This window comes from Castor canadensis, chromosome 18 (assembly GCF_047511655.1).
Source record: "Castor canadensis chromosome 18, mCasCan1.hap1v2, whole genome shotgun sequence".
NCBI lineage: Eukaryota > Metazoa > Chordata > Mammalia > Rodentia > Castoridae > Castor > Castor canadensis.
Window position 1 is genome coordinate 8,725,128 of NC_133403.1, and position 144,179 is coordinate 8,869,306.

The 144,179-nt window shown below is 38.6% G+C and overlaps 1 protein-coding gene, 1 long non-coding RNA gene and 3 pseudogenes across 13 annotated transcripts; 3 read left to right on the plus strand and 2 right to left on the minus strand.

Annotated features, from left to right (window-relative positions):
- Positions 1-982: 982 nt before the first annotated feature.
- LOC141418916 (uncharacterized) lies at positions 983-27,590 on the minus strand. Of its 8 annotated transcripts, none has more exons than XR_012443578.1 (7): positions 27,366-27,590; positions 18,557-19,449; positions 18,364-18,474; positions 11,624-15,054; positions 6,070-6,459; positions 3,407-3,603; positions 983-2,948 (listed from the first exon to the last, which is right to left on the minus strand). It is a non-coding gene; the product is annotated as an uncharacterized lncRNA (long non-coding RNA). The 8 variants fall into 8 exon arrangements; XR_012443581.1 differs by lacking the exon at positions 11,624-15,054 and adding an exon at positions 24,233-24,496 and having other exon boundaries at positions 990-2,948; XR_012443580.1 differs by lacking the exon at positions 11,624-15,054 and adding an exon at positions 24,233-24,416 and having other exon boundaries at positions 991-2,948.
- Positions 27,591-36,432: 8,842 nt separating this feature from the next.
- On the plus strand, positions 36,433-111,341 carry LOC141418882 (zinc finger protein 280B-like). 5 transcript variants are annotated; one of them, XM_074061151.1, is made up of 6 exons: positions 36,433-36,956; positions 60,665-60,743; positions 105,026-105,102; positions 106,061-106,085; positions 110,573-110,613; positions 111,082-111,341. In XM_074061151.1, the coding sequence occupies exons 2-6, from the start codon at positions 60,722-60,724 to the stop codon at positions 111,163-111,165; spliced, it is 249 nt and encodes an 82-aa protein (XP_073917252.1). In that variant the 5' UTR covers positions 36,433-36,956; positions 60,665-60,721; the 3' UTR covers positions 111,166-111,341. The 5 variants fall into 5 exon arrangements, with proteins under 5 accessions (XP_073917252.1, XP_073917250.1, XP_073917248.1 ...); XM_074061150.1 differs by lacking the exons at positions 36,433-36,956; positions 60,665-60,743 and adding an exon at positions 89,459-90,185; XM_074061149.1 differs by lacking the exons at positions 60,665-60,743; positions 105,026-105,102; positions 106,061-106,085; positions 110,573-110,613; positions 111,082-111,341 and adding exons at positions 37,973-38,033; positions 52,680-56,812 and having other exon boundaries at positions 36,444-36,956.
- Positions 67,445-67,548, plus strand: LOC141419051 (U2 spliceosomal RNA; annotated as a pseudogene).
- Positions 111,342-117,203: 5,862 nt separating the features above from the next.
- Positions 117,204-117,679, minus strand: LOC109702813 (small ribosomal subunit protein uS9-like; annotated as a pseudogene).
- A 22,721-nt stretch (positions 117,680-140,400) lies between these two features.
- Positions 140,401-141,158, plus strand: LOC109702812 (histone-lysine N-methyltransferase SUV39H2 pseudogene; annotated as a pseudogene).
- The last annotated feature ends 3,021 nt before the right edge of the window (positions 141,159-144,179 follow it).

Below are 144,179 nucleotides of genomic sequence, written 5' to 3' on the forward strand. Positions count from 1 at the left end.
TAGGATCTCTCTCTCTCTCTCTCTCTCTCTCTCTCTCTCTCTCTCTCTCTCTCTCTCTCTCACACACACACACACACACACACACACACACACTACAATTTCTATATACAGATAGAGGTGATTGGAGGTGAGTAAAATCTAAGTTGTTTGTGCACTTGTGATCCCATGGGTTGGACATAAAGTTTAGAATATCCAGGGAAATATGCAGAACCCATCACTATGTGATGACACACAAGTGTAGAATGTAGCTGAAAACATTCATTAAACTAGAAATATATCTTTAAAAAGGTCTATGAACTCTAGAGCAAATCCCACCATAACATTGTGGAGTGTGAATAACCACAAATGTCCACTGAAATCCAAATATTCCAAACACACCTGAGGAAATATATTCACCCAGGGAACATTTAATGTAAATTATGTTTACTACATGGAAGGTAGAAAAACCTCAGAGGATTAGAAACTTCCCTATTAAACCTAAAACTTGAATGTGGTTGATGTGCTCACTGTAGAGGAGTGAATAAAGTAATTTTAAACTGGCAGAAGTCACTATGGGAAGGGTACCAGGAAGTAGTGAAGAGGTCTGGCAGAGATGAACCAATGTGTGTTTCAATACATAAGGGCATTGAATCAACACCAGGAATCTCTCTGTATGGCTGTCTTTATCTCAAACTAGCAAAAACGCTATGTCTTTCTTATTATGTCCTATGTTTTCTCTTCAGCAAAATTGCAGAAGAGAGCAGAAGTTCTGTCTGGAAGTGAAGGGGGGGGAGGTGGCCCAAACAATATATATGCATATAAGTAAATGTAAAAATGAAGGAAGGAAGAAAGAAAGAGAGAGAGAAAGAAAGAAGGAAGGAAGAAAGGAGGGAAGGAAGGAAGGAAGGAAGGAAGGAAAGAAGTTCCCTATTACTGGGAGTCAGATTTGGGGAAGGGAGTGAGCACAGAGCAGAATCAGCCAGCAGGTTTTTGTTTCACTTCCCCTCTGCCTGTGTCACTGTGGTTAGAGGAAGATGCTCCCCCTGCCATGGTTTGAGCCCCAGTAGTAGACACTGTCATCCTCTGCCTGGATGTTCTGGATGGTCAGATACTAATCCAGATCAGAGCCTGAGCCTGAAAAGCGATCTGGGATCCCAGCCCCCTTAGCTCTCACAATCCCATTTTCGCCGATTCCCATCACAAACCAGGAACCCTTCCCTTGGTTCTGCTGGTACCAGTCCATTGCATAACCACTGTACCCACTGCTCAGGGTGCAAGAAAATTTGGCAGTTTGTCCCAGAGAGGTTGATGCTGAGGGTGGCTGTGTCAGCACAGGCTGGGAGAGGGAACCTAGAAAGAGATCTCCATTAAAGAACCAGTAGAGACAGAAGAGAAGAATTGTTTGAGAGGAAAGGAAAGGGTTAATGTGTTGGGTGGAGAATTGGGATGCTCCTCCTCTATGGAGGAGTTGACCATGACCTACACCTGACCTGTGAAGAGGGGGACCATGAGGAGAAGATGAACCCAGGCCATGATGGAGATCCCTTAATGCTGTCTTTCAGGCATTCAGTTGAGGCAGGGCTCCTAAGCTTCTTATTCCCTCAGCATATTTCTAGGCAGGTCATTAACTCCATCACTCTCCCATACAAATCAGCTACCTACAAGATTGGTATGTCATAAGAGTGGGAATTCAGAAAACTCAATTGTATTTGTTTGCTGATGTTTGGCTCCCCCCTGGTGGTCAGACATTTACCACACCACCAGGACTCAGAAAACTTTCCACGAACCCTGTGTCGGAACCTGTGTGTGGAACTCAGTTGCATGTCCTACAAAGTGTCTGGTTCCCACTGTCTCAGGAAATCTCCCCAGTTCTGCTACTTATCTGTTGAACATCATTGGGATGTAGCTACTGCTACTTCATCTTATCCTGGAGCCTGTAAGTGCCACCTGTCCTTTCATTCTTCAATGGCAGAATCCTTTAACTCTTCAGCATGCACGAAGAATGTGGCCAGCTAGAACCAGAGCCCATTCTTGGCTCTGGGTAGATAACAGGAGCAGAAGACCCAGCTAGTTTTTTGTGATTATTTGGTCCTTCAAAGGTGATGTCCTGCCCACAGCTCCCAATAGATGCTAAGTATTTTGGTGGAGCCTGTGACTGCTTCATCAGGTGACACCTGGCAGCTGACTCATGGGAAGGTGACCTGATACTTCCAAGATCTAATATAACTCAGAACTCTATTGGTGAAATTGGACCCCAGGAGAAAATGAGTTAGGGAGTTAGAGATTTTAAGAAGTAGATTGCTTTTCCTTCATTTGGGTTCCATTCTCCAAATTTGAATTTACTTTAATGAGATCCTTAATGTCAAAGTCAGCGTGATGAACTCAAATTACACAGAAAATGAATTAGGATTAAATCTTACAATTTTAACTTTTACAAATTGATTTTTGATCTCTTCTTCAGTGTTTTGTAACATATTTATATCGTATTTGTACGAAATGTAGTATGAATAAAACAAGAAAAGAACAATGTAGTCTAAGCATAAATATGTATCCTTGTGACATATCAAGCAGAATTCAATTTTTTACCCAATCTATGAAGCTGATGTGTGGAGTCATTTAAACTGTGGGTTCTTTAGCCTAGTTGTACTTCTTTAAAATGAGGTAAAATGCGCCTCATCATACCTGATCCTTTATAACAGCACTGCAGCCACAGCAGGACTGCTCCATTTTCAACAGGCTTAGCCAGATTAGAGTGAGTATTGATTTCCCAGGAAAAACTTTAGGGTATTGTAGGGTATTGTAGAGGGCTGGTATATTGTGCTCACTTTTATATGATTGTATAGCTTTCTTTATCTACAGTGTAGTATATGGAATGTTATAGTCTGCAGCAGAAGGGAGACTCCTCTGGATTCAGTAAACCATAGGATCATTATGAGGTGGATGTTGAAAGTAGGGGTGACCATCACCATCTGAGGAAAGAAGAAAGGAACAAACTTCTTAGTCTCATTTAAGATTTCATTACATGAGCATATACCAGTCAGGACATCCAAGTTCATTTCCTAACATCTCTGAAAATCTTGACACTAGGATTTCACTGCCTCTTGTTAGCAGGAAAAAATTTTCACTCTGCCTGGGAGTGAACAGGCCAGAGCCTGTTCCCACTTTCTCCCTACATCATTGATGGGTCCTTCACTATGAGTATTTGATCCTAGCATGGACTTGATCTGGAGAGGTCACTTAGGAAATACAGCTGTGCTAATTGAGGATAAGATGTGTGGATATGTTTCAGATAAGAGAAAAAGAACAGCATGCCATTTTTCTACAGAAAAACATATCACAGCCATTTCAGATATTCCATATTTGTACACACCATACCAATCATTCAAGTTTATTTTTTAAATAATCATTGTACATTAGGAAGATATACCTGTGTACTGGTGTGACTTTAGCAACAGAAATTTATTTTTTCACACTTTTGGAAACTGGAAGTGAAAGACCAAGACCAAGTTGTCTTCACGCTTCATTTCTCCTGTCTTCTCCACCCTTGGATTGCAGATAACCAGTATCTTGCTGGGTTCTCACTTGGTATTTGCTCATTCTGTGTTGTCTGTGTCCTAATTTATTCTTATAAATAACACAAGATCATTAAATAAATCATCACTTTTATGACCTCCTTTAGTTGCATCCTTTCAAGTCCTATCTCCAAATACAGACAGAGTGGTGGTTACATGTTCAAGACATTATTTTGAAAAATAAAATTCATTCAATACTAATAAAAACTACTATGATTATTTTTATTGGGATGATGAGTTAAAATACTGTAAACTATGTAAATACAGAACATTTTTGTGAATAAGTTTTCAGATATTTTTATTTTTTAACTCGAATGTTTGAACTGTAGATATATATGTATGTATATATATTTACAGTAAAGGCTTTGTTCTCATAGCCTCCACTTTCTATCAATTGAGCAACATCCCCAGTATCAAAGCTGAAAATTCTGAATAACTATAGAGAGAGAAAATAAAGTTCCTGTCTAGCAAATGGAAATCCTGAAACTCACACCTATCCTTACTGTGATTGGGATAAGCCTAGGTCATATATCTTTGTTTTAGAATAACAAAAAGGCCCTCCTTTGTCATCTGTTGTTTAGTAGACATACCCAGAGTTAAGTGTCTTAATAATTAGGAATGCTAGATGATCTGACCATATATCTTCCCCCAACACAGAAAATATGGGCCCACAGAAAAGCACCCTTTTATTGTCTTCTTGGCTCCTACTTCTGCACTTCAACCAGGAGAGTTTCTCTCTCCTTTTGTTTTTACATCTGTCCTAATGTATTGTATTTTAATAAAACAAATACTTTCAATATTTTCATCTTTGAGGCCTTCTTCTTTGTGATTCCATTTGTAGTGCTTTGCATCCTGAACAACAAGTTCCACTGACTTGTGTGGAAAGAGGTGGGGAGAGAATGGCCTTTATTGTAAATTTATTCTTCTATGTCCAGCTGTAAATCTCTGTTAGAGAACCAAGCATAATGCTGGCCCTGTGAGATGTACTGCAAAAGAGACCATGAGGCAGGGTGTGAGCTAGATACCTCAAGACGCTTAGATAGATAGTGCTGCCATGGTGAGTAATGGACAGATGACCTTGACCACTGGATCACATGATCCTCCACAGTGGGCCAATAGCCAGGATCTTCCTTGTCATATCTTGAACACTCTCCATATCCTGTGTGACTTACACATACAAGTCACAATGTACAGTCAGAATTTTTTTATGGCATTACGTGAGTTTGAACTCAATATCTCATCCTTGTAATCAAATTCTCTAACACTTAAGTCATTCCTTAGGACCTTTATACTTTTTTCCTCCATATAGAGTCTCATACTCTATACCTGTGCTACTTCCAGCATGATTCCCTAACCTCTGCCTCCCAAGTAACTGAGATTTCAGGTGTGTGCCAATGCAGGCACTGCAATCTCAATATTATGCTGCAACTCTTGAGTGTAGCATAGCTCTGTCCTCTGACATCCTGCATATTGTGCAGTTAAATTTTCTTTTATTTTATCAATCCTAAAATTCTGCCTACCTGCAGATATGTCTGCAAAATGCTGAGCTTGCAGAGATCTGAGCTGCTTGACAAGACAGCTCGACCTATTGAATCCAAAGCTAAGCTCTCTTTGCTTCTCCTCCATACCAGATTTTGGCAGAACCATAAAATCCCTTTAGTAATGCTAAACCCAATTTTCCTTAATGTTTAGAATTTCATTGTAATCATTTCCCAGGAAGTTGATACTAACATACTGTTCAGAATTTTAGGTTATTGGTTTAACTTATATTTCCTAGAATACACTCTTTATCTACTAAGCAGTTACTCCATTCCCAGAACCTGTTAACCAGTACAGAATGGAGAGATTAGTAAACTGGATATGATGGAAAGAAGTACTTCAGGAGCCCATCAACATGCAGGAAAAATCAGGGAGAATCTCCCTTGGTGCTCTTTTGAGATGTTGCAGGTCCTTCGGTTATACCTCATTATTATTCTAGATCCCACATAATTGATATATTTCAACATTAACCAAATTGTACAATCACTGGAGAATCTAAGAGGTGTTCTAGACATATTTTTGAAAAGGACCAGATTTCCTAAGGTTTCAGAACTCAGGAAATGATCCCTCTTGCATAGACGTATCTGAGTACAGGGGACCTTAGACTACTATGTCATACGTGCTAGAATTTTAATAGCCAGGTATATGACTGCACCATGAGAGTTAAAAATTTCTCTGGAGTGCAATGTTCTCTCTGCATTAGTTGACATAAAAGAAAACCTTTTTTTTTTTTTGCATGGGTTCCCTGATGTAGGTAAAGAGCACCAACACTTGAGATAGTAGATCATATGGGGAAGATGGAGAGTATGCCTTATTTCACCTCTCCATTTCATGTGAAAAAACAAGACAGATATTATATCTCAGGAGCTAATTATAGCACTAACTATAGTTGCATTATGTCAGATAATTTAAATTTGGAAAAGAGTCACAGTCCAAGTCCCTGAGAAGTCTGAGTTATATGTCCCACTTCCCCGTCTACCTGTATCACTCTGAAAACCTGCATTGTGACCAATCATACAGTCAAACTCAGCAGCCTGTGTTCCTTGGAGACCATCATCATGATCAATCATACAGTTACAGCCAGCCTTATCATTAGGCTGGACCACATATATGACCAAAAGTCTATCATTGGTTGAGGTAGTTTTTAATCCAGAGTAGTAGCTGGGGACTCAGAGCTCTGGTGCTCATTTGTGTTTCAGTAGTAGTAAAAGAGATAACAGGAAGAGCTCCCTGGTTTCTGTAGGCACAAGTTCATGTTTTTCTCAGCCACGCTGAAGTCAGCAGTCAGGGTGCAGCTGAGGGTGGGTCTGGTACTCCCAGGAATGTGGAAAAGGAGGGTCCTGAGTCAGCACAGGCTGAGAGAGACAACCTGCAAACACAGACACACAGGGTGGGTGAAAAGAGAGGAGGAATAACTTTCTCAGGGCTTGAGTGAAAAGATGAAAGTTGGTTGGGTGCTGCCCTAGGATTCTGAGGCCTGTCCTTATGTCTCCATCCCATGGTGGACCCAAACCCCTGAGCCAGACCCAGAATCATGGGATGGTGCTGCTGCTCCAGGCCTCCTTTTCTTTCCCACCATCTGAAGGGAGAGGGTTGTTCATGCAATTGTGCTTCCATTATGACTGTGCCTTTGTGCTTGGGCCACTGCTCACATTACAGACTAAGAAAGATTAAAATTTGCTTTACGTGGAGGCATATCTGAGAGGAAATACCTCCTGAGACAAGAAAAAGGTCCTTGTTCAGGGGACTGTGTCAGGCCAGACATGATAAACCCCCTGAGTCCCATGAATGAGAACAAAACCCAGTCTTTGTGGGCCCTGCTTGTGGATGGTCCTCACTCAGCTGCTCTGCAGGGACCAGAGTGAAATCCTACAGTGCCCTCTTCTGGTCTCAGGCACCTCCCCATGATCCAGAGATCACAGTCCAGTTGGTTACTGTAGCTGAGATTACTGGCCCCATGGCCTCATTACTTTGTCTTTTGTTCTCTCACCTTGAGCATAATGAATACCACCTTTTCGCTCATCAAGGAAGTCCGTTTCTAGGTGAGTTGGAAGCAGGTACATACATGAATATTTATGTTGTAAATGCTCAGAATTAAACACATATAAATGCCAAGTGGTGCTGGACACATAGCTCAGTCATCAAGCCTGTGCTTAGAATGAATCAGGATTGTGTTGAATCCCAAGGACAGAGAACATGAGGTGGTGTTGGGGGGAGGAGAGGTAATAGAAAAAGAAGGGGAAAGAAATAATAAAATGTAAAGAAGAGGAGAGGGGAGGAGAAAGAAAAGGAATAGCAAAAAGAAAGGAGAGCAGAGGGAGGGAAGGTAAAAGGAAGGAAAGTGAGGGAAAGAGAGGGGAGGTGAGGGAGGGGAAGGAAAGAGAGGGAAGGGGAGGGGATATGTGTGACATCACTGAATCATCACTGATGAGACCATGGTTTAAACAGTATCTGTTCAGTTCAAAGAAGTGAAGTGGACTGGGAATTTTTGCAAAAATAAACTAAATGCTATGTTCAAATAAACCTATGGGGTAAATGTTTCAAAAATCACATAATAGTTTCAGATTTTTAATAGCATTTAGGTTTGGTTTCCTAATTTGTTGAATGATTAGAATTTATGTAGTATTAATATTATTGTTGCAAAATAAAACATGTATTTTTATTTAATGTAGTGTATATTAGCTCTGCCATTTATACTTTTCTGAATATTTGTGCTATGAGTTTCTTTCAAATTTTGTCATGGGTGTTGTTCATTTTGTTTATATTATTATCAGAGTTTTCCTTGCATGCATTTTCATACTTTTTTGGTTTAAATGTGAAGTGCAATTCTCTTGTAGATATATTGACTTTCTGGGCAGGAAGATGCAGAAGACATCATTTCCTCACTATCCATATATCCCAATCCGTTTTCACTATGCAAATGCTCCCCAAACCTAGGTGCACCATCATTTATAGAAATATTCATGTCCATTTCTCCTTCTTTCTCTCCTCATGGCATCCGAGATACCTTTCTTAGAAGTTTGGCAGGCCATGGCAACTGCCCACTGCATTTGAATAAAACCCAAATTCCTCAGGTGATTGCCCCACAGACCATGGAACAGTCCCTCCTCTGCTCTAGGTATTTTTTTCACTTCTTTATCCTTAGTGACCCTCACTTCCTCTCCCTTTCATGACCTCATAGGTCATTGGTAGTAAAGGAGCTTCATTTGTGGTCCTTCCATTTAAAAAATCGATCTCTGGCTACATCAAGATGTTTACACTTCATCAGGGACAAGTTCTCTCTCTTTTTATATTTTCTACACATTTGTTATTGTGCAATTCTTTAAGATATAGAAGTCTATTTAATACAAATATAATTTATAATATTCCAAACTCTAGTGCATTAAAACAATCAATGTTAACTATTCTCACTTTTTGCTTTAATTTCTCCAATGATTACTTAATTTATTGACTGTATTTTTTTTCTTTTCTTCCTGGGGATTGAACCCAGGTCCTGTAGCTAGCCACTATTTCTCTCACTGAGCTTACAATCCAGCCCTTCTATATTGATTATTAGAAGTTCAGTAATTACAACAGCTTAGTGTTTTTCAATAAAAAGGGATGAAGTACTGTTATATGTTACAACATGGGTGATCACTGAGAATGTTATGGTAAATGGAAGAAGCCAACAATGTAAACTTACACATTGCATGATTCCATTTACATGAAATGTCCAAAAAAGGAAAAGCTATCGACAGGAAGCCGATGGGTGTTTGCCCAGGGTTAGTGGTACAAATTAAACATGGACTCAAAACATCTAGTACAGGAGAAGAGCTGTTGGAGGATGGTGAAGTCCATTAGCCAAGCGAACGCCATGGTAGCAGCTGCCAATCCTAGCATGTGGCAGGGTAGCCTGGGCTTCAGCCTCAACCTGAGTTCATTGAAGTGGCCAGTGGCAGCAGAAGTGGAGGTACCAGCATGTCTCTCTGTCCCTCAGCCTGAGCCAGGAGAGGCAAGGTGGCCCAGAGGGCTGGAGGGGTCCTCTGCCTGAGAATGGGAATTATCCTCACTAGGATATGGAGACTGCTCAATCACCATAGTTAACATCTTGGGTTAGGTAATTCAGGGAAAACTACTGTCCTTCACAATTTTCAGTGAATGAAGGTATACATTCATCCTCTACATTAAGAAGTAATACAGAAGAGATAGTGGTCAATAACACACATTTCCTAGTGTGGGATATTGGTGGTCCAGAATCTCTTCATTATTCCTGGAACATTTACTATACTAACACAGTTTGTAAATTCTTGTGGAAAGTACAGAGAAAGAATTTCTGGAGAAGAGCTCTACATAGTCAACACATGAGAACCTAAGAAAAGCCACATTGCTGAGTTTTCCTAATAAACAAATGTTAAAGAATGTATGTCTGTAGCAAAAATCTCCCAGTTTTTGAAGCACAACTTTTACTTTGGATGAATTCTCATTTTTATCAATTTTTGTTTCTGTATACATCTTTTTCATGTTGTTGTCTGTCCAAATCTACTGCCTAACTCAAGTTAGATTTTGTCCAGTGTTTTGGTCCATAGAAAATCAAGTAGATTTTGTCCAGTGTTTTGGTCCATAGAATTTCATAGATTTCCTGTGTTTTACATTTTGGTCTTTTATCTATTTTGTGTTAATATTTGCATAGTGAACAAAGAGATGAAATTTCACATCTGAAATGTGTTTTACAAATCAAATGTAGCTTGAGTCTCATTGGGATTACTTTGAAATCCCACTTTTAAAACCTTAGTCTGTATAAACACCTGTGTGTTATAAGACTAAAAACCTCAAACAACTCCATGGTAATCTGTACTAAAAGCTGCTTGTTTTTTGTGCAGAACTTCCTTACTACATTGGCCAATTATGGCCTGTGATCCAGTTCCACTCTTATATCTAATTTTCTTGTTTTAGTGAAAAAGCCATGGAAACAAACACAGAAAAGTTATAGAAAAGAATGCACAAAACGTGTAAAGAAAACACCTAGAGCAGGCATATCACAAATTGTCACAAAAATAGAACTGCAAATTCAAAGTTTGACCATTTATGAATTTCAGTGTTTGCTGCTGCCATTCTGAAGTCCTATATTATTAATTAATATTAATTAGTTGCTTATTCTAAAAAACAACATGCAACCTGAAGTTGTCCAAATCGGACAAAATCAACTTTTTATGTGTCTTTTAGTCTTATTTTGTAAATAGTGCAGGAAGATATAAAACAGAGTTACAGCCATGTTACATAACTTTACATGCAATTTTCTTATTTGTATTGAACAGCAATGAATCTAATCTATCACTCTCACAAATCTGGAGGTTGTTCCTGATCAGAGGTCACCAAGTGTCCTCAGAGATAGTGACAAGTACAGGTGGTCCCAGGATGGGATGATAATTTACCTCCAGTCAGATTCTGGAGTTTATAATCAAGAGAACCTCATGGAAAAACAGTATCTGCAAAAATAATTGTACATTGTATTTAAATCTGAACAGAGGGTAAAAAAATACCAGTTGGGAAAAATACAAAAAAGAAGTATCAACAACTATGATAAAACTATAAGAAACCTCACAATGCAAGTCTTCAGAAAAGTACCAAGTAGCTAACATTCACTCCATAAAATATGTGCCCAACCCCATTTGGACTTATCTTGTCTATAATTCTGAGTATCCACAACTTAAAATTGCATGTATCTATGTGTTTCCACCTGACCTAGCAAAGGACTTCCTTGGTAAATGACAAGGTTTTCGCTCACCATGCCCATCATGAGGGAATAAAAGAACAAGGAATCAGAACGTGGATGTGTAAGTAAAAGCAGTGACCTGGTCAGCTACAGGAAACAGCTGGACTCTCAATTCTCTGAGTCATGGGCATGTGTCCAGTGACCAGCAGAGGGTATCATAGGGCTGCACTCTGATCCCAGCTGAGATGCTCAATTAGGACCCCCTACACACAGTATACTCAGAGTCCAGATCTTGTTCTAATTGATGAGAACTCAGGTAGTTTATCTTGTGTGACCTGACACAGATCCCAGAACAAGACCTTTGTCTTGTGTAAGGAGGTGTTTCTTCCCAGGACTACAAAGCAAAGCAAATCTTTGTATGAACATGCCCCTCTTCAAAGGTTAGAAAGAAGGAGGCCTGGGGCAGCCCAGCCCCATATTGTTGGGCTAAGGGTTCTGTCCACCATGGCCTACATGCTTCCCCACTCCTCCTGTTCCTCTCTCATAGCATAAGCAGGGACGGGCTTCATAATCAGTGGCCACATCCATTCTGCTTCCATCTCTTCATATTTAAGCCCTGAGAAAGTTTTCTCTGTTTCCATTTTAGTCACTATATATATCTGTTTGATGATTGCCTCCCTCAGTGTGTACTAACTCAGTCATCCTCCTCCATAATCCTGAGAACATCAGACACACTTACCTGCACCCTGAGGAATGATTTCAGTATTGATGCAAACAATATGAATTTGTACCAACAGAAGCCAGAAGACCATGTCCATTGTCTCCTGTATCTCAGACTTACACAAGCACCAGTGCTCTGGTTCCTCAGCCACTACTCAGATCAAAAGCTACTTTAGCCAATGTTGGGCATCTTTTCATCTCTGGGATCCAGTGTGTTGAGGCTGACTAGTAGTGTATGACTGGTCATGATGACAGTCTCTATAGTGACACAGGCAGATAGATGTGAAAGAGGGTCATAAAAGTCATCCTAGAGTCATGGAGTATGACTCTTTTCCAAATTTAAATTAACTGTCATGAATACAAAAGCAATTAGTGCTGTAGTTAGCCTCAGGGTCATAACATCTTCCTGCTGTCTTTCTCATGTAATGGGGAGGTGAAATAATTATCCTCCCTCCCTGTCTGCCAGATGAACTGGCAACCTGAAGGTCTGATGCTTTTTACCTAATCTTCTTGGCACTGATGCAAACAAAGTCTCCTCTTATTGTTCTCCTAAATCTGATAGAACATTTCTCTCCAGAGGCTGTTTACTTACCCCATGCACGGAGCAGGTATATACCTTGTATTAGAAGTTCAGGAGGTATGATGCAAGAAACCCAGGTCCACTATGCCCAGCCCCTTCTATTTCCTATGAACCAGGATCAGAATTTGTGGGGGCCCAATCCCTCAAATCTTAGAAATCTGGGTTCTCTTTCTCCTAATATGGCCTAGACAACTCTAAAATTCCTAGGTTGAGGTTGAAACTCCTATTAATTATGCAGATGGCTGTTGTACTATCAGGATGCCACAAAGTACCCTTACTCACCACAATAATAAAGCAGCATTCTCCTTGCTTGTCTGATTGGGTTAATGCTAAAATATATCAAAATTATTTGGATATAGAGCAATAATAATGTATAACTAAAGGAGTGATCCTTACTGATCCAGCAGCATCTCACAGGAGCGCCAATGGAGATGCTCTCTGATTTTTCCTGTATGGTGATAGACTCCTCAAGCCATGCTATTTGTCATATCCAGTTTACTAATACCTCCATTCTCTACTGGTTACCAGAGACCAGGAGAGGGGCTGGGAATAATTGATTTGTGGATAAAAAAGTTTATCATACAGACTATACATAAGCCACTTGCCTAAACTTCACAAACAGTACCTCAGTATCATGTCCTTGAGAACTGATTGTGAAAATGACATTCTTATCCTAAGGGAAAATTTGGCTCAGCATTACGAAAGGGATTTCTATGGATCAAGGACGTCTGGTTTTGAGAGAAGCAAGGTGAATTTGGCTGCCACACACGGAGGTATCTTGCCAAGTGGCTTAGTTCTCTGCAAGGTCAACTTTTTGCAGATAACATCTCTAGGTAGTCTGAGTTTCTGCATTTCACAAAAATCAAAGTGAATTATACAATGTGTAGGATGTCAAAAGACAGAGCTGGCTCTTGATGCACTGAAAAGATGAATCATAACATGGAGACTGCAATGTTGGGTGTGATGGCACATGCCTGAAATTCCAGCTACAGGGAAGCCAGAAGGTCATGGTTCAAGATGGCCCAGGAAAATAGTGTGAGTTCCTATATGGAAAAGAAAGCAATCAGGGCCTTGAGTGTTTCTCAAAGGGTAAAGTGTCTCCTAATAAGAACTGGCCCTTGAGCTCAAACTCCTGAAGCTCCAAAAACTAAATGCAGTCTCAGATTGTGACCTTTAGGGTTAGGAAACACAGGATTTAGACAGAGAACAAAAGACATGACATGGAAGTGGCATCTTTATTCTTATGCAGATAGCAGCAACCTCCTTAAACTTGCTAGGTTTCTTGGTTTGTTTTTCCTTTTATCTTTTCCTGACTCATGGCTGGAGGGTCCTGAGTTTAAGAAACTTGCCGTTTATTCTCATCATCCCTTGGGAATGTAGATCAGTGTTCAAAGAAGCGAGTCTAGGAGCCTAGCTCAACTTGAAAATAAACCCTGTTTGTGGGGTCCTGGCAGATGTGACACCTGTGGAGTTTGGCCACTATGTAAGTTCCCTGGGCAGTTTGTCTGATGAGGAGGACTAGGAATCTGAGTGAGGAGAATGGGGGGCACAGTGGAGAAGCAATGCACTCCATATGGGGGGCCTTGTAAGAGGTGCTGAAACTACTGACTCCTTATTTGTGCCAAGAATTAATTAAAAGCAGGAAAAAAAACTTGACATTTCTGCCTTTAACTTGTATTCATTTTTGCTCCAAACCATTCCCTTTGCAGTGACTTTGCAAGCACCTTGGATTCCAGGAAAGACATAACTGGACAAGAGACCAAAACTGTCCCTAATAGTTGAGCTGCCTCAAGACATACCACTTGTCAGGCAACAATTACTCCAGATAACATCACCTGGAACCTCTTCAGGAACATTGACTGAGCTATGACCCAGCCAACCACATCTGTGACTGGCACTGTTTAACTATGCATATCTTCTCTCTCTCCTGCTGCTGCCAGTTCTTCGACAATTTAAACCTATAGATCATGTCTGTACACTGAACATGGCTAAAGGGTTGAGTGCTTACTGTGCCTCTTCCCTTCACATGACCTGAGCATCAAATAAATCTCAATTTTGTGCCTTTCCCCTTGCCTCTTCATTTTGAATACAGGTGTGAGTGGATGGACCTGGCATTTGGAATCCAGGCAGTTTGGACCTTGGGTCAAAAATTCCAGTTTGAAGTACAGTGAGTGGCTCTAGGTAGATGAGCCCATCTGGCAGTTTCTTGCTTCCCAGAGACAGGACTGAGTAGACAGCTGGCCATGGTACTGCCCTTAGGTAGTAGAATAAAATCAGACCCTTGATTTGGACAGCTGAGCTTCAGTTGCTAAGGTGAACAGTGTTTGACCTTTTGCCCACGAGGTGGCAGCTGTGTTGTGGGTGCCTGTGTATCCTCCTGTCCTTACCCTGGGATCACTGAAGGTTACAGATGATAGGAATAAAAGAGTGATGCCACAAAGAGCCTGTTGAGGTGGCAGCTAAGGAGTGGACCACAGCAGGCTATGGGTATATACTTAACCTATGAACAGCAATCATATTCCCAGGTATATAACCAAGAAAAATCAAGTTTGCATTCTCACAAGATATTGGTTGTGATTATTTGGCTCATGTATTCATGTCTTCTAGATACCATAGTTATCTTGTTGTACTGGCCTCCATCATTTCTGATGAGAAGTCACGAACCTTCAAATTGACATTCCATCATATGTAGCATATCATTTTCTCAGACTGTTCTCAGGATTATTCTGCATCTTTGCTCTGGGCAGATTGATCATGCGTCACAATGACAGTTTCTGATATTCCCAGATCAGTGATTCAGAGATTTGTGAAGTTTTCAACCATTATTTTCCTTATGTATTTCACTTCAACCTCCTTAACTCCTCTTTCAGGCACTCCAATGAGAATGATTGTAATGGATGCTTGCTATGGTAATTCCTTTATGTGGGTTCTTTCAGTGTTGAACTAAGAATCACTCAGATTTTCCTATTTCCCTACAAGATACAATTTTTGAGTTGTACCTTCATTATTATGTTGTGACACATTGGTTCTATGAAAAATCTGAAGAAAATGTTCATTTTTCTTTTTTGTTGTTTTATTAATAGTCATCAAAATTAAGTTCAAACTGTTGTAGGGTTCTGTAGTCTGTGGCCCAAAGATTTCCAAATTTACTGTGTCCGGCATGGAAGCATCCAGGCAAGACATGGGTGGGATGGAAGCACAAGGAAGCAGAGTGTCTTCTCTGTTTTAAGGAATTTAAAACCATGATAATCTGTGGGAGGGGAAAATTTTGGCAGGTCCTGATCACCAATAATGGGCAAGCAGGGAGGGACTTTGGTGGTCCCTGGATCTGGATCATGGATCACTCTGCCACATTTGCAATTGAAAAGGAAACTCAGAGTGGGCAAAGGAGGGTGTTTAGTATGAAATGCCCTAGATAGTTGTATGAGTTTAAGAGTCCCAATCTTTTCCTATTTTCTATCTTGCCTCAAATGTATATGTCCTGTCATACCTTCAGTCAAGAGATGCTGCACTCTCAGTCCAGTTTTCAGGCTACTGCTCTGTGACTATGTCCATATGGCTGTCACACAACTCAGGGAATTATCTTGGAGTTGAGTGGTAGTTTGTATCACAGTTCACTTTTCTAGGCTTTTGATCTGCTTCTTGTTCTCTTGTATCCATGTTCAGCTCAGGGAGAACCTGAGAATTGTCTTGGTCCACAATAGACATAAATGTTCCCTTCCCTTTTCTAGGCCTTAGGTCTTCAGAATTCTACCAAATTTTCAACAAAGGCCCCTCTCACATTTCTTCTCAGTATTTTTTTAGCCTTGTGTGCTGTGGAGAAGTTGCACATGAGTAGGTCAAATTTCAGGCAAACTTCCAAGAAAAGAGAAAGGAAAGCAAAATGGGTATTTTCTTCACACTCTTCAGACAACAGAAGTTTCTACCTGATTTTTCATGACCTCAGTCAATTACTGATGACACAACAGGGCAGCTTTGTAACTCAGGAGAGAAAAACAAAACCAATGGGAATGAACCTCTCTCACTTCATATGCAAGACCCCCTCTAGCAACTTGTCTAGATAGAAACAAGTAGTTGACACCAAATGCCAGTAAATGGGCTGAACTCATTCCCATGACTAAGGCTGTGGAAGAGAAATGCATGAAACAGTCCTATCTGAAGGTTTACAGTGGTTTGAAGGAGATGCAGAGTTTCTGCCCTGCAAATTGTATTTAAGAAGTGAAATTATTGGATGTCCATATTATTCTGAGATCCTGACCTCACCCTCCTTCTATAACCTGGGAAGGAAATGTTCTAGGACTTCTTAGTTTGGACTCATAATGAAAGCCACAAAAGAAAGACCTGAGATAATTCTGAGGTAACACCATTCCAGGGCTTAATCAACAGCACAATATGTTGCAAATAGGAAAGTAAATCAGAACATTTTTCATCTGCTCAGCTGCTCACTGATTCCCAGTGATGCAGAAGGATTCAGAGTTCACATCAGGTCAGAGTGGGGTGAATAGATACAGCTACAGAAAGCAGAATTGAAAGGAGGCCACTCCTTGTACTGAGACGGGGGAAGGGATAAGAGAGTTCACAGAGACTTATGCTCAGTCCTAGAGTCAGAAGGCTGTGTTCTAGGTGTCATCACCATGGCCGGGTCAGGCTCCTCCTCATCCTACCAACAGGGCTCAGGTGACGCCTCAGGAAATGGATGTTTTAGCACCTCTGTGCTGTTTCTTTGTCTGCTGTGCTCAGGCCCACCTGGACACTGATTCACCAGAATGTATCTCAACCTCTGTTCAGTGTCCCGGGCCTGAGCTTAGAAAAGGTAAGCTGTTTGGCTAGGCAAGGTCATTCCATGTAATTCATGTTATTCAGGAGATACAGGTAGGAGAATAATGGTCTAAGATTGGTCCACGGTAGAGTGCTTGCCTAGCAAGCAATAGGCTATGAGAGCAAAACCCCATTACAACAAGAAGAAAAAGAAAAGAGGTGAAGATAGATTCTTCGATAACACCTCAACTATGCAACGAATAAAGGGAAAAGAGTTCTCAAAACATATCTAGTTAAGGCTGACACTTCTATTCCTCTGTAGTTTCACTCAATCATGCAGCATTTTATTAACTTACTGGTATATTCTGCTCTGGAGTGCACAGGGTACTCTGGTTGTAGGTTCTGGGGACTATAACCTATGTGTATGCCCCAAGCAAATGTAACAGAGAGAGTGAAGACACTGAAGGTGAGTGTGTTTGTGATGTTTGCAGACTCTTCCATTCCTGGAACAGCAGTGCTGAAATGTGTGACAAAGTGTACGTGAGACACAAGACCAAGTATCAGGATGAAGAAATTTGGGCACCAGGTTCCATAGGGAGATAAGTTAAAGAAAAACCAGGTTGTCACTATGGTTTGAAACCAAACTTTTATAAACTTCCACTTTTTTTGTGGTATTTGGATTTGAGCTTGTTGTGGCAATATAGTCAGAGGAGAAACCAAGCAACACTCGGAGGAGTGGAGAACTCAGATTTTAATTTTTACGCTAGCGGGCCCAGACGTGTACCAGTGTCTGAGCCCCGAACAAAGGATTCACAGGATATTTAAAAGGCAGTGCAGGGTATCAGGTTACAAGGAATGTGCTCTCCCATAAAGTAGGGCTAGTAGTGGGTTAGAGACCTAAGGTTTAGATAAGAGCAGCAGGGGAGGCCTGCTTTGGAAAGTTTATTTACAAGTGTAGACAAAGGAAGGCAGGAATGGGTGCTTATCTCTGCATGGTGCCTTTCATCTTGGTCCCAAACTTTTGCATGGCTCTAATGGGCAATTCCTCACAGCTCTGTCCAAGGTTATAGCTTTTAATTGACAGTTTACCATGTTTTACAACCCTGTTTCAAGGCTATCTTCCTCTTCAAGCTCAGGGCCTACATCTTGAGCCACTCCACCAGCCCTTTTTATGTGAATGCGTTTTTCAAGATAGGTTCTCATGAACTATTTGCTCGGGCTGGCTTTGAACTGTGATCCTCCTGATATCTACCTCCTGAGTAGCTAGGATTATAGGCGTGAGCCACTGGTGCCTGGCTTTGAATTTCCTCTTGATCCTTTCCTTTTGGCTTCCACCGAATCATTTGGAAAAATCCCACATTCTTTCAAGTGAACAGTCCTCCACATTTTATCATTACTTATGCAAATCAAGGTGAGAGAAGAAAAGGCATTTCTAGTACCACATTTTTTGTTGGGGAACAAGAAATTCAAGAGCAATTTTTCCAGAAAGCTTCAAGGGCAACATTGTGTTTAGCCTCACTTACCAAGTCTAGTCAGATACTCCTCCGTAAAATGCAATTTTCTTCAATTCCTTAAGATTCATAATTTTAACTTCTTCTCCTTTGTCCTCATCCTACACTGATATAATTAAGGCACTGAGAGAAGAAATAAACCATTATTTACCCTATGTGATGTAATAAGATGTACATATATATATATATGTATATATTTACTTGCCTCATTCCATTTTCAGTTTATTTTCCATACCATATAGTAGCTTTTGTAATTGTTTTCATACAAAATGTTAATTTGGGCTTCCCATGAAGCAGTTTCTGTGGGTAGGATTGTTTAAAATATACAGATTTGAAGCTTAGGGTACCTAGAATAAAGCAACAAAGAACCTTTGAGAAGAAAGCCATGCAGTGTAAGGGACTCACAGAGGTTAAAACTCTAAGCACACAGAGAAGCAGACACAGAAATGTCAGAATGAATCCCCCCTGTAAAGCTAATATATGCGCATAAAATGTTAAGTAAAAGAAAGGAAAAACCAAGTTGTCATTGTGATTTGAAACCAAACTTCATCTTTCCTGCACCCATATCACATCCTCAACTTCATTCTTTCTTATTACTGGAATCATTTGTAAACTTCTTAGTCTTTTTCCCTTTGGCATCACTGAAATCATTTGGCAAAATCCCACATTGTTCCACATGAATGTCTTCAACTTTTCATCAACATTTATGCAAACTCAGGTTCCTTGTAGGGATAAAAGAGTCAGTTACAGTCTCACTTTAACTCTTGACATACAAAATTCAATAGAAATTCTCCCAGAGAAGACCCAAGGACAATCTTTCATTTGGTATCACTTGCCCAGGCCTAGTCAGTTTTATGAGAAATGCTCTTTTGTATAATACCTACCAGAGTCAACATTTTAACTCCTCCCCAGTCCCCATACTACAGTTAGCTAATCAAAGTATTAAGAGAAAAAAGTAACCCACTACTTACCTATAAAATATCTTGATATATTTTTTAAATTGTCTTTTCCAATATTAAGTTTATCTTTCCATTATTTAGTAGGTTTTTGTGAATGTTTTCACACAGAATCTTAATTTGGGTTCCCTTGAAGCAGCTCCTATAGTAGAAATATTGGCATGTGTTAATTTGTAGTCTGGAGGAACTGCTAGTAAACAGGAGACTGTCCTTAGGGAGGAGGCTATGCAGTGTAAGTCAATTACAAAGTTCCCAGTTCTAAGCAAAGGATCAGTTTTCAGGCAAATCTGAGTAATGGTACCACATGTCCACATCATTGCTACAAACCTACAGGTTGATTATCAGACTTCCATATCTGACAAATTATGGGTTTAGCTAGAGGTGTTAACTTCTTCTAATTTCCACCTTGGGAGGAAGAGCCTACTGAGAAAAGACAGAGGTCCCTGATCAAGGGACTCTTCCAACCAAGAGTGGAAAGAGCTGGTGAGTTCCACTCTGTGATTACAGAGCCCAACTTCAAGGCCAGAGATAGTTATGCTGAATGTTCCTTACTTAGCAGATGGGCAGGCAATATGATTTCCTCCACTTAAGGTTGTAGAGGAGGTAAGAATCATTTGCATGTCTTTCCTTCACCACTTTCACATTATCACTGCCTGGAAGCTCAGAAGAATGGTCATTTGACACTCAGGTAATGGAATCACTCAGAGTATCAAGTTGCACCATGGGCTTATTTATGTTGGTTCCTCATCTTACTCAGTCACTATGTAGTACACCACTCTACACAAGCCAGCCTTGTTGTCAGACTGGGCCCATAAGAGGATGAGAGCAGCTTTACACCCAAGAAGGAAGCCTGAGAACTGGGCAGGAGTCCAGGAGTGTCTCTTATTTTTCTTATAAAGCCAAGTTCTGAGGGTTTGTCCAGGCTTCTGCTGGATCCAGTATGGATAGTTATTGTTGCTAACAGTTACAAAGTTGGAGACACAGGTGAAGTGACTGTCCCTCCTGAGGACATGGTCTGAGAAGCTACTGAGTCACTGGGACCTGAGAAATGGATCATGAAACCCAAAGCACACACATGTTATTCATCCAAATAACAAATGCTCAGGGTTCTCTTCAAGGGTTGGTATCTGGAATCTATTTTAACCTGGGGAGGAAGTAAGAAGAAAATGAATAAAGAAGAGGAGAGAATAAGTGCCTAAGTGTGGATATTAGAAGGAATCCTTGACCTCAAACTTGTAGCTCTTCTTTCTGGTGTCACCCTATTTCCTACTGAGGACTCTGCATGAAAGGGATTGTTTATGAGTTGAATTACAAAAATATGATCCTCTTACCATTTCCTTCCACACAAGAGGCATTACATTGTCAGAAGTGCATTTGGGGAGGCTCTGTGCTGTGGAATTATCCCATGGGAGGAAGCAGCTGCTTTAGCATTGTACATGCACAGGTGAGCAGCTGTACAGGGATAAATATAGTTCACTTCCCTATAGCTTCAGAGAAAAATCCACTGCTCCCCCTACTGGCTTTTTGTTCTAATTGTTTTTGACTGCTAAGTGGTTTAACCAATAAATGTTGATTTCACCTGGTGATATGCTACCTGTATTTCCAGATTGAATGACATACATTGCTTGTCTCTTGTTGCTCATTCCTGTTTTTAAATATTTTTCCAGTTTTTTTGACGCCTTCTCCAAGCATTTGAAGTCAATTTTAGCAACATATTCTAATTATATTTGAGTGTTATAGTTGAGTAAAAGGATTTATTTCCATGACCTATTAACTAAAGAAACTAATTTTACATTTTGGATATACTACTGGCCTTAGTGATCATTATTTTGTAAGTTATTCAAGAGAATTTATAAAAGGAATATAATTAAAGAATGAGGGGTCGGATTTTATTGCCAGTTGAATTTAAAATCGAGTGAGCCTGAAGGTGGTCAACCACATCTACAGGGAGAAGATAGAAAAGGAAGGATGGGTTGGTGTCTGGAGTGAAATACTCATCACATTGCCTCCTGTATTGTTGGCAGGAAATGATAACAATCTTTCTGATTATAATTAATTTTTTACTCTACTATGCAGAATTTTCCCAGGCATCCGTTGAACATATTTTACTGTAAAAAAGCAGGATAGTGAGGTAGGTCACCTATCAGGGGTATAGGGAAGCACTATCTGCCACTGAAATAGACTCAAATATTGGGGAACAATGATACAATCTGCACCCATGCCTGGTGCAGAGGATGTATCATTACAAAAGAGAATTCATTCAAGGTTGTAGGCCAGCACAACTCTTGTAACCACATGTAATCAGAAACAATTCCATTTGGCATGTGGTAGTTTCAGAGGAAAGCTATGGAGGAACAATGTGATATTAAGTCATTTAAATGAAACTCTGTGTAAAATCCACCTAACCAACCTTAGGTGTTTGTCCTTAGTAGGGTTCAAAGCATTTCCAGGATATCTCCCCTATGGACCCCATCAGAATGGGGGAAAAATTTGCAAATATCCTGATGTTGCAGCAGGGGACAACCAGAGAGACCTCTCTATGTAGCCAGTTCCCTCTTCTTTCTGATCTTATCCTGCAAAGGGCTCTTTTTCTTTGGTATTGATCAGACATCAGTACTTAGTGTCTCCAGTCTGCATAGTACATTCTACTACTTTGATATGGCCAGAGAATGGCTTTTCTTCCAGATATTTTCTTTCCCACTGGGTTGTGAAATCTTTATCAGATCACAGTGTATGAAGTTCTCCCTGTGAATGGTGCTGCAAAACGGACCATGAGAAAAAGTGTGAGCGAGACAGCCCCAGAGGCTGTGTTGGTGAGCAGTGGACAGATGCCCTTGACATTAGATGTTATGTGATCCTCCACAAGACCCTCTGATCTAGGACACAGGAGCTTTCATGTCATGTCTTTGTCCACGCTATATATTCTGTGTGTCTTCTCCATGCTACAATGTGCAGTCTCCAGTTTTTTTGGCTGAACATGTGTCTGAATTCAAGACCTGGCACTGGTTATTCAATGCTCTACCTCTTAAGTATACCCAGGCCCTTTTTGCTCTATTTGTTTTTCAGTTTGGGTCTCATGCTTCTTCTTGGGATAGTCTAGGACTGTTTTCATCTGAATTCTATCCCTGCATAGCTTGGAATTTAGAAGTTTGCCAACATGCTGGCCAAGCAGTCTCCATCTTATGCTGCACCCTTTTAGTGCTTCTTGTCTCAGCTCTATCATCTGACATCCCTCACATTATGCAGTCCAATATTTTTACATGATTTGGGGACTCAGCCTACCCAAACATGTAAGTGCGAAAAGCTGACCTTATAGAATTGTGATTCTCTTGACATGATAATTCTGCCTGAGTACACAAGCCTGATGTCTCCTTTCTTCTCTTCAACACTAGACCTGGCTCATACTATAGCATTGTTTCATAATGCTAAGCCTAATCTCCCTGAAGATCAGTATTTTGTTGTCATATTCAGTTCCCAAGAGGTCGATTCTAATATACTCTTCATAAAATTTATGGTGACTAGTCTAATTTATACTCCCCAAACACAAAACAACAAACAAAACCCCTCTTCTTATCCATGAAGCAATTACTCCTATCCTTGCTCTTCCTGTACCCAGTAAAAGAAGAGAATTAAAGGATTAGTAAACTAGAGGTGACAGGACAAACGGGCTTCCACAGTCCATAACCATGTAGGAAGAGTCAGAGAGTATCATCCTTATGGCTCCTGAAGATACTGCTGGACTAGTTGGGATCTCTTTTTAGATTCTAATTTATTACTATTCTCAACCTCAAAGAACTGTAATGTACTTCACTATCAACCCAACCAGACAAACAATGCAGAAGCTTCTTGGGATTAAACTAGGAAAACTGACCAGGTAATGGGTCAAGAGTCATTTTACTTAATAAGGGTTTTATCCTCGACGTGAGAATTTAGGAGCTTTTTAAGGCATATTGGGAAAAAAAGTCACACAACTACCTTAATGATCCAGATCTCAGGGAATGATCTACAAATCCTGGCCCTGGTGCACAGGGTAACTGGGTCTCCTGTGTCATACATGTTGGACTTCTGATACCCAGGTGTATATCTGTATCATTCTTGTGGTTTTCTCAGGATGAGAAATTTTATCCTCCTGATTTATGCCTCTTGACTATCTGGAACTACAGGCTAATCATCACACTCAACCCAAGGAAATTTATTAAGATATAAAAATCTCCAGAGAAGGGCCCCATACATTATCCGCATTGATTATACCATTTTAACCATGATGAATGCAGCTAATCTTGCTTATTTTTCCACCCCTCTTTATGCATAATCTCAGTGCCTTCCTTTATAATATTGAAGGAAATTCTAAACACCTTATCACTTCATCTATAAATGACATTGTACAAGTATAATTAATAATATTCAGAAACTTTCATTCATTAAAACAATGGATTTTAACTATGTTCACTTAAGTGATTTCTGATTTAATTTATCAAAGAACTGGTTAATTTACTTGTTTTCTTAATTTTATTCTTTTGATACTGAGGAATGATCTCAGGGCTTCAAGCTAACCACTATCTCTCCCACTAAACTATCACACCAACCTGGGTTCTTTCATTACTAAAAGATAAAAACAAGTAACACTAAATTTTGAACCAAGAGGCTCCTGATGAGGTGATATTTTCAGAAATTAAATCTAGATTGGTAAATACATTATCAGACAAGGTTTAGACAAACAAACTTTAGTCTTTTATATAAAAGCAAAAGTCACAATCTCATCAAGGTTCCTTTATGATTTTAGCTGCCAGGGTATTTGAAGTTTCTGGCATCAAGGACTTTGATTTTGTATCTCATTGATGTCTGTTTCTCAAATACCTCAAATCTTATTTGCAACTGATGATCTTACAGGCTCCTAGTTTAGTGAAATATTCACACAAACTCACCCACAAAGCTGTGTAAGTCAGAGTTTTTGATCATAAAATTTGCATTCTGTACTCAGAATATCTTCAGCTTCTGCATCCTCCCTGTGGGTTCCTTCTTCAAGACATGGAGGCTCAGCATGTCCTGCACATCTTCATCCACAGGAAACCATGGAAACTGAGACACGTTTGAATACTTCCCATGTCTCTAACAATTGAAATATGCACGTACATTGTGAAGTGAGGGATGTCTTCTGAGGGCTGTGTGCTTTTCCTATTAAATTGGACCTAAATACAGGTAGTTACCATCTTAAAATCATGGTAAAGAGATTGCACTAGAATTTTCTCTCCTGCATGTATTCAAATCCCTCTGGGGAAATTGGTGGGGTTCTTTCTCAAAGCCTCAGGTACAGGGAGTCTCACATTCTCCCATCCTCATGTGTGCAAACTCTCTCTCTCTCTCTCTCTCTCTCTCTCTCTCTCTCTCTCTCTCTGTCTCTTTCTATCTCTCTTTCTCACTGTCTCTCTCTCCCTTCTCTCTCTCTTTCTTTCTATCTCTGTCTCTCACACACACATGCATGCACAAACATTATTACTTCTATTTACACATGAGGTGAGGTAGCACAAGTGCACTTGTGACCCCATGTGTAGGAGACAAAATTTTAAATCTCCTGGGAAATATTCAGTGCCCACCACTGTGTGGTGCCCCACTAGTATAGAATGTGGAAAAAGTAACTGAAGATGGTGACAGTGGCATTGTACTATGAATGTATATCTAAAAAATAGCTGTGTCCTTTCCACAAAATCCCACCATGACTTTGCCCAGTGTGAATAACCATAAATATCCACTAGAAATTCAAATATTCCAAACACACCTGAGGAAGTGTATTCACACAGGGAGCATTTAATGTGAATTACAAAGAAAGCTGGAAAGGTAGAAAATCTCAAAGGGTCAGGAAATTCCCTATTATTGAGACTTTTGGGGAGGAAAGTGAGCCCAGGACAGATCAGTCAGGAGGTTTCTGTCTCACTTCCCCTCTGCTTGTGTCACTGTGTGTTACACATAGCTGCTCTCGCTGCCATAATCTGCCCCACAATGGAAAACACTTTCATCCTCTGCCTGGATGACTGGGGTGTTCAGACACTGATCCATGCCAGAGCCTAAGCCTCAAAAGCTATCAGCACCCTTGTTTCACTCATGCCACTAGGGTCAGTCCGCACCACAAATGGAGGGCACCCCCCTGGGCTCATCTTGTACCAGTCCACCTGGTAATTACTATACCCACTGCTCAAGGTGCAGGAGAGTTTGGAAGTTTGTCCCACAGAGGTAGATGCTGAAGGTGGCTGTGTCAGCATAGGTTGGGAGAGGGACCCTGAAAAGAGGTAACTACTAAAGATCCAGTTGGAAAAAGAGAAGAATTGTTTGAGAGGAAAGGACAAGATTAAGGTGTACGGTGTATCATTATTATCACCATGGAGGACCTGACCGTGGCCTACACCTGACCTGTGAACAAAGGGAGGACCATGAGGAGAAGAGGAACCCAGGCCATGAAGTGCCTCAATGCTGACTTCTTCAGGAACTCATTTGAGCCAGGGCTCCCAAGCCTCTTATCCCCTCAGTACACTCTAGGCAGATCATGACCCCCCCACCCCCCCATCTAAATCTGTTCCCTACTAAGCTGGGTAATTAATAAGAGGGGGGAGTCAGATTTAATGCAAGTGAATTTATTTTCAAATGTTAGTCTCCCTCTGGTGGTCAGACATTTACTGCACCCTCAGGACTCAGAAAACCTTCCATGATCCCTGTTTCACAGCCTGTGTGTGGAAGGAACCCAGTTGCATGCTCTATAAACTCTCATGCCCCCATTGTGTCAGAAAATCTTCACAGTCCATCTGTTTTTCTCTTGGAATCCTTGAGATGCAGTTACTGCTGCATCATCTAATCCTGGAGCCTGTAAGTACCACCTGTCCTGACTGTCACATTTCAATGGCAGAGTCCTTTAACTCCTCAAAGAACAGTAATTATGTGCCCACCTAAGCCAGAGCCCATCCTTGGCTCTGGGGAGAGAACAGGAGTGGAAGACCAAGCCTCTGTACCATGGTTATTTGGTCCTTCAAAGTGATATTCTGCCCAAAAGGAACAACTGATGCTGAGTGTTGCCATGGAGCCTCTGACTGCTTCACTGGGTGATAATTGGCAGCTATCCAATGGGGAAGGTGACCTGATATTTCATAGTTCTAATTTATCTCCGAACTCTACTGATGAAATTGGAGATTTTTTAAGAAGTAGATTGTTTTTGCTTCTTTGGGCTTCCTTTCTCCAAATTTGAATTTACGTCAATCAATGAGATACTTTATATCTAAGTCATTGTGATAAACTCACTTAAATTTTGCAGAATGAATACTGATTAAATCTTACAATTCTTTTTTTTATTGTTTTATTATTCATATGTGCGTACAAGGCTTGGGTCATTTCTCCCCCCTGCCCCCACCCTCTCCCTTACCACCCACTCTGCTCCCTCTCTCTCCCCCCACCCCCTCATAAATCTTACAATTCTCATCTTTTCCAATTGATTTTTTTATCTCTTCTTCAGTGTTTTGCAATGTATTTGTATCATATTTGCACAAAATGTAGTACAAGTAAAACAAGAAAAGAATAATGTAGCTTAAGCATCCTGGTGACATATTAAGCAGAATTCATTTTTTTTACCAAATCTATGAAGCTGATCTGTGGACTCATTGAATCTGCATGTTCTTCAGCCTAGTCTTACTCCTTTAAAATGAGGTAAATGTTGCCTCATCATCCCTGATCCCATATGAGAGCACTGCAGCCGCAGCAAGACTGCTCTATTTTCTGAAGACAGGTCTCTATTCACCAGGTTGAGCCAGGGTAGGCTGGGTAGTGATTCCCCATGAGACATGTTAGGATACTTTAAGGGAAAGTGATGAATATGCTCTACTTCTATAGTGTTGGATAGGTTTCATTATGTACAGTGGAAAATACAGAATGCTATGTTCTGGGTCAAAAGGGAGAGTCCTCAGGATTCAGTATACTATGAGACTATCATAAGGAAGATGTTGAATGCAGAGATGAAAATCAGAAGCTAATTTTCAGCTGAGGTAAAAAAGAAGAAAGGGACAAACTTCCCAGACTTACCTAAAATTTCAGCACAGGTTCTTGTTCCAGTCAAGGCCTCTGGGTTCATTTCTCAACATCACTCAGGATCTTAGCACAGCATTTCACTGCCTTATGTTGGCATCTGGAAATGTTCACTCTGCTTAGTAGTGAGGAAGCCTTGACAGCCAGAGTCTGTTTCTCCTTTCTCCCTGTATCATTGGCTGCTCCTGCATTTTAAGTATGTGGCCCAAGCATGGACTTGATCTGGAGAGGTCAGTTAGAAGAAAGCTGAGTCAGGTGAGGATAAGGTGAGTGAATAAGTCTCAGGTTCAGAGAAAAATTAAACCTTCTACAGAAAAAAATTAGACAGTCACTACAAATATTCCCCATTTGTACATAAGAAACCAATCATCCAACCTTATTTTTAAAATAATAATTGCAGAGTAGGATGGGTAGTAGATTGTTAAAGCTACCTTAACAAAATGCCACAAACAGCAGTGACTGTAGTTTTGGAACCTAGAAGTGAAAGACCAAGTTGTCAGGAGGTTTGATTTCTCCTGGATCCTCCATACTTGGATCGCAGATGACCATCATCTTACTGTGTTCTCACTTGGCATTTGCTCATTCTGTCTTGTCTATGTCCTAATTCACTCACATAGATAACAACAGACATATTGAACTATGTCTCCACTACTATGACCTCATTTAATAATAATTACATCCTTTCAGGTCCTATCTTTAAGTATAGACACATTGGTGGTTACTTATTCATGAAGTATTTTGTAAAACAAAATTCACTCAATAACAATAAGAAATTGCTATGATTATTTTTACTGGGGAGGATAAGTTAGAATATTGTAAACTGTGTAAACGCAAAATGGATATTTTTGTGTATATATTTTTAAATTTTATCTTGAAAGTTTTGAATTGTGGAGCTAGAGAGATAGGGAGATAGAGAGAGAGAGAGAGAGAGAGAGAGAGAGAGAGAGAGAGAGAGAATGTATATACAGTCAGGAGCTTTGTACTCATGGACACCACTTTCTACCAATTGAGAAGTATTCCCAGCCCTGAAGCTGCAAACTCTGTATACCTACACAGGCTGAAAAGTAAAGTGCTTGCTTAGAAAATGGAAATCCTGAAACTCACAACTTCAATTATTCTCATTTGGATAAGCCTAGATCAAATTCCATGTTTTAGATTAACAATTAGGTGTACCTTGGCCATATTTTGGTTAATAGACCAACCTAGAGTAAAATGTCTCTAATAATGAGGATTTCTAGATGGTAGAACCACATATATTCCCCCAAAACAAAAAAAATTGAAACCCACAGCTACCAATCTTGCATTTCAAGCAAGAGGGATTCTCTCTCCATTTTTTTCTAATTTATCCTATTTTAGTAAGATAAACCCTTGCAGTATTTTTACTTTGTGAGGTCCCACTTCTTTTGTGATACCCTTTGAAGTACTTTGCATCCTGAATATTAAGTTACTGTGACTTGTATGGAAACAGTTGGGCAGAGAGTGGCTTTTCTTGTAAATTTATTCTTATCTGGTGGGCTGTGGGCTGTGCAATCTCTTTCAGGGCACCAAGTGTAAATCTGGCCCTGTGAAATGTGCTGCAAGAAGACATGATGAGGAAGGGTGTGAGCTAGAAACCCCAAAAGCCTTGGAGGGACAGTGCTGCCACAGTGAGCAATTGACAGAAGACCCTGACCATGGATTTCATGTGATCCTCCAAAGTGGATCAGGACTAGGACCTTCCATGTCATATGTTGAACATTCTCCTTATCCTGTGTGTCTTAATCTTATAAGTCACAATGCACAATCAGCATTCTTATGGCAGTATATGAGTTTGGACTTAAAATCTCATACTTATAATCAGGTGTTCTACCACTTGACCTATGCCCCAGGCCCTTTATGCTTTTCTTTTTCCCATATAGGATTTCACAGTTTTTGTCTATGCTGCCTCTGACTGTGATTCTCTAACATCTGCCTCCTAAATAACTGGGATTTCAGGTGTGCATTATGTTGCCAGCACTGAAGTCTCCATATTATGCTGTAACTCTTTATTGCTACTTGCCATAATCCTGTTCTTGCTTTTTTCAGCTATTCTAGAATTTATTCTACCTAAATATGTGTCTCCAAAAAGTTGAGCTTGCAGAGACCTGAGCTGTATGAAAAGAAAGATCAAACTACTTCAGCCAGCTAAGTTCCTTTTGCTTTTCTTCAATAGCAGACCTTGGCCAAGCCACAGCAATCCCTTTCACAATGCAGATCCCCATTTTCCTTAATGATCAAAATTTTATTGTCATAATCCCTTCCCAAGAAGTTGATAATATCATACTGTTAAAAAAATTTGTGTTTGTTTTAACTTAATTTTCCTAAAATAATCTCTTTATCTATTAAGCAATTACTGCATTCCTAGAACCTGTTATGAGTAGAGAATGGAAAGACTAGTAAACTGGATATGGCAGAAAGCTGTGCTTCATGAGCCCTTCACTATGCAGGAAGAATCAGAGATCATCTCCCTTGATGCTTTTTTGAGATGTGCAGGGTCAAGGTTGGAAGTCTCCATAGGCTATACTTTATTATTATGCCAGAACTCAAATAATTGTGCTATATTTCTATATTAACCCCATCACTCAAGCGATAGCAATTTTTTTAATTTAAACTGGGGAAAGTGAGCAGAAGGTGGATCCAAGAATCATCTGTTTAATTAGTAAGTGTTCATCCTCAACCTGAGATTTTACAAGTTGTCCACGACATGTTAGGAAAAAGAGGACTGACATTCCCAGAGGTTTCAGAGTTCAGAGAATGATCCAGAAATCCTGGCCCTGGTGCATGGAACATAGGAAGGTCTGTACAAAAGAACCTGGGTCTCCTGTGTCATACATGCTAGATTTTTAATACCCAGGTAAGTGCAAGCACCATGCTTGTGGGAGCTAAAGAGCCTCTGGAGAAAAATGTTCAATCTGCATCAAGACACCAATGAGAAAAGCCTTTATTTGTATAGTTGCTGTGAAGATTAGATAAAGAACATCATACCTTTTGTTAGCAGAATGTGTATGAACCTCTGTTCAGTTTAGAACAGGTAAGCTATTTGTCTGGGCATGATCATCTACACTTGTAATCCTAGTTATTCAGGAGGCAGAGTAGGAGAATGATGGTCCAAGACTAGCCCATGGTAGAGTGCTTACCTAGCAAGCAATGGCTATGAGATGAAAACCCGATTACACCCTAAAGAAAAAGAAAGAAAAGAGATGAAGATTCCTAGATAACATCTCAATGACAAAATAAATAAAGGGAAAAGAGCTCTAAAAACATATTATGCTAATTAAGGATGGCATTTCTGTATGTGTGCACTGTTTTACTAATCATGAAGCATAATGTTAATTAGCATAAGTATATTCTTCTCTGGGGTGCAGGTGGTGTTTTGGTTATATGTGTGCCTCAAGCAAATGTAACAAGGTGAGTGTGTTTGTGATGTTCGCAGACTTTTCCATCCCTAGAAGGGCATCCCATGAAGGGTGCATGAGAAACAAGACCAATGATCAAGCTATTTCTGTGTTGTCTTTTTGATTGACTATATTTCTAAGATATCATATTACTCTATTATGTTCATGCTGTGCCTTCCTCTCTTTGGCTCTATTATATGTAGTCTCTTCTTTATTACCCAGCAGGAGTGTTTAATAAATATTAGAAAGGCAATATAGTATATCATGGAGTTTTCAGACAAGACAGTGACAAAAAGTCAATGGGACCACAGTTTATTCATGCCAGGACTTAGCAATTTTTCTGACTAGAAGAAACTTTTCAAAACACCTATCAATGCCTAGGGAACAATATATTGTGATTAAAAAGAAGAAAAATAGATTTTTGAAGGTTAAAAATAAAACTAAGTATGTATATGAAATAAAATTGAAAATTTGACCATGACTTTTCTATAGAAAATGGAAATAGATGCAGTCTGATGAATCAGTAAAAATTGCAATATGTACAACTCCCCCTTCACCACATTAAGATGCCAAAACCTACTGAGGAAGTCCTTGCCTATACCTATTAGTTCCAGAGTGTTTCCTGTACTACAGAGTTGCGGGTCTGATATTCAGGGATCCAATTTGAGTTGATACTAGTACAGGGTGATAGACATGGATCTAGTTTCAGTTTCTTACAGATGGATAACCACTTTTCCCAGCAGCATTTGTTGAAGAGGCTGTCTTTTCTCCATCGTATATTTTTGGCCCCTTTGTCAAAAACAAGGTGGGTATAGTTGTGTGGATTCACATCTGGGTCCTCTATTCTGTTCCACTGGTCTTCATGTCTGTTTTTGTACCAGTACCATGCTGTTTTTATTGCTATTGCTTTGTAATATAGTTTGAAGTTGGGTATTGTGATCCCTCTAGCATTGCTGTTTTTGCTGAGTATTGCCTTGGCTATTCATGGTCTCCTGTTTCCAAATGAACTTTAGGGTAGATTTTTCAATCTCTTTGATGAAAGTCATTGGGATTTTGATGGGAATTGCATTAAACATGTAGATTGTTTTCGGTAGTATAACCATTTTTACTATGTTGATTGTACCAATCCATGAGCCTGGGAGATCTTTACATCTTCTGTAGTCTTCCTCGATCGCTTCCTTCAGGGATTTGTAAATCTCTTTATAGAGGTCGTTCACATCTTTTGTTAAGTTTACTCCCAGGTATTTGATTTTTTTTTTTGATGCTATTGTAAATGGAATTGTTTCCATGTATTCCTTCTCAATTTGTTTGTTGTTGGTGTATAGAAAAGCTAATAATTTTTGTAAGTTGATTTTGTATCCTGCCACCTTACTATACCTGTTTATGGTGTCTAAGAGTTTTTGAGTAGAGTTTTTTGGATCTTTAAGGTGTAGGATCATATCATCTGCGAACAGGGATATTTTGACAGTTTCCTTACCTATTTGTATTCCTTTTATTTCTTCTTCTTGCCTAATTGCTCTGGCTCAAAATTCCAGTACTATGTTGAAAAGGAGTGGGGATAGTGGGCACCCTTGTCTTGTTCCTGATTTGAGGGGAAATGGTTTCAGTTTTTCACCATTAAGTATGATGTTGGCTGAAGTGTTTGTCATATATAGCCTTTACAATGTTGAGGTACTTTCTTTCTATTCCTAGTTTTCTTAGAGATTTTATCATGAAGTGGTGTTGGATCTTGTCAAAGGCTTTTTCTGCATCTATTGAGATGATCAAGTGGTTTTTGTCTTTGCTTCTATTAGTGTGATGTATTACATTTATAGATTTGTGTATGTTGAACCACCCCTGCATCCCTGGGATGAAGCCAACTTGGTCATGGTGAATGATCTTTCTGATGTGTTGGTGGATTCGGTTTGCCATTATCTTATTGAGGATTTTTGCGTAGATATTCATTAAAGAAATTGGCCCATAGTTCTCCTTTTTGGAGGTGTCTTTGTCTGGTTTTGGGATGAGTAATGTTGGCTTCATAAAATGAGTTAGGCAGTGTTCCTTCACTTTCTATTTCATGGAACAGTTTAAGGAAGGTTGGTTTTAGTTCTTCTTTAAATGTCTGATAGAATTTAGCAGTGAATCCATCAGGTCCTGGACTTTTCTTTTTTGGGAGACTCTTAATTGCTGTTTCAATTTCATTTTGTGTTATATATCTATTCAGGTATTTAATGTCCTCTTGGTTCAGTTTTGGATGGTCGTAAGTATCTAGAAATCTGCCCATCTCTTCAAATTTTTCAAATTTATTAGAGTATAGGCTCTAAAAGTAGTCTCTGATGATTTCCTGGAATTCTGTGGTGTTTGTTGTTATCTCCCGTTTGCATTTCTGATTTTACTGATTTGAGTTTTTTCTTTCCTCATTTTAGTCAGGTTTGCCAGGGGTCTGTCAATCTTATTTATTTTTTCAAAGAACCAACTTTTTGTTTCATTAATTCTTTGTAATTTTTTTGTTTCTATTTCATTGGTTTAAGAGAAAGAATGGACAAATGGGATTTCATAAAATTAAAAAGCTTCTGCACAAAAAAAGAAATGGTCTCTAAACTAAAGAGATTACCCACCTTCTGCACAAAAAAAAGAAATGGTCTCTAAACTAAAGAGATTACCCACAGAGTCAGGGAAAATATTTGCTACATATACATCAGACAAAGGACTGATAACCAGAATATACAGGGAACTTAAGAAACTAAACTCACCCCAAATCAATGAACCAATTAAGAATTGGGCAACAGAACTAAATAGAACTTTCTCAAAAGAAGAAATTCATATGGCCAAAAAACATATGAAGAATGCTCATCATCTCTAGCCATAAAGGAAATGCAAATCAAAACCACACTAAGATTTCACCTCACCATCAAAAACATCAAAAACACCACCAACAACATGTGTTGGGGAGGATATGGGGAAAAAGGAACCACTGCTGGTGGGAATGCAAGCTGGTGCAAGGCTTCTTAAAAATCTAAACATAGATCTGCCATATAATCCTTTATTCCTTAAACAATACAATATAACCATTTACCTGGAATTCGCATTGTATTAGGTATTGGAAATGATCCATAGATGATTGGACGTATACAGGAGGATGCTCTGAGTTACATGCACATATTACAACATTTAACATAAGGGACTTTAAGCATCCACAGATTTTGGCATCTGTTTGGGTTCGGAAAGCAAGCCATCATGGATACTGAAGGATGGTGACTGCATTGAAAAAGAGTAAACGTTGACATGGTGATCACACCTGCAATGCCCCAGTGATTAGGAGGCTGAGGCAGGGGAACCATGAGCACGAGGCCAACCTGGGATACATAATGAAGCTCTGTCCCAAAATACCAAAGTCAAAAAAATTGAAAAATTAATTTTCTACATCATTGCTGTTTATAGGACATTCTGCAATGACGGGAATGTTCTCCAGGTAAAATGCTGCATGTGACTACTCAGCCATTGAAATGTGGCTACTGTGACTGAGGAATTTTAAATTTTGTTTATAAATTTTCTTGTGGGTAACAGGGGTTTGAAGTCAGGAACTTTCACTTGCTAGGCAGGCACTCTAACACTTGAGCCATGCTGCCAACCCTTAAATTTTATTTAGTTTTGATTTTAAAAAAGGAAGAAAATTTTTACAAAAGAATTCCAAGTTATATATGTACTCTAGCTCAAAGAGACCTGCAGGATTTAGTGAGTTTCTTCCAGTGAATAGAGTATGAAGGGGGGGAAAACATAACTTCATTGTGGAGAAAAAAACCGGTAATAATTCATGCTGGTAGCATGTATTCTGCTGAGACGTGATAAGAAAGACATATGTCTGTGATATGCTTCTAAAACCGCGGTGGAATCATGAGAAAAACATTAACCCCAAATTGAGAGACATTGTGCAAGACACCTGACCTTTACTCCTAAAACTGTCATAAAGTCATGCAAAGAAAGAAAAGTTTAAGAAACTGTCCCAGACCTTAGTGGGCTAATGAGACATGATGGCTAAGTGCATTTAGTATTCTGAATGAGAATCTGAAACAGAAAAAGTAAATTATTGGAAAACTAGTGAAATCTGAATAAAGCTCAGAGCTTAGTAGGACTTACTTGAATTATTATGCCATCAAGAGATTATTTCACAGCATACATCTTAGACATTGTAAATATCTCTTCTATATATATGGCCTCTTTATTATTCAAAAAATTAGTGCATAATAGTTGTACAGGGGGATACATTGTGATATTTACATATGTGCTTACAATATTATCTTAGATTTACCCCCACTATCATTGTCCCTCATCTCCTCCACCTTTCTTAGAACAATTTCAACAGGGTTCATTCTGTTTCATAAATGGATACAAAATATATATGATCTCTTTATTTTGATTATAGTATACTTTATTGATCAGTAGCCTTCAAATGCAAGGGCCCAACGATGATTAGAATGTGTAATCTGACCATAATGCAATCAAAGTAGAAATTAATAAAGGAATAGCTTTTAAAACTCTCATTGAGTTTTAAAAATAACATATTATTTTTCTATTTGAAAGAAAATGAACATTTTGCCAAGTAAAATTTGTGGACACAGTTAAGTTGGTACTTAAAGGTAAATTTATGGCATTAAATACAAGAAAACTAAGTTTCCAAACAAGAGTTAGGCATTTATTTTAAAATGTTGTAAAGAGGAGCAGCAGAGCAAACCTGTAGAGATAGGATGGATGGAAATGAGTGGAAGAAATAAATGGAGAAGAAAATAACTACAAGTTAATAAAACCAGGTCCTCTCTGGGTGTTGGCACCAGTGGGAGGAGGGCGGATATAAGGAAATGGAGTAGGAGGGTGAATGTGGTGGAAATATGTTCTCATGCATGAAAATGGAAAAATGAGACCTGTTAGCCAAGCGCCGGTTATAATCCTAGCAACTCAGGAGGCAGAGATCAGTTTGAAGTCAGCCCAGGCAAATAGTTGGAGAGACCCAATCTAGAAAAAAACCAATCACAAAAAAGGGCTGTTGGAGTGGCTCAAGGTGTAGGCCCTGAGTTCAAACCGCAGTACTGCAATTAATTAATTAATTAATTAAAAAATTTAAAATGAGACCTGTTGAAACTGCTCCAGGAATGAGGGTCGGGGGACAAAAGAGAATGATGGAGGGGGTGAATTCAACTATGACATATTGTAACAACTTTGGTGATTGTCACAATGTACCCCAGTACACGAATAACAATACTAAAAATAGACTTCTAGTAGAATTAGTCAATTTAAAAAAAAATGCAAATAAGCCAAGGGTTGGCAAACCTTTTCTCTAAATGTTCAGATAGTAAAACTTGTGTATGGTGTCTGGCAATTAGTAAATCTTGCTGTTGTAGCAGCAAAACAGACATCAAAATAAAGGAATGGACATGCTGCATCACATAACTTTATGAATACTGAAATATGAATTCCATATAATTTTCACATGCCACAAAATGAGACTCTCCTTTTGATTTTTTTTCCAATTATAAAAAGCAAAAATCTGTTCTTAGTTCACTGCAAGCTATACAAAAACAGGTGGCAAGCTAGCTGGCGTGAATTGGCCAAAGGTGCAGGTTCAGATGGATGGGTTTCAAGACTTAGTTGCTTGGTCAAATTCCTAAAGCACTGGACAGTCGGACTATGCCTGAGGACTATGGCAGCTGCACTCCTGATCAGTCCACCCTGGCCCAGAGCTCTGGCTGGCTTTGGAGTTTATTTTTGAGTCAGCGGTCAGCTATGGAGTCCAGGTTGGAATTCATGATCGTCCTGTCTCAGTGCTGAGTTACAGACGTCGAGAGACCACGCCTGGTTTTGGCTTTAGACTCAAGGCCGGGGATCCTTTCAGGGGCTCAAGGGTGTTGTCACTGAGCTCGTCCACTCTGCTGGACCCAGGGCCCAGCGCTGTCCACCAGGGCTCTGGCATTAGCTCATCGGGCCTCGTGACCAATCAGATCGCAGCGCCTGGACCCCCAGCGGCTGACGTCGCCTGCACCTGGCAGCCAATCACAGGCCGTCCTGAGTGCGCGGGCAGAGACGTCGGTTGCTGTGGCTGGCGATGCCGGGGCCTGAGGAGGGGTCGTTACCCGGCCTTCGCCGGTGGAGCCGCGCCAGGCCCTTGCGTCTCCGGCAGCACCGGGGACGCCACTAACCGTGGGTGAGGAAAGGGACACGGCGGGGCGGGGAGCGGGAGGAAGTCCCCTGCGGACGCCGGGTGTGCTGGCCTTGCGCTGCCCAGGCGGCCCGTTCAGTGCCGCGGCCTTCCGCAGGGGGTGTCAGGCTGGCGATGGCCGGCGGGTCGCCGGCCTCCTCGCTCATCCCCTTCCCTAATGGCGGCAGGCGACACTTTGGTGGCTCCCCCATGCCGGGGTTGGCCCCCGCGAGGCCTCCGGGAGAACGGGCTGCCCTGGCTCCCCACGCGCAGCCCGTGCCCCGCCGGTTAAAAACAACTGACCGGAGCCCCGCGGTGCGGACGCTGAGGCTGGCGGATCTCGAGTTCGAGATCAGCCTGGGCAGCAGTGAGACACCCTGCCTCCAAAAACACAAACATGGGGCGGAGCCAGTTCTGTAACTCCGGGCCCGCCCCCCATCCTGGAAGTCTGCAAGCCCCAATCCTTGAGGCTTCGAAAGCATTTAAAATTCGTTTGTGGGCCTTTTTCCCCACGTTATGATACCTGAGTGATGTTAATGTTATTATTTTGTTGCTGTGAACCTTCCTGACTTGTTAATACAGAGCTTGGACTGGAATGAACCCCACACCCCCCATTCCCACCAGAGGGCTGGGGTGCTCTCTTTACCCAGGTGGGGCGTGTTGGAGGGGTGGATTTTGGGGAAGGAATTCCATTCTCTTTCCCGGTTAAGCTGAGATGCTTAGTAAACGCCCTCCCTGGCAATGTTAACGAGGGAGTGGGATGTAAATACCCTTGTAAGGGCCTGGCGCCTGTGCTCATGCCTGTGACCCCAGCTACTTAGGAGGCAGAGATCAGAAGCATCGTAGTTCAAAGCCAGCCCTGGGCAAAATAGTTCATGAGACCCAGTCTGGGAAAAAACCATCAGAGAAAAGGGCTGGTGGAGTGGTCCAAGGTGTAAGCACTGAGTTTAAGTCCCAGTACAGAAAGAAAACATTTTTGTAAGGTGTAAATAACCCTAATCATCCTTTCTGGTTACTTCAAGCATGTGATGTTGGCCTGCCTGGAATATCTCAAGTTCTTAAAAAATTTCAGGTAAAGACCAGGTTGGTGTTTGTTTTCTCCTTCCCCTTTTCTCTCTTGTTCTCTCCTGGATTAAAACATTGCTGTTCAGAATTTACAGAGGGAATGTGTGTGATAAATTCAGGCAAACCATTGAGTTAGGTGACACCAGACCTCTTTAAATTGCTTCCCTAAACAAAACAGGAACTGGTGGTGGCATTCTTTCACTTGAGATCTTGAAAGGAAAAAGAAAGTAAGCACTGTATATGTAAAGCTGAGGTTTTTTATCATGTTAGACAAAAATGAGTTGTTAGACATACTCTCAGATTTCAGTCAACATATTAAAGTGGTTTGATAGGGAAAAGTGTGTATTTGATAAAATGGTTTTAGTTTCCTATTTGGATTTTTTTATTAGGGTATATTAATTGTACAAACTGAAGGGTTTCATTGTTATATTTCTGCATGTGCTTTAATGTACTTTGATCATATTCACCTCTTTTACTCTTTTCTTATCCCCCTTTCTCTAGCACCCTCTTTTTTTCTTTTTCTTGCAAATTTTTAACAATAGTTTCATCATGACCTTGTCATACATGCAGACAGTGTACTTCAATCTTATTCTCTCCTCACAGACATTTCCCCCTCCCACTGGCTCTCCCCTCCTCCATAGTTCTCCTTTTTTTTCAGTACTGGGGCTTGAGCTCTGGGCCTACATCCTGAGCCACTCCACCTGCCCTTTTTTGTGAAGGGTTTTTGCAGGATAGGGTTTGGTGAACTATTTGTCCATGTAACTGTGGATCTTTGATCCTCCTGATTTCTGCCTCCTGAGTAGCTAGGATTACATGAGCCACCAGTGCTGGACTCATACTTCCCTTTTTGTGTTCATGTCCCTTTCTTTTTGTTTTGGTTAGATCTAGATTCTGCATATGAGAAGGAACTTGGCACATTTGTCTTTCTCAGTCTGGCTTATTTTGCTTAACATGATTGTCTCTATTCCTTCCATTTTCCTTCAGGTGACATAGTTCCATTCATCTGTAGGTGGAATAATACCCCATAGTGTATGCATATTACATCTTTTTTATTCATCTGTTGATGGGCGCCCAGGCTGATTCCATAACTTGGCTGTTGTGTACAGTGATCAATAAAAATGGGTGCCCAGGTATCTCCATTGTGTGCTGACTTACATTACGTCAGATCTGTACCCTTTTTCTAAAGACTGTATTTCACAGGGTACTTGTATATTATGGACAGGGGACACAATCTGAATTCATTCTATGCCAGCAGCTGAGATCATGGGTAAATTCTGTGCTTTAGCAGTTTTTGAATACAGCTTAATAATACCTGTCATAGTAGTTTTCCATTGTGAAAAAAAAATCACAGTTTAGTAGCTTAAAATAGCAATTTTTTATTACTTCATAGTTTCTGAAGTCTGGAATCCAAAAGAAGCTGCTTAGCTGACTGGTTCTTGCTCAGGATATATCAGTAGGTTGCAGTAGGCTTTTGGCTTGATTTGTTTTCTCTGAAGGCCTGACTAGGGTTGGGCAATCTTTTTCTAAGCTCACTCACTTGGCTATTCCCTCTTCATGGGGCTGGTTGTGTCATAACAGCTGACTTCTTCAGTGTGAGTTAGTCAAGAGAGCTTGCACTCAAGCTGGAGCAGTCATTTTAGAACCTGTTTTCAGAAGTTACATACTATAATTTCTGCTCTGTTTGGTCCCCCAGGCCAACCTTGTTACACTGTGGGAAAGAACTACACAACAGTGTGAATAACAGGAGGTGGTATGGCTTCTTAATACATAGTAAATATTATATCATTTGAAAACAAAATATGGATGCTGTCAAAAAGTCTTACCAAGGTTTTTGCTTGGGGCCTTGTCAATATCAGAACTACAAGTTGCATAAGGATTTATGACAGGGCACACCAAGGTTTTTGCCTGGGGCCTTGTCAATATCAGAGAGCTACAAGTTACATAAGGATTTATGACAGGGCCCACCAAGGTTTTTGCCTGGGGCCTTGTCAATATCAGAACCTCAAGTTACATAAGGATTTATGACAGGGCCCACCAAGGTTTTTGCCTGGGGCCTTGTCAATATCAGAACCACAAGTTACATAAGGATTTATGATAGGACCCTGGCCTCTAATACGCTTCATGACTTTAGTAACCTCCAAAACCCTTGTAACTAGGTAGACTATTTAACTTGTCACCTAACTCGGGTTCTTTTATGAATGAAAAGTGTTGCTATTAATGAGTACATAATGACAGCAGGTTAAACTGGACTGCAGTGCTCAAATCAGGTCAACGTTGTAATCCTACTTGTAACTAATTTGTAAGTCTTTAGTATAGAGATGTTTTGAATCTGCAAGATACAGCTGTTCCATCTTTGGGAAGTGTGAGTTCCACTTAAATTTATACATTGACTACTTCATGCTAGCTTAAGTCTCTGTTGGATAGACTGCCTTAATCTTGGTTTACTAGCATAATCCCAAGTACCTAACCTTAGTTATGAATGGAGTCTGTGTAGGGACTTCAAAAACATCATTGATTGGGTGGCACCGTTGCTAAGCATTTTTCCTTTAATTTAGATATCATGTCTCATAAAATTCACACTGAACAATGTGAAATTGAAATTTTTTTTGGTATATTCACAAAGTTTTACATCCTAATTTTGGAACATTTCCTTAACCATAAAGACCATTAGCAGTCACTTCCCTGTACTACTGTGGTGTGACTGCTATAACAAATTACCACAAACTTGATGACTTAAAACAACAAAAATTTATTCTCTCTTTGTTCTGGAGGCACAAAGTCCAAAATCACTTTTCCTAAACCTGTATCAAGATCATGTTGGGGAGAATCCATTCCTTGTCTCTTCCGTTTTGTGGATGTGACATTCTTTGGGTTGAAGCCATGTCACTCTAATCTTCCTCCATCTTCACTTCACTTCCTAATGTATGTGTGAAATTGAAATTAATGAAATTGCCCTCTTCTATCTTTTTTTTTTTTTTTTTTGAGACAGGGCCTTGCATTGTAGCCCAGCCTGGCTTCGAACTTGATCTTCCTCTTCTGCTTCTGGAGTATGGGATTATAGTCATGGGATCCCCATGCTCAACTCCTTTTGTAAGGAAACTCATGGTGACATTTAGGGCCCACCTATATAATCTATGTTAATTTTCCCATCTCAAAGTCTCCTTAATCATGTCTAAAAAGATACTTTTTCCAAATAGGGGCTGTTTTTCAACCTACTGTATTGGATTTTTTTTGTGTTTTTGGTGGGGCTGGGGTTTCAACTCATGGCTTCACACTTGCAAAGCAGGTGCTCTACAGTTTGAGCCACATCTCCAGTCCTTTTGCTCTGTTATCTTGGAGATGGGGTCTCAGCCTCAGATTACAATCCGCCTGATCTTATTTACCCCTTCCCAGCCTCACAAGTAGCTAGGATTACAGCTGCAAGCCACTGGTTCCCAGATAACTTACTCTATTTTTTATTCTTCTTCTTGCCCAGCACAAGGTAACCATTAGTTTCTTACTTTATGGATTTGCCTATTTTGGACATTTTATTTAAATGGAAGTGCAGAATATGTGGCTTTTTGTGCCTCTTGCCTTTAAAATTACATACATGTTTTACATGTATCTGCCTCTAAACTTCAGCATATGGATGGACCCCAGTGGTTTTATCCATTCATCAATTAATGTACATTTGGAGTGTTTGCATTTTGTTGCTCTTATGATTAATACTTACATGAACATTTTAAGTTTAAGTTTTTACTTTATATTCACTTCTCTTGGGTATGCCTAGGAGAGAAATTGGAGGGTTATATTTTTGAGCAATTGCTAACCTGTTTTCTAAACTAGATCATCATTCAAATCCTTTGCCCATTTTAATATGATGAAAAATACACTTACCATGAAATTTACCATATTAACCACTTTTAAGTGTACAGTTCAGTAGTGTGAATCAGATCTGTAGCATTTTTTCATCTTGGAAGACTGAAACTGCCCATTAAAGAACAAACTCCTTTTTTCCCCTCTTTTCCCCTCTGTCACCACCATTCTACTTCCATTTACGTGAATTTGACTTTTTTAGTCACTTATAGAAGTGGGAGATTCTCTACCACTTCTCCGAGATTTATCCATGCTGTAGCATGTGACAGGACTTCCTTTGTAAGGTTGGGTAGTATTCATTGTGTGTATGTACCACACTTCGTTTTTTCATTCTTCTGTTGATGTGCACTTAGCTCTTCCACCTTTTGGCTGTTGTGTATAATCCCGTTGTGAACATGAGTGTGTTTGTATCTTTCTGAGACCCTGCTGTCCATTCTTCTGGATGTATTCCTAGAAGTGAGATTGCTAGGTCATATGATAGTTCTGTTTTTAATTTTGTCAGCAACTTCTATACTGCTTTCCATAGCAGATGCACTGTTTTATAATTCAGCCACAGTGCCTGAGTATTCCAATTTCCACTTCCTTGCCAACAGTTGCTATTTTCTGTTTATCCTTTAGTTTTTATTGTTAGTATCCATCCTAGTGCATGTGAGATGATGTCTCCTGGTTTTAATTAGCATTTCTCTAATTTTAGTGCTGTTGAACATTTGCATATGATCTTTGGAGAAATGTCCAAGTCTTTTGCTTATTTCTTGATTGGATGTGTTTTTATTTCATTCTTCCATTTCTAGTGGTATTTATATATTCTAACTGCAAGTTGCTTGTCATTTATATGATTTGCAAATACTTTTCCCTAGATTGTCTTTTTACTTTCAGTTTTTTCTTTTTCATTATTTTATTTTATTTTTTGTTATTTTTGTGCCTGGGGATGCATTGTGACATTTACAGAAGTTTCTTTTTACTTCCATGGCAGTGTTCTTTGAAGCACAAAATTTTTTTTAAGATTTTTGTTTGTTTATTGAGACATGGTCTTGCTATATAGTCAAGGTAGCTTTGAACCAGAGTTCTCCTCCCTCAGCCTCTTTGTGCTGGTATTTAAGGCATACCTAGGCCACCGTACCTTGGCCCAGCATAAACATTTTTAAATTGATAAGTCTTCTGTTTTGTGATTGGTGCTTCTGGTGCCATGTCTAAGAATCCATTTTTCTCTAATATTTATAATAGAATTTTTTATAGTGTTACTTCTTCAGTTTAGGTCTGTGATTCATGTTGGGTTGTTTTGTTTGTTGGTTTTTTTTTTTTTTTATAAATAGTGTGTGAGGAAGGGTCACACACTTTATTCTTTTGTATGTGGCTATCCCATTGTCCTATGTTATTGCCGTTTATCGGCAGGACCTGGGTGATTGGAGCCGAAAAAGATGAGGGGACTGTCGAGTTATAGCCATTTTATTGAAGATCACTTATGCTTTTTATAAGCTGTTTTTTCACAGAGCATTTGGTCAGGAAGATCATGCCAAGTATTACATGTCAAGGTACATTAATACAAGGAAGCACAGTTAAGATTAACTTTATCTTTGTTATGTCTTTTTTAAAACGGGAACAGAGAAGCAGGAGAAGCAAACGGTCAGTATAACCTTCTTATTTACATCTGAAGGACATGAAGCCATCTGGGGAACCTTGGGCACTGTTGTTTTTCTGGACATCTGGTCCTGAGACCTTTGTCCCAGTTCCTTGGAGCTATCTCACAAGGCCAGATGCCAAATCACACAGGCACAGTGTGGTCCTGAGACCTTTGTCTCAGTTCCTTGGAGCTTTCTCACAAGGCCAGATGCCAAATCACACAGGCACAGTGTGGTCCTGAGACCTTTGCCTCAGTTCTTTGGAGCTTTCTCACAAGGCTAGATGCCAAATCACACAGGCACAGTCCCACTGCTAGCTCCAACACTATATCATTTATTGAAAAGACTCCCATGATCCCCATTGAATTATACTGGAAATCTGACTGAAAATCAGTTGACTATTTTTTATGTATTTTTTTTAGGGGGGTCTCATGTTTGCTAGGCAGGCACCTACTAGTTGAGCCATAACCCCAGTCCTGTTGACTCTTACTGTATAGGATTTTTTCTGAACTCTGAATTCTGTTACATTGATCTGTGTATCTATCCTTACTAGTACCACACGTTTTAGTTTTTCTTTTTCCCCAGGTGTTGGGGATTAAACTCAAGGTCTTGTCCATGGTTGGCAAGTGATCCATCACTGAGTTATGTCCTCAGGTTCACCCTGTGCGTGACAGGATCTTGCTATGTAGCCTGTGCTGGTCACAAACTCACTCTGTATATCCAATCTGGCCTCATTTAGGATCCTCCTCCCTTAGCCTCCTGATTGCCTGGATTACAGTCATATGCCACAGGGTCCAGCCTCCTAGTCTCACACTCTTGATTAGTTTTGTAGTAAGTTTTATATTTGTAAAGTGTAACTCTTCCACCTTTGTTGTTGTTTTTCAAGATGGCCCCTTGAATTTCCAAGTGACTTTAAATTTCTGTAAAAAAGCCAGCTGGAATTTTGATTAATTTTAAGAGTATTGCCATTTTAGCAGCACTAAATCTTCTGTTCTATGAATACAGGATGTCTTTCCATTTTTGGCAGTACTGTTGTTTGAACTTGGGGCCTTATGCTTGTCAGGCAGGTGCTCTGCCACTTGAGCTATTGCACCAGCCTTTCATTTAGATGTTAAAATTTCTTTAACCATGTATTCAGTGGAATTTGGTACTTTCCATATAAAAGTCTTATATTTCTCTTGTTAAATTTTGTTCTTTTTCATGTTAATGTAAGTAGAATCACTTAATTTCACTTTCAGTGTTTATTGCTAGGTGTAGAAGTATATTTTTTTATATTGATCTTTTATTTTATAATCTTGGTTAGCTTGTTTATTTTAATTGTTTTGTTGATTCCTGAGGATTTCCTATATAACTTTGGGGTTTTTGTTTTTGGCTATATTGGGGTTTGAACTCAAGGCCTTATTGCTTATGCCTAGCTAGGCAGGCACTCTACCACTTGAGCCACTCTGCCAGCCCTGTTTGGTATTGAGTACTTTTGAGATAGTGTCTGCTAACTATTTGCTTGGGCTGACTTCAGCTTCAAACAACAATCCTCCTGATCTCTGCCTTCTGAGTAGATATGATTGTCTACTCAGTGGGTGAGCCACTGGTGCCTGGCTACATTTTTCAGTGTAGTTTTACTTCTTCCTTTCTACCAGTCTGTTTTATTTATTCATTCATTCATTCATTCATTCATATATTTATTTATTTTGCTTGATTGCTCTTGGCTATAGAACCTCTAGTATAATGTTGAAGTTGTAAAAGTGAACTCCTTTGTCTCCTTTCTGATCTTGGAGGAGACTTTTCAGTCTTTCATTATTATGTATGATGGTAGCTGTGGAATTATTTAATAATTTTTATTTTTTTGTGGTGCTGAGGATCAAACTCAGGTTTTCAGGAATCCTAGTCAAGTACTCACACACTGAGTCACACCTCACAGGGATTTCATTATAGATACCTTTGTCTGCTTAAGAAAGTTCCCTCTGTTCCTAGTGTCAAGTGCATTTGTTGTTTTATTTATTTTAATTATGTAAAGGTGTTAGATTATGTCATTTTTTTTCTGTAGACAGGTGTGAGTTGTGTCCTTTATTAAAATAATACCATGATTTGTTTTCATAAAATTAACCAATCTTGCATTTTTATGTAAATCCCATCTGGTACAGTATATAATGTTTATTATGTGCTGTTGAATTTTATTTGCTAGCATTTTGTTGAGGATTTTTATCTCTCTCCTTTTTTTTTTTTTTTATACTGGGGTTTCAACTCAGGGTTTCATGCTTGCTGAGCAGTCACTCTAGCAATTGAGCCACTCTGCCAGCCCTGTTTTGTGTTGAGTATTTTTGAGATAGGGTCACGAACTATTTGTCTGGGCTTTGGGTTTAAAACCACAGTCCTCCTAATCTCTGCCTCTTTAGTAGCTAGGATTACAGTCATGAGCCACTGGCGCCTGGCTACCTCTATTTATAAGGTATATGTTGGTCTATAGTATTTTTATTTTTACTTTTTTTTTTTTTTACTGGGACTGGGGTTTTGAATAAAGGGCCTTGCGCTTTAAAGTAGTCATTCTACCTCTTGAGCCACACCTTCAGTCCATTTTGCTCTGGTTATTTTTGAGATGGGGCCTCATGAACTATTTCCCCAGTCTGGCCTTGAACCTCAGTCCTTCAGATCTCAGCCTCCCAAGTGTCTAGGATTATAGTCATGAAACACTGGTGCCCGGCTTGGTCTATAGTATTTCTATGTGAATTTTGAGATTTTTGGTATCAGTACTGTTGTCTCGTAGAATGAACTGGAAAGTTTTCTCTCCTAAATTGTGGAACATTTTCTAGAGGATTGGTGTTAATTCTTTTTAAAACATTTGGTATGAGCTTAATTGTAGAATGCTTGCCTAGCATGCAGAGGGCTCTAGGTTCCATCCTTAGCAAGGGAAACAGCAACCAAATAACAAAAACAAAAAAACTGATAGAATTTGCCAGTGCCATTTGATTTGGGGCTTTGCTTTGGGACAGTTTTTCTCATCTTCTTTTGTTTTGTTTTAGTGGTACTGGGGTTTGAACTCAGGGCCTCACATTTGCTAGGCAGGCGCTCTACCACTTGAGCCACTCTACCATCCCTGAGAAAGTATTTGATTACTAATGATCTCTATATATCTTATTTATTTATGTATTTATTTATTTATTTATTTTCTTTGTGATACTGGGACTTGAACTCAGGTCCTACACTTTGAACCACTCCACATCAGCCCTTTTTTGTGATGGATTATATTTTTAAAAATATTTATTTACTTTTTTAGACAGGGTCCCAATATGTGGCCCGTGCTGACCTGAAATTTTTGATCCTTCTGCCTTAGCCCTGAAGTGCTGGAATTACAGGTCTGGCTAAAACTTTTTTTTTTTTTTTTGAAGTGTTGGGGATGGAACCCAGGACTATCCAAGCACTTAACACAGAACTACATCCCTCACCTCATATTTTCTGTTTCTTTTGGAGTTAGTACAATAGTTTGTATCTTCTGGAATTTGTTCATTTCATCTAGGATTTCTAATTTATTTTCATAGATTTATTCATAGTATTCCTCTACAATTTCTATTTTTATATGGTTGGTAATCGTATCTTCTTTCTTTTTTGAAAATGAATTAGATGAACATCACAAAATCAGTCATTTTAAAGTGAATAGTTCAGTGGTATTTTGTTCATTTAAGATGTTACCTATCTGCTACCTGTGTGGAACTACTCATATTTTTATCATTCCACAGTAAAATCCCCTTCCTCATTAAGTAGGTTCTCCTCATATCCTTCCCCTATCTCTGGCAACCACCAATCTCTGCTTAGTGTTTATGGATTTATGTATTGTGTATATTTCCTATCAATAAAATCATAAATATGTGACTTGTGTCTGACTCCATTCATTTGATATTTTCAAAATTCATCCATGTTATACCTCATACTTTTATGGCCAAATAAGTTTCTAATGTATTTCTATTCCTTAATTTGTTTATGCTTTCATCCATTGAGAGACATTTGTGTTGTTTACACCTATAGGTCATTATGAGTAGCTGCTGTACAAATTTGTGTACATATTCTTCTTGTCTGTGTACATGTTTTCTGTTTTTTAGGGTATATGCCTAGAAGTAGACTTACATCAGGTCATATGATTCTATGCTTAAATTTTTTCCCTGTTTAATTTTTTTTAATTTTTCTTTTGTAGTTTATGTTTAACTTTTTGAAGAACTATGAAATCATTTTCAAGAATTCTCTGATTTTTGCAAGGCTTTATTGATTTCCAGGATCTAAACAGACTTTATTTTTACACATTTTGCTATTCTCTTTTCTTTTATGTTGGAGCTGCTTTTTGTAGGTCCTTAGTTCACAATTCCCACTGACCTCACCTTGTTGCTGGGCACTTAACAAATTGCCCATGTGTGTTTTCCTCCACAACAACTTCTAAGTTGTTCTTGTTCACCTGATAACCTTTGTAAACATGCAATCTTAGTGAAAAGAGCTTGCCTTTGAATTAATGTCACTTTGAGATTGAACTGCTACCCTGCTCACATCTCCTGTACAGTTTTCTACCCTTGGAAGAAAAGGGAAAGAGACAGATTCTTCCTGTGCTTGGAAAATTATCCCATGAAGGAATTTAAGCCTACTTTCCTGAGGAGAGGCTTCCCCAAACTGTTGGTTCCGTGATGGGGGAATGTCCTTCAGAGGATTATAGAGCTCTCCCATTTCCTGTGACAGTTTACCTCAGTGGTACACAGCCTTGGAGAAAATTGGCTGTTTCTTAGATTTGAATGTTTCCTATCCCTTCCTTCATTCCAACATTCTTTGATGAATTTCATTGTTTGTTTTTTGACAGGGTCTTGATATGTAGCCCAGGTTGGCTTAAACTTGTTATCCTCAGGCCTTAATTTCCCAAGTCCGGATATTATAGGTGTGCACCGCCAGGCCTAGCATGCTGAATTTATTTCTCTTTCTAGATAGTCTTTCTTTTAATGAGTGTTTGTGTGTTTACTGTGTTGTAGACACCACTCTAGGCACTTTAGGTAAAAGCAGGAAAAAGCAAAGCAAATGAACAACACCACCACCACCAACAACAACAACAAAAAAAACAGAAAAAACTCCCAACAGGAGAACTCATAGTCTAGTAGAAGAAGAAAGATAGTAAACATAACAAACACATAAATTCTCTGATGAAATACAGGGCAGTATATGCAATTAGGAGAGACATAGTAGAGCCAGGGTTACAAGATTAGAAGTGGAAGTTGGGGATGTAGTTGTAATATAATTTCAGATAAGGTGGCCAGGGAGAGTCTCCTGGAGAAGTTAAATTTGAATATGGCCTTGAAGGAGATTAAATGTCCCATGTTATACATGGGACAAGTGGGTCGGAAATACTGAAGGAGCAGTGAGGATGTTCCTATGGCTGGTTTGGAATGAATGGAGGCTAGAATAGTGAGAGAAGTCACAGAGGTAGCAAGAATGGAAATAGTGGTGAGAATCTATAAATTCCTTATTTTTCTCTAACTGTAGTGTATAAAAATATTCATGTCTTTTAATAAAGAACAACCTTGGCTTAATAGTTGTTCCCTGTGACAGGCATGGTGGTACATGCTTGTTAATCCTAGCACTAGGGAGTCAGAGGCAAGAGGATCATGAACTCAAGGGCAGCCTGAGGTACATAGCAAGTTTCAGACTTACCTCTCCTCACAAAACAGATGTTTCCTTCATAGACCTCCAGACTAGCGTTGACCCCATTTTATACACTACCTGCTCGAGCTTACTTACGAAAGAGTATATATTACAAATATTTGTGAAAAAGATTTAATTATTTTTGCAGCTGGGACCCAACATAGGGTTTTGCATGTGCTAAGAACATGCTCCACCACTGGCTACATCCCCAGCTCAAAAAATTGCTATTATTTTTTTCTGATGGGACAGGGTTTGAACTCAGGGCTTCATTCTTAAAGGATAGAATTTGTGTGTTTGTGTGTGTGTGGTACTGGGGGTTGAACTCAGGGCCTTGTGCTTGCAAGGTAGATGTTCTACCACATGAGCCACTCCAGACCTTAATATTTTTTCTTGAGAGATTTTTGTTATATAGCTGAATCTGACTTTAAACTTGTTATCCTCATGCCTTAGCCTCCCAAGTGTTGGGATTACAGGTGTGAACCACAACATCTGGCTTCAAAAAAATTATTTTTGCTTTATATAGTTCCCCAGGATGGAATGCAAATGTTTACTGTAGTTTTAAGTATATTGTGAAGCTCTCATTTCCCCAAAGGTTGTATGTTTAGTGGGTGTTAAATTCGAAGGAAAAAAATGTATGGAGTTATTGGTGGGGTTGGGACAAGAGTGCTGTGGATGTAGAGAGAGTAAGAGAATGGAGAAGTTTAGAGGAATGAAGAATGAGGCAAGGGAAGATGGTATGGATAGATACAAGAGGTGCCCTAGTAGTCTAAGATCTAACCTCAGAAGTTACTCAAGAGGGACTAATGCCTGAAAAAAGTTGGTGTGTGACTGCAAAACATAGCCCCACTAGAATGGTCATTGTTTAAATGCATAAATATAATATGGGAGGTGGATCATCATCCACTGCTGATCCTTAGCTGTCTTTGGATTGAAAGCCTCTTATTGACCCCTCCCATGGCTCTTAGTACTTCTTGGTGGGAATATGAATTAAGTTTTGAGGACAGAACCCTTAGATACAGTAGTTCTTTTCATGTCCAACTGCCCCACCTCATTATGTCAAGATTCTGGTAAATTTGAAAATAAAGGTTTTCCATTCATCCATGGATGGATGTACATTTGTGGAGGAGTAGTTCTGGATCCATAAAGGAGAAGTGATAGGAAAACACCTATGTTTTAATGGCTGTTCTTGTAAGTGAACTCATTTGTATAACTTACTAGTTTTATTCCTGATTCTTGTTCTGTTTTTCATTTTTTTTCTTTTATTTCCTTTTAATTTTTAACTTGTAATACTGGGGACTAAACCCAGGGCCTTGTGCATGCCAAGCAAACACTCTACTGCTGAGCTATATCACCAGCTCATTTTTTATCTTGAGTAATTGATTGGATTTGGTTGAATTCAGAGTATGGACAATAGCCAAAAATCTAATCAGGATCAACTAGATGAAGTCTGGCAGTGTTGCTGGAATACAGCTTAATCATTCTTTGAAAATCAGGAATTACTTCCCATAGTTTTGGAGACTAAGAGTCTGAGATTAAGGTATTAGTTAATTTGGTTCCCCATTGAAAGCTCTTTTCCTATCTCATAGCCTCCTTAATTTTTTCCCGTGTTCTCAAATGGGGGAGAGAGAGGAAATAAGGTCTATGGTGTCTCTCTTACAAGGGCATTAATTCTCCTGAGGGCTCTACCCTGGTGATTTCTTCTAAAGCCGGCTTCCATATATGAATTTGGGGGTTCAGTCTGTAGCATAATCTAAAATATACTCGCTGGAATTAGGTGAAATCATTTGACATTTAGGAATGAAGGACCAGTAAGTCTTGGATTTTTGTTTGTTTTTTTGGTGACACTGGCACAGGGGTTTGAACTCAAGTCAGGGCCTCATGCTTGCTAGGTAGGTGCTCTTACTGCATGAGCCACTCTGCCAGCCCCAAAGGATCTGTAGGTCCATCCTAGTGCTAGTGTGCTATATAATTTGACGGACAGAGAAAAAAGAAAAACAGAAAAATTAGTTGCATAGTACAGATGTGAAAATAAAAACTAAGCTCAGAAGTTGGGGCTTGAGTAGTATGGGGTTCATTAATAGGAATGGAAATGATAGGTGGTTATAATGAATAATGCTTTAAACATTATTTGAAATCACATAAGATACTATGACTCATTTGATGGAAGTTGTGGGGACAATTGAGTAAGTTTTTAAAAATAGAGAAAAATGAGGTGAAAACCAGTGAAACACTTCAATGCATTCTTAGGGTTAAAGCAATAGCACAGCCTTCAGAAATAAGCATGCATGTATGTGTTTATATGCGTGTGCATTATCATATATATATATATATATATATATATATATATATATATATATATGCGTGTGTATTTAATGTGTATTCATTTATATAAGTCTGTCACATATGCTGGGCACCTTGGCTGGTTCTACAGTTTTGCTATTCTGAACAGAGCTACAGTAAACATGGCTATACAAATCTCTCTTTTGTGGATTGATTACACTCTTTCAGATATATGCCCAAGAGTGGCATGGCAGGTTATAAGTTAGTTCTATTTAGTTTCCTGAGGAACATCCATAAATCTCTGACTTCTTAGTGACTGCAACAGCTTATATTCTTTCTGACAGTGTATGAGTGTTCCCTTTTCCCTGTATCCTTGAAGGTCTGTCTGGGGTGAGATGGAATATTAGTGTAATTTGATTTCAGTTTCCTTTATGACTAAGGATGCTATTTCTTCATATCTGTATTAGCCATTTGTATTTTTTCTTAGAACTGGGTGCTCAATTCGTTTGCCCGTTTATTAATTAGATTATTTATTCTTTTGCTGTTTAACTTTTTGAGCTGTTTGTATATTCTGGGTATTAATCCTTTATCTGTTGAATAGCTTTCTGTGTTTTGATACTGTTTCTTTTGATGTGCAGAACTGTCTTAATTTATGAAGTCCTGTTGTCAATTCTTGGTCTTATTTCCTGGGAAGTTGGAGTCCTTTTAGCAAAATCATTACCTATATCTGTGTCTTCCAGGGTTTTCCTATAATAGCTTCAGAATTTCAGATCTTACATTAAGATCTTTCATCCATTTGGAATTGTTTTTGGTACAGGGTGAGAAATAGGAGTCTAGTTTCAGTCCTCTGCATGTAGATAACCATTTTCCCAGCAGTACTTGTTGAAGAGGCTGCTTTTCTCCAGTGTATGTTCTTGGCTTCTTTGTCAAAAATCAGATGGCTATAGCTGTGTGATTTTATTTCTGGGTCTTCTATTCTGTTACATTGCTTGGCATAGTATCTTACCACTGTTGGGCTAACAAAATAAAGTAAGCGAAATAGTGAGGAAAAGCATAATGTTTATTCCACTTAATGTTATGTATTTTTAGGTGACTTCAGATTTTAAGCTATCATTTAATCCTACTTGAGTCTTAGTGCCCTTGCCTATAAAATAAGGATATTTATTACTACCTCAGTGTTTGGAGGGGAATTAAATAAGGTAATGCATTTTTGTATACTTACTGATGTGTATATGTTTGTACTTAGGAAACACTGGAATTTGTAGCCATATCCTTCAAGAATTTAAAAACTGGAAAATGGATCAGCCATGTTTAGTATGTGAAGAAGAAGAAGAAGAAGATCCCAAACCACAGAAGAACTTAGAAGAAACCAAACAAATAGATGGTGAAGATGCTGAGCTCATCTTTGTTGGGGTGGAACATGTAAATGAAGATGCTGAAATAATCTTTGTTGGGGTAACTTCACATTCAAAGCCAGTCATTTCAAACATTTTGAACAGAGTCACCCCAGGTTCATGTTCAAGGAGAAAAAAGCATAGTCGCCTAAGAAATGGTAATGCTCACAGAGTACAGCCTACAAGTCCTGTGGCCTCTACATCAGAAACAGTGACTATCTTGCCAGCATCTCCATCTGAATCAAGATCAACAGATAGTCCTATTATTATTGAGCCATTATCTATACCAGATTATAAAAATAATCCATCACAAGTTGTGCCTAGTAGCTCTTCCGAGTTGTGTTCTCCTGTGTTTACCATCACAAGTTCATTGCATCGTCCAGTAGAAGCAGCACTTTCAGTAGGAGGTGTGAATGAAAGTCCTTGTACAGGAAAGCGACATTCTACTTCTGAAGTAAATAGCATAAATCCCCAGAGGCCTAAACTCAGTGATGGAATCATCGGGGAATGTTCTTCAGCTTTGTTCCCTTCAAGCTTTTTCCATACACTGAATCCTCAACAAAATATACCCTCAAATGATGTTCCTGCCTCAGTAAGCCTTGTTAAGAATGGAGTACCTTTACTAAATGACAGTGCCCATTTTGAGCCTATGAATTTAAATCCTGATAGGGAAAATGAATTGGCAAAAACAGATGTTTCAAGTGTTACAAGTCAAAACAAGACCTCTGATCCTAAGGAAGGAAATCTAATTATGTTACTTAGTGACTTCTACTATGGACAATATAAAGGAGATGGGCAGCCAGAACAGAAAACTTACACAACCTTTAAATGCCTCAGTTGCTTGAAAGTTCTGAAAAATGTGAAGTTTATGAATCACGTGAAGCACCATTTGGAACTTGAGAAACAGAAAAGTGACAGCTGGGAAAACCACACCACCTGCCAGCACTGCCACCGGCAGTTTCCCACTCCCTTCCAGCTGCAGTGTCACATTGACAGTGTGCACACTACCCAGGAGCCCTCTGCTGTCTGTAAAATCTGTGAGCTGTCATTCGAAACAGATCAAGTTCTCTTACAACACATGAAGGATGATCATAAGCCTGGGGAAATGCCGTATGTTTGCCAGGTTTGCAATTACAGGTCATCAGTCTTTGTTGATGTGGAAACACATTTTAGGAAGTGCCACGTGAACACTAAGAATCTGCTTTGTCCATTTTGTCTCAAAATTTTCAAAACCGCAACACCATACATGTGTCATTACAGGGGACACTGGGAAAAGAGTGTTCACCAGTGTTGTAAATGTCGGCTGCAATTTTTAACTTTCAAGGAGAAAATGGAGCATAACACCCAGTGCCATCAAAGGTTTAAGAAACCTAAGCAACTAGAAGGATTACCTCCTGAGACAGAAGTCATTATTCAAGTGTCACTCGGACCTGTTCAGCCTGGATCAGTGAAAGTAGCATCCATTACTGTGAGCATGACTGACTCTGAACCATCATTGTCCAGGTCTAAAAGCAGAATTTCAAAAAAACACCATCAATTCTAGTTTTGGTAAACCAAAAGCAAATATTCCACTCTAAATAAAAAGGAAAACACAAATGGAAAGGAAAAAATACAAACTATATTCAGTAGCACCAAAATTATTTAAGACTTTTTATTTTTTTTCTTTCTTTGTTTCCTTTTTGCCTTTCTCACTCTCTCTTTTTTCATGGTACCATGGTTTGACCTCAGGACCTTCTGGTTGCAACCCTTGAGACTTTAAAGTTCATGATAAATGCAGTGTTTTTTTCCAGTGCTCACAAAGAATCCAGGACCTTGAACATGCTAGGAAGTGCTCTACCACTAAGTCACATTTCCAGCTTCTCCAATGCTGTTTAATTGAATTTTGAGGTGTTACTTTAAAATGTATCACCTGGTTTTCATGTTAATTGTCTGGCTCAACATGTGAAAGGAATTTGTGTGTTTGACAGAAAAAGCAAGTAGAAATTTTATTATTTTGGTATTTCATGTTACTTCTAAGCTTGAAAATTTTTTTTCCTACACACAGAATTTATAGTTTTTGAAGTATTTAATTTTATTTTCTTTTTCCATATATTACGGATTTCATTATTGCCTCTAGTCAAACTGGAGTGACTTTGTTATAGCCTGGCTCATTTGCTCATGAACCAGAAGTGCCTCTTTGCTGGCACAAAATCACCTGGTTCTGAAAACCTGGGTGTGGAATTGAGTGGGAAAAGCTGTGACATGAATGGAGATCAGGAAGACACAAGTTATTTAATCAGAGCAGTGACTTCTTGTTCCAGGTATGGGATAGGCATACAGTTACTCCAATGTTAGAGCCAAAGCAGAAGAAACACTGCCTCACAGTGCCTGTAAGGATAGAACATCCAAGGAAGCAACACCATGCCAGCATTTGTGAAGCTCGGATCTCTGCAGACATCAAACTGTGCTGTGTATCTTCAGCTTCATATGAAGAAGCAGAGTGAAAGTCCTATTAAGTGATCTAAAGAGAAAATGGATTTGTAACTTTCCTCTCTTTTGGTTAGCCATTAGTGTTGAATGAATTGGCCATATCCCTCTCAGCCACAGCAGTTAAGGGTGTTATGTTTCCCAGGGTAAGCCCTGGCACCCATACTTTGAACTATACTGGACCCATAGTTTTAACTGAAAAGGGCCAAATATCTGTCTAGTTGACCTGGGCTAAATTTAGTTCTCCCACTGTTAAGCTGGAATGGATTCTTGCCAAGGATAGTAGGTACCGTAGATAAAAATAGCCCAGGGTGACTGTATAGAATCAAATCCATTATAGGGCCTGATATTTTTCAGTGCTTGTGTATGGTCATTGGACATACGGAGCTTGCAGTTTTGTTTCTTGCCTTGTGCCAGAGTGTATTACAATTAACAGTTTTTCCTTTGTTAAATGTATAATCACATTGTCACACTTGGAACTGTGGTGTATCCTCTGAGTGTTGGCTGTTAAACAGCATTATCAGCTGCTTCTGTGAGTCCCTAGGATTGTCTCTCCAGGTCTGGTCCAGTGCCATCCATTGTTCCTCCATCTCCAAGCCAGGTGCCCAGCAACCCCTGTTCATCAGTCAGGGAATGTAGTATCCTGGTTTTAAGCATTGCTCTGGAGAAATATCTGCATTTTTTTATTCCTTTCTTCTCTTCAAAGGTACCTTATCTTGCTGGGAGTACTGGCATGCATCTCTATTCCCAGCACATGGGAGGCTCAGGCAGGAGTGGGTTCCAGGCCAGCCTGGATCACATAGCAAGGCATTATCTCAACACCCTCCCCCCCAAAAAATGTTTTTGAAAGGTTCCCTATTTCTCCCTACTCTTTTCTTTCCTCCTCATTCTAGTTAATTTTCTAAGGTTTCGTGAAAAGTTGAGGAGAGATAATTAGTTTTTAGCATCCCAGTTAAATTAAAGGAGGGATTACACATAACTTAAAAAGTTATGAGTAGATTATTTATTTGCTCTATTCTTGCTTGCTTGATTTGCACCTTGAACATTTTACTGGGCCTTTGGTTTGGGCCAAAGCACATTGGTAAAATTGTACCCTGAATCCGTTCTTCAGGTGTAGAAAGTGTGCCTGTTCATATCACTTGTTCCTACTGTGTATAAGTAAATCTGCAGACTTTTGCATACTCTGTATTGTAAAAATAACATGTTCGGTGTTTTGGTGATTGCTTAATGTAAAGTGCTATTTCACCGAAGTATGTTCCTAAGGTGTAAAAATTGTCATTTTATTACTAACCACTACACGTTCCAGTGGTTTGACCTCTGCATACTTCCTCTCCTCTCTCTCTCTCTGCCATGTTTCACTACAGTTTTTCCCATTGATGCACTCTTGACATACTGTACTTATTACTCCTCAAGTAAATCACATCTCTTCCTGATCCAAGGCTGCACATGCTTTCCCCTTTCTTAGAATGCTCTTCCCCTTGGTCTGCATGGCCTGCTACCTCACCTTTGGCTTATTGAGCTTCACCAAAGTTCTTAGAGTGCCTAGAAATCTCCCCTGCTGTTTGAAAACCTTATTGATTCCTTCTCTTTAGTGACATGTTACCCACCTCCCTTTATTCCCTCTAATCTAGTTAAATTTCCCAGGTATTCACAAAAAAGCTGGGAAGCAGTCATCACCATCAACTTTGCTGGTGTCTTAGAATTGAGCTAGCCTCAGCTTCTGTCAATTTCTGTGCCTACAACCAAAAGAAAATTAATATTGTGAGTTCAGTATTTCAGGAGCTTTTTGTTTTTGTATTGAAAGTGCTGTACTTTTTAAAGCAGTGTCACTTTGTTTTGTTTACAAATATATTGAACATCTGCCCAGATTACTATTTTATTACCATTTGTGAATTTCCTCGTCTATTTTGCTGCTTGTTCTTTCAGATGAAATTTAGTATTTTATTAATGTTGCCAAAATTATAAGTGAAATAGAAATTATAGTAATAAAATGTTTTGTGAAAAAAGTGTTTTGCTGTATGTCTTTGCATCAATAACACATGTTTTAGTTTTATTTAATTTGTATTTTGTATTCCCTGTCAGTTGTGTTCATTTTTAGTCTTATTTCATTGGACAGAATTTCTAAAAACTGATAAAATATGATAGAGTTAATGGGCTTCCTGTTCTTGGTTTTAATGACAAATGATTTACTATTAAAGTTAATGAGTATATTGCTTCAAGAATTTCTATTTCCATTTTTAGAATCTTTAAGGAGAATTGTGTCATTTTATTGGAAATTTTATAGCATGCATTCAGATAGCCGTTTACTCTTTCGTTACTAACCAAAGGTTTCTTGGCTGCATTCACAACTTTCCTATTAGAAATCTTCCCTTCTTAAGCCTGGGATGGTGACACATGCCTGTAATCCCAGTACTCTGGAGGCTGAGGCATAATAGTGAGTTTGAGGACAACCTAGGCTTCAAAGTGAGACCCTGTCTCAAAAACCTCAAAGAGAAAAAAAAATAAAGACATAAAAACCTTCCTTTCTTTAAGCATAAGTAATCTATTTGGAATAGATTATTCTCAGTACTCTAGAGTACAATTTTCTTTATCATTTAGAGTATTAGAGTATTTCCTCTTGATTTGTCACAATTTTAATCAATGTTTTTGATTTTCTAAGAAGCAACCTTTTATTACAATAACCTTTTATTACGCCAACTAATTTTTTTCTATTTTATTATACCTCTTCTGCTTATTTTAGGATTTGTTTAAATTACTTTTAAAAACTTTACTTTTTCTTTAATAAAATAATTTAAGACTGCCTACCACTGTTTACAGCTTTGAATTTCAATTTTTTTCCCATTTTAATTTTTACTTGTCTTGTTTTTATGTGTAGCCCAGGTGGACCTCAAACTCCATGGCTTATGCCTATGGAGTTCTGGGATTACAGGAATGTACCACCACACCTGTATTGATACATATTATTATTTAAAATATGCATTCTTAATTCAAAAATTTTAAATGTTGTGGGCTAAGTTTACCTTGTTTTTATCTTTGTAGTGCTGGGGATTGACCTAGGGCTTCATGCATGCTAGCCAAGTGCTCTTTTTTTTCTTTTTAGTTTTACCAAGAATTGAGGTTTTTTATTTTTCCCTTTGGAGCTTTGAGGATGTGTGTGTGTGTGTGTGTGTGTGTGTGTGTGTGTGTGTGTGTAAACTGTGTAAACTGGCATGTCTATACAAATGTCTTTTTCACATTACTACATGGGTTATTTGAAAAACGTTATTTTTCCTGTGGTAAAATACATTTTAATTACAGAAAAATTCCCCTTTAAATGAATGTAGTATAAATGATAGACTTATGAAAAAGAGACTATTTCCTAGTTATAAAACTTCAAAACCAAAGTGAAGATCAAATTATTAAATATATACTTACTGTAAACAGTGTTACACAGTTATCAAAAGTAATGACAGTAGGAGCTATGGCAGTGCAAAAATTTGAATGTATTGTAGAATCAGAACGCAATATCTGAAATGTATGCTTTGAAGTTGTTTACACATGATAATATGGAAAAGAATGATAAATGCTTAGTACAATTGAGTTTTAATCAGATAATGATTCTGTTTAAAATATTCATTATATGAATAGAAGAAAATGCATTCCAGTCCAGTTGGATAACCCTCTTAGACTGTTTATCCTACTTATAGGATTGAAATGAGGGCAGGGGACATGGTTCAAGTGGTAGAGCACCTGCCTAGCAAGTGTGAGGACCTGAGTCAAATCCCAGTACTGCCAAAAAAAAAAAAAAAAATCTCAGAGTAGATTTTAAGTGTTCTCAGTGCAAAAAAAGTTTAAATTGAAAATAATTTTTGATGCATGGTAAGATTGCTACCAAAACACAAGAGTCTTTCTTAGGCCAAACTATGGCCTTCCAGTTAAGAATTATTATTTTTAGTACTGGGGTTTGAACTCAGTGTCTACACTTTGAGCCACTCCAACATCCTTTTTTTGTGATGGGATTTTTTTTCAAGATAGGGTCTCAAGAACTATTTACCTGGGCTGGCCTTGAACCACAACCTTCCTGATCTCTGCCTCCTGAGTAGCTAGGATTACAGGCATGAGCCACTGAGACCCAGTAGAATTACAATTTTCAAAGCACTATTAGAGAAAGCAGAGTGTGAGAGTGCCAGAAACTCATGCATCCTGCAAAAGTTAAAATGTTTACTTCCTGCCACGGAGAACATTTTGCTGAGTTTTCTGTTCTAGGTTATGAGTTACGACTTACACTCATTTGTACCTTTCCTGGTGTTCCTGCTTTTGGATTTGTGACTTAGGAAAGCTTTGGATGTGAATGTGATAGGACTATAATTCTTTGATCTTATAAAGTGATAAAAAGTTCAAAGCAGTGGAAAGAGGCAAATGTCCAGAAAAATGACAAAACAAGAAGTGTCTTAGAGTTGTGTGTGTGTGTGTGTGTGTGTGTGTGTGTGTGTGTGTGTATGTATGTCAAGTAGACCTTGATAACAATATTTTAAAAAAGGATTTGTAGCCAGTTTTAAACCAGTAAGGGGCAGGGATATAGCTTGGTGGTACAATGCTTGCCTAGCTTTCCTAAGGTCCACTCCCCAGTACAGGAAAAAAAAAAAAAAGCCTTGCCTATACTTGCCTATAATCATTCCCAGCACTTGGGAGGTTGAGGCAAGCTTGGGCTACATAGCAAGACCCTGTAAATACAATAAAAAGCAAAAAATGTTGTGATCTTATTTCTAAATTTCCTTGTCCATAGGCATACATCATTAGGTGTTTAGCTTCTAGGAAAATCACTAATGTATTGATCTGCCATTCTGATTCACTTAAGTATAAAAATTTAAAAATACAGTTTACGTGAAAGAAAATGAAGACAACCTTCCAAAAAGAAAATAATTTATGAAGACTGAACAACCATTCCTCCTATAAGACTGCCATAAATTAAATTAAAAGAATGGTCTAGGCAAATGAATCTTCCAAAGGCCCTTTTTTACTTCCAGAGTGGAAATCAAGGAAATGCTAGCCACATAAATCTAAATCACTTCCTGTGATTTTAATGATGAAACGTGCAGTACAGAGATACAATTACACTATCAGACTTACTCTGGGTAAAACCGTCAAAAACTTCTTTTGGAGATAGGTCTCACTGTTTTCTAGACTGGTCTTAATCTGCTGGGGTCAAGTGATCCATATCAGCCTCCTGAATATCTGGGACTATACGTGCATACCTACTCATTCCACTTTTAATGAGTAGGATTGTGTGCTGCTTGAAGATTTCAGGTAAGAAGTGTTACTAGTTATCTGTTGCTGCACAAGAAATTACCATAAAACTGACATTGAAATGAAACTTTTGTTATCTTCACAGTTGCTGAGCATCAGGAATCCACAGTAGCTTAGCTGGATTGTTCTGGTTTGGGATCTCATGAAGTTGCTATCATCTGAAGGTTAGATTGGGGCTGGAGGGTCTGCCTCCAATATGACTGTTGACAGGTGACTGCTTTATTCCAGGAGGTCGGGAAAAGGCCTCAGTTCTATGTGGGCCTGTCTACTTGGCTGCCTGTGTTCTCAGTACATGGTTAACTGGCTTCTATTAGAATAATGATCAAGGAAAGTGAGCAAGGAGGCTGCAGGGCCTTTTATGAGCCAGTCTGAGAAATGGTGCTCATCGTTTTCTAGTGTTTCCATGACTTCCTAATGGTGCCACAGGCTGGTGACCAATCCTTTCATACATGAGATTTGGGTGAACACTCAGAATCCAAAATATAACATTTAAGGTACCATGGCCTTAGAAGTATATCCTGAAACAAAAATAGATATATTTTAGGAATGAGAAACCATGGCAGAGAGATCCCTCCAAAGGCCATTCTCTGAAGTATCCAGAAACCTGGGCAGTAAGGAAGAAGTAGAAAGAGGAGGAGCAAAGGAGTCCAGGCTACAGCCCAATGTCCCAGGGACTCACTGGCTGCACAAGCAGATGCTGAGCTCTCTGCAGGCTCTTGTTTTCCCTCCTGAATGCCCAGGATGGGTTTGTGTGTGAAGCAAATCTGTTCCCTTTTCCACTCCTCTCCCTGTATCCTCAGCTCAGAAAGCAATGTCATTGCCAAGAGATAAATTGGGGAATTTGTGATCTCTGAGTTAGTCTGATGAACCAGCTAGTTACAAAGGGCAATGAGGTCAGATCCTCTTAAATCTGAAACCCTGAATTTCATACTGCTTACTTCTGAGGCAATGCATGGTGTCTCTGGTGGCTTACTCAAGAGAATGTGAATGGTGATGGGAAAAAGAAATTGTACATATTCATGAGGTACCATATGGCATTTTGATAAATGTGTTCACAGGGTAATGTTTAAATCAGGTTAAACATATGTTCTCAAACACCATTTTTTTAAATTAAGTAGGACTGTGGTTTAAATTCAGGGCTTTGTGCCCATTATGTTAAGCCACATACAACAGGCAACATACTCTTATGTTTTTATATAACAGTCTACAAAATGAAAAGTACAGCAACAGAAAACAGGTCAATAGTTGCTATGGCTAATGGAGATAATTTACTGTTAAGTAACAGGAGGACAAAGGCTCGGTTTTGGGTTGGAAGAATGTTATATATCTGGATTGTGATGTTGATTATAGAACTAGGTACCTTTGTTAAAATTCACTGAACTCATCATGTAAAAAGTATAATTTATTATATGTAACATGCATTTCAATAAATCTAAAATTTTAAAATTTAATTATAATAAAAAATGCATTGAGTATGTCCCATTTAGCCAGGTACCCTAATTTATATATTTATTTTTCTGCCATAATTACTAGTTGTACCCACTAAATATTCATCTAATGAATACATGTGATAAACATCTTTAGTTATTAGTGGATTTTCTTTGCATTAGAGTAGGATGGAAAATTATCTACATATTCAACATTAAGGAAATATTTAAGTTCATTGCACTGTATCCATTTGATATAGCTTTGAAACTTTTTGAAGAATGTTGACAATGTAAAAGGTTCAATCTGCTAATAAGCAAATATGACAAGATACAAAATATGCATTTTTAGTGTAAGTCCAAATCTGTAAGAAAATATGCATACGTACTTCGACCACACATACATATGCATATATACATGGATGGGAGAAATTACTCAAACTAACAATGTCTAGTGTAAAGAAAAAGTTGGAAATTTCCTCAGTTCACTAGTTGAAGTCAGTATGACTCCAATACCAGAATTTAGCAATACAAAAGAAGAGACAGCACTATAGAAAAGGGGAGGATCTCAGCCTAGGCTTAGATCCTGAAATAGGAAATTATATGTGCATGTGTCTTAGGGAGGAGAGAATATGGGAATTGAAAATACAGACTACTCAGTGTTACATATTCTCAGGAAGGTCTGCTTTCAGAAGCCCCAAGAATCCCCAAATCCACAGATGTTCAAGTCCTTTATATAAGATGTATATTTGTATATAATGTATGCATATCCTGCTATAAACTTTACAACTAGATTACTTATAATATCTAGTAAAATATAAATGCTGTACTATACTATTATAAATGTTGTTACACTATTTAGGAAATAATGACAAAAAGTATATGTTCAGTACAGATGAAAATAATTAGTATCTCTGATTGAGTGTTGGTTGAATATGCATATGTGGAACCTGCAGATACAGAAAGCCAACTGTATCTGTTTTCACTGAATACTCTGCATCCCGTCTAGGACTTTAGGATCGTCCTTTTATAGGCCAGGGACTGAAGAGCTCAGAATCGTTCACTGATCTCCCTATTTATTTGGCATTCAAACCACATGCTCCATGGGCTGAATTGTTGCAATCATTGTTCTGTATAAAAATATATGAATGCCTTTTATTCTTTTAAGCTGAAAAAGCCAGCTTTTGTCTCTATTTTATTAAGGACATGCACCCCAAGTCACTTCAATGCATATTCACCTGCTAAAGGTGACACCTGTCTTCAGGAAGGTGAGCTCTTGTGAGCATGGCTATGAGCCACTCCTTTGTCACACCCCAGTGGAGGCCCCAGCATCTCCCCAGGGATGTGCTCCATATGCATGGGCACAGATTCGCTTTCTGTCTTTACATTTAAACTAACATTTTAGTTTAATTAATCTCCTATTGTCTATTTCTGTGTAAGAAATCATCCCAAAACTTACTGACTTAAACCATTTACATCCCTATTTCTTTGAGTTAGGAAGCAAGGGGATGCATCGTGCGGGTTCCTCTCCTTTAGTTGCAGGCAAGCTGTAGGCAGGGGCTGCATACATCTGAAAGCTTGGCTGAGTGGTGGGATCTGCTGCTTTTCCCATTCACATGGCTTTTCAGGTTTGGTTCCTTACATGTGTGTTTTTCCACGGTGTTGTCCCAGGGCAAGCGTTATAAAGGAAAGCAAGGTAGACCATAATCTTTTTAACCTAATGTCAGGACTGACATCTTGTCACTTCTGTTCTCTGCTAGAATCCAGTTATATAAATGCCTTAAAGATGGCCTGTGTATGGCTCCTGTGTTGTTTACCTCTTTGTGGCAGGATAGCATCATAAACTCACATCTGCTAGTACTAAAATCAAATTTCTATACATCCAATTCTTTTCAATATAGACTGAAAAAGCATATTTTAGCCATTTAGAACTACCTGCTTTGTATACCCCATGGAACTGTGTTCACCATCTGCAAGTGTAGAGAGGGGACTATGTAAAAGACTGTAAGCTGCTGCCTTTCCCACCTGTGTGACCCAGAGATTCCTGTCTATGCTGCTGAGTGACATCTCCTAGATTCATAGGCCCTTCTCTTATTCTTGTCTCTTGTCAGTTCCCCATCCTCTACTTCTGGGTAGTGTCCTGTGCTGTCTATGGAAGGTCTCTTGCTGGGAGATTTCCCCATTCATCATCTGGTGTAAGTGTAACCAAATAGAGTTACTGCCATCTCCTTGCATGCCTTTTCTTCTATCAGCCCCATGGCTTCCTAGTCATTATACCAACCACTCAGTCTAGCCCTTATTCAAGGGAAAGGATTCCACAGGGGGTACAAATAGGTGGGTATGGACTTCGTTGACAGCCTTCTTAGTAGTTGCCTATCAGTCTCCCTTCTGGTCCCCAAAGATTTGCATCTGTCTCAGAAGCCAGACATGTTTCCTAGGACATGGGTTCATCCTTGTTTGCAAGGGTGAGGCTGAGCCAGGGTGTTTTTGTCTTACTTCCCCTTCTGCATGTGTCACTATGGAAATGGTTGCTGTGCCACAGAAGACAGTAATATCAGCCTCATCCTCAGGCTGGACCCGTATGATTTTGAGGGCAGCCTTGTCTCTGAGCAGAGAGCCTCAGAATTGTGCAGAAACCCCTGGGACTCAGTTGCTGGATCCGTCTATTAGACCCTGGGCACCTGGTAGGGCTTCTGTTGGATCTAGTTGTCATAGTTACTGGGTGGTGACAGCCCCAGCACTGGAGCCACAGGTGAGTGTGACTGACTCTCTTCAGGATTTGTGGGCAGTGAAGATTCCTGAGTCATCACACCCTATGAAGTGGCTCCTGAAAACAAGAGAGACCCAGTGATCAGGAGGGGAGACAGGGTCATGACGTACTCTGTTGCTTTCCTGACTCCCCAGCCCAGAAAGTCCCCCTGATCTGTGCAGTGAGCTAGAAATGCGAACAGGAGAGGAACCCAAGGCCATTGTGCAGGCAGCCCAGTGCCATGTTTATCAGGACCTTCACCACACAAGCAGCACCACACACTCATTATAACTTCTGACATTTTGTTGGGGGCAAGGTTTTTGTGAGCTCCCCTCCAGAGGGACTCAGCAACTTGGCCAGATCATAGCTACTGAGTTTTCAAGTGATACGGGACCTATGACCTTCAAAAGATTTCACTGCTGGTACTTATTTCTCAGGGGATAGAACACAGCCCCCTCTAGTGTCCACAATGGAAATACCAATGATGGAAGCATGCATTCCTGCAGGCTTTCTACTGCAGGTCTTCTATTTGCAATCCCTGTCCCTTAGATCTAGAATTTTCAGATTTCTCATTGTGTCAAATTCAATGTATGTGATTCTCCAGGAAGAAACTGGGTGGAGACATTTTAGGGAGAAGTAAATGTCTTTACTTCAGTTAATACACATCAGACATACTTGTTGAGTAGAAGAGTCAAGAATCTGAATTTTCTTAGTGTTTTTAATTATTTATTTTCTTTTTTGGAGCACACCTAATATCGATCATACCTAGACACCTAAGAGCTAACTGTCACATGGGCAAATGTTCAGTCTCTTCCAGGTCCAGTAGCATTGCCAAGTTTATTTCTGAATGGTGCTCATTTCTTTGATTTTTTTAGAACCCAGAGGACTACATTGTGGTGTAGCTGTGTCTACTGGATGTTGTGGCTCTAATGCCATAGTATTGTTTAAATCATACTTTCAGAGCACTTCTGTGCCTCTCAAAGTAGTAGACTTAACAGTGTTTCCATGGTGAAATATGAGCTTCCAGAAGTTGAAGAAGCCTACTTAGTGTAAGTTTCTCCTTTGAGGATGAGAAATGTGAGTTATAATAATTTGTATTACTCAGGAGATGTCCTGTCATCTCACAGACTAATGGGCCCCTGTAGAAGCTAGCTAATATTAGAGGCCCCAGAAGCATCAGTGTTCACCTCCTTTGTTATAGCAAGGTCTTTACTGTGCTTTGTCCCCTCTTGCCCATCTGGTTTGATTAGTATGATGTCTTCACTGTACGAAATTGGTATGATATTCTTTAGAATATCCAGATGGTCCAGGTTACTTAGATGAAATGGAAGAGTTGATGTAGCTCTGGGATAAAGCTTTAAAATTATCCTTTCACTCATTCCATGAGTACAAACTGATTTTGATCTTTCCTGATAAGAATAAGAAAGCATGCATCCACCAGATAAATAGCTATATATGTTATAACTTTCCTATGTTGAGCTACTCAAAAACCAGTTTCTGAGTTGATTTTCCTGTAGGGGTTTTATTGGGAATTACATGTAAACAAGGGAGGGAAGAGGATGGCAAAGAGGGAGAAATTGATTTGCAGTGGAGTCACAGAGGAGGTCTCAGCTGGCCCATGTATATTTATAAGATTAGATGGAAGATTTAGACTTAATGTAAATTTTGGCAAGATGTCTGTTGTACTTGTGCAAGAAGCAAACCTTTCATGTGGCTGATTCTGGGTTAAGAGAATGATTTTCGGCAGATCAGTTCATGTAATCTTAGTGATTCCCAGAGAGTCAGCTGTGAGCCATCAGCAGCCAACACTTCTGGAAGCTGGAGGAAGTAGAGTCTTTGAAGGAGAAAATTGGGTGGCACACTAACATCTGTACACCAGGTTCCTAGAGGAAGAGCATGGCAAAGTTCTTATTCTGAGTATGAGTAAGATCTTGGGGTCAGCAAGGATACATGAAAGAATGCTATCAGGCCATGGCACTCCTGGTGAAGTCTTGTGTGTGTAGACCTTCTGCTAGAGGAGGGTTGGCACCAGACTGGTAGAACATTTTGTCACTGTGGAATGAAAGACCTTCCAGATGAGAGGGGAAGCCATTCATACCTTTGGGGATCTTTTTGAGCTTCTGCATTTGCAGCAGAGGAGTTCAGGTTGTCCAGGAGTCCAGGTGTAGGGACTTTTTCCCAGGCTTAGTAGGCCAATGAAGACCAGACAGCTCATTTACTGTGGATCCTCAGCATTGGAACTCCTGCACCTCTTGCTATACTCCAAATGACCACTGCTCAAGATCCCCAAGTCTATAGGGCGAGTCGTAAATGGAGAAAGAAAATGGAACAGATGCACAATAGCTGTTTTCATTGAAAAGCACTGACTCAAAACATAAAATATAGATAGAATTTTGAGAAGGGTGGAGAGAGACTGCAACAACTCTACTTAGATGAGATTGGGCATGTTGAGGGTGGTATAGCTATAGACTTGGCAGCTATGTCCAGGTGTTTTATATAAAGATGAGAATTTCAGATGAACAAAATGTAATATGTGTATTTTAGGGAAAATTAAGTAAGAAACCATGAATTTCACTGAGTTGAAAGTGGGTTGAATGCATAGATTTAAAAAAATTTTTAATTATCATGTTACTGTGCTGGGGGTACATGGTGACGTTTACAAAAGTGCTTGCAATATATCTTATTTAAATTCATCGCTTCTCGGCCTTTTGGCTAAGATCAAGTGTAGTATCTGTTCTTATCAGTTTAATATATCTTATTTAAATTCATCCCTTCCATCATTCTCATTTATCCTCCCCTCCCCCATTCTTAGAATAGTTTCAAAAAGTCTCATTTTTTTCATTTTCATACGTAAGAACAAAATATCTGCACCATAATCACCTTTGTATACATTTTCCTTATATCCTCCTTCCTCCCACTGGTATCAACACCCAAACAGGAACTTATTTACATACCTATCCTCCATTTTTGAGAAAAAAAAAGACACTTTTGTTTTCTTAGGGTATCTATAGGGGAATAAAGGAGAGTGGTCGGGGGGGCGGGTGGTGAATTCAAGTATGATATAGTTGATACATTGTAAGAGCTTTTCTAAATGCTACAATGTTCCCCCACCCAGTACAACAATTAAAGAATTTTAAAGCTCAACAAAGAAAAAAAAAACTCCAACTGCAAAAAAAAAATCTATACAGAGAATTTCATTATGTCATTTCCATGTATATATTTATTGAATCCTGAATTGCTTGATTCCTTCCAGTTTCCTCCTTTCTACCTTCTAGATTTTCTCCTGTCTACCTTAGTCCTCTTCTTATGGTGAGTTCTGTATTTATTCTTATATATAAAGTACATCACCCATATTCACCTTCCTTATTTCCATTTACCCCCACTCCCATTAGTGCTCTCCACTTAGCAAGACTTGTTTTTCATTCTTGTTCTTCATAGTTTAGGTGTCTGTTCGTTGGTCAGTGGGATTTTTGCCTGTACATGTATTGTGCTTAAGTCAGTATAATCCCCTCCACTGCACTTCTTTACCCTTTCCCCCCATTCTGTGTTGTTTAACAGTTTTCAGCTTGTTTCCTTGTGTCTTATTCCAACACAGGTGTAATATATTTCATTATTATTCACTTTTTCTCCTTCTTTTCCTCCTCCTTTGGTCTGCTCTACCAATCTCACTTTTGGATTCACGCTTTGTATATATTTCTGTGTATTTTGCCTGTATTTGTATTGCACCTGTATTCCACATATGAGAGAAAATGTGCAGCCTTTGTCTTTTTGAACCTGGATAACTTCATTTAAGATGATGTTCTCCAGTTTCATCCATTTACCTACAAATGACAAAGTTTCATTTTTCCTTACAGCTAAACAAAATTCCATTATATATAAACAACACATTTTCATAAGCCGTTCATCAGCATGGGACATCTTGACTGTTTGCATAGCCTGGCAATTGTGAATAATGCTGCAATAAGCATGTGAGTGAGATGTCTTTATTGTAACCTGACTTACATTTCATCAAGTTTATCCTTAGGAGTGGTATTGCTGAATCATTTGGCAGTTCTATTTTTAGTTTTTGTGAGGAGCCTGTATATTGTTTTCCATAGAGGCTATACTAATTTACATTCCCACAGCAGTGTATGAGAGTTCCTTTTTCCCTACATTCTTGCCAAATTTGTTGTTGTTTGTGTTCTTGGTGGTGGCCATTCTAACAGGACTGAGGTGGAATCTTTTCTTTTTCTTTCTTGTTTATTCATATGTGGATGCATTGTTTAGGCCATTTCTCCCCCCTGTCTCCCTCCCCCTTCCTCTCCCTCCTGACCCCCCCCCCCACTTTTGGGCCAAATCTGTTCTGCCCTTATCTCTAATTTTGTCGAAGAGAGAATATAAACAATAATAAGACAAAGCATTTTTGTGAGTTAAGATAAGGATAGCTATACAGGGAGATTCCTAGCATTGCTTCCATGTATAAATGTGTTACAACCCAAGTTGATTCATCTCTAACTGACCTTTTCTATAGTTCCTGATCCCCTTCTCATATTGACCTCTGTCACTTTAAGGTTTCTGTATTAGTTCCTCTGCAGTGAGGACCTCAAATACTATCATGTTTTTTGGGTTTCTTACCTATCCCCATACCTCCCGTGTGTGCTGTCACCATATCATGTGACCCAAGTCCCATAACATTGCTGTATTTGCCCTAGACCTAAAGTCTGCATATGAGGGAGAACATACAGTTTTTGGTCTTCTGAGCCTGGCTAACCTCCCTCAGAATGATATACTCCAATTCCATCCATTTACTTGCAAATGATAAGATTTCATTCTTCTTCATAGATGAGTAGAATTCCATTGTGTATAAATACCACATTTTCTTAATCCATTCATCAGTGGTGGGGCATCTTGGCTGTTTCCATAACTTGGCTATTGTGAATAGTGCCGCAATAAACATGGATGTGCAGGTGCCTCTGGAGTAACCTGTGTCACATTCCTTTGGGTATATACCCAGGAGTGGGACTGCTGGATCATATGGCAGATACATGTTTAGATTTTTAAGAAGTCTCCAAACTTTTTTCCAGAATGGTTGCACTAGCTTGCATTCCCACCAGCAGTGTACGAGGATTCGTTTTTCCCTGCATCCTCGCCAACACCTGTTGTTAGTAGTATTTCTAACAGAGGTGAGGTGGAATCTTAGTGTGGTTTTGATTTGCATTTCCTTTATGGCTAGAGATGGTGAGCATTTTTTCATGTGTTTTTTTGGCCATTTGAATTTCTTCTTTTGAGAAAGTTCTGTTTAGTTCAGTTGCTCATTTCTTTATTGGTTGTAGAATCTTAATGTGGTTTTGATTTGCATTTCCTTTATGGCTAGCGATGTTGAACATTTTTTTCAAGTGTTTTTTGGTCATTTGAACTTCTTCCCTTGAAAAAGCTTTCTTTATTATTTGCCCATTTCTTCACTGAATCATTGATTTTTTGACAGTTTAGTGTTTTAGGTTTTTTTGGGGGGTTTTGGTGGTACTGGGGTTTGAACTCAGGGCCTTGCACTTACTAGGCAGGCACTCTATCACTTGACCCATTCCACCAGCCCAGAAGTTTAGTTTTTTGAGCTCCCTGTATATACTGGTTATTAATCCCTTGTCAGATGTGTAGTGGCAAAGATTATCTCCCATTCTGTGGGCTGCCTCTTCAGTCTGGTGACTATTTCTTTGGTTGTGCAGAAGCTTTTTAGACGCATTTGTTAATCCTTTCTCTTAATTGCTGAGCCATTGGAGTTCTATTTACGAAGTTATTGCCCATGCCTATAAGTTCCAGTGTATTCCCTGCTGTTTCTCTCACTAGCTTCAAAGTTTCAGGTCTTCTATTAAGGTCCTTAATCCACCTTGAGTTGATATTTGTACAAGGTGAGAAACATGGATCTAGTTTCAATTTTCTACATGCAGATATCCAGTTTTCCCAGCAATATTTTTTGAAGAGGCTGTCTTTCTTCATTGTGTGTTTTGGGTGCCTTTGTCAAATATCAGGTGGGCATAGCTGTGTGGATTCATATCTGTGTGGGTCATCTGTTCCATTGGTCTTCATGTCTGTTTTTGTCCCAGTACTGTGCTGTTTTTATTACTATGGCTCTGTAATAATAGTTTGAAGTCAAGAATTGTGATGCCTACAGTGTTGCTCTTTTTGCTCAGTATTGCCTTGGCTATTTGAAGTCTTTAGTGCTTCTGTGTGAATGTTAGGGTTCATTTCTCAGTCTTTGTGATGAATGTCATTAGAATTTTGATGGGGATTTCATTGAACATGTAGATTGCTTTTGGTAATGTAACCATTTTCATAATATTGATTATGCCCATCTGTAAGCATGGGAGATCTTTACATCTTTTGTAGTAGTCTTCAATTTCTTTGTTCAGTGTTTTACAGTTTTCTGAATGCATTGATTATAAAGGACCTGTGATCCAACTGGGTTGTTCAAAAATCATTGTTAGTATTAGAGTTGTAGAGGAAGCAAATAAAACACTCCCCCTGCTTTAGGTCCTAGCTATAATTGTGTCAGCCTGGTGCTGCATGTAGCCATGTGTTTTTAAAACATAATGTAATTGCAAATATTTGTGGGTTATAGTGTGTCACTTCTTTTTCTTTTCTTTTTTGTTTAGAAATATAGTTTGATCTCAGAGCCTCAAGTTTGCTAGGCAAGTTATCTCCCACCTGAGTCACACCCTGAACCCATAGTGTGACATTTCAATAACTGTCTACAATGTATGATTATCATGTCAGGGTAACTGGCATAACATATATCATCTCAGACATTTGTTGTTTATTCATTTTGGTTGTGTTGAAAGTCCTCTCTACTCATTATTTTGAAATATTTGATTAATTGGTTTTGTTACTGGAGGAAGGAAACATCTCAGGAAGATTTTTGCAGTAAGGGAGAAAGGGAAAGATTGATTGATGCATCTTCCCAATTTCCAAATAATTCATAGGAACTTTATTTCCATGAAGAAAAGCATCTTACAGGGTTTTAGAAAAGGAGAAACTTATAAGTAGAAGTTTAGCAAGAATGTACATATTTATTTATTAGTGGTACTGGGGTTTGAACTTAGGGCCTTGTGTTTGCTAGGCAAGCACTCTGCAGCTTGGATTATGCCCCCAGCCCTTTTTGTTTTAGGTATTTTTCAAACAGGGTCTTGTGTTTATGCTTGAGGCTGAACTAGACTGCGATCCTCCTATAGAGGCTTCCTGTGTAGCTGGATATAGGCTTCTGTCTCTATGCCCAGCTTTTATGGGTTGAGATGGGGATTTTGCTTCCTTTTTTCCCTTGGCTGGCCTGAAACCATGATGAGCTGCATGTCTATCATGATGACAGTTTCACACATGTAATAAATTTTGTAATAATAAATTTTGAAATCAGGTAGGATTTCTCTGCCCTTTTTGGCATTTCAAAAGTTTTGACTACTCTGGTTATACTGTTTTCATATGAACTTTACAAATAGCTTGTCCATTTTTTTCAAAAAGGTTGTTGATATTTTTGGGGGGAAGGGGCTGTACCAAATAGCTTGTCAATTTCTCCAAAAAGGTTGTTGGTATTTTTTGTTGGGCAGGCTGTCTCTAATTTATATGCCAATTTAGGAAGAAGTGACCTCATACAAAAATTCTGTCTTCCTATTCATGAACATGGCATGTGTCATTGTGACTATGTCAGCCAGGTATAGTTTTCATTGTTTTATTTTTGTGGGTTTGTTAACTGCTTATAAATTATCTTTTCCATTGAATTTCTTCCTTTCATGTTGGATCATAATCACTGTGGCTTAGAATTTCTGATATTATTTTCCAGATTTCTGGCACTCTGGAATTGACAATCAGAGATGGTGAGGAGTTGAAGTTGAAGATGGTCTGCACGTTAGAAAAGACCTGAAGAGAGGCCAATAGGGAGATTGGCAAGAGCTAGAGGGAAGTTCATTTTGATGTTTATTTGCCCTTTTTTTTTTTTTTTATAAAGAACATAAATTTACTTCTCAGTATTCTGGAGGCTGAGACATCCAAGATGAGGATGTTGACATCTGGAGAGGGCTGTTTTCTACTACCAATATGGTCTATTGAACACTGAGTCCTCTAGATGGGAAGAATGCTGTGTTCTCACATGGTAGAAGGCAGAGGGGATAAACAGGACTCATTTTTATTTTCTAAAGAAAGTGGAAAATAAAATGTTTGCTTTTGTCATCTCTAGTAGTTTCCCTTCAGGTAGTGTGGAATTTTCTGTAACCTGAACTCATTACTTTACTACTTCATATATTTCTTTTAGGTTCTTGTCTTCGTAAGATTCTCCTTCTTATTTTATGACATATATAGAATTTAGATTTTTGTGTGGCAGGAGGTCTTTTTTTTGGTGCTGTAGCCCAGGCTGGCCCAGAACTCACAATCCTCCTGCCGGTGCCTCTGGAGTGGTGGAAATACAGTTATATGCCAACATGCCTGGCTCTAGGAACCTTTTAGAAATGCAGAAACCAGAAATTCTGTCTTCACTCTAGAACTACTGAATCACAATCAACATTTTTATTTCTCCATCCCCTTCTCCTTCCCCTTTCATCTTTCCTTCCTCCCTCCCTCCCTGCCTCTCTCTCTCTCTCTCTCTCTCTTTCTTAGAATCCACATTTTGCAAGATTTTAAGATGATTTGTGAACACAATAAAGTTTGGGAAGTACTGTTACAACACGTGTACAAAGACATCTATATGGTTTGGGATCTGAATTGTTCTTGACACCACAATCTGATGCTCCATCCAACAGGGGCAGCCTATTAACTTATTTTTCTCTTATTTTGTACATTGAAATGTCTGTAATAATGTACCTGGTATTCAAAGTGGTAGGCATCACCATATCCATACAATTGACCAGGAATATGTAGTCACAATAGAATATCATGTTTTTATTTGACTAGTAAATAATTGAAATTGCCTAAATGCTATAATATAACATCAGCCCTCAAATGAAAGTTATATTAAGCAGTCATTAAAATATTTGTGTACATTTTAAGAATTGGGGAGTTTCTTATTAGTTTTAAGTAGAAGTGCAGAAGTAGAGAACAGAAACAGCACAAGGTTTGATCACAATTTTGGAATTACTTAAACTGAATGAATGCATTCAAATTTAGAAATATTAGTGGGGATAAAAACATTTTCAGAGAACATTAATAGAGAATTTACAATCTTTTCATTCTATGCATGTAATTGCTTTAAATGCTGTCCAACCAAAAAATTTTAGTAATATGCATTTGCACCTCGCCTGCAAAGTATTCATGGGGTTCACTACTTTCTGGAGTTGTGGTTTTTAGATCTGATTTAGCCAATATTGTTCTTTCTGGGTTATAAAAGATCTAGAATTTTCTTTTTCTGAGCCAGTCCTCACAATCACTGGCACATTTCTTCCATTATACTGCTCATCCATGGAAGGTAATCAATTCAGTCTCTTCTCTTCCCCTTTCTACTGATGTTCCATATTTAAGCTGCCTTGAAACCTGGTGTGTTTGATTATATAATCCTCACATCCAAATGGCCTAGAAATAGTTATGTCTTGTTTTTCTTGTGGATGTCTCACTCTGCTGACCATCACTGTAATATAGCATGCAGTAGTAATCAGCCTTATCCTCAGGCTGGGCACCAGAGAGTCAAGGAAGCTTTGCCCCCAAGGAGAGAGCCCAAGAACCAGGCAGGGATTCAGGGTGTCTATTGCTTGTATCATAAGTAAGTGTTTTGGGGACTTGGCCAGATTCTGCTGGAACAAGTATGGATGGTGACTATTGGTCACAGCTCCAGTGCTGGATCCACAAATGAGAATTTCCTTCCTGGGGGCATTCTTAGTGAGGGCTCCTGAGTCACCACAGCCTCAAAACTGTACCTGGAAACCAAAATGGGACACATCTTATGAATAAGGAACAAAAAGAGAAGGACTTCTCCAAAGACTCGTATCTGAAATCTATTTTAACCTGGGCAACAAGTGAAGAGAAAGTGAACAAAGAAGAGGAGAGGAATTCAGATCATGGTGAAGATGTTGGAAGGATATCCTGGTCCCATAGATGTGTCTGGACTTTCTGGAGGCTATTTCTTACTGACATCTTTGTGTAGAAGGGATATATTTATGTAGTATATTAGGTGAATGTAAACCCTTTATCTCCTCTACCACTTTTTTCTCAGCCCTGAGAGCAGTCATACTTAGAGAGGTAGACCTGGGATTACTGTGTACTGTGAATTTGTCCTGGGGAAGGAAGCAGCTATTATATAACATTTTACACAGGCCAGTGAGTAACTGTCCAGGCACCATAGGAGCTGAACCATTTGGGCTTTAAATCCCTTGAGAAGATACACAGCATCCCCTTGTGGCCTTCTAGGGCTGAAGGTTAACAAGTAATTTTTTTTTCCTTTATTGTTGTGATGGGTGGGGGTACATTGTGACATTTACCCAGGTTATTACAATGTTTCAAATATATCACATGTGAATTCACCCCCTTTACCATTCTTCTTCATCTCCACCCCACCCCTGATTTCTGGAGTAGTTTAAACAGGTATCATTTTTGCATTTACATACATGTATACACATTTTTTGTACTGCATTCACTTTCCTACCCTGTTTCCCCAACACCTCCCCCCTCCCACTGGTACTATCCCATCCCTCTGGGCAGGACTTGTTCCACCCTCCTGTTCTCTGATTTTATAGAAGAACAGAGAGAAAATAAAAAACAAAACAAATGACATTTTAGCTTGTTTGAGATAAAGGTAGCTATACAAGGAGTTACTTGTGATATTTCCATGTATAGATGTATTATAACCCCAATTGGTTTATCTCCTCTAATTTTCTTCATTCTACCTTATTCCATTTCTTATGGTAGTTTCAGTCAGTTTAAGATTTCTATTCTGGAAGCAATAGTCATAGGCAATGACTTCCTCAGTAGAACCCAAGTGGCTCCACAACTAAGAGAAAGGATGGACAAATGGAACTACATGAAATTAAAAAGCTTCTGCACAAGAAAAGAAATAGTCTCTAAATTTAAGAGAACCCCCCACAGTGCTAGCTACACATCAGACAAAGTACTGATAACCAGAATATACAGGGAACTCAAAAAGCTAAACTCCCCTAAAATCAATGACCCAGTGAAGAAATGGGCAAATGAACTGAACAGAGCCCTTTCAAAAGAAGTTCAAATGGCTAAAAAAAAAAAAAAAAAAAAAACATGAAAAAATGCTCACCATCCCTGACCATAAAGAAAACGCAAATAAAAACCACACTAAGATTGTACCTCACTCCTGTTAGAATGGCTACCATCAAGAACACAAACAATAACAAATGTTGGCAAGGATGCAGGGAAAAGGAGCCCTCATACACTGCTAGTGGGGATGAGAGCTAGTATAACCACTATGGAAAAGATTATGGAGACTCCTTAAAAAACTAAAAATAGACCTGCCATATGATCCAGTAATACGACTCCTAGGGGTATATCTGAAGGATTGTGAGTCAGCTTACAGCAAAAGCACCTGTACACCCATATTTATTGTAGCACAACTCACAATAGCTAAACTATTGAAACAGCTAGGATGCCCCACTACTGATGAATGGATTAAGAAAATGTGGTATTTAGGCAGTATGGTATTTTATTCTGCCACAAAGAATGAAATTTTGTCATTCACAGGTAACAGATTGAACAAAAGAACATAATCTTAAGTGAAGTTAAGCAGCATCAAAAGGCCAAAGGCCACATGTTCTCTCTCATATGTGGAATGTAGACTTAATACAAATGCAGTAATTTTATGAAACACTGGTCACACTAATGGGACGTCATGCCCGGGAGGGGTAACAAAACTAAGAAGTTGAATACTAAGAGTTGATACATTCTCTAAACAAGTAATTGTTTTAAAAATCTTTTTGGCTGCCATTGTGTTTCCCAGGCCAACCCACATTTATTGCTTGTTCCTTTTTTTGTTCATTCCTGTTTGTACTTTGAGTTTCAGTTATTGTTAAAACCCCACCCCAGTGTCTGCAATTCAGTTTTAGTGTTAGAGGATCCTGCTTTTTATTGGAGTGTTTTGAGTGATTAAAGGAATTATTTTGAAACCAACAGACTCTATTGTGTCTAGCACTTGCTAGGCAGGTGCTCTATCATTTGATTCACTCCACCAGCCCAAACCTATCTTGAATACAAACATGCCGTAAGTGAGAATTACTTTAATTATTTTCTATAGATAAATCGTAAAAGAAAACAATGAAAGACTGAGGGTTAAGGGTTTTGCTGCTAGTTTAATGGAGATTCAATTCAAACATCTGGTTAGTCAACAGGTCTACATGACCAAGCCCCTCAGTAAAAAACAAAACAAAGAAATCCTCTGGACTCCAAACTTAGGTGAGCTTTCCTGGTTGGTAATGTTCCTTGCAAAGTAGCACATATTGCTGCTAGGAGAAGTTAGCATTATCTGTGACTGGGAAAAACAACTGGTAGCTTGTGCTTGGAATTTTCATGGATCTGCCCATGTAACTCTTCCTTTGACTGATATTGATTTGTCCCATGGATATGTCATAAATCACATACACGTATATAATATCTATCAGTGAGTTATGTTCTAGGAGTTATCAAAACTGAGGGGGATCTTGTAGACCCCCCAATTTGGAATTTCTGTCTGAGTTGAGTGCAATCTTGGGTACTCTTGAACTTTCCAGGTTCCAGACTCACATCATTCTAAGTTACCTGTGGTAAGGCACCTCCAGGTCTCTTGGCCTGTTTGATGATGCAGGGCCAGCATTAAAGGAAGGATTTCTTAGTGTTGTAGGCCCTTTTAGTTCTGTATTCTTCTACAGTTCTAAGAAGTAGAAAGCTTGCATCAAGTATAAATCATCTTTGTATTGTGATAAAACATTCGTAACATAAACTTTATCATTTTAAAATTTTTATGTATATAGTTCAGCAACATTAAGTAAATCCGTATTGTTTCACAATCTCACTACCATCCACCAGCAGAACTTTTTCATCTTCTCAAACTGAAATTCCATGTCCATTAAACAACTGCCCATTCTTTCCTCCTCTAGTAGCTGGCAAGCATTGCTGTAATTTTTAAGTTCTTTTTCATTAATACACATTCATAGTACAAGGGTATTTCACTGTGATTCTTCCACAGATGTATATAGTGAACTATGAACAATTCATCCCCTTTTCCCCTGCTTTTCAAATAGCATTTTGTGGGTTCATTGTGCTTTCATGTGTGTGTGTTTGTGTGCGCGCACATTGTGCTTTGATCCTCTTCACTCCCCAGTATCCTCTTCACCCACCTCCCCTCTCCCACTTGTATTTCTTAGTTCTATGAACTTGACTGTTGTATGTATGCCACTTATATATTGGGAATCATACAATATTTTTATTCTGTGACCAATTTATTCCAATTAACAATGTCTTCAGTGTTCATGTATGCTATAATATGGGTCAGCATTTACTTCTTTTTAATATTAAATGATACTCTAATTTGTTTATATACAACATTTTGGGTATATTTCTCCAGTTTGGTTTGTGTATATGCTACATTCAGTACATTTTGGTTATCACTTTACCCAACAATGTGATCAACCTTTTAGCTATTGTCAGTAATAATTTTTGTGGGGTGGAGTTCACATACCCAGAAGTGAGATTCTGGGTCATATAATAACTTGATGTTTCATTTTTTTTAACAGAAATGCCATAATGTCTTCCATAGTAGCTGTGTAATTTTATATTTGTACCAGCAATGCGCAAGGGTTCCAGTTTCTACACATCCTTGCTAAAACTTGTTATTTACTATTCCTTTGGTAATATAATCCTAATGGTGTGAAGTGGTAGCTTACTGTGGTTTTGGTTTTCATTTCTCTAATAGTGAGGTTATTATCTTTTCATGTGTTTGTTAGCCATTTGTCTGGAAGATAGACAAATGAGCAGATGTCTATTCAAGTCCTACGCCCAGTTATTTGAGTTGTTTAAGATGTAGGAGTTTTTTCATAGATTGGATATTATCCTTTATCAAGCTAAAAAATTTGCTAATTTTTCTCCCATTTTATAAATTGTCTTTTTAGTCTGTTTATTGTGTCCTTTGGTCGCATGCATTTTTAATTTTGGTGAAGCCCAATTTATATTTTCTTTATCTTTTCTTGTTTTTTATGCCTGGATATGTGTTTGGTGTCATATTCAACAAATCACTGTCAAATCCAAAATTGTGAAGGTTTTTCCTAATGTTTTCTTCAGAGGTTTTTATATGTTTTGGCTTTTGTATTTAGGCCTTTATTTCAAATTACTTTTGTGTGTGCTGTAAGGTAAGGGTTCAACTTAATTTTTTTGCAAGTGAATGTGCAGTTTTCCCAGCATCATTTGTTATAAAGACTGTGTTTTCCCATACTGAATGGTCTTGACATCCTTGTTGAAAATTACTTGAACAAAGTGTATTAGTGAGTCTGTCTGAAGGGACTATAGGAGGTGGGAGAGGTAAAGAAAATGTTAGAGAATGAAAACTTTGAAACGACCCATCTATATATGAATATAATACAATGCACTATACTGTAAGTTGTTGACTCTTAGGGGAGCATGGCAATAGAGAAGGGGAGAGGAGTTTAATTTGATTAAACCATGTTATATATAGACCTGAAGTACCAAGGTGAAACCCCCTTGAACTATCAATATACACTTAAAAGAATGAAGGGCAGGAAGGAAAATAGGTCTTTTCTGGGGTAGGTACTAGTAGGAGGTGGGTGGACACAAGGAAATGGGGAATGTGGTAGATGTATTTTGTTTCATATATGAAAATTGAAGAATGAAAACTGAAATTGATCTAAGAAGGGGGGAGAGGAAAAATCATGGAGCAGGTAAATCTAAGATGTATTGTAAGCACATATGTAAATATCACGATGTATCCCCTGTACAATTATTATATGCTGATAAGATTTTTAAAGAAAATCGTTTGGCATATATGTGAGGGTTTATTCCTAGGCTCTCGATTCTTTTCCATTTGTCTACAAGTATGTCTTTATGTCAGTACTATATGATATAGCTCTAGTTTTGTAGTAATAGGAAGTAACTTTATTCCTTGTTTCTCTACTTTATTCTTTTACAAGATTTTTTTAGCTATTTGGACCTCCTTGTAATTCTGTATGAATTTCAGAATACATCTTTTTTGCAAGAAAATGTGGCTGGGATCTTGTTAAGAATTGCAATGAATCTATAGATTGCTTTGCGTAGTTTTGATACTTTTCATAATGTCTTCTAGTCCATGAATATATCTTCCCATTTATTTGGGTATTCTTTTTATGTTTTGTAATTTTCAGTGTATAAATCTTTCAGTTGCTTGCTGTTATAAATTGAATTATTTTCCTTTTTGGGTTGTTTATTGTTAATGTATAGATACGCAATGAAGTTTTGCATGTTGACTTTTTATCTTGCAACTTTGCTAAATTATTAGTTCTAACATTTTTTTGTGTGGGGTATTGGAGTTTGAACTCATGGCCTTGCACTTGCTAAGCAGGTGTTTTACCATTTGAGGCACACCTCTAGCCCCTAGCCCTTTTGTTTTTCAATTTTTTTTTTTGAGATAGGGTCTTACTAACTTTCCTGAGCTGGCCACAAACTCACAATCCTCCTGCCTCTGCCTCCTGAGAAACTGGCATTGCAAGTGTGTACCACAATGTTCAGTTTTTAGCTGTTTTTGTGTATATAATTTTTAGGATTTTATTCATTTAAGATCATGTCATCAGCAAACAGATAATTTAAATTTATTCCTTAATTTATTTTTATTGCCTAAGTTCTTTGGCTAGATATTCTAATATACTATATTTAAGAGAAGTGAGGAGACTGGGCATTGTCATATCTACTATTAGAGGAGACATTTTCAGTCTTTCATCATTGAATATGATGTTAGCTCTGAATTTTTCAGATATGGCCTTTGCCATGTTGAAGTACTTTCCTTCTATTCATAGATTGTTAAATGTTTTGATTATGAAGATGTGTTGAATTTTGTTAACCAATGTTTTCATCAGTTGAGATGATCATGTGTTTTCCTTTTATTCTATTAATATTTTGTATTGTATTGATTGATTTTATTATGTGAATCATTCCTGAGTTCCAGGAATAAATCCTATTTCAAAATAATGTTCCTTCTTTCAATCTGCTGTTGCAATTTTTTGAAAACTATTCTTTTTATATTTTGTTGAGGATTTTGTATCAATATTCATATGGGATATTGGTCTGTAGTTTTCTTTCCGTGTAAGATCTTTTTCTGATTTTAGTTTTAGCTGACCTTGTAGAATAAGGTAAGTGTTCCTTCATGTTCAGTGTTTTGAAAAACTCTGAGAAGGGTTGGTGTTATTTTCTTTAAAACTGATAGAATTTACTAAAGGTATTCTAGGGAATGTTTTGTGTGGACTTGAGAAAATGAATATTGTAGTTAAAAGGAATGTTCTGTATGTGTTTATTAGGTCTAACTGATGTGTGTGTTGTTCAAGTGCTGTATTTCCTTATTGATATTCTGGGTAGTTGTTCTATGTAGTGATGAAAATAAAGTATTAAAATATCCTACTATTATAGGAGAGCTGTGTGTTTCCCCCTTCAACTTCCTCAGTGTTTGTTTCATATATTGTGTTAGTCATCTTTCCATTACTATGACAAAATATCTGAGACAAACAGCCTAAATAGAAGAAAGCTTTGTTTTAGCTCACAGTTTCAAATGTTTCAGTCCTTGATCATTTGGCTCTGTTGCTTTGGGCCCGTTAATGATTGCTATATATATTTTAATTGTTATGTTTAAATGGTGAATTGAGATTTATAACATTGTATTTTTTTCTTTGTAACAGCTTTTGAATTAAAGTAATTTTTTCTGATACTAGAATACTCATCCCTGCTATTTTTGTTATTATTTGCATAGAATAACATTTTTCCTCTCTTTTATTTTCAGTCTTCAGGTGTCATTAGTTCTAAAGTGAGTTTGTTCTAGACAGCTCTTAGTTGATTGTGAGTTTTAATCTATTTTTCCATATGAAATAATCTATTTTATTAGCATATGAATTGTACAGAGAAGTTTGTTATATGTCCACACAAGCATAAAATATGCTAAAATCAAATTCACCCCATTCAATTCTTTCTTATTTCAACTCCTCTTTTTCTATATGATTTTAATGGGCTTCATTATTCTATTTTCATACATGCTTATACAGTACTTGATCCTTTTCATACCCCCCTCATTTTCTCCTATCACTTTCCCCATGACACTGATTTCCACCCTCCAAGATAGACTCCCTTTTACATTCATGTCTTTTTTTTTTTTTTAGGTCTAAAGGCCTATATGAGAGAAAAAATATTTGTATTTCTGAGTCTGGCTTATTTCACTTACAGTGATCTCCAGTTCCACCCATTTTCTTGTAAACAACAATTCCATTATTCTTTATTGCTGAATAATACTCCATTGTGTACATGTACACCACATTTTATTTATCCATTCATCAGTAATGAACACCTAGGCTGTTTCCATAGCTTCACTGTTGTGAATAGTGCCTCAATAAACATGAGTGTGCAGGCATCTCTATTTTATGCATTCCTTCAGATATCTATGTCTGTCTGTCCGTATATCTATCTATCTATCTATCTAGATTTGTCTGTCTTCAGAAGTGGTATAGAAGGGTTATATGGTAGTTCTATTTTTAGTGTTTTAAGGAACCTGCATACTAAGTTCCATAGTGGCTATATTAATTCACCTTCCCACCAATAGTGTGTGAGGTCCTTTTCCCCCACATTCTCTCCAGCATTTGTTGTTTATGTTCTTGATGATAGGTACTCTGACTGTGGTAATATGAATCACAATTTTTAATTTAAATTTCCTTTGTAGCTAAGGTTATTTAATACTTCTTCATGTATATATTTGCCATTTGTACTTTTTTTTACAACACAATTGCCCGTTTATTAATTTGATTATTTGTTCTTTTACTGTTTAATTTTTTGAGCTCTTTATAAATTCTGGATATTAATCCTTTGTCCAATGAATACCTGGCAAAGGTTTTCTCCGTTTCTCTAGATTATCTCTTGATTCTGATCATTGTTTCCGTTGCTGTGTAGAAGCTTTTTAACAGTCCCATTCTTCAATTCTCATGCTTATTTCCTAAACAACTGCAGTCCTGTTCAGAAAGTTGTTGCCTATTCCTATTATCTTCAAGGATTTTTTCCTTCAGTAGTTTCAAAGTTTCCAGTCTCTGACATAAGCCAGGTGCTGGCAGCTCACACCTATAGTTCTAGCTACTTGGAAAGCTAAGATCAGTTGGATCATGGTTTAAGACAAACCTGGGCAAAAAATATTTATGAGACCCCTTCTAAATCAATATTTGGGCATGCTGGGGCATATCTCTCATCCCAGCTATGTAAGAGGCTAAGACTGGGGGGATTGCTGTTCTAGGCCAGCTCAAGCAAAAACACTCCCGAGACACTACCTCAACAGAAAAAGCTGGGTGTTGTGGTATGTGTGTTTCATGCCAGCTACAGTAACCAGCATGAAACAGGAGGATTGTAGTCCAGGCTAGCCTGGACAAAAAGCAAGACCCTATCTCCAAAACAATCAGAGGAAAAAGGGCTGGAGACATGGCTCAAGTATTAGAATGTCTACCTAGTAAGGACAAACCCTGAGTTCAAACTCTATTGCCAAATAAAGAAAATCTTTGATCCATTTAGAATTGATTTTGGAACAGAGTGATTACTAGGAATCTAGTTTTGGATTTCTACATGTGGATATCTAGTTTTTTCAGCACCATTTGTTGAAGAGGTGGTCTTTTCTTCAATCTATGTTTTTGGTATCATTGTCAAAAATAAGATGACTATGCTGTGTTAGCTTATTTCTGGATCTTTTATTATATTCCATTGGTCTGTGTGTCTGTTTTGTACCAATACAATACTGTTTTTGTTTTTGTACCAAGACAATGCTATAGGATAACTTGAAATCTCATATTGTGATAACTCCAGCATTGGATTTTTCCTGGGGATTGCTTTGGCTACGGGTTTTTCTGCTTCCATATGAGTTTTTGGCTGATTATGTTTCTTTGAAGAATATCATTAGGATTTTGATGAGGATTGCATTGAATCTGTAAATTGCTTTCAGTAATATAGCCACTTTCATAGTATTAATACTGCCAATCCATGTACATAGGAGGTCTTTACATCTTCTAGTATCTTCTTTAATTTCTTTATTCATTGTTTTATAGTATTTATTGTAGAGGCCTTTTACTTACTTAGGTTTATTTCTAGGTATTTTTGAAGCAGTTGTGAATAGGATTCTCTTCCTGATTTCTTTCTCAGCACATTCATTACTGGTATATAAAAAAGTATTGATTTTTTATGTTGATTTGTTTCCTGCTACTTTCCCTAAAAGTGTATATCAGATCTAATAGTTTTTTTTAATTTTTGTTTTGGTGGAAGCTTTAAGGATCATATAATTTTCAGAAAGGATAAATTTGACTTCTTTCTTTCCTATTTCTACCCCTTCCTTTTTTCTTTCTATTTCTTTATTGTTCTGGCTAAGAATTCTAACACTATATATAATAAGAGTGGGACTAGCAGACACTTATTTCCCATTCCTGACTGTAGAGGAAATGCATTCAATTTTCTCTCACTTAATCTGATGTGGCTATAGGTTTGTCTATACAGCTTTTATTATGTTGAGGAACATGCCTTCTATTCCTAGTTTCTTTAAGGCTTTTATCAGGAAGAGATTTTAAGTTTTGTAAAAGGCTTTTTTTCTGTATCTAACTGAGATGGTCATGTAATTTTTGTGCTTCTGTTTATATGTTGTGCTGCATTCACTGATTTGTATATGCTGAACCATCCTTGCATTGAACTTTATCTTCTTAATGTTGAGTTCAGTTTGCAAGTATTTTACTGAGAATTTTTTCCTATGTTCATCAAGGAAATTGGCCTGCAAGTTTCTCTCTCTCTCTTTTTTTTTTTTTTTTTTTTTGTCATGTCTTTTTCTGGTTTGGGTGTCAGGTATTATTGCCTTCATAAAATGAGTTTGGTAGTGTTCCTTTTCTTTCTATTTTATGTAATAGTTTGAGGAGGATGGGTATTAGTTCTGTGAAGGTCTGGGAGAATTCAGCCATGAATCTACCTGCTCCTGGCCTTTTCTTTGTTGAGAGAGCCTTTATGAATGTTTCAGTTTCATGATTATAAGTCTATTTCAGTGGTTTATATCATCTTGGTTCAATTTTGGGAGGTTATATGTGTCTAGTATCTTAACAATTTTGATCTTGTTTACATTTTTCATGTTTAAAAGATCATACATTTTCAAACTAGTCCCTACTGATCATAGGAATTTCACTGGTATTTGTTACATTTTCATTTATAATTTATTTTTAATTTTGGATCTTCTCATTCTTTCATTTGGTTAATTTGGCTAAGAGTACAGAACTCTTGTTTACCTTTTCAAACAAACTTTTTACCTTTTCAAATGCTTTCATTGATTCTTTTTCCTTTTTTTTTTTTAGTCTCTATTTCATTAATTTCTGCCCTGCATCTGTCTTATTTCTTTCACTCTGCTGACTTTGGGTTTGGCTTGTTATGGTTATTCTAAGAGTTTATAGATGTGTCATTACTCATTGGAGATCGCTCTGATATTTTAATTCATATAAAAATACCTATAGATATTTTACATATTAAAATAACTACTAGTAGCTATGTTTTTCTCTTAGTACTGCTTCTCCCGTATTCCAAAAGTTCTGATAAGTTGTGTTCATTTCATTTGGTTCTAGGAATTTTTAAAAACTTCTCCTCTTTCTTCAATGACCCATTGATCATTCAAAAATATTTTGTTCAGTGTACATTTGGTTAAATATATTCTGTAGTTTCTCTTGCTTTTGAGTTTAATTTTATCCCATTGTACTCTGATAAATTACAGGGAACATTTTAATTTTCTTTTATTTGTTAAGACTTAATTATGTTCTAAAATATGACCTATTTTGGAGAAAGTCTATGGGCTCTTGAGAAGAATTTGTATTCTATAGCTGTTTGGTTGAATATTTTGTGGCTATCTGTTAAGTACATTTTATCTATTTTGTCATTTATTTTTGCAGTGACTATCGATTTTTTCTGAATGACTTATCTATTGGTGAGAGTGGGGTATTAACATCACCCACTGTTATTGTGTTGGAGGTCTGTCTGTGCATTTATGTCCAGCAATGTTTGTTTTATGAAACTGGCTGTGCCACTATTTAGTGTGTATATGTTTAAAATTGTTATAACCTCTTAATTGATTGTCCCTTTATCAGTATGACATGACCTTTATCCCTTTTTAGTAATTTGGATTTGAAGTCTTTTTTATTTGATTTGTTTTTTCCTGCTTAAGTCTTTATTAGTATATTATTAATTGTACAAAATACTGGGTTTCATTATGACACTTTTATGCAAGCATATAATGTATTTTCATCACAATTACCTGCCATCTCTTATCTCCTCACCTTCCTCCCCTGATCCTCTTCCTATTTATTTATTTATTTACTTATTTTTTATTATCATATCATTGTTGTACTGGGGGCACACTGTAACTTTTACAAATGTCCTTACAATGAATCTTATTTAAATTCACCCCTCCATCATTCTTCTTTATCTCCCCTTCCTCCCATTCTTAGAATAGTTTCAACAGGTCTCATTTTTCCATTTTTATACAAGAGTACAAATTATTTCCCCCATATTCAACCTCCTACACCCTTTCCTTATATCCTCTCCCTCCCACTGGTTGGTTTTATTTTTTATTAGCATATATTAATTGTATAGTGGGTTTCATTTTAATATTTCTATATGTGCATATAATGTACTTTGATCAAATTTGCTTCCTCTATTTGCTCTTTCCTATCCTTCTTCCTCCTTTTTAATAATAATTGATTGATTTCATTATTTCTATTTTCATGCATGCATATAAATTATTTCCATCACATCCTTCCCTTTACCTTCTCATTTTGTGCCCACCATATCACTGTTTATCACCCACAAATACTTCTCATTTTACACTTTCATCTTTTTTTTTTAGGTTTAGATTCTGTATAAGAGAGAAAACGTGGTATTTGTCTCAGTGTGGCTTATTTCACTTACCATGGCGATCTCTAGTTCCATCCATTATCCTGCAAGCCAAATATCATTTTTCCTTTTTGCTGAAAAATACTCCATTGGGTATATTTGTCACATTTTCTTTATTCATTCATCTGTTGATCGACACCTAGGCTGGTTCCATATTTTGGCCATTGTGAATGGTGGTGTTATAAACATGGGTGTGCATGTTTCTTTCTTGCATGCTGACTTACATTCCTTCGGATACATGCCCAAGAGTGGTATAGCAGGAGATCATATAGCAGCTCTTTTTTTAGTTGTTTGAGGAACCTCCATATTTGCTGTACTAGTTTACCTTCCCATCAACAGTGTATAAGGGTTCGTTTTCCTGCATCCTCGCAAGCTTTTGTTGTTATTGTTATTTTTCTTCCTTCTAGCCATTCTGACTTGGGTAAGATGAAATGTCAATGTTGTTTTGATTTGCATGTCCTTTTTAGCTAAGGATAATGAACATTTCTTCATGTATTTATGGTCATTTGAATATCTTCCTTTGAGAACTTTCTGTTCAATGAATTTGCTCATTTATTAATTGGATCATTTTTTGATGTTTAATTTCTTGAGCTCTTTACATTTTCTGAATATTAATCCTTTTTCTAATGAATACCTGGCAAAGATTTTCTCCCATTCTGTATTTTTTAAAAACTCAACACATTCTTTTTCAAATTTCTTTTTTATTTGTATATAGTGTTGGACAGGGAATACATTGTGACATTTACATATGTGCTTATAATATATCCTAATTAGATTCACCCCCTCCATTTTTCTCCCTTATCCCTCCTTCCCCCTTCTTACAACCATTTCAAGAAGTTTCATTGCTTTATTTTCATACACAAATACAAAATACACCTGCCCTATTCACCCTCCTTCACCCTTTCTCAACCATCTCTCCTCCCACAGGTACCTGCCCCTGGCACAGAACTTGTTTTACCTTCTTGTCTCTTATATTTTAAGTGTATATTGATTGTTCAAGGATCTGGGAGGAAGTCTTTCCCACATAGATGGAGAGAACTGAGTAAGTTCAATAGCAATTGAATTTGCTTATTCAAGGCATTCAAGGTTCCTCATGAGTGATGATGGTCTTATACAGCAACAGAATGCTTTTCTGAGAAACACTGACTCCTTACTTGGGTGCATGAATTAACAGAAGGCAGGATAGAAGCTAGGCATCCTGTCCTCTATTATGCATCTGTGTCCTTTGCCCTGTGCCATTGTCTCTTGCTGTTACTTATATCCATCTTAAAATCCAGGAAGAATAGGATGACCTGCCAGTTGTCAGTGACTCCTATTGTAACAAGGCCCACGTGCCTGACCAATCCTGAGGCAAGGAGCTGCCTGACCCTCTGTGGCTGCTGCTCCACACCTATCACCACTGGAATATACCTGTGAGAGAGACTGTTTAACTACACATACCTCTCATCTTCTGTCCCCATTTCTTCCTCCTATTTAAATTAAGGCAAATATCTACTTAGGGAAGAAGGCTGAAGATATGTTGAAATGTTACCTTTCCTTTCAAGCTATGGCTGCCCATGCCATGCCCTATAACAAAATTTATCTCTACTCTTCACCATTACTTGTTTTCTATATTTGGTATGTTGGGGTTAATGCCTGGGCCCATAAAAACATCCTGTTACTTTATCTTCAGCATTATTCTTTTTTGTAACTGCTTTGGCTATTTGTTGTTTTTTTTTTTTTTTTATGGTCCCATATGAATTTTTGCACATTTTTCTATTTCTTTTTGTAAAAAAGTGTCATTGAGATTTTGAAAGGGATTGCATTGAATCTATAGATTGCTTTCAGTAATATAGCCATTTCGGAATATTAATTCTGCCTATTTATGAACATGTGAGGCCTTTCTATCTCCTAGTGAAACAGGCTAGCAATAGAGATTTTGGTACTCTGGCATCTTGAGTCTTTTCTTGAGGCATTTCATGTTAAACCCATTATCTCAATGCAATGCTCTCCTTTGCAATTGTAAATTTCTTATTCAGTTGCAAATCCTCTGCAGTTTTGAGACAGAAAGCCTTGAGAAAATTCTGCCTTGGAACACCTCAGGTAAAAGCCATGAATATTGATTACACCTACATGTAATTAGAATATCCAAGAGCTAGCTTAATTACATGCGCATTGTACAGTGTTGTAGAACAAGGCCTTGTCAATCAAACCTATCAGTCACTCTAGCCCATCTGCAGAGACTGCTGAGATTTTCCCCAACCTTTGCCTTTTAATTTTTAAAGACTCTTTGAAACAAAGAGTGGTGCACACACTTCTATCCCTCCTGACTGGGGCCCACAATTGATTCCACTCACTTTCAGTAAACTTCACTATATTTTTATGTCTTGTTTGAATTCTCCTCACTTGGGACACAATGCCCAGGAGACTTCTGGCCAGAGCCTTTAGAGACAACCCATGCAGTCACACTGCTGTCATCTTCAAATTTCTTATTTCAGTGTTTTACAGTTTTTTTGCAAAGGTTTTTCATCTTCATAAAGTTTATTCCTAGGCATTTCGTTAGGCTGTTGTGAATGGAATTGTTTTCCTGATTTCTTTCTCAGCATATTGATAATTGGTAGTGAAAAAAAAAATCTACTGATTTTTTTTATGTGTTGATTTTGGCAGTGTTGGGGTTTACACTCAGAGCCTTGTGCTTGGTAGGTAATAGCTCTACCACTTGAGCCATGCCTCCAGCCCTGTATGGTGATTGTGTATCCTGCCTGCTGTTTTCCTGGAAGTGTTTATCAAATCTAAGAATTTTTCTTCTGAAGTCTTTTGGGTCTTTTAAGTATAGAGTCATATCATCTGCAACTATGGGTAATTTGACTTTCTTTTTATATCCCTTTTAATTCTTTCTCTTGCTTTATTGCTCTGGCTAAGAATATAAACATTATATTTTATAGCAGTGGTGACGAAACCAGAGTTTAAGGTGAAAAGCCCTGGAATAGGGGGTCCCAAATGAACTAGGTTTGGTCACTTGTTTCTATGTGCCTGCCAGTTAAGTAGAGGAACGATGATGAATGATAGAGAAAGGAGATTTCATTGCAAGAAACCATGTGGTTATGTTAATGGCACTGGTGCAATCTAATCAGAAGACTTCCAAATTCTTTGTCTCACTGGGAAGAATCCATGGCAGGACCCATGGGTGGAAATAGAGTTTATTAAATGTTAGGGAAAGGGAAATACAAAGGGGAACATGGTAGAGTGCAGGTGGAGTCTTCTGAGAGAGCATGTTTTTCTTTTTCAGGTGCTTTTGAATCTTATGCTAATCCATGGGAAGGGAGGAACCAGGTGAACTCCATCCAATAATCAATGAATGAGGAGGAGCATGGGTGGTTCTCCGCCAGGTGAGGGTGGTCTGTGCCATTGCTGGGCAACCTACGTATGAGTCCCAAACTTTCCTTACTTCTAGCCTGCCTCAGTTAGGTTTGTTATCTGGTAGTCTGGTCCAGTTCTTAGAAGTTATCATCTGAGGGGAGTAATCTGGTTCCTATTAAGATGATTATTCTGGCTCCTAACTAATTGTCCTCATTGGGAAGGTGGAGGCTTGGTTATTCCCCAGGAAGTGGTTTTGGTCCCTTCTCCTGAAGATTTTATCCATCAGTCCTGTTCTTCCCAGAAGGCAAGGTAATTGGGAAGGACAGAGGGGCTCAGAAGAAAAGTTAATGTGGCAGAAGGAGAAAATGGAGTTAACTAGGCCACTTTCCTTTTTTTGGTGACAGTGGATACCCTTTGATTTGTTCCTGATTTTAGAGGAGCATCTTACAGTTTTTCATTTAGTACAATGACATATGCAGACTTTATTATGTTGAGGTAAGCCCTTCCATTTCTACTTTCTTTACGGATTTTATAATGAAGAGATGTTAAATTTTGTTTAAGAACTTTTCTGTATCTATGAAGATGATCATATGATTTTTGTCCCTGATTCTATTTATGTGCTGTATTATATTTATTGATTTCCATATGTTGAACCATCCTTGCATCCCTAGATTGAAATCAACTTGATCTTCTTAATGTGTTGTTATATTCAATTTGTATTTTATTGTGAAGTTTTGCATCTGTGTTCATCAGTTTTTAGTTTTTCTTTCTTTCCTTCTCTTTCTCCCTCTTCCTATACTTTTCTCTTTCCCTCTCTCTTTCTGTGGTTTTCCATTCTTTTGTTCTTCCTTTTTTTCTCTCCTTCTTTGTTTCTCCCTCTCTCTCTTGCCTTCCCTTCCCTCTCTTTCTTTTGTTGTGTCCTTATCTGGTTTTGGTTATCAGTGTCATATTGGATTCATAGACTGAGTTTGGTAACATTCCTTTCTCTTCTATTTTATGGAATTGTTTAAAGGGAATTGGTGTTAGTGCTTCTTTAAATACCTGGCACAATTTAGCAGGGAATCCATCCAGTCCTGGACTCTTCTTTGTTGGGAGACTCTTTATTATTGCTTAATTTCATTGTTTGTCATAGATCATTTTAACTTGTTTACATCTTCTTGGCTCAATTTTGACAAGTCATATTTTTATTAAAACTTATCCATTTCTTCTAGATTTTCCAGTTTTTTGAAATATGCATTTTCAAAATATTCCCTGATGGGTTCAGAAGGTCAAAAGCTCCATGTTTTCTCTCATATGTGGAATATGGACCTAATACAAATATAGCAATATTAAGAAAAATAGGTCACATTAAGGGGAGGTCACATGTGAGAGGGAGAGGGTAAAGAGTGAAGTTAAGGTGAATATGGTTGATGTACTTTCTATACAAGAATGAATATAGAATTTTAAACTGATTGAAACAACCATAAGAAAGGGACTAAAGTAGAAAGAAGAAAACTAGAGGAGATGAACCAAATTGGGCTGATATATAGATATATACATGAAAGTGCCACAAGAAAACTCCCTGTGTAGCTATCTTACACAAGCAAAAATATCATTTTTTCCTTTCCTTTGGAGAACAGGAGGAAAGAACAGGTCCTGCCTGGTGCAGGGAGGGGTTGATACCAGTGGGAAGGGAGGGGAGATGAGAAAAAGTGTGTAGGAGGGTGAGTATGGTCCAAATACTGTGTACACATGTATATGAAATGATACCTGTTGAAACTATTCCTGGAATGGAGGGAGCAGGGGATAAAGGAGAATGTTGGAGGGGGAATATTCAAGAATGCTGTATTTGATGTGTTATTAAGAACTTTCATAATTACCACAAGGTACCTACATCCAGCATAAAAATAAAAAAAACCCAAAAGAAAACAAAGTAGAAATGCTGAATAAAGACCAGCTTCTATAAAAGAAAAAAATTCCCTGATGATCCTCTGAGCTTCATAGACACATTGTTATAATATCCCCCTTTTCATGTCTAATTTTATTAATTTTGGTCTTCTCTCTTTTACTTAGTTTGTCTAGTTTTGACAATTCTTTTGTGTCCCAGTGCAGTGCCATTATTGTCTCATGGTGCTTTAGAAGTAGGTTAGTGAACATCTAAAGCAATCACTCAAAGAAAATATGTCCATGTATTTATCTGAAAGAAAGTCTGTGAGACATTTTTAAATTTTGCATTTATCAGCAGAACTATTTATATTATTTTAAATTCATGTTCTTAACAGGTGGCTTTAAAATGTTACTGTTTACAGCACCCACCAAGTGTTTTTATTCATTATCATGCAGAAATCTATGCATGCAACCTGTGTTTTCTCAGTATTGCTTCTTCTTTAATAATGCAGTGAATTTCAGAGAGAATTTGTTCCCTTTTTCTCCCACCTTAATGAACACATATTGTCTTAGACTGAGTGTTGTCTCACAGGACATGGTTGCCCATAATCCTCTTGCTGCTCATGGGTGCTCTCTTTTGTTTGTGACCCCTCGAATCTCAGACTGAATCAGAGAAGCAAGTCTACAGATGACTCTCCAAAGTCAAGACCATCCTACATCCAGAATAGTGTAGCCAGTGAGGTCAGAGGCATGCATGCATTGGGCAATTGAATTGGGTGGTAATCACTTACCTTGAGTTGAATATACTAGTGTATACACCGGGTTGAGCTAAAGCACCTCTTCCCTACCTGAGAAGCCCACCCTTGTGAGGGGATGTAAGGGTTTGATGCATAGAAGAGCCTCTTTTCTTTGCCTAAATCATTGGAAGCAGGGAGACTAGTGGGTACTCTGTTGCACTCAGGGATTTGAAAGGGGATGAAAGTTGGTAGGACCATAGGGGAGGAGGGAGTAAGAAATAGTAAGGGAATAATTCCTGGGTTCAACTGAAGTTGAAGAGAATTACATGAAGGAGATGCTGATGGAATAACAGGGATAAACATACTTTAAACATACTTAGCTCTGCTCTCCAAAGCATTCTTCTTTTCCATTGTCCCATTTTTGTCCCTTGTATTACAGACTGACAGTGTTTTTGCTAGTATAACTCTCCAAAACCTTAACAATGTCCAAGTAATGCTGATGATGTACACACCATCAGAAAAAGATCCTTCCACTTACTTACATCTCCTAGAAAACCCCATATTTATTCCTGGATTCTGCTGAATCACAAGCTATATCTAATCTCTTCAACAAACAACTAAGTACATTTTTCATGTTCTTACTTTTAGTAATCTGAATTAGTTCAAAAATCTCCCAAATCATAAAATTCTGATTCTTTTTTTTTTTAACATTTCTTGCCACATGTTTTCTCTTCTTACATTTTACAGGCTACATCTTCCACACTGTGCTTACAATTCTCTCAAATAAATATCCAATTTCATTGCTTACAAATTCTTCTTTCCATCCAACAGCAGAATGCAATTGAGGCAAATGTTTTTCCACATTATAACAACGATCACATTTCTGCCACTGTCCAAAATAATGCTAGTTATTACCTTTTGGGGACCCATCAGAAACCCTTCCCTCTTTTCCAGTGTTGAGGACTGAACCCAGAGCTTCCTCCATGATAAGCAAGTACTCTACCATTGAGTTACACCCACAGCTCAGGAATTGCATTTCTAAGTTCCTAGGTAATACTCTCAACACTAAATCAAATACTTGATTTTTATAGCCAATGTAATTTTACTGGGAGCTACAAAATCTCTTGAGTGTCACTGATTATTTGTACACATTTTGGAACATAGCCAGCTCTTTCCCATATTGCTCTAGAGAGAGTAGAAGAGAGCAAGCACAGACTTGGAAGAGTCATATTTGGAGAGATGAACCTATCCAGGGAGAGACCGAGGGGCATATGGTAATGAGCCACTGGACAGAGGAATGGGGCAAGGAAACTTCATATCCTATTACAGTGTTTACTATTTCTACTGCCTCACATCTCTCCTGTCTCTAATGGTTGAGCCACTCTTAGCACTTGAAGAGGTTTTGGTTGAACTTCCCCATTGGTTCAAATCACTGAGGAACTCACTGTGAGCTCCTGTGGGGGAGACTTTTTTCCTAGTAATGAATCTAGAGAAGTGATCAAGGATGCCAGAAGGATAGTTTCTATGTTAGATAAGTGTGTAAGGATCCTGACATGCTGTCTTTTGGTATCAGCTGGGGTAGTAACTCATAGAGATTGACCTAGAACTAAGGCCAGGTGAGTATGACTGTCCCTCCTGGTGACACTGACATAGATGGCTCCTGAGTCACCACAGTTTGAGACTCTACTCCTAAAACCAACAGTATAGGTAAGTTATTGTACCCAGAGGCAGCTTTTATGTGGGCTTCCCAAGAATACTACTGCTTTCAAAAGCACGTAAGAGTTGATATACTATTTTCCTATGTGGCCTGGCCCAGAATCCTGTCCTGTCATGTCCAGTCCAACAGAGACCGCTGCTGGATTCAGAGCCCACCTCTTTCAGTCCGTCTGACACTTCCCAGTACTCCAGGAAGAAGGACTTGACTTTTGCAGATGGATCACTCTGATGTCACCATTCAGAGATGAATGAGTAGGACATCTCTATGGTGTTTGGGACTAAGATGTTAATTTATCCAGGTCACTGGTAACATCCACAACTAAACAGAGAGTATATTTCACCCTGACTGTGTTATCAGATGTAGGCATTTGAGTTTGCTTCTGTCAGGTGCCTAGGATAATTATCAGACAGTGACTGTCTTGAACAAAGTTCAAGGTTTTAAGTTCCCAGATGATGGTCACTTGGTGACCAATGTAATTCTACATTGGTATCTTTTATAGGTTGAATTATATTTTTATTTTTGTTGGGTACATCTTACTGTATTTTTGTAGCCCCCATTGTATATAGGTTTGTGGAGTTTGATGTCTGTTCTTACCAAAACAATACTGCTAGGTAAAATTGTCTTATGCTCTTTGTATTTCTGTGTATCCCCAATGTTCTTCAATGACAGACTTGGAAATGCCTTATTATTTTAAAATTCCCTTATTTTAATTTTTTGATGTTCCTGGCATGTGAACTCAGGTCCTTGTGCTTGATAGGAAGGCACCCTACCACTGGAGCCATGCATATCCAAAGCCCAAGTTTCTTCATTTTTGAGATAGGGTCTTACTTTATGCCTGGCATGACCTGGATCCTATTTATGCTTCCCACAACAAGGATGACATGCCACCATGCCCACCTTTATTGATTGAGATGGGGGTCTTGCAAACTTTTTGCCCAGACTGGCTTTGAACCTAGATCCTCCTGGCCTTCACCTCCTGAGTAGCTATGATTATAGCTTGAGACATTGTGTCCAGCTTCCTCATTACTGTTTTTTTACTTTAATATATTTGCAATATTTCAATTTCATTTTGTAATTCTTAACTATGAGGATTTTTATAAAAATAGTATTATTATAAATAGAATTCTCTATTTTTTAGAGGTTCTTCTCTGTGCTTGCACTGCAAAGACTCTCAAACCTCTTACCCTATCTGCATTGGGCCTCAAAAATGATTTTTTAATTAAAAGCTCAGTGAAGGAAGGGTTTATAAAGCTTAGGTCTACAAAATTATATTTATTTAACATCATACCAACCAAAGAAGTAAGGGAAAAGAACTTACAGGCTTACACTAGAGGAAGAGAGCTCAAAATGGGTCTGAGAACCATGTCTTTAATTGGGATGGGTGCCCTATACTTAGAATTCAGGATCTCCTCTGGAGTACAACTTCAAGAGAAAGAGAAACCCTGCTTCCCTAAAGCTCCAGAGTTTGAGGAATGACTAGTAAAGAGAAGAACAGCGACATGTGGGGCCACTGCTGTCCTTGTCATTTCACCTTGCAACCTGGAGCACTTTTTGTGCTTCTGGGACAAAGTGATTCTGCTGGCATTAGGATACCAGGATCAAGGGAGATATTTTTATGGCTCCATGAAGGTAGTCCAAGCCTGGAGTATGAAAGGAGTCCAGAGCATTGTGGACACAGGCCCATCAGTCATCCCCACATTGGAGCTGGACTGCCCCAGACTTGCCATTTGCCATATTCTCTGTGTTGATCCCCTGGAATAGAAAGGGCTGTTCATGAAAATTCTCCTTTCCTGGATCTTTCTGTCCCTACCTGATCAGTGGTTCAGGAGCTAGTGCAGGGACCTGAAGACACAGGATACTGAGGGAGGGGTAGGACATAGGAGACTGAGAGAGGTATTTTTCTTTGAGTATGGCTTCAGGAGGGTAGTGGTGGGAGCAGCTGCTCAGGAACCTGTGCCTGGCCCCACGAGCAATAGGCTGCAGAAGCTCAGTGAGCACAGGGGCAGCTCATTCTCTGCTAGAACTGAGGCCAGTAGGGCCAGCTTGGGAAGCCCTGTGCAGCACCAGGGACAGCTCCACAGCACTACATGCTGGCCACATGTTCATATTCAGTGTCTGTAGGGGGTCCTAGAGTTAATGCCTGGAATTTGTGGCTTGTGTCTTACATGAGGCAGTCTTTCACAGGACTTTGCCCTAAATCTGTGAGCCTTAACCTCAGTCCATGTAGAGAGCATCAGAAATACATTGCAGAGTGGTACCACAGAACTTTATCTTTAATGTTTTCAGGTTTCAAACATTTCAACTTGCTCTTGTGTTGCTCTCTTAATCTTGGTGAGCAACTTTATTTTGAATTTCCTGTTGGTTAAATCCCATATGTTGACCTCACTTGATAAAGAGATTTATCTTGTTCTTTTACTTGGAATATATCCTGATTTCTTCATTTTCTTTGTCTCTCTGTATTATTTTCTGCACACTATATAAGACAGCTATGTTTATGAGTTTTGTCTCTTTGTCCTCATGTGGGAAAAGGATCTAACCAATCTTTCTAGCCCAAGAAGCCTCTCAGGTCTTTGGGTTTGTCCCAACTGCTGTTTCTGTTTTTGGTGGCTTCTTGAAGTAAGGATGTGCCATGTCCTCTCAGTACCCTAAGACTGTAAAAGAGGAGCCAGACTCTCTAGATATAGCTGGAAAAGTTGGAATTTTGAATATGAAGTTGAGCCTGGTGTCTGCATTTAGGGCAGAGAGGAGCTCTGTCACATGCCTGTGGTCATGTTCAGGCTGGAGAGACAGCTGCTGGGAGTGGGCCTGTTTTACATTTGCTTCTTTATTTTCTGTGGTCTAGAGCTACTCAGGAAAGTAATGCTCAGATGACTTCCAAAGCAAAGTCATTAAAGAGACAGTCCCATGTGGATATACCCAAAAGAATGTGACACAGGTTACTCCAGAGGCACCTGCACACCCATGTTTATTGTGGCACTATTCACAATAGCCAAGTTATGGAAACAGCCAAGATGCTCCACTACTGACGAATGGATTAAGAAAATGTGGTATCTATACACAATGGAATTTTATGCAGCCAGGAAGCAGAATGAAATGTTATCATTTGCAGGTAAATGGATGGAACTGGAGAACATCATTCTGAGTGAGGTTAGCCTGGCCCAAAAGACAAAAAATCTTATGTTCTCCCTCATATGCGGACATTAGATCAAGGGCAAACACAACAAGGGGATTGAACTTTGATCACAAGATAAAAGCGAGAGCACACGAGGGAGATATGAGGATAGGTAAGACACCTGAAAACTTAGCTAGCATTTGTTGCCCTCAATGCAGAGACACTAAAGCTGATACTTTAAAGCAACTGAGGCCAATAGGAGAAGGGGACCAGGAACTAGAGAAAAGGTTAGTTTGACAAGAATTAACTTACAAGGTAACACCCATGCACAGGAAAGCAATGTGAGTCAACTCCCTGTATGGCTATCCTTATCTCAACTAGCAAAAACCCTTGGTCCTTCTTGTTATTGCTAATACTCTCTCTTCAACAAAACTAGAGATAAGGGCAAAATAGTTTGTGCCTGGTAGGGAGGGGATGGGGGGGTAAGGGAGGGAGCAGGGGGAAGGGGGGAGAAATGACCCAAACATTGTATACACATATGAATATAATAAAAAATAAAAAAAAAAAAGAGAGACAGTCCCATGTGGTGGGAACTCTAAAAGCTGGCACTTAGTGTGTGACCAGTCTCCTCCAGGAAGAATGGGAAGAACTGGATTATTAAGGGCGTAAGCCTGAGAAAATCTCTGACTCTATCTGCAAAAATGTTCTTGTTTTTGCCCCATTAGTTTCCTGACGCAAGTTTGTCAGAAGGCAGTTCATCAAGTAAACACTGGAAATGCATTTCATATTCCCCTTCTGGAGAAAAATTGGAGCTGCACTTTCTTGCCCTTCTTCTGCATTGCTCCAAATTGGTGTAGTCTCTGAAAAGATTTGCATGCCTGTTTAAAACCACCTCTTTGTTCTGTGAGCTGAGGAGACTGTCATGTTCATTCTCCCTTCTGTTCACAGAATTAAGAGGTTTGGGATGAATTTATTTTGGTTGTAAAAGATGGGGCACTAGTGCATGGCATATAACCCTTCTCAGGAGAAATAGGGGTCTACATTTTTTAAAACCCCTGTCTACAGTAAGAGGACAAAGTCCCCCCCAGAAATATCCTGGAAGTGAGTGCTTGCACACCTGTATAAAACTGCTACTTTATTTCCCTGAAGTTTATAGACATATGTTTGCCAGTCCCCTTTGTTTCTGGACCTACAGCCACTAGCATGGAAGCTATACTGCTGCAGTTCTTCGTGTAAAAGAGAAACAGGAGTTTTTTGTTGTTTTTCTCATGGCGTTAGGGATTGAACATAGGGCTTTGCTCATGCTAGGCAAGGGCTGTATCAGTGAGCTGCATCTCCAGCCCAAAAGGCTGCTTTTTCTTCTTTTATACAAATCAGGCATTTATTAACCCCGATTCCTTGTTCTCATTGTGTGTGTGTGTGTGTGTGTGTGTGTGTGTGTGTGTGTGTGTGTGTGTGTGTGGTGGTACAGGGGTTCACACTTGCTAGGCAAGCCACACCCACAGCCCCACAGCTCTTTCTCTCTCTCTCTTTTTTTTGCACTGTATTTATTTTTCAGATCAGATCTTAGGTTTTTGCCTGGCATAGGCCTCAGGCCACAGTATTCCTATCTATAACTTCCTTTTTTATTGTTGTACTGGATGGGGGTACATTGTGGCATTTACAAAAGTTCGTACAATATATCAAATACATTGTTCTTGAATTCACTCCTTCCACCATTCTCCTTCATCCCCCAATTCCTGGAATAGTTTCAACAATATCATTTTTCCATTCACATATCTGTATACTGAACACAGTATTTGCATCATATTCACCCTCTTTCACCATTTTTTCACTTCTTCCCCTCTTCCAAATAGGACCTGTTATGCCCTCCTGTCCTCCAATTTTGTACAAAAAGGAAAAAAAAAAAAAGAAAAATGACATTTTTGGTTGTTTAAGATAGCTACACAAAGAGATTCCTTGTGGAACTTCCATGTTTATATGTATTATAGCCTGATTTGGTTCTTGGAGAGTTGAGATTAGAGACACACACCTGCATACCTGGTTTATTTGTTGCTATGGGAGTCTTGTTAACTATTTTTTTTTTCAAAACTCTTTTTGTGATCCTCCTGATCTCTACCTCCCAAAGAGCTGGGATTAAGGTCAGAGACACTGAACTCAGCCCTCAGAACTTTTAATAATGCAAGCTTTTAAGAGCTCAGAAAAAAACAGTTGGCTGTTTAGACTCTCTGTGGGTCCATGCTTGAGACTCAGTTTACATCCTTCTAAATACCAGTTTTATTTCCGTATGAGCATAACACTGTTTATTAAATTGATTATTATCTATAGAATCATTTTTATGAGCTTCATTCACATTGCATATTTTAACTATTTAAGTATTGATTGACTTAGCATAAAAATCTGCCAACATATTTCCTTAGCAGTTTATTAATTCTTGCCCTTAAAATCTAGGCCTTAAAAACCTAGTCATTAAAAATGAATGACAGGAATGTAAAACAAGGACTATCTGGGGGGTGGGTACCAGTGAGAATAGGGAGAGTGGAGGGAGAGGGTATGGATGTGAATATGATCAAAGCACTCTTTACTCATGTATGAAAATAGAACAATGAATGTATTTTAAGAAGGGGGAGAAAACATGAAGGGGAGTGATAGAGGAGGTGAATTTAATTGGGGTACATTGTATAAAAATATATAAATATCACAATGAATTCCCTTTGTACAACTAATAGATGTTAACAAAAATACAAAGAAATTATGGCAATTGAATTTTATGAAAGAAATTTTAACCATGGAGTAGCATTCCCACTTTTCCCAAAATAGGAAGTCTGAGGTGCTCTTTATCATTGCCTCTCTTTAATGAAATGGGTATAACTTTCTTAACTGACTTCCTAATCCCTTTTGCATTTTCTCCTTCAATTTGGGATCTAGACTTGTGAATCTGTTTTCTAGTGGAATTATATTTTGAAGCATTTCTTTTCTCTTTAACCTGTAAAGATGATAAATTACATTGGTTAATTTTTAAACATTAAAATAGGTTTCCTTCTATCCAATAAACCATATTTGACTGTGCTATGTAATTCTCTTTATATATTGTTGAAACTAGTTTGTTAGAACTTAATGAATTTTGTGTCTATATTCCTGAGGGATATTGGTCTGTGTTTATTTTTCTTTTTGTGTACTGATTTTGTCTTTTTTGAGTAGACATTGTGGCTTCCTCAAATGTGTTGGACAGTTTTTTCCTCTTTATTTTTCCACAAGTGAGTTTGTAGAATTATTAATTCTTCTTTAAACCATGGTAGGATTCTTTTTAAGAAAACTGCACCCAGAAATTTCTTTTAGGTGAGGGGTTAAATTACAAATTTAGTTTTGTTAAGACTTAAGTAGCTAGTCACAATATTTCTGGTAACCTGAGCTTTGGTAGTTCTTGTTGTTTTAGGTATTAGTCTGTTTTGTAAAAGTAGTTAAGTTGAAGCCAGTGTAGTTGTTCAGAGACTTCCTTTATCATTGTGTATATTTTGGCATTTTCTCTAGTAATGTAACCTATTTCATTTATGGCACTAGTACTTTGTGTTTTTTTTCTTTTTCAGTTTTTTAGAGATTCAGCATTTACCCTATTTTCAAAGAAAAAAAGTATTCTTTTCTATTTTCAGGTTTCCTGATTTCTACTACTCTTGATTCTTATTTGACTTTATTTTGTTTTTAATTTTCTAACTTTTTGAGATGATACCTTAAATTACTTATTTGATATTTCTATCTCTTGGCCAATATATGCATTTAGGGCAACAAAGTTCATTCTCAGTGCTGCTTTAGCCCATGTTCTACAAATGTTTATTGCAACAGCAGAAGAGCACTGACAATAGACAGTACAATGATATATGCTTACATCTTCCTGTTTATTGTGGTGAGTTGGACAGTAGCTACAAGTGAAGTGATCTGCTTCATTCCCACTGTTATCAAAATGAGAAGTCTGAGCTTCTCTTAATCATTGCCTTTTGAGAGCTTCTCCTCTAGTGTGACGGGTATAACTTTCTTAATGTATTGCCTAATACTTTCTACTTTTTCTTCTTCAGTGTGATATCTAGACATGTGAGTCTGTTTGCTAGTTTTGATATATTTTGAAGTTAAACATTTAGGAAAAATATGTATGTATATAAACTATATATATATATTCCACATATATACATTTGTTCAAGGCTGGCAGCCTCTAACACTCTCTGTATACAGTGATATACAGCTTCCTGTCCTTTTTGCACCTATTCATTTATTTCCTCAGTTTAATAATCACTAGGGAAAATGCATCCCCATCTATATTAATGCTGCATTTCTAGGTTATGATTGATATTTTATAGTGCAGTTTTTATAGATAATGAATGAGCCATTTTGTTATTTGCCTTAGACATTGGGAAAGAATTAACAATGACGGATATTCATATTGAGGTATTTTATTCCATGAAGGGTTCCTATTCTGATGTAAATAAGGATACCACACATTTCCTATTCACCCTATGTTTTTCTCTTACTCCGTTTATCTTGTGGCAGGTGACATTCCTTTTCATAGCTTGTTTTCATGAGCAGATCATAAGCAGATATGTGACTTTGTATCCATTTATGAGCTAGAATACACATTTAATTGTATATGCTGAAGTGTATTTAGAATTCTGTGTTTAAGAGTATAAAAATTATGTTTATGCCCAAAACATTTAGCCCCTCATAAGATTGTTCTTAAGAAATTGGTTTCTTTTCCTTATTTACTCAGTAAGTAGCTTGTCATTTAAATATATAGTGATAGAAAAATTTATCATTGATGTTAGACTTGAGAGACAAGTAACCCCATACAAACAGATGAGACAAAATATTTACTTTGACAGTTGTATTTTTAGGGAGAAGTGACTTCATAACCAGATTTTTTTGTGTAAACCAAAACAAAATTTGTTCTAAAAATAGTTGGTGATTCAGGAATGGTAGAAGTGAATGGCGGTGGTATTTCAAATCAAGAATGTAAGCTCTTTGTTTTCAAATGTTAGATTTATTCCTCTTCAATTTGAGATTCTCAATATTGAGTAATTTGGGGGGTGTGGCATTTTCTTTCATGTATTGTTTTCGAAAACAATAATAATGAATGTGTTTGGAATTTAGTTTCTAAAATAATGCTAACACTTAACTTAATATATAAGAATACTTAATAATCTATGTTTTTTCTTTTTTCTTAGTGATTACTGGGGTTTGAACTCAGGGCCTCGTACTTCCAAGGCAGGCATACTCTAGCCACTCTGCCACACCTCTTTTGGATACTTTCAAGACAGGGATTGTGACTCACTCTGAAGGCTCTATGACACATGTTGCCATAGATCCTGCAGTGTGGATTGTGATTTAATTTGAAAGCTTGATGACACGCTGTCGCCCTGGTGGTGTGATTATATAAGGATTTCACTCGGTCTTGAGTGCCACTATCTGTGCTGAGTTTTTCAGAGCTCATATCTGGCAGATGGGTTTTGTAGCAGATTGCTTTTGTTCTTGTAGAATTTCACTATGGGAAATATGTGTTGTCAAGTAAAAGGTATGTTAATATTAGCCATGCCGTGCAAATGGTCTTGTTATTATTTCTGAAAATATTTATTTACATTTTTTCTCTATTTTACGGCATAAACAGTTAAAATTGTACCTTTTTTTTAGTTTTATTTCATTCATCAATTTATTTTCGATTCTCCTGTCAAGTATGTTGCCTTTAAAATTTTCCTTGGGATCACCGGTTTCCGGGTCCCCCTGCATCCCCAATATGCAGTCTTTCTCTTCTCTTCGCTACAAATAAATTCTCTACAAATAAAATCTTTCCAATCTCTAAAAAAAAAATAAAGAAAGAAGAAAATAAAATTTTCCTTATTTATAAACACGTTGATTCCTATTGGAGCATGAACGTCTCAAACTCTCCCTAAATAAGTATCTCTTGGAGTAGCCATTTGTAATGTAGGTCTTGATGTAATCTAGGGTGTATGTTTTAAAATGATTAATTGTGGAAAATTGGAATGAATCCAGATTGGTGGAGATGTTTTGAGACATTTCACACAATCGGGTGTGTCTACCATTATTTTTATCATGCACCTCCTCTCTTCTTTTTCCTGAAAGGTTTATTTTACTCAGTAAATTAGGGGTATGTAGTCTATGTTTATGTAAGAGATCCAGGACAGTGTATTGTCTATGTGTTAGTCAAGTAAGCATGTATTTACTTTATACCTTGTGGACTATCCAGAATTTCAGAGATATCAATTAAAGGTAATTTCCCAACCCCTTCTCTTTCCACAGGTAAGCATACTCATATGAGTATGAAAGAAATATTTTTTTTCTTGGTTACCTAATGAGTTTTCACTGTATAAATACACAAAAGTAGAGAAATAGGATGAACTGTAGAAAATGATAAGAATATAGAGATTCAGTATTGGGAGAGTGAAAGATAGAGACTCAGAGTTTCACATTATTGGCCTGATATATCACTGTTGTTGAAACGCTCATGTAAGAAACCTCAGTGGTGAATAGAGATCAGATCCCCATTCCCCCCTGTCTCACTGTTGGTTGGCTTCTCTGAACATAGACAATACCTAAGACAATGAAGACAAATACATAATGTATTAAAGAAACACTAGAAAGGAAAATATATATCTCATTGATGGTTACTTTTATTTTTTTAAGGTACTGGGGTTTGAACTCAGGGTCTACAACTTGAGCCACTCTACCAGCCCTTTTTTGTGAAGGCTTTTTTTTTTGAGATAGGGTCTCAAGAACTATCATTCCAAGAATGATCCTCCTGATCTTTGCCTCCTGAGTAACTAGGATTACAAGCATGAGCCACCAGCACCTGGCTATGCTTATTTTTTAAATGTAATTATGTCAGTATTTTCTACTCTTTAATAATTGACTATTTTTATCACAAAGTATTAGTGGATATATACAATTTTACCTTATTCCCGATATTATATCCATATCCTTAATAGAATATGTGCATCACCATTGGCAAAAATCCTGTATAATTAACAATAAGTGTTGAATCTGTGTAGATCTGTGGGGTTGACATAGGTGTAATAGATGTCAAGAAAGTACTGTCAGTTCTGCTGAACTTCAAAACAGTTTGAAGAAATGATAGCACACTGTTGTTTAATCATAGCATTTATTTAGTGTTTATCCCATCAGAAATAGATCATTTCATATTGCTTAATGTGCTATTACTTGGGAAGTCAAAATCTCTATTCCTCATTTCTCTCCTGTTCTTTCCTTTGTCTTCTTTTTGGACCATCGTGGAGGATCATCCAATAGCAGCCCAACCCATGTTTGTTAATCATCTATAACCACTCAGTTCTATGGACCTTTGTCATATCAAGTTAAATTCCCTGAGTAATTAATGAGCAGCATCTTCAATGACCTGACATTTATTTTTTGTCTTTCTAGTGATTCCTCAGGAGGAACCCGAGGAGGCCAAGTCCCAAAGGGCTAAGCCTCAGGAGCCCAACCCAGAGTGGATGATGGTAAGATAGCTTTCCTTCACCTAAAATACAAATGTTACTTTCACAGTTTCTTGATTTTTTTTTATTGACATCATAAATGAAAAATAAAACTGGTCACACACATTGATTGAAAATGTTAGAGTGTTAGGAGGAGAAAATGGTAACTTAGAAACTAAGTTACCTCCCTGAATTGTGAGGTCATATGAAATTGGTAATGCTAGGTTGTACACAGGAGGCGTGGGGCCTTTTCTTCTGGAGCAAGTGCTCTTGTTTAAGTTAAGAGTTTTGGCAGGCACCAGTGGTTCACACCTGTAATCCTAACTACTCAGAAGGCAGAGATCTGAAGAATCATGGTTCACAAAAAACTCTGGTGAAGTGGCTCAATGTGTAGGCCTTGAGTTCAAACCCCAATACCACAAAAAAAAAAAAAAAGAGTTTTTTAATTTTCACTGAAATGTTTACAGACATATCATCCGTGTAAACCTTTTACTTTAATCTAGGAGTCTTGTTTTGATTCTGGGGCCCTTGTTTGGACGTGGTTTTACTGTATTTCCTAAAGTTTCAGGTAGAGCAAGCTTCATACACCAAGTGTTAATGTTGAGGAGATGTGACCTTTGAGCTATGAGGCTCAGTATAAGTGATTAGGATATGGGGACATACTTCTCAAAAGGGACTAGTGATGCTCTTGCAGAGTAAGTTAGTTCTCACAAGAGTGGGTTGCTATAAAACATGGCTATCATGCATGCTTGAATCCTAAGCCATGTGGCTCGATCCCTTTCATTTAGGGTCAGGAGAACACTCACTAAAGGCCAAATGGAGATTTCTGATCTTGGACTTTGAACCAGAAAAACGGTGAAATAATCTGTTTTCAAATAAGAGTCTTTGACTTGACCACTCTTTCCCATATTGGTTATACAAGTCACCAGGAGAAAAGACTTAGCCATGACCTGGACCACAAGAATGTTTTCTCTAATTGCAGGTAACCTCACAGAAGAAGTGGGCTGGTACGTATTGTAGAATTACTCACAGTCTGAAGACACAATCTAGATAAGAATTTTGGATATATTGTCTGGTTTTTCCTGGAGCACCTTCTTGACTTGAGCCATCTGCTGGGAATGAGGATTAAGAATTTAGTAAAAGAAAGTGATTTTCTAAGTAACAAATCCTGGTCGTGGGTCTGTAGTCTCTGGAATCAGCTGTGTTCCCTTTAGCTGGTATATTTGTTTTCATCAGAGTATACTCATGTGTGTTTCCCCTAGAGAAATATCTTAATTACACAGCACAGTGTCCAGTGACTACTTTCTTGGTAAAAAAAAAAATCAGAATACATATTTTACCTACGTTAACTAATTCAAATGTCATCACAGTACTATGTGGTAGATTTTGTTTCTTTGATTACTATGCTTCTCCTTAGATGAATAAACCATCATACAGGAATAAATAACCAATCTTTCTAGCTACTAATTGAAGAGCAAACCAAGAGGCAGGGATAAATGACCAAGCTCTCTAACTGCTAAGTCAAATGTGTGCCCAGGAGTGTGGTCCTAAATTGATGCTCTAAACTACACTCCACTTATCACTCCATCAGATCATAGTGACTACTATGTAAGAGAGTTACAGCATCCAAGAATTTATTTGCACAGATCCCAACACAATCCATGATATAGTAGTATCAATGGTAGAAATCCAAGGTATCATCTATGACATTCACATGGCCTGGAACAACAATCCTCCTGATCTCAGCCTCCCAAGTAGTTAAAATTACAGACATGAGCCACCTGCTCTTGCCTAGAACATTGTCTTTGAATATTCTTAGATCATAGTCCAAAGGTAGATTATACTTGAGAGTTGTATTAGATGCCACTCAGCAAAAGTTGTAACTCAGATTCTTTCATGTGCCTTAGAACATGAAAGCTCAGTGTGTATCTGAGCTTCAGTGCAATCACTATGAGTGAGTGATGGGATTTCAGTACCATTTACAGACTGCTATTCCGTTACCTTACATTGCCATTAGCAGAGGGCCAAGGGCATATTTTTTCATTTCTTTCCTGCCCATTACTTAGTTTCTACTTCCACTGAGGAGGATGCTCTAGCAGGAGCTTGATCGATGCTTTTTAAAGCACAATTCACTATCTGGTTGTATAAACTAAGCTAAGCAGTTTGAATAAATTATGACCAGTCCCACCAATGATTAGCATTTACTGTGTCTGTTCCTGGATAACGAGAAAGACAAAACATCCAAAGACAAAACAGATAACGAAAGGGAAGAAAAGTCCCCATCCACCCTAATGGTAAGGTAACCTTTCTTTGCCTGAAAGAATTGTTGCTTTGTTGATTTCTTGTTTTTGAATTCAGCCATTAAAACAATACAGTGTACATTATAGATATTAGATTGTCTTTTAGAGGGGTGGAAGAATAGATGCTTCCCATCTGATATCTGATGTAAAAGGGTATTTGCAAATGGCAACATCAGATTATAAACTGCATGCTAGGGGTTGTTGCCTTGGAAACAGTGTCTCCTCCATGGATTAAGTATTTCATAATTGATGACCTAAATGGAGTTAAGAGAAACACCCCAGGAAAGCTCATGCGTTTTCCAAAGATGTGCTGCACTCTTGTTTTCATAACCTTTGACCTTCCCAGTGTTTCTCCTATCTTTTCAATACTCATGAAGAAAACCAAAACCATGTGCAAACAAGTAACAGTATAGTCCTCATAATGACTTTGTTTGTGTAATTGCAGGTAACTTCAAAAGACTTTGAAACTGGTTAGTATTCTGGAATTCCTTGATGAGGAAAAAAATCCAGATGGTAATATAGTTGTGACACCTTTAATGGCTTCTCATTGAAGAGCTGCTCTGACTCTAGGTTTCTGGAGAAGGATAGTATAAGGATAATACAAGTTGGAATAAGTTGATTGGGTAAAAACTTATGGTCAAGTTTCTTCAGTTCCTGGAAGCAGTTGCGCTGCTCCCATTCGGTTTATGCTGGGCTTTGTGTGATTTTATGTTTTGTGATTTTGAATGTATGTGTGACTGTGTGTGTGTGTGGTTTATATGTTTTCTCAGGAAATATTTCCATGTTACACAGCAAAATTGCCATCAATAATTTCCTAAAACATAAAATCCATCACAAACACACACTTTATGTACACTAACTCAACCAATCCTCACTGAAATGGTACCCGGAGTTTGGTTTAGTATTATTCCCACTGCTCCAGGTGGAGAAACTAAAATACCAAAAGGAATGACATGAACTCTCAAATTTGTGTGTGAAAAGTCAAAAAAAAAAGTAAAAGCACAAACACAATGCTGATACTCTCAGCTACTGAAATCAATTTAGGATTTAGTCATGGGGACATTGGCCTCAGTAAAGAGAGCTCCACATTCCTGTACAAGCCTTGAAGTACTCCAGCCCATAAAGTTCTTAGATGCTGGTCATCAATATCGAGTTGTTTTTTATTGGCACAAAAAACCATGGAAGTAATAGAATGATTTTTATACAGATTTTGGCTAGTCATTGATGTGAACAGCACAAATATATCCTGATGTTTCTGGTCAGTTCACAGATTCTTGGAGGTGCAAGTAACCATGTAGGATATGTGGCCTATGTAACCCACTTCTGTGAGTTCTGGAGTCATATCTTAGAAGCTGGCCACAAAGATATAAAAATTGTTGAGATATTTTAGCACACTTGATGTCATAAAATGCTCAAATTCTGTCCTTTAAAGATGAAGAGGAGTGACAAATATGGATTTAAAGTTGATTGTTAGGACGATTTCTATATTTATGTTATAACTCTCATGTACACCTGGGTTAAAGACCATTAGCACCCAATCCATGCCTCTCCTCCATGATAAACTATGTCACTGTTAACAGACTAGTGTGGTCTGTACAGCAAACAACTCATTGAAAATACATGCATGTCCTAGTATGGATTGAAACATACCATATAATTAATGGTTATTTTTACTTCATAGGATATCAGTATTTTCAAATCTTCTATAAATTATATTTGACCTAGGATGGGTGAGTTAATATAATTGAATGTATAGAATCAGTTCCATTACCCCAATAAATTTAGCATTAAAAAGTGTGAATCCTATACAACAGAAGAACACAGTAGCAACATAGGAGATCCAAAGGTACTGGTGCATGTAAAAAGTAATAATAACTTAGTGGACTTCAAAATGAGCAGAAAGAATGATGATACTCTCAATGCATCATAGTATATATGGTAGGACTTTCTATTCATTGTCCATTTCATGTGAACATTAGGTACAAAGCCAAGGGCTCAAGTTTCTCATTTATTTCTTGTTATTCCTTGTCATTCTTCTTCCACAAAAGGAATGGTACTTTTGAAACAGAATTGTCCATATTAAGCTGACCAAGACTTTAATGTAATTTATTGTCATCTCAGTAATCAAACTAGAGCCTGCCTTCTTAGCTACCTCCCCTTCCTATGTTTTTATTAATAGATATTTTAGTTATTTACTAAATGTTGCCTTTTGTAGAGATCACAAAAAGAAATGATATAATTTCTATTTTGACAGCTAATAAGTCAGATAGAATTAACATAATGATACAAAGAACACTCTATGATGACTTTAAAATTTTTTTGTATGTCTGATTGAATAGAAATCAAGTGGAAAATCTTTGTTAATTAGGTTTTCAAAACTCAGGCTTTTACCATCAAAAATTGCTCACATATCTCTTAATATCTCTTTTTAGATGTTTCCTCTTTTCTTCTGAATATAATGTGAATTTAAACTATAACCTTATTCCCTTTGGAGACAGTGTTCTGGGTCATGTTTTTAGCTTTACTGGAGTAAGCACATAAGGTTCTATGCAGTTGACCTCTGAATAAAGCCAGATCTCAAGGGCAACATCTTTAGGGAGTATGGCACAAAAACTCCTGGCTGTCCTCAACACAGGGAAACAAAAGAGTATGTGCAAATAATCCTGCAGGAGGAATAAACTAAAAATAGAAATAGCTGAGTGTTACTAATTGTATTTTAATATCATCAAATCAATATTTTATTAATGATGAAAATTCATGTATAAACATTGATTTCTAACAAAACGGACTATCCTGTAAAGTATGATATAATACAGTATTGACATGATTGAATAGCTTGTACACTGAAATGGTCATGGGAATGTCAAGAAGATGTTAGCAGTTTAATGAGTTTCAAAACATGTGGGATGAATGATAGGACTCTTCCATTGAACCACTGTGCATTTAATACCATTTCAGATCAACTATTTTGTGTTGTTTATGATAACTTTTAGCTGTAAGGCCAAGGCCATTTCTTTGCTGCTCTTCTCCTTTCCCATCCTTCTTTCACCCAAGAGGAGGGCCCAGCAGCAGTTCAGTTCATTGTTGTTCACCACCCACCTCCACACAGTCCAGCCTCATGTCCACACCAAGAAATCTCCCTGAGTAACTCATATAACCAATTACAAGCATACTGTTATTCTGTTTCCTTCTAGATTCCCTTCCAGACCTGGAGGAAGTCCCAGAGATGGATAAAGTAAGAGCCCCCTTCTGTGTCTTAATCTAGAAATAAAACTCTATTTTCAAACAGCTTTAGATATGGAAATCTGAACATGTGAATTTTTCTTGAAAATCATAATTTCAATAATGGACTGGAAATTATGAGTGGGAATCTCCTTCCACATGATACCTGACTCTCTATGACAAGTAAAGTTTCCACATCCATTATAAACTGTATGGTAGGAAAATTTCCCTCCACGATTTTCCTCCTTGAATTAAAGATTGTATAATTGAAAACCTAAATGCACTTGAGAGCTACACTCTGAAGGAAAAGCTCTTGCCCTCCCCTTTGGTATCCTCTGCCATAGTTTTGTGTATATGACCATTGATTGAACCACTGTTCTCTGTATGGTGTTCTAAGTCATCATGTGAAAACTAACCAGCAAAAAGTGTATAGCCTGGTCTGAGCTTCATATAGTTATTTTTTTCTTTTCTATAATTACAGAAATCTACCACTACAATGAAGACTGGTAGTATTCTTTCACATGGTGAGGAAGTAACTTGCTGGCTTTACTCTAGAGAACACTGATTCCGGATTCCTGCTGGGAAGAAGGGTTGGGGTTTGATGAAAGAACATGATTTTGCTAGTATAGAACTATGGCCATCACAGCTCTAGGGAAAATCTGTGAGCCAGAGTAAAGATGGGGTTGAGGTTGTATGAGCCAGTGTGGCTTCACCTGGTGTAGGCAGGAATGGGTAAGCCACCCTCTCTGTTGGCTTTCCTACAGATGTGTGACACTCGGAGGAGTGGGTCTTGGAAAATGTGAGCAAGGATGAAGAAACACTGGGTAGGTAATAGCCTTCCAGGAAAGAACCAATGGGAGAGGGTCCCAGGAGCAGTCACATTATACCTTCTGCTTTGGAGGCTGAGGGACAAGGAAAGGAATCAGAAAGAAAACATGTGTGCAAGTTTGTGTCTTTGTCGTCGTTTAGCGGCATAATGGCAAGACATGCTGTGCCTTTGGGTTTTGAGTGTGCTTTTATTCTTGCTCTATTTTTTAAAATGATCTTTCCCAGAACACATAGTCTTTATACCCTCTGCCACTTCAAAACTTCAATGCCTTTGGTTTTTTAGCATTCCTCGGGAATTGTGCACAAGAAGTTTTGTGTTGAATTTTGAATATTGGTATTGATAGAGGGACACAACTCTCTCACAGGTACATACTTGAAATTGGAGATAAGTTCTTACAGTGTGTGCCCATAGATGTAGGAAAAAATGGATTCCCTTGGTCTAATCATTCAGGACTTTAGTTGCACATTTGTGTTTCTCCTCTCACTATTTACTCCTGGTTTAAAATATACTCTCAGGGATGGATGACAGAATATATTTTATCTAGGATCTCTACAAAAGCTCCAGTATTCTGAGAAGAGTAGGGGGAAGCATGACCTTGAGCACATGTCTGCCCTGTGCTCTTCATCCCAATCACTAACTCTAGGGTGAGGGCGAGTTCTGTAATTTTTCATAAAGAGTTCCTCCTCGAAGAAAGATAGTCCTGTACTCTTTTCTCTCTTCCAAAATTAGGCACTAGGAATTTCTGTCTTTACACTGAGGACTTCAATTCTAGACTGGATTTGAAGTGGACCAATATTCAGGGAACCGCGTAAGATAAAGTTTGTTGATAGCACATTAGTTGGGCGATATTACAGAGGACACTTTCACTTTGGAGGACCATTATCACTGGTGAAGAAGAATACCACACAATATCCTAGTTCATAAAGAGCCCTGGACTGTAGCACTGAGGATTGAGTCCTATGACTTCCTCCTCCTATGAATTGCAACATCAGAAGTATCCTGTTCTCCAGAATCCCTGGGCCAAGATCTGGGAGCAGATACCTGAGAGCTCCATATAGCTAGATGAGAAGAGAACTCTGTTTCTTCTTGAAATTAACTTGTATAGGTACAGACTTAGAATTGATCTGCAGCCTCCTTACAGTTCTATAGTGAAGCACACACAGAAATTCACTTCCTTGTCTCCCTGGTTCTTCCCCTAATCTTTTGAGGACCATTTCTTTCACATGGTATTCTAAATTCTCAAGACTATCATGTATTACACCTTCCCCTCTGCTCATCTCCCATGAATCAACTTGCAACAAAGTAATGTGTGTGTATAAAAAAGGTGCTGGTCCCAGGAGGTTAAGGTCCCAGATTCTTGCTGACTGGGAAAAAAAGGAAAAAGACTCCACTCAGTCTATAGATTTCCCACCTGTTGTTTCCTTGTACTCCATAAAAGCCCTTCACATCTCTACTCTCTCTCCCCCAAACAGGGAGATTTGAGACAGAAAAAGTCTCATCTATTTTCCTCAGGCCTGACCTTGAATATTTCCTTCCACTAATTTCTGTCACTCAGTTTTTCAGTAGAGTTATGATCAGTATAGACCTTAGATTCAGGAAAAATTTCAGTAAAATAAATTATAGAATTATGAAGATGGAGGACAGCAGAGATATCAGCCTCAGACAGCAGTGAATGAAGTCCAGAAATGATCCTGGGAGGTCAAGCTCCAGGCTGGGAGCAGAGATTTGCTCTGGGATTCCTGATCTTCAAGCTCATCCCAGCTGAGCAGATGCTCAGGCCTTTCCTGGCCAGTTCTGCTGGTAGAACCAGTTACTCTTGATGTGACTTTTTTTTGTGGTAGGAAGCTCTAACTCTAAAGATGGCTTGATCAACACAGGCTGAGTCTTGACTACTGGAGGGAGAGAGAACCCAGAAACTGCAAACTGTAGAGTCTAGAACAACATATACCAGAGAGAAGGAGGAGAGGAGGGAGAAAGATAAAAGACACAGTAGTGTACACATGTGCCTTCACATGGTCAGTCTCTCTTTCTGCAATAGAGCGTGAGTCACAGTGGCCCCTGCCTCTCTCATGATCTCCCCACACTCCAAGGACTGGCTTTTCTTGCAAATCCATCTCTGCATCTTGTTCTTGGTTAGACCATCCAGGACTTTTCAGCATGAATAAAAAGAAGGCCATGTGCATTGAAGGCCCCCGCCACTGGAGCAGGTTTTGCAGGGAAGATGGTTTTGGACTCAATTAGTTCTATGCTCTGATTTCACTTAATCAGAAAAACAGGTCCTGTGAATTGAGAGACACTTGTCCCTTTTCCTCCCTGCAGATGCAGGATGCAGACACAAGACACAGAGCTGTGGGTCCTCAGGACTCTCAGACTCAGGTTGGGGTGACCACATGGCCACCAGCTTCCTGTTGCACTTAATCCGTACATAGTCAGGACCCACTGTTCCCTGTTAATAGCAGATGTCTCTCAATCTGTGAGACCATGAGGAATTCTTTGCTTTTACTTTGGAAGAGGACTAAAGAAACTTTAGGAACCTTGAGCAAAGCAGTTGCTGTCACAGAAATTCTGTGCTAAAGGAAAAAGAATGGTCTCTGTTGGAGATGTGCCAACCATCATCTGTTGATTACTGCAAGTCTCACCTTGTGTAGGGACTTGGTGCACTCTGAGGGGATGTAAGGAAAAAAGAAAAAAAAATAAGGGCTTGGGGGCATAGCTCATGCCTGCCTAGCAAGGCAAGACTCTGATTTCATACCCTAGTACTGCCAAAAAAGGAAAAGAGGATTAAGAAGAATCAATATACTCTGTGTACAAATAGTCAATACTTGGATGAATACATAAGAAATCAGAGTAACTGTGTTGTCACACTAAAGAGAATGATTGAGAGTAAAGGGGCTGGAATGGCTAGGAATAAAATCTTGAAGATTTCAATACTTGTCTGATTCCTGATGATCATCATCCTCCCTAGAGATGGAGCCCAGAGGATGGAAACTATAACAAGAATGTTCCCACATTTCTCTGAAAAATAACAGGGACATAGGTGAAGATCTGACTCACCCAGAGAGTTCAGGTGACCTGAGGAGGCAGAGGGAAGATGAGGAGCAAAGAGTGTAAGGGACATCAGCCAGAGAAGATAAAGCTATTTCAGTGAGAGGAGAATGTGCCTGTGAACAGGGTGAGGGTCCCCCGTCAGCTATGGAAATGTTACTAGTAACACAGGGTTCACCCTTTATGGAATAGAATGAGGCAACTGTTTAGTGGGTGATCATGGCTGGGCTATAGTGGTCAGTATTTCTACTTGCTGATGATAGTATCTATTCTTGTTATTCCAAACACTGAGGATGTACCTTGGGACTTATTGTTTTATCTATATGTGGCTTCCTAAGATGTATCACAGCTTAGAGGCATAACCTGTATGTTTCTCTTCACTATATTTGTGGACTAATCTTGCTGCAGAGAAATCTGTCTTAAAGGTTTCTTCACAGAAATTCATCAGTAAAATTATGTTCAAAGCAATGTCTGAACATTTCTCCTGCCACAAGCTATAACACAGTAATAATTGGCCTCATCCTTAGGATACATCATAGAGAAAGCAAAAGCCCTGAATTGTCTGAGGCATCTTTGGAACCAGAGAAGCATCTGGGGACCCCAGAGCTCTGGTTCTTACTTGGGTCTGATTAACAGCTCAGGAGATATGTGAGATTGCTCACTAGGCTCTACTTGCACTAGAATACTATAAAGTTACCAATACCAAAGCCACTGCTCAGAGCCATGTGAGTCTGGCAGATCCTCCAGGAGTTGCAGAGAATTTGGGATACTGAGTTGCTACAGGTCAGGATAGAAAACCTGCAAATTTTTACAGATAGGGGACAAAGTTGGGGTCAGAGCAACATTTCTCATGGGACTTATCCTGAGCAGTTGATGTCTACCAGGAATGAGGACCTGTCAAAGCCTGTCCTTACATGTGTAGTGAGAGAGGATCAAGAAAGAAGACCAAGCTATGGTGGGCATTCTCCCAATCTCTCACTTTTTCCCAACATTGATGCAAAACACAGCCCATCCTCCAAGAAAAATAAGAGATAGTTTATTCTGCGTCAAATATGAGTGCCTATTGCCCAGGAACCCGGATTCACTTTACTCTGACATGTTCCAGTGTGGAGAGGTTACATGAATTTTACATGTCATAAGTAAATGTGTTACAGATTTCAGAGGTTATAACATTCTTAGCTTCCAGGTTGGCAGAAAGTATTGGTCTGATAAGTTTAACAATACATTCCAAAAGTTTTACCTAGTTGTCACAAATGTGTTAGGTTAGATACAGAGGTTAGTAGTAAATAACTATTAAGGGGACTAAGATAGCCTTAGTTAATTTGGGCCCTTGATCTGCGACATTCTGCCTGTCCACATAATGAAATTCTAATCAGTCAGTCAGTCTGTGGAATCTTCAACGCAGATGTGGCTTCTTCAGAGAAATTGAGTTCGCAGTTCTCCTTTATTGTCCAAGCACATTTTGTGCATGTGCAGGCCATTTCCTGCTCATTTCTAGGATTCAATAAGTATTGTGCTGAATAGTCAGGATAATAGTGTTCAGGAGAAGAAAAAAGCTGTAAAAGCTATTAAGGAACAGGTCCTTGGATCACATCAGTGTTGTTTAACCATCTGATCTGGGTCTGTTTTCCTCTTTTCTGCATCTGATGTAACATTTACATGTAACAGACTGGGAATATTATATCTACTGTTAAAATAATCAAGCCTAAAACTCCATTGTAGCCTAAAGAAGAAAAGGTAGCAGATGAGAGAAATAGGCATCTTTACTAACCAAAAATGATTCTGCATGTATCATCACACTCCTTCATCACTGAGTATATGTTTTTGCCCTCTATTTAGTCATCTGTCTTCCATGAACCATTTCATTTGATATTTGGTATATTTGAAACAATTCATAATCTTCCAATTCTAGTTTTTCTTGCCAATTTGATTCCATATCTTAGCCTCATGTGTTGTGGTTACTTCCATGTCCAGGAAAGTGGTCTTTAAGGTCCTAACTAACTTTTATTTGTGGATAATAATTTGATTTGTCCTGTTATTTTTGTAGTTTCACTAAAAATCATCAGGAGCCACATTGTTCTTATCATTTAAAAAATACCAAGGTAAATTGCAAGCATCTCAGACCATATATGAGATATGTTCTCAAATTCTGATAGTAGAAAGATTGTTAGAGCTTTGGGGTTTATACTTGGGGTTATCAATTGTCAACATGATCAAAGATGAGTATCTCCCACTTTTCCTGATGCTTGTATTGGTGTGGCCTAAGAATAAGTTATCACACATTGGAGGTGAGCAGTATGAATATAAGTTTTGCAGCACAAGAGGTGGTTAAAAGTACTGGAGGGGGTCCTTCCCATCCAGGTTGAAGTGAGTCTTTGATGTAGTACTTTTTCCAGTGGGTGAAATCTCCTTGTTTTAGCTCTGGTTCATTCGGTTCTTCATTTCCTATACACTCACAGTGGACTCTGTAAGCAATTCTGTATTTTTAGTTATTACTTCCAAAAATTTCTTACAATAGTATATAATGTCTCCCTTTCACAGAGATGTTCATACAGTCTTTTGTCCATTTTCATAGGGTGGCCAGTAATTATGTCATTAAATAAATAATATTTCCCCAAAGGGATAGATCTTAGATTTGGCCAGGGAGCCAAAAAACTTCAGTAATTTTTTCAGTAATTGATTTTTTTTTTCAATTCCAAGGGTGACCCCTGATCTTCATGATGGGCTTATCAGGAAGATTTCTGGTAGCTGGCACAGGCACCAGATCCTCCAATCTTTTTGGAATCGCAGCAATGGGAATCAGCTACAAGCAGGTCATACTGGATCAGGATATCCTTGATCTCCTTCTTAGAAGCATCATCCACATACTTTTGGTAATAGACCACTAATGGTTTGGAAATGGACTGAAGGATACCATAAATCTGGGCTACGTGACCACCACCCTTCACATGGACTCGGATGTCCACATCAGCAAATGGCTCCTTGCCCAGAAGCAGAGCAGGCTCCAGTAACCTGCAAAACATGCTGCACGCTCAATCATCCCGAGGAGCCTGTTTCCACGTTTGCGGTGCGCCAGGGCTGTGGCGGTCTTCTTGCGTCTGAAGAGGTGCACAGACTGCAACAGGAAGGTCTGAGCTCCACCCCACGCAGCACTGCAACTGGAAATAAAGGCCATTGAATTTTTAGAGTGCCATTCAGTCGTCATTTGTCATAACCAATGTAGAGGATAGAGGATGGTAGGCACAGAGAAGATGCTGTAGGAGAGCCAAACTTTGCAAACAGACTTAAGCACTTGTCTTGTCCTGCACAGTGAGCTGCTGATCACTATGCAATTTAGCAACAATGTCTTAAGTAGGAATAATTCTTTCTAAGGGTTTTTCCTACTATTAAGATAGCAGGAGAAAAATGGTTGACAGCAGCTTTCTGACAAGGGAATCTTCAATCCAATGTGAAAATCTATAGACAGTGAGACATACTTATATCCTTGTGTTGGAGACATTTAGATAAAACCTAATTGGCAGGAGTTTTTTTTTTCACTCCCTCTCTTTTTTATTAGTGTATATTAATTGTACAAAAGGGTTTCATTGTGATCTTTCCATACATCCTTATAATCTACTTTGATCTACCCCCTCCATTACTCTTTCTTAATCTCCCTCTTTTAAACAATATTTAATGGGTTCATTATTTTCATACATGTCTATGGAGTACTTCAATCATATTCACTTTCACCCTGCCCCTCAGGCTGGTTGCCACTCCCAAATACTACCCCTGCTCTACACTCTTCTCTTTTTTTTTTTTTTAAGATCTAGATTCAACATGACAGAGAACATGTGATATCTGTCTTTCTCAGTCTGGCTTATTTCACTTAACATGATGATTTCTGGTTCCATCCATTTTTCTGCAAATTATATTTCATTCTTCTTTATGGCTGAATAATACTTCATTGTATATAATACACATACTATATATATAATATTTTTATCTATCAGTTGATGGAAGCCTAAACTAATTCCTTTATTTGGCTATTGTGAACATTACTGCAATAAACATGTTTGTCCAGGCCTCTTGATTATGTTGATTTAATTCCTTCAGATATGTGAAAAGGAGTGGTATAGTAAGGTCATGTGATAGTGCTATTTTTAATTTTTTTTGAGAAACCTACATATTGATTTCCATAATGACTACACTAATTTGCCTTCCCACCAGTAGTGTATAAGGGTCCCCTTTTCTCCACATCCTCACCAGCATGTGTTGTTTGTTTTCTTGGAGATAGCCATTCTGACTGGGGTGAGATGGAATCTCAGTGTATTTAAATTTGTATCTCCTTTATGGATAAAGATGTTAAACATTTCCTCATGTATTTTTTGGCCATTATATTTCATTTGTGAATTGCTCATTCAATTCATTTTCCCATTTTTAAACTGGATTGTTTTAATACACTGGAATTCTAAGGTGGTGAGAGTCCTTTTTTCTGCACTTAGATTAAAATCAAAGGCAGAAACTTGAATAGCAAGAATCAAAGAAGTTTTATCTGTACAGAAAAGAAAAAGGCCACATGGGGGGGACATGCAGCTGGGCCCAGAAACCGGTAGGCCCCTGAGTTCCCGTTAGATGTCGGGCTTTATAGATTTTTCGTTTTGTTTTTTGCCAGTGGGAAGGAGTGTGTTTTGGCATGAAGATTTTGGTGCAAACAGGTGTTTCTTGGGAAGGAGAAGGGGATGTTTTTCCCTGGCTAATCGCCATCTTTGGGGAAAATGTGAACCTCCCTCAGTCTGTCCTCCAAGTCCCCCCTCTGAATGATCTCCTTAACTGCCATTAGGAACAGGACAACAAAGTCTGTTCAGTAACTGCTTCCTGCTGAAAGGGGGAAATGAAGGGGCCTGAGGCATCAGGGCTGACCATGAGTGGGATTACTGAGGGGACCAGAAGAATAGGTCATCTTAATTTTTATCAGCATCTATACCTTGATGGATTCTAGGTGAGAGGAAACAAACTTGACACGTAAGTTTAGAATGCCAGATCCTACACAAGTAAGAGAATAATGCAACTATAGGACCCAGAAAGGGTAGGAACCATGTCATAGAAAGGAGTCAGGATATTATTTGATCTCATACCTGTGTGGATACCTGAATTTCAAGGGAGTGTTCCGGGAGCTACTTAGCCTGTTGGAGAATGTAGTTTGTACAGTTCTTTTCAGTGTATTGGCAATTGTATATACCCTTCCCCATTCAGCCAAAAGAAAATCCAAGGCTATTGTCCATGAGTCTAAAAAAAATTCCATTGCTTATGTCCAAAACTAAAAACACCAACTTTAAGTACCAAGGACATGTCTGGAGCCAGTAGAAATAGTTACTTTGTCCCTTTTACAGAAGGCCCTGGCCAAAAATAAAAGGCACAAACCTAGATAGCCACACATACAATAAGAACCACTTCTTTGACCCTCTCGGCTTTGATTAATTTTTTGAGAGGTCTGGTGCGAGTGACTCCATTTGAACTGTGACAGCATTCCCCCCTTGTCTCCAAACTGTTTTTCTCTGAGCAGTCTCCTCTGAAGATTTTTTTGATTGGTTATTTTGATCCTTCCTTGTGAGGATTAGTTTTGTTGTTGTTGTTTTTTTTTAAGAGTCCCACATTGAGAGGAAGCAACAAGCAGGTGGGTGGGAATTAATGCTAACTGGACCCATTTGGCCAAATTTAAGCAACAAAGATGCTTAGAAGGAGTTGTTCTTAGGCACTGGGCTTCTGGGTAACAACAATACAAGACAAAATCTAAAGCTAACTTCATTGACACACAGGTACTTGTTAGAGTCATTTTTTTTTAATGGACTAGATTATAAATGTCCCAGAAGGATCAGAACTATAATGAGGAAAAATTACAAGAGCTATGGGTAAAATTTTGAAGGACAATTTAGAAACTAACAGAACAGAATGTTAGTACCGTAAAAATTTTGTTACAGTGTTTATTTAAATTTTGTATTTTACAAGGCCCAATATACCTGGAAAATGCAAATACATTTAATATATAGGAGCCAGCAACAGCATTTTAACTCTCTAGAGGTTACACATACATATTAGCTGTTACTCTTAGGGTAAAACCTTAGATTTCCCCTTAGTTGAGGGGGCAGTGTCAGCGACCCAAAACAGCCTCATCACAGGCACATGCAGTTAGGGTACTTACTGCATTAGAATCACCTAAGACAATAGTTGTTTAACCAAAATTATGAGGTCATCTGTAAGATTTTACATAAACCAACTCTTAAATGAATATTTATTTATGACTCAGTTATCTCAGTAGTCAAAACCCTGATAAAATTCAGCAGAGAACACAAGTAAATATTTATGAGGACTAAGTTTAGGGTATAGGGTTAGGAAACCTGATGGCTAACATTAACGGATGACTTATGACATACAGCAGGGTTCTGCTGACCTGTAGCCAGTGGAGTATCCCAATATTAACAATCTGACCATCCCAGGCCAAGAATTTCTTCTACAAGACATGTGGAAGGAGTTGTTAATGTGTAGCCCAGGGTGTGAGAGTTAATGACACACAACCCAGTTTTTTTTAACTAACTACCTCTATTTTGTTGACTCTAATAAAGACTTGAGGTCTCAACACCTGGAATGTAGTGTTTTTTCTTTTTTAAAGTCCTTTTTAAAATCCTATCTGGAGGATGTACTTTGGCTTTGTTTTCACTTTGCTTTACATAAGTAGATTTGTCCCAATCTACATGTCAGTGCAGCAGCACTCCCTGTGTTTAGCTGCCTGTTGCCTCTCTTGTGTCCTAATAAACTTTTGTTTTCCTACTTGATTGTCTTGGTAAATTCGAGGAGCACCAAAGATTCCTGACAGTTATCTTGATAGAACAAAAACATTTTTTAAGACAGTTTTTTGTAAATGTTATCAAGGACAGAATATTTTTAAGACAGCCTTGTTATAAGCTTAGAGAATTAAGTTTTAGTTTAACATTAATGCGTTAAATTTTGACCTTATAAAACCTTTCATTTAACTCTTAGATTTTAGTTATATAAGCATTTATAAGCTCTATCTTTTTATGATAACTTACTCTATACCCCCTGGGGAAGTGTATCTTTATCTTTTTTTTTTTTTTCATTTTGAAACAATTTTGAGGGCAAACCTTTTTTTACGTATTTTTTTTTCTATTTAAAAGCCTTTTTAAAAACCTTTTATATTTTTTGTTACTTGTTGAAAATAACTCTTAAAGCCTTTTAACTTAGAGCCTTATGTTTGGAAAAAAAACGGAAAGCAACCTTAAAATTATTTTTTATATACAAAGCCAATTTACAGAAAGCCCAATTGTTGACACACAGATCCATGTATTATAAGAGAAAATTAAATCCCAGATTTTATTTATAACAGATCGAAACAGGCTAAGGTCATTTCTTTCACTACCCAAATTCTAAGATTTTGGTTGTAGGGGTGAGGCCAGAGTTTAAAATGGCACTTTGTTTTTCTGCTCTGAGCTGGAGTGTTAACCCCTGAATGCCTATATCTTGGTGAGACCTGGTTGAAATAAGTTTGAAAACTGGTTTTCTTAAAAGTTGCAGTAGAACAAAGTAGAAGTAACAATTTCTTTACATTAACTCTATAATAAGAACCATTTCAAGAATGTTTATATATTTATACACAAAAAAAAAAAACTTAAGCAGTTTACCATAGCGATCACTAATGTAAACACCTGGAGTTTTTTTGTTACCTTACATTTTTCTTGTCAATTGTTAGTTCAAAATTATAAATGACCCCAAATATTTAGAGAAGCCTCTAAACAAAGAATTTAAATCAAAAAGTCCAGATGTTTATTTATTTTACCAGAAGATGGCAAAAAAAAAAACAGCTAATGCTGACGGGAGTGAAAAGACAAAAAGGAGGTCCCTGGAATAAAAGCAATTCCAGCAGCTGCTGGGACCCAATTTATCTTCTGTCTCCATCCAGGACCAACCACAGCTGAAAGTGACCAGCGCCTAAAAGGACACGTTTTCTCCAAAGCTAAAACCGGAATTTTGAGACCAAGGCCCAAAATCCTGAGGTTTTGTATGCCAGTTTAGAACCCAATTTTTAAAGCAACAACAGTTTTTACTTATCAGTTTTATATATACACACACACACACACACACACACACACACAAAGTTTTAGGAATGCCTAAGCTGAAGCTTGCATAAAAATGAAAAAAACCTGAAAGTCAGCCTTAGTAATTAATCATTGTTTTTTTGGAATTCTAGGGGCAAAAGAAGGCTTTTGTACAATGCTTGATAGACTAATACATTTATATAGTTATATTAACTTAGAGTACTCATAAACAATTTAGCCATGGATTAGGTATAATTAGGTATAATTAGATATATCTTTCTTGGAGGATTGAGGGTAACAATTATCTTGAGATCCTGTGTTTTTGGTGAACTGTTGCTGGGAGATTTTACTAAGATTTAAAAAATGTTATATTTTAACTAAGGTTGGGTAAGATAAGACTTTAAAATGACCTCGAACAACAAAACTTTCAGCACAAGCAAAAAAGAGGAGAAAAAAAAAAACAACAAACAAAAAACCTGCGGACAGGAAGAAGAATGTGCCAAGAGTCCAAAATGTTTTCTATCCTTATAACTGTCATTTATTTATTCATTTATTTTTAAGTTTTCTGTAGGAGCTAAAGCTTGTAATGTAGCTAACAACACAACATCTATGAAACATTTTTTTACAAAGTTTAGGTCTTTCCCTCCTTTTTGTGGACTAAGTCTAGTAGGAATGTGTCATAGTCAATGTTTTCCCCTCTGGCCAGCACTCCTAATCTCTCATTTAGACCAAGCCTAGATGTTGTTGAAAATGGGGGTCTTTTTTCCTTAGGCTCTCAGGGTTAAGATTTTTTCAATGTCTTAATAAGTAAGTGAGGGTGAGATCCCTTAAGAGTTTAGGAAATTTGAGCTCCCATCTAAAAGAGGGATAAGGAAGACTGGTCACTTTAAGGAAGGCCTCATGTTTCTAGGTTTCCCCAGGACCAGAGACCTGGCTCCCCCGCTGGGAACCATACTCCTTTGGGAAGAAGGTATCCCTTCTCTCTTGTCTCCTTATTTTATAATCTTGTATTGTTACGGGAAATTATGAGCTGAAATAGGAGCCTCTGAGACTGATTAGCAGGAAGCAACATTTATTGTGCCGGCACAGACCCAGTGGACTCGTGTCCAAAGGCTGAGCCTGGAGAACAAAGGCGTCTCACCTTATATACCCTTGCAAGCAGGTTACAGAAGCAAAAAGCAAAGCTCAACCCACATATGGCTGCATGTGACTTCATTGGCTGTTTCATTTCCCCAGTGCTATGTCACCTTCATGCTTCAATTCTTTGTTTTATCTCTCTGCTTTGCCATCCCCTCCCCCTGTCTTGTCAGTTTTGACAACCTGTTTGTTTCTTTTCTGGTCTCCCCTTTCTTTCTACAGTCTATCTAGCCATTTTCCAATTATTAAGAGCCTCTAGTTTAACAAGGTTTATTGAAAAGGGTCCCAGGACAGCAAGGAGGGCTAGCACAGATAGAAGAATTCCTTCTCTAAGGGGTAGACCACAGGAACATGTTCTGCTAGTGCTGAATATAGTTTCCACTGTGTTACTATGTCCTTTTGTATTTTTTTTTAATCGAGACTTTTTGAGGATCATTTGTTTTTCCTAACCAGAAAGCTGCAATTTTAACTCTAAGGGAGAGAAACCTTGCTCCCATTTCTTTCTGGTGGAGGGTCATTAATCATACACCTGAAGGTCCTAAAACAGCTACATCTGCCTGAAAAGTCAAGCTGTGGGTTGTACAGAAGGTTTTTGTTTTGTTTTTTTTTTCTTGGAATATGGTGTCTTTGTCTAAACCCCAGGAGGGCTTGCATCTAGAGAGGGAGAATGTGAGATAATGTTTTCCTAGGAAATATTGTTGATAAACTCTTTCCTCCGGGTAGTTTTGACCCAAATCTTAAGTTGCCTAGGGCAGATGGGAGGGCCACTCATTATGATCTACTTGGGAAAGAAAAAAAAAAAGGGAGGAAACTGAAAGTTGAGAGAAAAGCTTCGGTGTGCTGAGGTTTTGGCTTCACCCACGTAGCATTGTATAAGCCCCCGATAAGCCCCTGATCTCTTGGGTTGCCTGCCTTAAAAGTTGTAGTGGGCTCAGAGGTTTTCCCCTAGATTTCTAAGGGAGAAGCCCTCCTTAAAGAGTGAGAGAGAGGAAAGTCAGTCTGAGAGTTCCACCTTGGCTAAGCCATGTGGGGCAGGGGCTCTCCTAGAGGATGAACGCCATTAGAGTGCCAAAGGATCCTGGCCACCCCTCCAGTTTGGCACAACCTGTACTGACAGCAAATGAAGAAGTTTCCCTTCATGTTTCCATATCATATGCTGGGGTTCTCAGGGGGTAAGGGTCCTTTTTTCTGCACTTAGATTAAAATCAAAGGCAGAAACTCAAACAGCAAGAATCAGTTTTATTTGTAGAGAAGAGGAAAGAAAGATTGCATGGGGGGACAGGCAGTGGGACCCAGAAACTGTTAATTCCTGAGTCTGTTTGGACGTCAGGTTTATAGTTCTTTTATTGCCAGTGGGAGGAATATGTTTCCATGCAAAGATTTTGGGTGAACAGGTGTTTCTTGGGAAGGAGATGGGGCCTTTCTCCCTGGATAATCGCCGTCTTCGGGGAACACATGGACCTCCCTCAGTCTGTCTTTCAGTTCTATTCTTTTGGTGCTTAATTATTGGAGTGCTTATCTAGTCTGGACATTAGTTCCTTATCTGATGAATTGCTGGCCAAGTTTTTTTTTCCCATTCTGTAGGTTGTCACTTGATTCTGGCAATTGTTTCCTTTTCGGTGCATAAACTTTTTAATTAGATACAATCCCATTTGTCAATTCTTGCTCTAGTTCTTTGTGTCATTTTCCTCTAGTAGTTTCAAAGTGTCACACCATTCATTTAGATTTTTGATTCATGTTGCCTTAGTGTTTACACAGGGTGACAGAAAGTGGTCTAGTTTGAGTCTTCTGCATGTGAACTGTTTTCCCAACACCATTTGTTGAAGAGGCCATTTTTTTTTCTCTTTTCAATGTACATTTTTGGCTCCTTTGTCAAAAGCCAAATAGCTGTGGCTGTGTGAGCTTATTCCTGGGTCTTCTATTCAATTCCGTTGTTCTAACTTGCTGTTTTTGTGCCACTATCATGGTGTTTTGTTACTATGATTTCAAGTCAGGTACTGTAATGCCTTCAGCATTGTTCTTTTTGCTCAGGACTGCTTTGGCTATTCATAAAATTTTGTTCTTATGTATAAATTTTAGGATTTTTTTTTATTTCTGTGAAAAATGCCATTGGGATTTTGATGGGGATTGCATTTGACCTACAGATTATAAAATAACTATTTTCACAATAGTAATTCTACCAATCCATGACCATGGGAAGTCTTCCCATCTTCTAGTGTCTTCAGCTTCTTTAACGTTATAATTTTCACTGTAAAACTCTTTTACCTTCTATGTTAAGTTTATTCCCAGGTATTTATTTTTTGAGGCTATCATGAATGGAACTGTTTTTCTGATATCTTTTTCAGTCTGTTATTAATATGCAGAAAAGCTAGTGTTTTTGTATGTTGAATGTGTATCATGTTACTTTGTCAAAAGTGTTTTACAGATCTAAGTGTTTTTTGGTGGTGTCCTTAGGGACTTGTAAGTATAGCATCTGCAAATAGGGTTAATATGATTTCTTTCTTTTCTATTTCTATCTCCTTTTTTTCTTTCTCTTATTTCTCTGGCTAAGAATTCTAGCACTGTATTGAATAAGAGTGGAGACAGTGGACTCCCTTATCTTTTTCCTGACTTTAGAGGAAATGGCTTCAGTTTTTCCTTATTTAGGTTTGTAATGTATAGGCTGTATTATGTTGAGGTATGTTCCTGATATTCTTAATTTATTCAGGGCTTGTATTATGGAGGGATTTTGAATTTTGTCAAAGGCTTTTAATGCATGTACTTGAGATGATTGTGTGACTTTGTCCTTTATTCTGTATATGTGCTAAATTATATTTATAGGTTAGCATAGGTTGAACCATTTTTGTATTCCTGAAATGAAATCCACTTGATTTTGTTGTACTATCTTTGTCTATAATTTTTTGTTGTATTCTTACCTTTTTTTTTGGCATCCGGCTAATACTGGCTTCATAGAATAAGTTTGGTAGGAAGAGGTGGGCAGAGTTGGTCAGCTGGGGGTGCTGGTCTCTCTGACACTGTCTCATTCACTATGAGTCCTCTTGAACTGCCCTCATATCCCTAGTCACCCTCTACTGGGAGCAAGGATGTGTGTGAGGGGACAATTATCCCTTTTATCTGCCTGAAAAAGCTGCATTCTCACATCTGAATGACAGTTAGAACTTTCTTTTTTTCTGACTCTCCCCTGAGAAAACCTCTACCTGATGTCTAATGAATCACTTCTTACAACTGTGACACCATGGTGTGGTCTGGTCTCTGTGACTCCTGAAGCCAGGTCCAGTACCATCCAGTTCAGTCTTTGCTACAGCCCTGGGAGAAGGCGTCATTGCTCCCAGTGGGAAGAGCATGAGTCAAGACTTGTATGGATACAATTGGATTATTGAGAAGTAGACCCCTCACCATGAAACCCAAGCCCCCAAGTGTGGAGGTAACAGGGGAAGAGTGGACAGGGATCGTGAGAACCAGGCGTGAGTAGGCAGGTTTATATCCCACATCCCCTTTTGTTTGTGTCGTCATGAGTCAGTGCTAGCTCTCCTCACTGCCATGGTCTGGGGTACAGTAATAACCTTCCCTGGGTTGCATTGATGGTCAGGGTGGCTGGGTCCCCTAAGGTGGAGCCAGAGAATTTGTCAAAGATCCCTGAGGGCCAGGTGTTATTAAATAGACTACCAGCACAGGAGTCTGGCCTGGCTTCTGCCGGTTCCAGTGAACACATGTATGTCCAGGTTTTCTGCAGAGTTGGATGGTTATAGCCATCTGTCCTAGGACTATGAGAGCCTCAGGGTCTCTCACCTACTCTGTGTCTCCCAAGGCCCTCTCTGAGGTGGTCTTTACTTTCCTGGATGGTTAAAAACATTCCTCAAGGCCCAGAGGTCTCAGTATTTCACTGGACATGAGGAAGATTACATAGTGGCCACTGGTTATTTAAGGCCATTTTGATGATTAATTTTATTTATTTATGTTTAAGGTGCCTAGGCATTTGATAAAACATTAATCTGGATGTTTCTAAGGGTGTTTTTGGTTTTTTGTAGTATTAACAGTGGACTTTGAGAAAATATAGACTGGGCCTCATCAAGTTAACTTACGTGCAAATATTGAGCTCCCCCAAACAAGACGGGATTCTTTTTTGTATTGTCGTGCTGGGTAGGGCATTTACAAAAGCTCTTACAGTACATCAAATATATCATACTTGAATTCACCCACTTCACCATTTTCCTTTATCTTGCCCTCCCCCCTTTCCTGGAATACTTTCAGCAGGTATTATTTTTCCATTTACATACATGTATACACACTATTTGCACCATATTCACCCTCCTGACACTCTTTCCCTACCTCTTTCCTCCCTAGGCAGGACCTGCTCCTCCTCCTATTCTCTGATTTTTTAAAAGAAAAGAAATATTTTTGCTTGTTTAAGATAACCACACAGGGAGTTTTGCTGTGGCATTTCCTTGTACGTATGTATTATAGCCCGAATTAGTTCATCTCCCAAGAGGAGATTCTGATAACAGATGACTTTGAACTTGAAGTCAGACAATACATTGAGTAACAAGGTTCAATGCAGGTCTAGACTGCAGCCTTGATAAAAGGTGTTTGTCATAAAGAATGAGATTATGTCATTTGCAAGAAAATGAATGGAACTGGAGGTCATCATTTTAAATGAAGTAAGATAAATCCAGACAAAGGTCTATATGTAGACCTACTGTATTATAATTGTAATTGTGAGGCTTGTTTTAAGAACTTTAGCATTTGGTCTCTGGAGACAGCCTTGAAGGAGGAGATGCAGTGGCTATAGGTAAAATCCCTGGGGCCTATGGGTAGAAAGTGAACAGAGACCGGCCAACATGAAGTGAAGAGGAGTGTCCTCTGATCAAGCAGTTGAACAGAAGCATCTAGACAGGGGATACTCATCTGCCCTAGGAGAGAAGAGCCAGGCATCAAGAATGTTGAGTAAGAGGTCTGACAACTGGAACCACACCTCTCTGCCTAGGCCTAGATCCAGCCCTCAGCACATCTCAGTCTAGGAAGGGGACAGCGGGGCAGCCAGAAATACAACTGCACCAATTGAGGAAGACTTCCGGGGCTCTAGGGCCTCCCTCAGAACAAGCCGGACCTGAATTTCTGACCATAGGAGGATGTAGTCCATGGATGTGTTTTACCAGAGGCTGTGACCTCAGCAAGGCAGGGGGTCAAGGAGCAGCTGGGGATGCTACATTTGGGACAAGCCCTCTTCTCCCTGAGACCTGGGCTGTCTCTTGGGAAACCATGGATACTGGATCAAGGCCATGAACTTGTGATTCTCCTGCCTCAGCTTCTTGGGTGCTGGAATTTCAGAGGTTTGCCACCAGACCTGGCTGGTTTTTTATCTGTCAAGTATACTATCAAAAGGGTATCTCCATGAGAAAAGTCCAGGATAGGGTCTGTGGGAGCACAGTATGTTCCAGCTCACTGTGTAACCATACACCCTCACCCTGTCTATGTGTGGTAGAAAGTCCTCAGGAAAAGCAGTGAGCATTTGGTCCATTTATGACCATCTGGGACACAAAAGCCCACTTATGACCAGTGCACTGGTGCTAATCATTGTAGGGATAGGCCTTGCCTCCTAGTGGTACCACAAGGCAGGTCCTGCTGCCATCCCCATTTTACAGACAGTTAATAGTGAATGGAGAGTGAAGTGGCCTGGGTTACATCACAATAACTCATCGGCACAGACACCAAGATCTTGAGTTTGATGTTCTCCAGCTCTCCTCTGTCCCTCTCCCTTAAGCAAGTCTACCATGAGGAATCCTAATTGGTAAGGGCTTGCAGACTGACACCTGCCTGGGGGATGCTGGGGCCATGATAGTGAGGCCTCAAGTGGTTGAGCTGAGCTTCTGCTGTGTGAGCAGCTCCACCATGGACACTGTGTCAGCACCTGTTGCTGTGAGAGTACAGAGCAAGGAGTTTTTACCAGGGTCAGCTCTTTGTGGGGCTGAGCTCCTAGAGGGATACAACTTACTTCAAATCAAGCCCACATAACTGTTTTCTTTTAAAGCTTTTATAGTTTTGGCTCTTTCAGGTCTCTGATCAATTTTTGTACATCGTGGGAGGTTCTTACTTAGGAATAGGATTTAATGCCATTATTTCTCCTTTCTCTATCTAGTTGTGCTGAATGGTACTGCCCCCATGGTATTGTCATAGCACATTTGTCAGAAAATCAATTAACAATGTCCATACTACTCAAGTAATCCACGGATTCAATGAAATCACTTTCAAGTTTCTAATGATATTTTTCACAGAAATAGAGAAAAAAATCCTAAAATGTATGCATGGAACAATATCATTGAAAAGTGATTATTGCTGTAAATACCTCTTCCAGTCAAAACTTGAGAATTGGTTCCTTTGTTTATCTTTAAGAAGTTGACTTTGAATTGTGCTTAATTGAGTTTAATACATTGCATTTGTTAACTACTTTTATATGGATTTGTGCGTAATCAACAATTAATTTTAAAACTCTCTACAACATGGAAGAAACCTATAGACATTTTGGTATAAGAAATAAAACAGACTCAAAAGGACAAATACAGTATGTTTCCACTTACATAAAGTACTTGGAGTATGTAAATTTATACAGTGCAGGCAGAGCAGGGAAATAGTAAGTGATTGCTTAATATGTGCAAAGTTCAGAGGATAAAGTTCTGGATATAGATGGTGGTAATGAGTACACGACAATGTGAATTTACTGAATCATGCAGATAAAAATAAGTTGAAGTGAGGCCAGCATAATAGCTCAAGGCTGTAATCCTAGCTACTTGGGAGGTGGTGATTAGAAGAACTATGGTTCAAGGCCAGGCCACCCCAGTAAAAAATTTGAGAGACCCCCCTCCCCCCATCTTAACCAATGGCTAGGCATGGCGGCATGTACCTGCTATTCCAGCTGTGCAGGGTTGCACAAATTTAGTAGAATTGCAGTCCAGTCTGGCCTGGACATAAAGACTCTATGCCCAAAATAATGAATATATGAAAAGGATGTTAGAATGACTCAAGTGGAAGGGCTCCAACAGCAAGAGAAGCTACCTTCAGATTCTGATAGTTATACATGGCCAAGTCCCAGGAGCCTGGACTGGGCTTTTTCCAAGGTGTGGGCTCCTTCCCCTATTGTAAGGCACACACCACAGTGGGGACCAGGGGCTAGGCCTCATTAGTGGCATCAGGCCTTAGAGAGGGTCCACAAGCCCCCAGCATCTAGACTGAGGGTCAAAATACCCATCCAGGTTTGGAAGGCCACATAGTAGGCTCAGGAACTTGGCTGGGGCTATAACCGCAGTCTCTGAAGACTCAAGTGGCAGAAAGGGGGTCTTTCTCACTTTTGGCTGCAGCTTTCTGATCTGGTGGGCCATCAATATATAGGAACACAGCTCATACTGGGAAAGGAGGACCAGAACCTGGCCCTCCAAGGATGGTCACCAGAAAAGAACAGAGTCATCTGTGCTTAGACCCCATTACAGTATGGCCAAGTGTCTTGACCATCTTCTTCAAAGGGCATATTAGACTTAGAAGAGGGATGAGGGAGGAGATGGGGGTTTTTCCTGACTTCCAGGTAAAACCAGGAGTTGACAGAGGCTGCTGAGGAGGGAAGGAGGCTGCTGTGTTCTGTAGTCTAGGGGAAGGAAACCCACGAACAAACAAAGCAAAGTTCTTGTAATCAGACCAGTGGATATAGGAGAAAAAAAAGAACTTTGGAGTACCCCCTGCTTGTCTGGATGAACTCAGTACTCACCAGGAAGCTCAGTGGATGGGGTGGAGCCCAGGATCTAGTCCCTCCCATGCAGTGGTGTAGACTCAAGGCTTCTCCCCACACACCCCAAGATCATCATGAAAGTCTCAGTGAGGACCTCCAGTTCAAAGAGGAGGCTCTGAATACTGGAAGAATGAAATGAAATGGGGCCTGGGCTGGGATAGGTACTCAGGAGGTCAGAGCCTGATTCCAAACTCAGATTCCACAGGTCAGGGAGAAAGGAGCACCTGCAGTCATAGTGATAATGGGGAAACTAAGTCTACGAAAAGAAGATCTGGGGAGAGCTTGGAAAGGGTTTCTAGGAAGGTGTATGGCTTTCTGTTCTCCAGGGTACTCAAGTGGACAGAGGAAAAAGAGGAGAGAAGGAGGGTCCTCAAGTGGACAAAATGACCACGTAGAAATTTTGCAGAAAGTTTAGATGGAGGTGCCTCCGCAATATCTAGACTCTCCTAGAACAACTCTCACCTCCTCCTCTGTCCACACAGGTCAGCCCAAGACTGCCTCCTAAGTCTCCCTGCTCCCAGCATCCTCTGAGGAGCTCCAGGCCAACAAGAGCCAGTGTTACTCTGATGAATGATTTGTACAGAGACAACATGATAGTGCTTGCAAGGCAGATGGCACATCGTCAGATAGGATGTGGAAACCATTTAGCTCTCCAAGCAGAGATACTCTAGGAACACTGCCAACAGTTACTGACCCTAACTCCCAACTAGTTGAAACTAGAGCAGCAGCAGCTGCCAGCACATGGAAGAAGGGAGTAACAGGGAGAAGAATTCATGCCCTGCAGAGTGTTCCTAGGTCTCTAACCCTTACCCCACCCTCTGGGTCTCAGGGACCTAGAGCTGAAGGGCCTAGAGAGGGGTTTCTTCTCTTACTTCTAACCATCCCAGCTCTTTTCCCTGAATTCAATAAATGCTCAATAAAATATACACTGTTAATCATAAATTCTGCTCTACCTCATTGTTCTTATCTCATTTCATTTGCAACCCCTAGGAGTTTCAGGGTAGAGTAGGAGAATCATGGTGTTCAGTGGGAAAGTAGCCTGAGCATCCTGGAAAATAATCTGGTTGCAAGGACTTCAACCTCTCTCTCTTCTCTTTCCCTTCCATCTCCCAGTACAAAGTTCCCTACTTCCTGCCTCCTTTCTAGATGGAGCTGACCAGACACCTCCTCTGCCCACCTTGGTGTGAAGAGAAACGTTTTGGTTTAGAGACCTTAGGAAATTGTCCAGGTCACACCCTACTCAGGATCAGATCCAGGATTGAAACCCAAGTGCTGGGTTCAATCCTTCAAATAGAGCTGCCAGTCACCAAAGTTTTGTGCTTCTCATAATTTGGATTTACCTACCCAACCAGGTCCCCAACAGTCTACTCATTTATCACCCATTCATCATCAAATCCTCCACCTATCTACCCATGATCACCTTCTAACATCCACCTACCCACACATCCCTCAGTCATCCACCTCTTTTCTCATCTGTTTACCCACCCATCCAGCTATTCATCCACCCATCCATCCAACCATCCATCCTTCTATCCATCATTTATCATCCATCAGCCCATCAAGGTATCCATCCACACATTCCTTCTTCTTTCTTCTTTCCTTCCTCCCTTTCCCCTTCTCTCTCTCCCTCCCTCCCTCCTTTCTTCACCCCTCATTCAAACTATTTATTAGGCCACTTGTATGCACCAAGCACGGGGCATCAAATGAGATGAGATCATATGAGATGAGATGAAGAGTCTGGAGACCCAGGAATAGGCTGCATTTCTGGGGGCTAACAGTTTTTCTTTGGTCAATGTAGATTCTTAAAGGGATGGGTGAGGTCCCTCCATGTCAGGACATCAAGGGCCTCAGATGAGACTTGGGGAGGGTATAGAGAGGCAGCCAGGGGTTTAGCATCAAACTTGGGTCTGGAACTGAGAGAGGACCAGGGTATAAGGGGAGGGCTCTGTTGCTCCCACCTGAAAGTTGCTGCATAAACATTGGCTCTAGTCCCACAATCACCCATCCCTGTCCCCAGCCTCATGTATCCTATTTGTGGTGAGTCCCACACACACTGGCTACAGGTTTGGTTTCTCTTCTTCTACTCCTTGTAATCCTCAGTTCTGGTTTAGGTCAACATTCAGTCTAACTTTAGCCTGGAAATTACTAGGGTGGCCAGTTTCAACCAGGGCCTCATTCTAGCCCTTCTCCCCTGCCCCAGCCTAGCTCCCACTCAATGCCTTCCTTAGACCTCACTTCCCCTCTAGCCTTGGCTTGTCAATCCTTTTATCCAGCAATTATTCACTTTCCATGTGGCTGGCCTCAGGGACCCCTCACTGAGCTCTTCATTGTACAGACAGGAAGACTGAGGTTTTTGAGAGGGAATTTACTTGCTCAGCATCACAAACATCAGAGGTAGGCCTAGTAAAGTGATCAGGAAATGACAGCAGTTCCTGGGGGTTAGTGAGTGTCCCCATAGGTCAGGCATACTGCAGGTATCATTTCAAATAATCCCAAAGTCACCCTGAGAGGGAGAGATTGTTTTCATCTCCTTGTACAGATGAGAAAACTGAGACCCAAAGAGGGGAAGAGAATTGACCAGAATCAAGGGCTGATGATTTGTCATGTAGACGTTGGCCACAGGAATCCTTGATCACCATCTCTGGCTTCCAGGCTGAGGACAACACACTTTCTGCTGGTGGACTCCATCTGCACCCCACCCTGCTCCCTTTGTATTTCCCTTTCCTAACTTTTAATAAACCCCATTTATTTATCTTGCTGGAACACAAGAACCAAGGTCTTCTGAAAACATTGCTTTGCCATCAATATTGACAATTCAGTTAAAAATCTCTAAACTTCAATTCTTTGTATAGCAAAATGAGGACTTCAGTCCCTGCTCTCCCCATCTTCGAGATTGGTTTGTGGTCCCATTACAATGCATGTATTACTCATAAGCTGCAGATGACTGATATTAAAGCTCACCTGTATTTAATTATTTTTAGACTTATGACATAACAAAGGTCATGTTAATATTTCCACATCTCCAAGAAGGGAAACTGAGGCACAGAGTGGTCCATTTACTGTACCTACCTAAGTTAGATTTGACCTAAGGCCATTAGAACCAAACCTCTTAGTTTTTGATCACTATTCTCCACGTAGTATCTGTCCAGTGGGAGGGGAGAGTGGGAAAGGAGAGGCTGATTGGGGTAAACATTATAGAAATATATGTATGGAGGAAAATAACATGAAACCCACCAAAAATGGGGAGGGGCTGGAGTGTAAAGCAATGTTAAGAAAGAGTCATTTAAGTGTGGCGAATTTGATCAAAGTAAATATGCATGTTGTAAATACCACAATTAATTCTCTGTGTGCAAGTAACATATGCTAATTAAAAAGAAAAAGAGAGATCATGTCAGTGAAGACATTTGACTAAAAAAAAAATCTTTATGGGTCTAAAAATCACACCACACTGCAGCATATCCCTAAAACTCAGGAGACCTCAAATTGTTATGCCACTTAGTGTTTGAAAAGACTATCAAAAGCTCAAAGAGAGAGAATGTTCTAAATAATCTTCTCTGTTTTGAAGTGTGCATTGCATTGTCCCTAAGTATATTCACTGTCTGTTGTCCCTAGCCTGAGCCTCCTCAGCTGCTGTTTTAATTAAAATGACAGATTGGAAGAGCTGGAAGGATTACCTTGCTCATGACTTCAGAAGAGACCAAACTTTTCTTTCTGGAAATGCCTCCTTGGCATGTATCTTGGGCATGCCTCCTAGAAACCCACTGACTGCTCAGCCCCTAAAATGAACAGGCAGCATGAACAGTGAACCACTGGGTTGGAAGATGTTAAGAGATGACCCTGCACTCCACTGTTTAGGCCTGCAGGGATATGTGGTGTTGACAAGACAGAAGAGGCTCCTTGTCCAAAGGCAGTCTCAAAAACTGCCTGACCTAGCTTTGATTTCCTGTGCATGCTTCAGGAGACCCTGGTATCTACTGGAGACACTATAGAATCTACAAGCAGTTTGCATTTGCCCAAGTACTGGTGTTCCCAGACTCTTTGGAGTCCTGTGGGGTTCTTGAGTCACCTCAGGGCACCATTTCTCTACTTGAGGTTTTTGGGTTTTGGTGTATTTTGTAGGTTTTTTATGATTTTTTTGTATATAAATCAAATTCGAACTCAACACATGCCTATAGGCAATGCAATGCTCATGGGGGAAGAGATAAGGGAGACTGCGATTTTCTTCTACTCCTTTTATTCATTAGCTGATGTTTATTTCAATGATAAAAATTAAGTGATTTCATTGGACTTTAAAAAGCATTGTCTTTGGGTCACACACTAAGGGGAGATTACACACAGGATAAGGAAAGGGAAGAAAACCAAAAACTTGAATGTGGTTGATAATGCTTACTGTGTAAGACTGAATATAGTAATCTTAAACAGGCAGAGGCCACTATGGGAAGGGGACTAGGAAGTAGGGAAGAGGTCCGGTAGAGATGGACCAATTTGGGTTGTAATATACTTATGCATGGAAAGAACACAAGGAATCTCCCTGTATAGCTATCTTCAACTCAAACTAGCAAAATGCCATGTTTTTTCTTATTATCGTTTACGTTTTTTCTTCAACAAAATCAGAGAACAAGAGGGCAGAACAAGTTCTGCCCAGAGACAGGCAGGGGTGAGGGGTGATGCAGGTGGCTCAAATAATGTACACACATGTAAGTAAATGTAAAAATGATCAAATAAAAAAAATAAAAAGCATTGTCTTAAGTTGGAGAACAGGAGGGTGGAATAGGTCCTGTCTTGGGAGTTGGTAGCAATGGGCTGGAGAAGATGTAGGGAAAGAGTGTAGGAAGGTGAATATGGTGCAAACACTGTGTAAACATTTTGTAAATGGAAAAATGAGACCTGTTGAAACTATTCTAGGAATGCAGGAGAGGGTGGATAAAGGAGAATTATGGAGGGGGTGACTCAAGTATGTTATATTTGATATATTGTAAGAACTTTTGTAAATGACACAATGTATACCTCCAGCACAGCAAAAAAAAAAAAATTAAAATAAATAAAATTTAAAAAGACTTGTCTTCTGTAATCCTTTTCATGTTAGATCATTTAAAGTGAAAAATAGTTTAAACCACACCAAATGACTTTTTAAAATTAAAAAGCACATAGTTTGAAGGGAGTGTTAGAAAGAAAAAGTACTTCCATTTCAGGGAAAACATCACGAGCTCCAGGAAGGTTGCCCTGCTTAAATGCAGTCTCCTGATGTATACTACAGAGGGAGCAGTCTCCAGCAGATCATGGCTCCAACCTCTCATCAGATCACTGCTCCTCAGTGTGTCCCCAATGGGTAGAACACAGCTTTTCATCCTGAGGCTGGTGAAATTCCTATTCTTCTGCCTCTGGTCCTCTGCAGGGGAGCAGTCCCCCAAATCTGCCCAGTTGAATGACCAGGGCATTCTCACCTGGGGGAGACAGCACCCTCAACAGAGTAAAGAAGGCAATTCTCAGGGTTCTTTGATCTTAGCTCTGAGGAGGTCTAAGGTAACCTTCCAGGGCCTGTAGAACTTGGGGGTAATTCCCACCCTCCTAATGAGCCTTGCTCCCTCATGTCTGCTTCTCCTTAGTGACCTCAAGCCTGTGTCTTATTGCAGATTTTCATACTCCTACCTTGACAAGAAGTGACCTGGTCTCCTAGGGATCAGAAGACCTTGAACTCTTCCAGAATAATATGAAGCTCAGTCAGCACATGCCATCAAGGAAAAAATAGCCATATATGGACATTGTCATATTCTTTTACTTATGGAAAATTGATGTTACTTTTATGTTAAACAATATATTAGCTGTACTGATTATAGATAGTTCTCTTTTTTGTTTTTTTCAGTATTCGGGCTTGAACTCAGGGCCTACACCTTGAACCACTCCACCAGCCCTTTTTTATGATGGGTTTTTTAAGATAGGGCCTTGCAAACTATTTTCCAGGGCTGGCTTTGAGGTGTGATCCTCCTGATCTCTGCCTCCTGAGTTAGGATTACAGGCGTGAGCCACCAGCACCCAGCTAGGATAGTTTTTATACTTTATTATGAATGTTATTGTATTCATATGTACTTTGCCCACTAACATTTGTAATGCAGTGACATTATTTTAATTAGTTTAATTGTATAGATTAAGGTAAAATTCTACATATTTTTGAAAATTATTATATGAAATAGTAGTTACTTGCTATCAGTTGCTCAAAAATTTGTTTTCTGTAAAATGAAACTCATCATTAAGTAAACATTCTAAACAGAGGTGAAACCTAACGGATCATAAAGCAGATAACCTGTTGACTCCCTACCTTATCTCTCTCTGTCCTATTTCCATTATTTTAATTTAGTTTAGCACATTAAGTGCCAAGTTAGAACTTACCATTTGTCCTTATGTACATGTCTTTATAGAGATTTTGTTGACTGACTTCTGTTTGTTCCTCTGGAAGGGAACTTGAGAATAGTGACAACTAAAGATTTTGATGAGGACTTAATATCAGTGTCTTTATATCTAAAAGTCACCTTGCCCTGTGTCACATGCATGATCCCATGCCTCTCCTTGCAGTTTTTCAATGCACTTCTCTATTTTTAGCAGGAAGAGAGGGTTTTCTCTAAAAGGTGGAGGAGATTCTGATATTCATTATCCTATGTGTCATCTCCTCTTTTTTAGGTATTGACAGCATTGTTCTTTTACTTCAAAGTCCAGAGGTTTTTCTAAAATATCACTTGCTATTCATTTTGCTAAGTCAAGGGCAGGCAGTTTTCCTAGATCCAGTATCCATTTCTGTCTCTCTTTCTTCTTAATGCTAGAATATGAACCAAGGGTCTTTTGCATGCTAGGCAAGTATTGTACCACTCACCTATATCCTCAACCACTCAGTATTACCTTGGAAAGACAATTAAAATATTATTTAATTTCTAAAACTTTTGAAATCTTTGCTTATGGGTTTCTCTTTCAGGTACCTCAGTATTTCATTGCTCAGTTGTCCTACAGTTATCTTCAATATTGGACATTTCTCTCAGATCTTTACCATGTCTTCGTCTACATTCTATTTGAAAATATTTCCCTCTATTTCTTCTGTTTCTTCTAGGGCAGAGCTCTTCACTATGTTTCTTCTACTTTACATTTCAAGGCCGAAGTGTTTGTTTTTTTTTTTTCAGTGATTTTTTTTATTCTGTCCTGAGTTCTGCCCTTTTTCTTAGTTTTTTTTAACTCATTATGGTGGCATTCCCTGATTAGTGTCATTTCTCTTAGTGACTATGATATTTGTGAAAAAGTATCTTGTCCAGCAAATTAAATAATCCCATGAAGATTGACATCTTTTTGTCCTTACTGGCATGTGTTGGTACTTTTTCCTCTTTCCTTTTTCCTCTACCTTTGCATGGAAATGGTAGAAGTGTTTTCTTATTGCTCATTTATGTGTGAAATTTTTATTCATGTGTTTTTATAAGGGTCAGATTCTGCCAGCTCTTTTACAGTATCAGAGAATCTTTCTGACATTTCTGTACAATGCTTGCAAAAATGACATCTTCTAACCTAATGTTTGTCACTCTGTACATCTCACATTCCTTGCTTTGAGTTTTCTCTCTTATCATCTCCCTGTACTTGTCCTCCTCTATTGTGACTCTCCATTATATTATTTCTCCTCTAAGTGAGGCCTGCCTCTTTTCTAAACCTATAGGCATTCCTTTTATTTTATTTTTTATTGTTTTTATGTTGATTCATATGTGTATACATTGTTTGGGTCAACTTTCCCCCTGACGCCCCCCTGCCTCCCTCCCCCCACCCTCACCCCTCTCACTTCCAGGCGGAATCTGTTCTGCCCTCTTGTTCTGCAATTTTATTGAAGAGAAAACATAAGAAATAATAAGAAAGACATAGCATTTTTGCTAGTTAGAGATAGAGAAAGCTATACAAAGAGATCCCTAGCATTGCTTCCATGCACATGTGTATTGGAGCCCACATTGATTCATTTCTACCAGACCTCTTGACTACTTCCTGATCACCTTCCCATAGTGGCCTCTGTCAGTTTAAGATTATTTTATTAGCTTCTCTACAGTAGGCTCATCAAACACTTTCAAGTTTTAGGTTTCTTTGCCTTTCCCCATTCCTCCTGTATGGGTTCTCCCCTTAGTGTGTGACCCATTCCACATTCTTGCCCTGAAGTAGAACCAAGTTCTTTCTGAAGTAGAGCCAGTCCTATGTGGGATCTGCTTATCATCCAGCTGTCATTTATTCAGATGATTAGCTTTTCCCTCAGAGCTCTCAGAGCCTCAGGTTGAGGGCGTATTCCTGAAATCGCATCACTTTTATTACTGTGACTTCAAAGAGATTAACTATGTTATTTGTGCACTCAAGTTCATTGACATAAAGTTATTTATAATAATTACACATACAGTGTAAAAAAATTGTATTTTTCTAATTATGGCCTCCCCCTCAATTAAATATATACTTTTTCCCCCCTTGACAGAGATTTCTCTAAATAATTATGCTTGGAAGGAACTGTTTAATTTCTCTCTGTAATAAATTTGAGAACATTATTTTCTCTTTTGACTTGCATCAGTACACTTAATATTCAAAGTCCTTAATATTTTATTTCCACTCTCATTATTTAGTAAGCATATTTAAAATTCTGTTCAAATCTCACATACCATATGATAAAGTCTGGACTCCTCTTTAAGAGGAAAAATGCCATCAGCTTATGTGAGAATCAAAGGAATAAGTAGAAAGTGGTTTCAAAGGAAAATATTTTCTTCTTTTCCTCGGTATATTTTGTTATGAGAGTAAAAAGGAGATATGAGGAAATAGCAATAAGAGAAACCAGGAATTTTATTTGGTATAGAAGCCAAAGTTGAATGGAACAAAGGATAGACGTGTTCATGGATGATAGGCAATGGTACACTACATGGGTGCTTCCACAGAATGCTAAGTACCATTGCCACTGTTGACTTGGAGGGCCCACCTTCAAATTTCTACTATATTAATGAATTCAATCCAGCCCCTGGGATCAGTTTAGTCAATGAAGCTACCTTTGGTTGTTCATGCACAGATTGCTTCTTTGAGAAATGTTGTCCTGCTGAAGCTGGAGTTGCTTCGATTTATATAAGAACCAACAAATTAGACTCCCATTCATGACTGCAACTCAACATGCCAATGTGGACCTGATTGTCCCAATAGAATTGTACAAAAAGACACACAATATTCCCTTTGCATCTTTCGAACTAGCAATGGCTGTGCCTGGGGTATAAAAATGCTTGTGAATATTACAAGAATGAGTTTTATCATGGAATATGTTGGAGAGGTAATCACAAGTGAAGAAGCTGAAAGATGGGGACAATTATATGACAACAAAGGAATCATATATCTCTTTGATCTGGTCTATGAATCTGATGAATTAAAGATGGATGTGGCTGGATATGGAAATGTTTCTCATTCTGTGAATCATAGTTGTGACCCAAATCTTCAGGTGTTCAATGTTTTCAGTGATAACCTTGACACTTGTCTTCCCTGACTAGCATTATTTTCCACAAGGACCATACACACTGGAGAAGCGCTGAACTTTGATTATCAAATGAAAGGTTCTGGTATCTTCAGATTCTATTGACCTGAGTCCTGCCACAGAGAGGGTCAAAAATGTGTGCAAATGTGGAACAGTGACTTGCAGAGGTTACCCTAACTGAATTTTCAGGAAATGTGCTGCTGGTAATAATTTTGTTCTTTCCTAATGTTAACATTTTAAAAAGTATTTGGGACTCATATTATTAAGATTATACATGTTTATGTACAACTTATGTTTCAAGACATTTGCCAAATACATTACTGATACTTCTGAAGAGGACAAAGGGTCACATAGACTAATTTGAAGTGTACATACTTGGTGGTTAGTTACCAAATATGGAAGACAAACTTTATGGATCAACATAAGGCATACTTAAGAAGTCTCTGAGAATAGGGAAGTGCCCCCTTCAGTGTTTGAAAAGTGTTAATCTGAGGAGGTAATAGTTGCTTAGATGAAATAGTCACCCTGATTTCAAAGAAAGAGTTAATTCATTTCATGCAAATAGACAAGTTCTATTTTTATTACTGTCTTATACTGTTATACCTGTTTAATACTCTCTGATCTTGTATCTGATCTAATAGGTGATATTGAATTTTTTACACTATTTTATACATTTTCATAAAAACATTGGTATCATAATGGTATACTTAAGTGGTATAAAATTTAATTTCAGTTTGATTTCATATTTTGAAGCAATCTACATGATTAGTAAGGTTGTGTATCTGAACCTATAATTCTTATAGTTTTAATCCTATAAAGAAATCTCTAAAATGCCCTTCATGAAAGTTCAGAACGACTAGCTGTAAGGCTTCTTTGAAAGGACAGGGCAGTGGGACCAGGAGAACTCTTTTGGAGTAGCAGGCAGAGGAAATGAACCACTTAAATGGTGTTAGCATGAACTAGGAGATCCATGTTGAGGACCTCTGGTCTAAAGAGAGGAAGAAGATATCTGGGGAGCAGCTGTACCTAATGACAATGTAATGTACACTAACATTACATTCTCTCAGTTTCATTTAATTGTTTTTATATATCCTGCAGACTCTTCTTAAAAAGTAATTTATATTTGAAATGACACTTGTTTTATACCAGAATTTTTTTTAGATATTATAAAGCTAAATTTGTCCAAAGTGTGTGCCTGAATATTAATTGACTTATAAAAATTGAAATGGAATTTTTCACCCTGTGCAGTAAGACCTCAATCAGGAAAAAACTATTTTCTTCTCATTTTGATTGTGGAATTTGTAATCATGGTGACCAATATGAAGATAAATGTAGCAAGTAAATCTAGCTTTCAATGTTCCTTAAAAAAAATTTCAGAGAAAGAAATTCTTCAAAACTCATTTACACAGCCAGTTGTCCCCTCCCATTGCAGTCACCAGCTTTGCTAACATCCTCTGGAAACACTATGGGATACCATGCATTGAGTATTTTTAACTCAGAGTACCAATGTGAACTTGATGTTCAAAGTTGTCTGAGAAGTCCAGTCATTTAAGCAGCTGACTAGCTGCATAGCTGACTTTTATTTAAACTGAACTGGCAATATCACCTTTTCCTTTTGCAAATTCTCTAGAGTAAATTACTAAAATTTTCACTATTATATATATGATATATGTTAAAGTTAATAGCTTCTTTGGTTGGTCATGAAATATTCCTTTGACTCATTCAAAACACTCAGATACAGTTAAGACCATCTATCATGAAAATGGAAATTCAGACAGTTGTTGAAGATTTCAACAAAAACTATAATAATACCATAAACAAGAATGAGCAACAAGAGACGAGCAATGTTTGTGAGTCAATCTGGTAAATAGAGTGGAAATATCATCAAGCTAAATCAGCTTTTATTTGTTAAACTGTTTGGAGACCAAACACCTAGAGGAAAAAGAACTCTAGGTGGAGCTGTGGATCTTCTTGGATGTAAGGAAGCTTAAGCCAGTTGCTCACTGGCCCATGTACAGTGCTAGAGCAGGTGTTTCCTCCCAAAAGGCATAACAGCCCCAGGTCTACCTTTGACAAAGTAGTTGCTCTGAGGGGAAAGTCCAAGGGTACAAAGAGATGGTAAAGAATGATATTTGCATATTTTAGTACAAAAATACACCCCTTTCATATAGTGTCCTCAGTAGGAAATAAAAGGTCATCAGAAGGAAGAGCTAAAATTTGAGGGCAGGGGTTCCTTCCAAAATCTACACCATGGCACATATTACTGTCATCTTTTTTGTTTGTTCAGTTTCTCCTCACTTGCTGTCCAGGTTTAAATGGATTTTGTATTTCAACCTTTGGAGAGATCTCTCTGTCTTTATTATTCATCCTAACACCCTTTTGCTTTTTTGATTCAGGATCCAGTTTTCAGGCCATGGCAACTCAGGATCCCTCTTTGACAGTGTCCCCAGGAGGGACAGTCACCCTCACCTGTTGCTCTAGCACTGGAGCTGTCACAAATGACAGGATTCTGATTTATAACACAAACTACAGACACTCCTGGATCCCTTCTTGGGGGCAAAGTTGTCCTGATCCTCTCAGGGGCCCAGCCTAAGGATGAGCCCAAGTACTACTGTTGCCTGGTGCAAAGTGGAGAACCACACAGTGACAGTCACACGAGGAACCATGACATAAACCAGTCTTATGTCCACAGTGAGGCTATTACTCATCTTATGAACTGAGGGTCAAATGATCCCTCTTCTTAGCTCCCAGGCAGTCTACAGGAGAGAGATGAAGGGAGACATTCAAATGATTACTACCTACTTTAAGTCATCAAGTGGAGGAGATCACAGTGGTTGATTTATGAGGAGATCTTCCACTGAAGCCAGACACCACATTTTATAATTCACAGCCAACAGTATAATCTGGATCAGCTGAATGGGCTGGTGTGTTACATTTTTCTTTCTTTTTTTTTCATCAGGAAGAAAAGTAATTAACAGTGGAATTACCAGCCTGAAACAATGAAAGGACACCTTTATCCACTGTGTAAGAAGTAACATTTTCATTCTATGATTTCAATAAATGGCATTTTATCTCATTGGATCTAGGTAGTGTGCATGTTACCTGTGCTTTTTGGGGACAGTTTATGCCTTAATATTCCATGTACACTTTTAGTGCATTCTTTCTCAGTCATTTTCACCACTAGTCCATCATGCTATGTTTA

What these genes read in the sequence shown, in the direction of transcription:
- LOC141418882 (XM_074061149.1), top strand. Translation starts at nt 52,730, where the DNA reads ATGGATCAGCCATGTTTAGTATGTGAAGAAGAAGAAGAAGAAGATCCC.